Here is a 138,759-nt window from a genome sequence, read left to right as displayed (position 1 = left end):
TAAGAAAGGACACGATAAAAGGGAGAGACATTTGCCATCCTGTCTCTCTCTCTACATCTACAGACACTACCACCACCAAGCGACTGAAATGCTGATCAAAGGGGAGAGCCTGACTGAAAAGTAACCAGCTAGCCTGTGATGAGAAGCATCTAAGTTTGTAAGGACATTGAAAGTATTAAGATCATCTTAGAATGTGTTTTGCTTTTATTTCATTTGACCAAATCTGACTTGTTATGCTTTGACTTATAATCACTTAAGATCTATCTTTATAGTTAATAAATTTGTTTCTTTATTCTACCTGAATGGTTTGAAGCGTGTCAGAGGCTCCCCTTGGGATAACAAGCCTGGTACATATCAATTTCTTTGTTAAATTGATGAACTTATATAAGCTTGCAGCATCCAGTGGGCATAACTGGACACTGCAAGACAGAGGTTCCCAGGGTTGTGTCTGGGACCAAAGATATTGGGTAGTGTCATTCGCTTGCAAGTAGCTGGGAGCAGCTTACATGCCAGAGGCTGTGCGTGAACAGCCCAGGAGTGGGGGTTCTCACAGCAGAGCAGGGTAAGGCTGGTTCCCAGAGGCAAGGTTAGAGTGGGCTAGCAGATCACCAGTCCAGACAACACCAGAGGAGAATGTCACACCACCCTTTTCCTTGTACCTGTTGGTTTTATCAAAACATCTCTATCCATCACCCTGTCAGAATCACCTTAAGAGGGGTCAGTGTGTCCCTGTATCATTTTTGGGACGTGTGTTTACACCTTAACTTTGTATCGGGGTGTTCCGGTACCACCCATCTGGAATGTGTTTACATGAATACCTAGGAGTGTGTGTGTTTTTGCAATGCCAGCTCTGTTCTTCCCATGTTCCTGTTCCTGCAAGAAAGCCTCTGCTTCATAACAGGGCCTGACTTGGCCTTGTACCAGGCCCCATGCTTCAGGCTCTCTCTTTGTATTACACTTGTGTTATGGGAAGGGGTAAATACCACTTCCTTATTCACTTATTCCCAATTTTATAGACTTCTATCATATCTCCACCCCTAGTTATCCTAAACTGAACAATTGCAGTCTTTTAAAATCACTCATGAAATCTGTTCCATACCCCTAATCATTTTTGTTTACCTTATCTGCACCTTTTTCATTTCCCATCCATTTTTTGAAAAGGGGTGACTAGAACTGCACGCAGTATTCAAGGTGTGGGTGTATAATGGATTTATATAGTGAGATTATACTTACTACTTAGTTCTGCCTTGAGTGCAGGGATTGGAATAAAAGACCTCCCAAGGTCCCTTCCCGTCATATACTTCTATGATTATCATACTTTCTGTCTATCTATCCATTTCTTAATGATTCCCAACATTCTGTTTGCTTTCTTGACTGCTCCTGCACATTGAGTGGATGATTTCAGAGAACTATCCACAATAACTCCAAGATCTCTTTCTTGAGTGGTAACAGCTAATTTACACCCCATCATTTTATACGTATAGTTGGGATTATGTTTTCCAATGTGCATTACTTTGCATTTATCCACATTGAATTTCATCTGCCATTTTCCTGCCCAGTCATCCAATTTTGTGAGATCCCTTTGCAATTCTTCGCATTCTACTTTGGACTTAATTACCCTTGTAATTTTGTATCATCTTAACACTTTGCCACCTCCCTGTTTACCCCCTTTCCCAGATCATTTATGAGGAAACATTTGAACCAGGGTTTCCTGCTGGAAAATGGGGATTTGTGGAATATAAATTTTCCACAAAACAATGATGCCAGCAGAAATGTCCATCAGGAGAAGTGAAATGAAACACACAAGGGATTGTGAGAGACCCCACGGGACAGTTCAAAGATGTGTCAGCCAACGTTTTCTAAAGCAACAGATCAACAGTTGTATTTTACAGGGGCAGCATTCAGGGACTCCTTCTTCACTGTTTTCTGAGGTGTAAAATAAAGGCCAGAACTACAGCCGGATTCAGTAGCAGTATAACTATTTGGGTCAGAGACATGATTTCACCTACACAATTATACCGGTACAACCGCTTGCATGGAGGAAGTTATGCCAACACAGGAATAACCTATAGAGCCCCACCCTGGGGGACCCAGACCCACACTCCAGGCCAGGGAGCTACTCTATGGTCCCCAGAGCCCAGCCAGCCCTAGGTTGCACTTGATTCAGCCCTCTCAGCTTGTACATGAGCCCCCTGGTTGTTCCCGGGCACCTTCCCCATCCCTCCTCTAGGAACTGGGGGACCCCCTAGTGGTGAAGGCCCTGCACTGCCCTCTTGGACGCCTGGGTCCCGTTCCCATCTTTGTGCTGGGATCTGCAGAGCTCCCTCAACATAAGCGCCCTGCACGACCATCCCAGACACCTGGCTCCCCTTCCCCCACCCCATCCTACAACCTGTCAGACCCCCCTGCACTATCCTCACGGACACCTGGCTCCCATTTCCTGCCTGGTCTCTCCCACTGTATTGGGAGCAACAGGCACTGAGGGCAGCACTGACTGTATGAGGATAGTGCAGCCTCTGAATCCCCCCTCCGACACACACACACAATTTCCCCTCAGCCCTAGCACCACCATTGACCAAGCGACCCCCCGCCCCCCGCCCTCCAATTGATTGACCCACCAGCAGTTTATTGCTAACTGGACAAGGCTGTATGGGGGTGGGGGTGGGGGAGAGCAGGCCGCAGTGCAGCCAAAAACTACAATTCCCAGCAGCCTTTGCTGCAGAACCCCAGCTCCATAAAGGGCCAGGAGCTTGGAAACCGCCTGAACACACTGTCAGCGCAGCATGGATGGGGGTGGGGCAGGAGGAGTCATGGTGGGGCAGCCCCCCCGAGAAGGGCGGGGGAGGGAGGATTTCTGGAGGGGCTCAGAAGGGAGCATCCCCACTCAGAGAAGGGGGCTGGGGAGGCTAAGAACAGGGTGACCCACAGCAAGAGGCTGGGGAGTTTTGGGGGGACACTGGGGCGGGCTCATGAGGGACCCCACAAAGTTCAGGCTAAGACAGCCAGGAGGCTCAGAGCTGGGCCGGGGGAGCCGGAGATTAGGGGTCTCTGGGGGAAGCTCCGAGTGGGGTGATCCCCCAGAACAGGGAGTCCCCAGGGCACTGGGATCAGCCGCTCAGGACACGATGTCCCGCAGGGCAGAGGCAGGTCGGGGTACACGAAGTAGTAGCCACTCTCCAGTGCGCGTTTTGCCGCCACCCGCTGGCCCTCCAGCAGCATGATGGCCCGCCCCAGCCCAACCGGGCAGGGGCAGTAGGGCCGGGCGCCCCAGGGCCGAGCCCAGCTCCTGGGTGAAGTCGGCATTGGAGGTGCCGGGCGAGGCTGGGGACACGCATGCGCAGCTTTCTAGGCCGGGAAAGGAGGAGGGAGAGGAGTGCGGCTTGGATTTAAAGGGCCCGCGCCCCATTCCCGGGACATTGATACAGCCCCTGGTTAACCCCTTCGTGTCCAGTGACCAGGCTCAGAGCCCCAGGGCCAGTGCAGAGGGGTCAGGTGATGGGATGGGGGCGGTACCAGTAGCAGTGTGAGGTCACTGGGGGCGGGGTGATAGGATGGGGGCAGTGCCCGAAGCAGTGTGAGGTCACTGGGGGCGGGGTGATGGGATGGGGGCGGTACCTGAAGAAGTGTGAGGTCACTGGGGGTGGGGTGATGGGATGGGGCTGTGCCTGCAGCAGTGTGAGGTCACTCGGGGCAGGGTGATGGGATGGGGGCAGTACCTGCAGCAGCATGATGTCATTCTTTTGTGTCATTTTATTATGTGTCATTTTATTATATTTGGGGTGGCAGATCCAGAGCCTCACTCCAATTTTTTGCCTGCTTGATTCTCTCTTCCAAATGTTGTGGGCCCCCAGCACTATGGTGTCTGCTACACGAACATATGGAGACCAGCCAGGTGTCAGTGCTGAGAACACCCCGAGAGCCGGATCGCCCCTTGGAGCCCCTCCCATCTCCCCATCTCAGTGCTGCAGTCACAGGGAGGGGGGGCAGGACTTCCGGACTCCGACCACTTTGGGAATGACCGGCCCTGAACTCCCTTTCTGAATAATGCCATAGTGCATGACACATAGCATCTGGGGGACCTTGAGGGTACTGGGTGGCTGGGGGGGCAGGGAATGGGACACAGAGCCTTTCCCCTCTAGGGGGTGCCAGGCTGCCTGGTATCCCCATGGCTGTGGTATTCCCCAGTGCATGGGATCCATCTTATCCATGGCTTTGTGATGGCACTGGAGCGGCTGGCTGGAGCAGCATCGTCACCAAGAATTGAGGCCCCAAGAGTGACTCTGTAGAGGTTGAGCCGATCCCTTGGTGAACGGGGGAGGGATGTGTGTGTCCTTACCTCCACTTCAGTGAGCTGCCATCACCACCACGTCCTCCCAGATCAGGAACCCGCCGCAGGTATTCACAGGTTTAAACCTTTTTTTTATCTTCAGAAAGGCCATGTAGGGTCTGGAGTGGGGCACAGCTTCCTGTTCCCCAATGATCCCCCCTGGCAGAGAGACAGGGGATGGGTTAAAATTAGGGCTGTCAATCAATTAAAAAAAATCTCGATTAATCACGCAATTTAAAATATTAGTCACGATTAATCGCACTGTTAAAGAATTATGGAATACCATTTATTCAAATATTTTTGTATGTTTTCTACATTTTCAAATATATCGATTTCATTTATCGCACAGAATACAAAGTGTACAATGCTCACTTTATATTTATTTTTTATTACAAATATGTGCACAGTAAAAACGGAAGAAATAGTATTTTTCAATTCATCTAATACAAGTCCTGTAGTGCAATTTCTTTATCATGAAAGTTGAACTTACAAATGTGGAATTATGTACAAAAAATAATTGCACTTAACAATAAAACAATGTAAAACTTTAGAGCCTACAAGTCCACTCAGTCCTACTTCTTGTTTGGCCAGTCGCTCAGACAAACAAGTTTGTTTACATTTGCAGGAGATAATGCTGCCCGCTTCTTGTTTACAATATCACCTGAAAGTGAGAACAGGCATTCTCATGGCACTGTTGTAGCCGGCATCATAAGATATTTATGTGCCAGATGCACTAAAGATTCATATGTCTTTTCAAGCTTCTACCACCATTCCAGGGGACATGTGTCCATGCTGATGATGGGTTCTGCTCGATAACGATCCAAAGCAGAGCGGGCCGACGTATGTTCCTTTTCATAACCTGAGTAAGATGCCACCAGCAGAAGGTTGATTTTCTTTTTTGGTGGTTTGGGTTCTGTAGTTTCTGCATCAGAGTGTTGCTCTTTTAAGACTTCTGAAAGCATGCTCCACACCTCATCCCTCTCACATTTTGGAAGGCACTTCAGATTCTTAAACCTTGGGTCGAGTGCTGTAGTTATCTTTAGAAATCTCATATTAGTACCTTGCAGTAAAAGTGTTCTTAAAATGAACAGCATGTGATGGGTCATCGTCTGAGACTGCTATAACATGAAATATATGGCAGAATGCGGGTGAAACAGAGCAGAGGACATACAATTCTCCCCCAAGGAGTTCAGTCACAAATTTAATTAACATATTTTTTTTAACAAGCGTCATCAGCATAGAAGTATGTCCTCTGGAATGGTGTCCAAAGCATGAAGGGGCATATGAATGTTTAGCATAACTGGCACGTAAATACCTTGCAATGCCGGCTACAGAAGTGCCATGCAAACGCCTATTCTCACTTTCTGGTGACATTGTATATAAGAAGGGGCAGCATTATCTCCCATAAATGTAAACAAACTTGTTTCTCTTAGCGATTGGCTGACCAAGAAGTAGGACTGAGTGGACTTGTAGGCTCTAAAGTTTTACATTGTTTTGTTTTTGAGTGCAGTTATGTAACAAAAAAAATCTACATTTGTAAATTGCACTTTCATGATAAAGAGATTGCACTACAGTACTTGTCTGAGGTGAACTGAAAGATACTGTTTCTTTTGTTTATCATTTTTACACTGAAAATATTTGTAATCAAAATAATATAAAGTGAGCACTGTACACTTTGTATCGTGTGTTTTAATTGAAATCAATATATTTGAAAATGTAGGAAAACATCAAAAATATTTAATAAATTTTAATTCGGATTCTATTGTTTAAGTTTGATTAAAAGTGTGATCCTGGGACGCAGTGACCAGGGCCGGCTCCAGGGTTTTTGCCGCCCCAAGCAGTCAAAAAAAAACAAAAAAAGCCGCGATCGCAATCTGCGGCGGCAATTTGGCGGGAGATCCTTCGCTCCGAGCCGGAGTGAGGGACTGTCCGCCGAATTGCCGCCGAATAGCTGGACGTGCCGCCCCTCTCCAGAGCGGCTGCCCCAAGCACCTGCTTGAGAAGCTGGTGCTTGGAACCGGCCCTGGCAGTGACTCAGAAAAACACTTGGGATCACAGTGGAGAGTCAGCTGACCCTGAGCTCCCAGTGCGGTGCTACGGCCAAAATAGCTAACATGATCCTGGGGTGCAGAAACAGGAATCTCCAATAGGAGTCGAGGGGTTATTTTCACTTGGAAGTTGGTATTGGTGCAACTGCTGCTGGAATTCTGTGCCCAGTTCTGGTGCCCACAATTCAAGAAGGATGTTAGTAAATTGGAGAGGGGTCAGAGAAAAGCCACAAGAATGATTAGATGATTAGAAAACCTGCCTTGTCATGCTAGTCTCAAGGAGCTCGATCTATTTAGCTTAACACAGTCTCTAAGTACCTACCTGGGGAACAAATAGTTAATAATGGGTAGAGAATCCAGCCGAGGAACCGTCTAGCCTGACCCAATGGCTGGAAGTTGAAGTTAAACAAATTCAGACTGGGAATAAGCTGCAAATTTTTAACCATTAGAGTAATTAACCGTTGGAACAAATTACCAAGGGTCATGGTGGATTCTCCATTGCTGGCGATTTGTAAATCAAGCAGGCCTGATTTTCTAACAGAGCTGTGCTAGCTCAGCCAGGAATTTACGAGAGCTGGTCTCTGGCCTGGTTCCTACCGGAGGCCAGACAAAATGATCACATGGACCTTCTGGCCAGACAAGCAATGACTCTACAAATCATATCCCTCACACAATGGAGGTGGCATTTGCCTGTGTCATCTCTTTCCAGAGATAACTTTCCAAGCCACTCCTGCTGCCCGTAGCAGTGACACTGTTACCAACCCAGTGCCAGAGCCCTCTGCTCTCATTGATCAAGGTCTGGGAAATCATCTCAAAGGGTGACTCCTTATGGGCAGGGCTGGGGAAGAGCAGACCCCAAATTCACATCTTTCTGCCAGCTGTTGTTTTCAGTCCCATGCACCCCCTCCCCGTTTTATAGCTAAGTCAGCAGAGAGGGTCTCCGAGGGCCGGAACGGAGGCAGGTCTGTGATGTGGCAACCCACCTCCATCTCTCCATCGCCGGGCAGCTGCTTTCATCTGCTGGGGGTTGACCTGGGGACCTCCCCAGCTAAACCATCAGCTGCTACAGCTTGAGCAAAAGATCTCGTGTCGCTGTGGACTGACATAGAGGGGCACCTGTCACACACACCCAGCCGATGGTTGTGAAGGCATAAGCCACCCCTGTCTCCCAGAGCCCAGCCTTCTTGGCCACTCCATTGCTGCGCCGGACTAGCAAAGCACCCCGTTACCCGCTGGGACTTCACCAGCTGGTCCACCACAGGGCCAGCAGTTATTCCTTGGTCGAGCAGCAGGGGCAAAGGATGGGACTTGGCCATGCTGCATCTGGGGCCAGCGCAGGAGGAGACGACCCTGGCTGGGGCCATGGGGTTGGAGGACAGAAGCATCCCACCCAGGTCTCCTCCAGCTCCCATGCCGCTCCGTTGAGGCTGGGCCAGTGCCTGAACACTCTGTTCCCTACGAGGCTGATCTGCTCCACCCCTCAACCCCGATCCCCCGGGACTCACCAGCCTGAGCCCCGGGGGGGCAGGACTTGCAGGAGAAAGGCCACAGGGAGCAGGAACAGCAGCATCCTCAGTGCAAGCTCAGGGACGGTGCATCTCCCTCAGCCCTGAAAGGTTGTACAGACCTGCCGGGGGCAGAGGGGTGGGGGGCAGGAAACCTCAGGGTGTGGTTTGCACCGGCCTGGCGGGGGCTCAGCTGTCTCAGTTCCTTGGTCCTTCTCAGCTGTCCCATGCTCTGTGGGGTGAGTGTGAGCTGGGGGAGCAATGTGGGTCAGAGAGACCGGATCCCCCCATCTGTGACAGCCCCACTGCCCACAGACCCCCTCCCATGGGTTAAAGAGTGTCTTTGATTATCAGCTCTGCCAAGCCAGCCAGTCCCTGCCCTGTGGGCAGAATGGGGCTGGTGCCCCTATAGGGAAAAAGCCCCGTGTCCCATTCCCCACTCCCCTGAGCCAGCCAGCCCCTCTACCCCCCAACCCCACTGGGGCCAGATGGGAGCTGGCACCCCCTAGAGATAACATAACACAGGGAGGGGGGAACAACAGAGATATCATTGGATAGAGGTGTGTATGAGGCTAGAGAGAGAGCTAGATAGATGGGGATGAGGATGGATAGACAGATGTGGATGGGGATAGATGGATGCAGGGGTTGGGCTCTGGGAGGGAGTTTGGGTGGGGGGAGGAGGTCTAGGGTATAGGCTCTGGGCTGGGGTGCAGGAGAGGGTGAGGGGTGCAGGCTCTGGGATGGAGCTTGGGTGCAGGCTCTGGGCTGGGGATGCTGGTGCAGGCTCTGGGAGGGGGTTTGGGAGTGGGAGAGAGTCTGTGGGAAAGGGGTGGGGGTGCAGGCTCTGGGAGGGAGTGGGACGGTGCAGCACTTACCTGGGGCTCCTAGGCAGGGTGGGCTGGGGGGCCTCTGTGTGCTGCTACCCCCAGGCATAGGCGCTGACTTCGTGAGTGCTCCGGGGCTGGAGCATCCGATGAAAAAAAAATTGGTGGGTGCTCAGCACGCACCAGCAGCTCCCCGTGGCCCCGCCCCGCCCCCTGCTCCAGCTCACCTCCGCCTCCGCCTCCTCCGTGAGCGTGATGCCGTGTCCTGCTTCTACCCCTCTCTCCCAGCGCAGGGAGGGAGGGGGGAGAAGGGGTAACGTGGCGCACTGGGGGAAGAGGCGGGGCCGGGGCAGGGATTTGGGGAAGGGATCCAATAGAGGCAGGGAGGGGGCGGAGTTAGGGCGGGGACTTTAGGGATGGGGTTGGAATGGGGGCGGGGCCAGGGGCGGGATGAGGTGGAGTTGGGGCGGGACCAGGGGCCGGAAAAGGGGCGGGGGGCATGGGCACTCACCGGCGCTGGAGAAGGTTGGTGCCTATGCCCCGAGGCACTGCCCTCGCAGCTTCCTACTGGCCGCAGGGCATTTGGGGTGGGAGCAGCGCGCGTGGAGACAGACCCACCCTGCCCAGGGGCCGCAGGGAGGGGCCAGCAGCCACATGGAACAAGCAGGCAGGAAGCTGCTCAGCTCCACTGCGCTGCCGGTGGTGGGTGGGGGACGTGCGGAGGGGAGCGCCCGGGGCGGAAGGCGGGGCTGAGGGAGAGACCAGCCTCAAACATTGCTGGAGCCAGGCCCCGGGCCAGGAATGTTCCTGATGCCCAGGCACCACGGACCCATATAACTCGCTGCCTATGGATGGATGAGGCTAGGATAGGGGATGGATAGACAGATGAGGATGAAGATGGGAATAGCTGGATAGATGGAGATGCGGTAGATGGATGGAGATGGATAGATAGATGAGGATGGGGATAGCTGGATGGGGTAGGTACATAGATAGATGAGGATGAAGATGGGGATTGATGGATGGAGATGGGGATAGATGGGTTTTTTGTGGCTAGAAGAGACTCTGTCAATCCTGTCCCATGTTTGTCCCAGAAGCCAACCCCCCCAGTGAGCTGTGGTGATCCCAGCCCGGCCCCCCAAGGAGGTTGCAGCATCCTGGGGAATGCCCTACAACACGCCCCTCCCACCAGGACCCCCTGTGGGGCTGTGAAGCACAATCAGCTGGGGCGCAGGTGCAGTCTGGACATAGCCTCTTCTTCCCGACCGCCCCGCATGCCCCCGTGCCCAGGGCAGCACTGAGCAGGCCATGCCAGTCCATGGCGTGGGGATCCCAGCCCCAGGTCCGGCGCAGGTAATTCCCTTTGCATCTCGGTCCCAGCCAGCAAGGCTCCTCCTGCCCTGAGGGGAGGCGTTTCCCCCTTGCACCCACCAGCTCCCTGTTGCACTGCAAGCACTGAACCCAGGTGTCCTGGGTCCCAGCCTTCCCCTGTCAGGGCGAACTCCCTCCCGGGCCCGGGCCAACCCAGTGTCGGCTCTGGAGGTTGAGGCTCAGGTTGAATTTTCAGTCCCAGGGCCAGCATTTTTTTTGTAAATTTATGTTTATTCACGACAGGGCGACGAAGCCTTGAGTGCAATGAATGCGGATGTGCAGGGGGGTGGGGATGCTGGAAACAGGCTATAGGTGCTGGCACCGAGTTCCCGTCCCATTGACGATCTCCCAGGGGCCTTGACGGCACTGGGAGCAGGTGGGTTTGGAACGGGAGGCGGCCAGCCCGGGGTAACGAACACAGGACAGCGCTAGCACTGGACAGGACAGGTTGCAGTTCCAACAAGACTCAGCTGGCAGGGTGAGGATGAGGATATCCCCCGAACAGTCACTCGACCGGCCGACATGGGAGTGAGCTACAAACCGCCAGGTCAGCCCCAGGGTTCAGCTCAGAGACAAACCACCTGCTTCCCTAGCCTGAGTTTGGTTGGGCGTGCCAAGGGAGCCGACAGGATCTGGATTTGAACCTGCTCCTAACTCCTGTAGGCCCCCTGCCTTGTTGCTCATGATGGTTGGGTGCTGCCCACGGCTCCCCTGAGCGGAGCAATAGCTGGTGGCAGGGAGATGGGGGGGAGGGGGAAGCACAGCCCCTTTGCAAAGCAGGCCCTATGTCAGGGCATTACCTTAAAGGAACTTTTGCCCTGTTTCGGATCCCCTGCACAAAGCATAGTGGAGGCGTTATAGTAACGATAGATCTGGTCAGGATTCCTCAGACACACATAATCCTCCAGCACCTCCACGTCCACCTCCTGGAGCACATCTGAGCCCTTTGCACTGCGGGCGCTCGTCCAGTCCCAGCCAGTGACACTGCACATGGCCCCGGGGTGCACGCCCTGCCAGGCGCTGGGCAAGGGGATGAGCCCCACCCATTCGTTGAGCCTGGCTCGGTGCGCCAGCTACAAAGACAGGACACGAGGCTCGCGGTCAGCGAGAAAGTCAGTCGTGGATGTGCCAATCCAAGAAGAAAGCAAAGCAGGAGGTGACCACTGGGAGTGGGGTGATGGGATGGGGGCGGTGCCTGCAGCAGGGTGAGGTCCCTGGGGGCGGGGTGATGGGATAGGGGCGGTACCTGCAGCAGGGTGAGGTCCCTGGGGGAGGGGTGATGGGATAGGGGCGGTACCTGCAGCAGGGTGAGGTCACTGGGGGTGGGGTGATGGGATGGGGGCAGTGCCTGCAGCAGGGTGAGGTCCCTGGGGGCGGGGTGAGGGGATGGGGGCAGTACCTGCAGCAGTGTGGGGTCACTGGGGGTGAGATGATGGGATGGGGGTGATACCTGCAGCAGTGTATGGTCACAGGGGGCTGAGTGATGGGGGGGCTGGTACCCAGGGCCGGCGCAACCCATTAGGCGACCTAGGCGGTCGCCTAGGGCACTACAATTTGAGGGGCGGCGACAGCAGCGGTATTTCGGCGGCAGGACCTTCCGCCGCTTCTGTGGGGGCGGCATTTCGGGGCGGGACCTTCCGCCGCCTAGGGCAGCAGAAAAGCTGGCGGCGCTCCTGCTGGTACCTGCAGCAGCATGACATCATTGTTAAAGGAGTACATGTCAATTCCAATATATCTTTTTTGAGATGGGGCAACCACATCTGCACGCAGTATTCAAGATGTGGATGTACCATGGATTTATATAGAGGGAATATGATATTTTCTTTCTTGTTATCTATTGCTTTCTTAATGATTCCCTGTTCACGTTTTTGACTGCTGCTGCACATTGAGTGGATGTTTTCAGAGAACAATCCACAATGACTCCAAGATCTCTTTCTTGAGTGGTAACAGCTAATTTTATATGTCTAATTGGGATTATGATTTCCAATGTGCATTACTTTGTATTTGTGAGGTCCCTTTGAAGCGCTTCGCAGTCTGCCTGGGATTTAACTATCTTGAGTAGTTTTGTATCATCTGCAAATTTTACCACCTCACTGTTTACCCCTTTTTCCAGATCTAGGCCCCCGGTCCCACCTAGCTGAGTCAGAGCCCACCCAATAAAGATTCATTCCTCCCTTGGGTCTTTGGGCATCCTGCACATTGCCGGCTCCAATCCAGCCCAAGGGCCAAGGGTGGGGTTTGGAGGACTCGGGATGGGTGGGTTTCTTACCACTGCTTGTCGTTGCAATGAGCTGCCGTCAGCACCACATCGTCCCGAATCAGGACCCCCCCACATGTTTTCACCCCTCTCCACGTTGCTATCTGCACATAGGCCATGTAGGGTCTGGAGTGGGGCCAGGCTTCCCATCCCCCGATGATCTCCCCTGGCAGGGAGATGGGGAGCGGTGAAAATCATCTGCTTTGAGACAATGTGAGGTCGGAGAGTGTAACCAAGGACCCCAGCCCTAACCCTACCCCTAATCAGGAGCCCTGATCGGCCTGTGGACCCAGACAACCCGGCCTCCCCCTCCGTTCTCTCCAGATCAGCCCTCAGCATCCCAGCTCTCCCCTCCCCCTGGATCGGCCCCTCACTCTATCCCCATCCCACTATATATCTATGGATTCCCACCTGGACCTGTGCACTCATCCATCCCTGATCTCTGGGGGCTCCCCCTCCCTGGGGCTCCTCCACCCCCCTGAGCCCACTTTGGACCAACTCACCAAGCTGAGCCCCGGAGGGCAGGAGAAAGGCCACAGGGAGCAGGACCAGGATCAAGAGCTGCATCCTCAGAGCCATCTAGGGACAGACACAGAGCCTCTGCCTCAGCCCTGGAGGTTATATGGACCTGGGAGGGGAGGGCAGGGTCTGGCAACCACAAAGGCAGTACCCGGTTTCCTGGAAACCCCCACCTGGATGGACCAGGGGTGGAAATGCCCCTGGGAGAAGTCACAGCCATGCCCACATCAGCGGGGAGGGGTTTCCTCCCTCCTCTGGTGCCCAGTCAGCTTGGCTGCGGATGTGGCTAACGCTGCTCCGCACCCTTCCTATAAGTGTGAGAAACGCCCTTGGGCTTTTCTGCACCTAGATTCACAGGCCACTCGATTTGATTTGATTTGCACCTTAGCTCCAACTGGATTGTTGCTGATTCAAGCTCCCGGCCACCTGGTCTCGTCTTGCTTTAGCCAGCGAGGTCGAAGAGCCCCCTGAACTCAGAAACCCCCTCCCCACTGAGGTTCCTACAGATGGGGGCCGAGTCCCCTCTTTGCCTCCGATCACCTCAGGAGATCGATCCCCTTGGAGCTCTTCCCGCCAGGTTGGGGCTCCAGACCTTGACTTCCTCTGGTTGCTCCTTCCAACTTGCCAACTTCCTGAGTGAGGGGTGGACACCAGAGCTGGATACAGTCTCCCGGTACAGTCTCACCAAGGCCATGTCCAGAGGTGACATCCCCTCCCGCCCCCCCGCTCCTACTCGATATCCCCTGGTGTATACTCCCACAGACGGCGTCTGCCCGCTTAGCCCCTGCATCGCACTGGGAGCACATGCTGGGTCAGTTTCCACCATGACCCCTAAGTCCCTTTCAGAGTCCTTGCTCTTCAGGATACAGCCCCCGTCCAGTTGGCGTGAGCGACATCCCTTGATGTCTGACCTTGCATTTGATTGGTTTCAGATGTCTGTTTGATTGAGCCCAGCTCACCAGGCCACCCAGATCAGTCCATAGCCGTGAGACATCCTCCCTGTTCTTTATCACCAATCTCTCGGTCCGCCGCAGACTTTACCAGACTCTTACCGGCCCCCAAGGATGACAGCAGGGTCACTGAACACGGCCTGTTCTCCACGAACCCGTGTCATTAAGAATATTCCCCTCTTTTATCAAACACTTATTGATAAAGTCCAACCTCACCCATTGCACTGTTTCACTTTGGATCCCTGTCGTGCAGCTGGGATATCTAATGGATGAGGGGGCGGGATGAGTCCACCAGATACATGTAGACCTGCGCGTCACCACCTGCACGCATTGCAGAGCCATTCTAGATGTATGAACGTCCAACTAAATACATGTAAATTCAGGCTAGATTCATTTTGATTGAGACAGTTCCATTCTAGATCTATCCATATCCACACGAAGAGTCATTCTAGATCAATGCACAGCCACTCTAAAGCCAAGTAGATCCTTGTATGTCCATTCTAGACCCGTCTCCCCAGCCCACCCACTGGCTGAACCCTGCTGGTAGCTACAGCAGGTGTTGCTGATCTGAGTGTCCAATTTTATAGACTTCTATAATATCTCCATCCCTAGTCATCCTAAACTGAACTATTGCAGTCTTTTAAAATCTCTCCTCATGAAAGCTGTTCCATACCACAATCATTTTTGTTGCCCTTCTCTGCATATTTTTCATTTCCAATCCATTTTTTGAGACGGGGTGACTAAAACTGCATGCAGTATTCAAGGTGTGGACAGATCAAGGATTTATACAGTGGGATTATATTTGCTACTTAGTTCTGCATTGAGTGCAGGGACTGGACTAAAAGACCTCACAAGGTCCCTTCCAGTCCTATATTTCTATGATTATGATACTTTCTGTTTTATCTATCCCTTTCTTAATGATCCCCAACATTCTGTTCACTTTCTTGAATCCCTCTGCACATTGAGTGGATGTTTTCTGAGAACTATCCACAATGACTCCAAGATCTCTTTCTTGAGTGGTAACACCTAATTTAGAAAGAACAGGAGTACTTGATGCATCCGAAGAAGTGGGTTGTAGCCCACGAAAGCTTATGCTCTAATAAATTTGTTAGTCTCTAAGGTGCCACAAATACTCCTGTTCTTTTTGAGGATACAGACTAACACGGCTGCTACCCTGAAACCTAATTTAGACCCCATCATTTTATATGTATAATTGGGATGTTTTCCAATGTGCATTACTTTGCATTTATCAACAATAAGAACAGGAGTACTTGTGGCACCTTAGAGACTAACAAATTTATTAGAGCATAAGCATTCTATGACAGACCTGCGGGTGGCTATATTACAACAGAAAAACTTCGAAAACAGACTCCAATGAGAGACTGCTGAGCTGGAATTGATATGCAAACTAGACACAATCAACTCAGGATTAAATAAGGACTGGGAATGGCTGAGCCATTACAAACATTGAATCTATCTCCCCTTGTAAGTATTCTCACACTTGCTTCTTATCAAACTGTCTGTACTGAGTTACCTTGATTATCACTTCAAAAGTTGACCCCCTCCAAAGAATTCTAGTAGATTGGTGAGGCATGATTTCCCTTTACAAAAAACCATTGTTGATTCTTCCCCAACAAATCATGTTAATCTGTTTGTGATAATTCTGTGTTTTACTATAGTTGCAACCAATTTGTCTGGTACTGAAGTCAGCCTTACCGGCCTGTAACTGCCAGGATCGCCTCTGGAGACTTTTAAAAAAAAAAATCAGTGTTACATTAGCTATCCTCCAGTCATCAGGTCCGGCTGATTTAAGCGATTCGTTACATACCAGTTAGTAGTTCTAAGATTTCATATCTGAATCCCTTCTGGTCCGGTGACTTATTACTGTTTAGTTTATCAATTTGTTTCAAAACCTCCTCTAATGACATCTCAATCTGGGACAGTTCCCCAGATTTGTCACTTAAAAAGAATGGCTCAGGTGTGGGAATCTCCCTCACATCCTCTACAGTAAAGACTGATGCAAAAAATTCATTTAGTTTCTCTGCAACAGCCTTGTCTTCCTTGAGTGCTCCTCTAGCACCTCAATCGTCCTGTTATTAAACCTTGTAGTAATGCGTGGGGCGGTACCGGTCCCCTTCATGCAGGATCAATGTAAAGAAGCCATTGCAGCTGGGTGGCTGAAACAACAGCAGTAGCATTCAAAACACAGTCACATGGAAAAGCTAGAGCAGAAGCAGCTCAATGGATTTCCCAGGCCATGATCGCTAAGGGCTTTGCTTGGTGACATAGGTTTTATCTGTGCACGAGGGAGAAGGGGAGGAGAGAAGGCCAAGCAGTAACAGAAGTGCCAGCTGGAAAGGCTGGCTTTGACCAGCAAACGGAAGCACTGTCTGCAGCTGTGTTCAGGGAAACAGGACTTCTGTATCATCTTTGGAAATAAATTAGAGTGCATCCCAGAAAATACCCCTAGTGGAAACAAATGGCAAGGGCTTGAGCTTTGGTGCTCTTCTAAAGTCAAAAAGAGACAGACTATGTCTAATTACAGCCCAGGGGCTGGGGGATAAACTCAGGACTAAATATACACAGTCCCCTTGATGCACAGTGGAGCACTCATTTGTCAGGGGGAATGTCTGCACAGAAATCCAGAGGAGAACACAGCCTGTCTGCAGTAACTAAGTCTTTAATTATTTACCCCCATGGCTTATTATTGCATTAGGACAGTGAGGCAAAAATTTGAACCAGGGTTTCCTGATGGAAAATGGGGATTTGTGAAATATAAAATTTCCACAAAAGAATGATGCCAGCAGAAATTTCCATCAGGAAAAGCAAAGTGAAACACACAAGGAACGGTGAGACCCCAGGGGACACTTCAAAGAGGTGTCAGCCAAGGTCTTCCAAAGCAACAGATCAACACTTGTATTTTACACAGGCAGTGTTCTAGGACTCCTTCTCCATTGTTTTCTGAGGTATGAAATGAAGGCCAGGACTACAGCCAGAGTCGGTAGCAGTATAACTATTAGGATCAGCGATGCAATTTTTCCTCTACAGTTATACCAGTACAACCGTGTGCATGGAGGCAGTTATGCCCACACAGGAATAACCTATACTACCCCATGCTAGGGGACCCAGACCCACATCCCAGGCCAGGCAGCTCCTGTCTGGTCTCCAGAGCCCAGCCAGCCCTAGTCTCCACTTGACTCAGCCCTCTCAGCTTGTACATGAGCACGATGGTTGTTCCCAGGCACCTTTCCCATTCCTCCCCTAAGAACTGTGGGACCCCCTAGCAGTGAAGGCCCTGCACTGCCCTCCCGGACGCCTGGATCCCATTCCCATCTTTGTGCTGGGGCCTGCACAGCCATCCCAGACTCCTCGCTCTCCTTCCCCCTCCCTGCCCTATGACCTGTCAGACCCTCCCTAAGGATGAGCACCCTGCACTATCCTCCTGGACACCTGGCTCCCATTCCCTGCCTGGTCTCTTCCACCGTATTGGGAGCTGCAAGCACTGGGGACAGCACTGACTGTATGAGGACAGTCCAGCCTCTGAATCCCCCCTCAGCCCTGGCACCACCATTGACCAAGCGACCCCCCACCCCCCTTCCCCAAACAGCAGCGATTGACCCACCAGCCGTTTATTGCAAACTGGACAAGGCTGTATACAGGGTTGGGTACCAAAAACTACAATTCCCAGCAGCCTTTGCTGCAGAACCCCAGCTCCATAAAGTGCCAGGAGCTTGGAAACAGCCTGAATGCACTGTCAGCGCAGCACGGATGGCGGTGGGGCAGGAGGGGTCACAGTAGGGCACCCTCCCCCCCGAGAAGGACTGGGAGGGAGGATTTCTGGAGGGGCTCAAAAGGGAGCATTCCCACTCAGAGAAGGGGGCTGAGGAGGCTAAGAACAGGGTGAGTCCCAGCAAGAGGCTGGGGAGTATTGGGGGGGGACACTGGGAAGGGCTCATGAGGGACCCCACAAAGTTCAGGCTAAGACAGCCAGGAGGCTCAGAGCTGGGCTGTGGGAGCCAGAGATAAGGGGTCTCTAGGGGCTGATCCCCCCAGAACAGGGGCATCCCTGGGGCACTGGGATCAGCCCCCCCTCAGCCGCTCAGGACACGATGTCCTGCAGGGCAGAGGGCAGGTCAGGGTACACAAAGCAGTAGCCACTCTCCAGGGTGCGTTTCGGCGCCACTCGCTGGCCCTCCAGCAGCATGACGGCCCGCTCAGCCCCGAAGACACCCCGCACTGCCCAGCTGGGCAGGGGCAGCAGGGCCGGGCGCCCCAGGGCCGAGCCCAGCTCCCGGGCGAAGTCGGCGTTGGAGGTGCCAGACGAGGCCGGGGAGACCCCATTGAGAACCCCACGCACACCCTCCGTCTCCAGGGCGTGGCACACGACACCGGCCAAGTCCCGGATGTGGATCCATGGGAAGGGCTGGAGGCCAGAGCCCACGGGGCCCCCCAAGCCCAGCCGGAACGGCCAGAGCATCTGCGAGATGGCACCTCCACCCTTCCCCAGCACCACACCTGCAGGAAGAGGAAAGTCAGAGAGAGACCCCGGAGCCAGGCAACCACACCCCCCTCTCCGAGCTAGCCAGTCTCCCAGTCCAAGCCTGCCTTGGGGCCAGTGCCGCCTCGAGGGGAAAGGGTCCATGCCCCATTCCCTGCCCCCCCGAGCCAGCCAGCAGCCCCCCTCCCCCTGAGCCAGCCACAGTCTCCCAGCCCAAGCCAGCCTTGGGGCCAGCATCACCTGGAGGGGAAAGACCCCGTGCTCCATTCCCCCCCACCTTGAGCCAGCCAGTCCCCACCCTGGGGCCAGATGGGAGCCAGCATCCCCTAGAGGGGAAAGGCCCTGTATCCCATTCCCCACCTCCATGAGCCAGCTAGTCCCTGCCCTGAGGTGAGATGGGAGCTGGTGATCCCTAGAGGGGACAGGCCCCATGCCCTGCCCCCCTGAGCCAGCCAGTCTCTGCCATAAGGCCGGATAGCATCTGGCGCCCCCTAGAGGGGAAAGGCCCCATGCCCCGACGCACCGGATCTCACCACAGCCTGGCGCGCGCTGTCCCCGGGAATTTTAGCTGCTGCCTCCCAGGCGCTCACCAGGCGTGAGAAGAAGTCGAAGTCACCGCCGGGACTCTCCTCGGTGTACTCAGCCATGGGGCTTGGGCGGTAATACCCTGCCAGGCAATGGGCAGGGAACTGTAGTGCCAGCCAGTGCGCATAGCCCTACCCATCATTGATATCCCTCCCTCTCCTGTAGCAATTGCATCTGGTGACGGGGAGAAACACTACTATTTTCCCTCCCACTCCAATGGCAGAAGTGCATTGATGTCATAGGAGGCTGGGCTCCATTCTCTTACAATGCAAATTTTCTTCTCTCTTGGTGGCAGAAGGACAGTTTCACAGGATGTTGTGTTTGGCCAGGGGACTATTTTTCCATCTCTTCCCAATGGTGGAAGAACATCAGCATCACCAGAGGTTGTGCTTTGTCCTTGACCTACAAGAGGAGGGACTATTTTTCCCCCCCTCTCTGCAGCGGAAGGATCACAATGTGTCATGGAAGACTGTGCTGCACCCCAGGCCAATTTTCCCTTCTCCCTAGTGCCACATAGGGCTGCACTTTGTCTTGCACTAGAGGGGGGGACTGTATATCCCCTCAGTGGCGGAAGGATACATGTTGTGCAAAGTGTGCTCTACCCAGGGCCTATTTTTCCCTCTCTATGCAAAGGTGGAAGCACACTCTTTCCACAAGGTGCTGTGATCTGTCCTCTCATGATTGGGGACTATTTTCTCTAAGTGGCGGAAGCACACCAGTGCCAGCGAAGGCTGTGCAAGGATGATGCACCACAGGGACTATTTTCTCTCCATGGCAGAAGGACACAATGCTGTTATGGGAGGTTGTGCTGCACCTGGGGACTATTTCTCCTGTCCCCTCAGCAGTAACTTCCAGAGGCCACACTCTGCCTTGTCACTGCCCAGGGACTATTTCCACCTGGTGGAGGGATACCATAGGACAGGATGGCATGAGTTGCACTCTGGCCATGCACAATAAATACCCACGCCGGTGACGAGGACACAGGAGCGGGGCAGCCTTTCGGCCTCAGCGATGGCCCCGGCCAAGGTCTTGGTGGTCTCCACCCGGCTGGCAACCACAACCCTGCGGAAGGCATCATCCCACCTTCAGGGGGAGAGAGCACAAAGGGGTCACACTCAACCACCCCACCCCCATTCTCCTCTGCCAATCGCAGCCCAACAAGCAGCTATTTATACCATACCATGAATCCCACTAAATCTTCCCCCAGAAGTAATGGCCCAGGAGGAGAAAGGTTCCTAGCAGAAGTTTCACATCCTGACCAAGTCCCCTCTGATGGTACCTAAAGGAGAGCAACCCATTCCCCTGCACTCCCCCAGGGAGTACAGGGGAGTGACACAAATCACCACGCCCCAGAGCAATGGGAGGCAGGACTCTCTCCCCCGCACACTCCTCAGATGTAGGTGGGAAAAGGCTCCCTGTCCCAGGGAGAGTGGGGGGAACTGTGAGTATTTGGGAATGGCAGTGGGGTGTCTGGAAGATGCTGGTTCCACTCTGTGGGAGACAATTGGGTGGGTGTCTAGTGTAGGTGTGACAGGGCTGCTAGCATCAGTGTCACAAAAGAGGCCAGATATTGGGCAAGACTATTTATACCCCCACTGGTGCACTCTTCTAATGCTTCCCCTTGGAAACAAGAATTCTGAGAAGAAAGGTTCCTAGTGACAATTATGTTTCAACCCCCAATTCATCCCCAATTTGCAGAACACAACCCTTCCGTCCTGCCCCACCTCCACTGCATTATGGGTAGTACAGGAGAACAGGGAGAGATTGAGTCATCCCCATTTCTGTCCTTCACTGAAGGGACGCCACATAGGTTGTTTACAAGGATTATTCTCCCCCAGCATGCCCAAAGCCCCGGACACACCTGCGAAGGGGGTTGAGAACATTCTCACCAGCCAAGTTCACCGCAGCATCACAAGGGGGCAGGCCGGAGCGGGACAGATCATCCTGGGGAGACAGGAAAGAAATGGTATTCCACACAGCTCAGTCTCCCCACTAACCCCTAAACCCTGCCAGTCCAGTCTCCCCTTATCCCCTGGATCAGCCCCTCACTCACACATGCCCCTAGTTAATCTCACTCTGGTCCGCTGCACTAAGTCAACTCCTTCCTGACCCCTGCAGGCTTTGCCCTGGAGCATGAGGGTGGATGGCTCTGATGTCACCTGGCACAACAGGAGGGATGGCTGGAGTGATGCCACTAGGACCAGCCTGGAGTCTTAGGGCTGAGCGCTAATTCCCAGGACAGGGAGCGAACCTCCCCATGGGCCAGTGGGCTCCTAACCCCCTGCACCTCTGTGGCTGCCCCATGAGCCCAATATTATTGGAGTCACTCCCCTTCCGCAATCACCTACCCAGTTGATCCGGTCAGGCCCTGGATGGGAGAGACATGGGTCACCTAGTGCCCTCGACTCCTCAACAGCTGGGTCAAGGCTCCGCCCACAAAGCCGGTCCCACCTCCTGATTTAAATAGATACTTTCAAGCATTGGTGCCCGTCACTCCCGACCCATTGCCAGCCCAGCTCTAGGCTCTCCCTTGCTCTTCTGGTGCCCCATACTCCTGACCCGCAGCCTCCTACTAGCTCAGCCCTGGGCTCCCCCCGTTCTGCCGGTGCCCCTCACTCCCAACCCACAACCCCTGCTAGCCCAGCCGTACCAGTGCCCCTCACTCCTGACCCACAGCGCCTTGCTCCCCCCGAGCCAGGGCCAGCTCCAGGGTTTTGGCCGCCAAAGGATCCAAAAAAAAAAAAAAAAAGAAAAGCCGTGATCAAGATCTGCGGCGGCAATTCGGCGGGAGGCCCTTCACTCCGAGCGGGAGTGAGGGACCATCCGCTGAATTGCTGCCGAATAGCTGGACGTGCCGCCCCCTCCGGAGTGGCCACCCCAAGGACCTGCTTGCCAAGCTGGTGCCTGGAGCCGGCCCTGATGGGACGGGAACTCAGCGCTGGCACACGTTACCTCTTTCCAGCAGCTCCACCCTGCTGCACATCTGCGTTCATTGCGCTCGCTGCTTCATCGCCCTGCCATGAATAAAAATGAAGTTACAAAAAAAAAAAAAAATGTTGGCGCTTGGACTGAAAATTCAATGTGAGCGTTGACCTCTGGAGCCAACGCTGCGTTGGCCCAGGCTTGGGAGGGAGTTCGCCCTGACAGGGGAAGGCTGGGACCCAGGACACCTAGGTTCATTGATTCCAGCAAAACAGGGAGCGGGAGGGTGTCGGGGGGAATGCTCCCTCCCCTTCAGGGCAGGAGGAGCCCTGTTGGCTGGGACCGAGATGTGAAGGGAATCACCAGGAGAAAAGCAGCCTGAGCTGTCCGGATTCCGGAGCTGGCAGGGAGATCTGTGCGTGGGCCAGGGCTGGGGTCTCCACGCTGTGGGCTGGTGCGGCCTGCTCAGCGCTGCCCTGGGCACAGGGGGCATGCGGGGAGGAGGCGGGGGTGAGAGGCTATGGCCAGGCTGCTCCCACGCCCCAGCTGATTGTGCTGCACAGCCCCACAGGGGATCCAGGTGGGAGGGGTGGGTTGTAGGGCATCCCCCAGAATGCTGCAGCCTCCTTGTGGTGCTTGGCTGGGATTGCCGCGGTTCACTCGGGGGTTGACTTCTGGGACAAACGTGGGACAGGATTGACACAATCTCTTCTAGCCATGAAAAATCCATCTACCCCCATCCCAATCCATTCCCTATCTATGCATCTCCATCTATCTATCTATCTGCATCCATCTATCTATACATCCCCCATCCCCCTCCATATCTGTCTATCCATCCTCATCCCCATCTACCTAGCTATCTCCCTAGCCCCATAAACACCCCTCTGTCCATTGGTATCTGTCATTCCCCCTCCCTGTGCTATGTCATCTCTAGGAGGCACCGGCCCCATTCTGCCCCCAGGGCAGGGACTGGCTGGCTCGGCAGAGCTGATAATCAGAGACACTCTTTCCCCCCATTGGGGGGGGTCTGTGGGCAGCAGGGCTGTCACAGACTGGGGGCTCTGGTCTCTCTGACCCACATCGCTCCCCTAGCTCACAGCACCTCACCGGGCAGGGGATAGCTGAGAAGGACCAAGGGACCTGTCAGGGTTTTCTCCCCCTCTGAACTCTGGGATACAGATGTGGGGACCAGCATGAAAGACCCCCTAAGCTTATATTCCACCAGTTTAGGTTAAAAACTTCCCCAAGGCACAAATTCCTTGTCCTTGGACGGTATCACTGCCACCACCAAGTGAGTTAGATAAAGATTCAGGAAAAGGACCACTTGGAGTTCTCATTTCCCCAAAATATTCCCCCAAGCCCCTTCACCCCCTTTCCTGGGGAGGCTTGAGAATAATATACCAACCAAATAGGTAAACAAGTTGAGCACAGATCAGACCCCAGATTCTTAAAAACAGAACTTTATAATAAAGAAAAAAATAAAAGAAGCACGTCTGTAAAATTAGGATGGAAGGTAATTTTACAGTGTAATAAGACTTAAAACACAGGATTCCCCTCTAGGCAAAACTTCAAAGTTACAAAAAACAGGACTAAACCTCCCTCTTAGCATAGGAAAAATTCACAGGCTAAAACAAAAGATAATCTAATGCATTTCCTTGCTATTACTTACTATTTCTGTATTTTAGATGTATCATTCAGTAGGAGCTGCATTACTTGCTTGGTCTCTCTCTTTGTCTCAGAGAGAACAACAAAGAGGACAAACAAAACCTCCCCCCTGCCCAGATTTGAAAGTATCTTCTTTCCCCATTGGTCCTTCTGATCAGGTGCCAACTAGGTTAATGGAACTGATTAACCCCTTACAGGTAAGAGATTCTGTACCTCTGGCCAGGAGGGATGTGATGTTATTGTATATATAAAGGTTGTTACCCTTCCCTTTATATTTATGACAGGGCTGGGTTCCCACCGGAAGCCCCCACCACAGTCGTGCCAGGCTAGGGCGAGAGCTAAGGCTGTGGTTAGCAACTGAGCCGCCTCTGGTGCCAGATGTGCATTGTACTCAGCTGTGCACGGCTGCCCGGGGTATGGGGGGGGTCCCCACTTGGCACAGCCCCAGCTGGGCCTGGCACCAGGACGGGCAGGGCTCCAGGGGCCAAGCGTTCCCAGCTGTGGGGGCGTCTGGACCCAGCTGGGCCTGTACTGCACCCCCCAGCCCATGTGGTGGGTTTCCAGGAACTGAGATAGCTGAGCCCCTGCCTGGCTGGTGCAAACGTCACCCTGAGGTTTCCTGTCCCCCACACCTCTGCCCCGAGCCTGTCTGTGCAACACTTCGGGGCTGAGGCAGATGCACCATCCCTGAGCTTGCAGTAAGGATGCTGTTGTTCCTGCTCCCTGCAGCCTTTCTTGTGCGAATCCTGCCCCCCGGGGCTCAGGCTGGTGAGTCTCGCAGGCTGGGGGGGGGGGTGAGCAGATAAGACCCACAGGGAGCAGAGTGTTCGGGCACCGGCCCAGCCATCTCCCCAGCCTCATCAAAGCGGCGTGGGAGCTGGAGGAGAACTGGGTGGGGTGCTTCTGTCCTCAGGCCCCATGATTCCAGCTGGGGTCGTCTCCTCCTGCACTGGCCCCAGATGCAGCATGGCCAAGTCCCAGCCTTTGCCCCTGCTGCTCGACCAAGGAGTAACTGCTAGGCCCATGGTGGACCAGCTGGTGGATAAGTCCCAGCGGGTCACGGGGCGCTTTGCTAGTCCGGAGCAGTAGTGGAGTGGCCAAGAAGGCTGGGCTCTCCCCTGGGCTCTGGGAGGCGGGGGTGGCTTATGCCTTCACGATCATCAGCTGTATATATATGACAGGTGCCCTTCTATGCCAGTCCACAGGGGGGACGAGAGCTTTTTCTCAAGCTGTAGCAGCTCATGGATTAGCTGGGGAGGTCCCCGGGTCAGCCCCCAGCAGATTGGCCACAAAAGCAGCCACCTGGCAATGGAGAGGAGGGGGGTTTGCCATGTCACAGACCTGCCTCCATTCCTCTGGGATGATTTTTAAGACCTCGATCAATAATAGCAGAAGGCTTTGGCCCCGGGTCAGTAACACGGGCACTGCTATGGGCAGCAGGAGTGGCTTGGACAAGGTATTTGCAGTTATCTCATGTGAGGGATATTGTTTGTAGAGTCGTCAACTCTCTGGCCAGAAGGTCCATGTGATCATCTCATCTGGCCTCCTGCAGGACGCAGGTCAGAGACCTGCCCTCATTAATTCCTGTTAGAAAAACAGCCCAGCTTGATTTACAAATCGCCAGCGATGGAGAGTCCATCCAGCCATTGTTCCAGTGGTTACTAACTCTAATGGTTAAAAATTTGCATCTCATTTCCAGTCTGAATTTGTTTCAACTTCCAACCATTGGGTCGGGTTAGACCTTTCCCGGCTGGATTCTCTGCCCATTATTTATTATTTTTTCCCCAGGTAGGTACTTAGAGACTGTGATCGAGTCACCCCTGAACCTTCTCTTTGTTAAGAAAAATAGATCAAGCTCCTTGGGTCTATCACTCTAAGGCAGGTTTTCTAACCTTCTAACCATTCTTGTGGCTCTTCTCTGACCCCTCTCCAATTTACCAACATCCCTCTTGAATTGTGGATACCAGAACTGGACTCAGGATTCCAGCAGCAGTCACACCAAATCCAGAGGTAAAATAACCTCTCTGCTCCTACTGGAGATTCCCTGTTTCTGCATCCCAGGATCACATTAGCACTTTTGGCCGCAGCGTCGCACTGGGAGCTCATGGTCAGCTGACTATCTGCCCCAATCCCAAGGGTTTTTCTGAGTCACTGCGTCCCAGGATTGGGTCCCCCATCCCATACATGTGGCCAAAATCCTGTGCTCCTAGATGTTGCCTTTATCTCTGGCCATAGGAAAATGCATGTTGTTTGCCTGAGCCCAGTTTACCAAACACTCCAGATTGCATCACTGACCCATCCTCTTCATTATTTACCACTCCCCTCTCTTTTGTGTCATCTGTAAACTTTACCTGCGATGATTTTATTTGTTTCTTCAAAGTCATAGATAAAAACATGTTCATTATCAGAAGGCTAAGAATGGTTGGACTCAGCCCAGGAGGTGACAAGCCCCAGAGTGTTTCAGATTTCTCTAGAAAGAGGCCCCAAAAGCACTGAGACGCTCCAGTGCGAATGGCCCAAAGGCGTGTCTCAGAAATGCATGTTGATCTTTCTGGACCAATCCAGTTCTCATCAAGGCATCATGAAAGATTCACACATCCTGGCGTTGGCCCATTTGTAAAGGTTTAATGGCCCAAAATAAAGGTATAATGGCCCCATTAAACCAAAATCTCTAGGGCGACTTGAAACTTGCTGTCGCAGATGGTCAGGGATAGATGTGGGTGCCAAAATTCCCTACAGATGTGGAGAGGGGGATGGGAAGGGGCTGATTTCCCAGCCTCATATTTTCCCAAGTGGTGGATTTGAACCCATCCTTGTCTTTCTCCCGGGGGGATCGTTGGGGGACAGGAAGCTGTGCCCCACTCCAGACCCTACATGGCCTTTCTGAAGATAAAAAGATGCTTTGAACCCATGAATACCTGCGGGGGGTTCTTGATCCGGGACGACGTGGTGGTGACGGCGGCTCACTGTAGAGTGAAGTGGAGGTAAGGATCCCTCCCCCACCCTGCCCACCAGGGGATCAGCTCAACCTCTGCAGAGCCACGCTTGAGGTCTCAATTCCCGGTGACGATGCTGCTCCAGCCAACCGCTCCAGTGCGATCACAAGGCCATGGATCAGCTGGATCCAATGCATAGGGGAATACCCCAGCCATGGGGATACCAGGCAGCCTGGCACCCCCTAGAGGGGAAAGGCTCTGTGTCCCATTCCCTGCCCCCCTCAACCACCCAGTGCCCTCGAGTTCTCCCAGATGTGATGTGTCGTGCACTATGGCATTATTCAGAAAAGGGGTTCAGGGCTGGTCATTCCCAAAGTGGTCAGAGTGTCCAGAAGCCCTAGACCCCCCTGTGACTGCAGGACCGATATGTGGAGATGGGAGGGGCTCTCGAAGGGAGAGCCGTCTCTTGGGGTGTGCTCAGCACTGACGCCTGGCTGGTCTCTGTGTGTCCGGGCAGCAAAGGCATCGTGGTGCTGGGGGCCCACAACATTCGGAAGAAAGAACCAAGAGAACCATGGAGTCAGAAAATTAGAGTGAGGCGCTGGATCCGCCACCCGAAATATAACAAAATGACCCAAAACAATGACATCATGCTGCTGCAGGTACAACCCCCATCCCATCACCCTGCCCTGAGTGACCTCACACTGCTGCAGACACTACCCCCATCCCATCACCCCGCCCCCAGTGACCTCACACTGCTGCAAGCACTGCCCCCATCCCATCACCCCGCCCCCAGTGACCTCACACTGCTGCAGGCACTGCCCCCATCCCATCACCCCGTTACTCTCCATTGCACTCTGGTCTGCTTACGTCTCCCTTGCATCCAATTCTCTTGTCCCTCACACGGCAGCTGAGAAAGAGGGCTGAACTCAATGACTGGGTGCAGCCCATCCCTCTGCCCCACCCCTGGCCGGAGGTACCTGTGGGCACCAGGTGCAACGTGTCTGGGTGGGGCTGGATGCAAGTTAATCCCCCTAAGAGCTCGGACGTGCTGCAGGATGTGGTTCTGGAGGTGATGGCTGACGAGGTGTGTGAACACAATTTGACCAAACCATATGATGCTAAATCCATGCTCTGCGCAGGGGATTCCAGAGGCAAGAAAGCCACCCTGAAGGTAAAGATCCCGCCGTCCGGGGGGGTGGAGGGGGAGGCTGCTCTGGTATATTTTTTGGGAGTGGGGAGGGTCGAATTCAGATCTCAAATGCCAAGGGCGTGGAGGGAAGGTGACATTGGGCTGGGGATGGGGGTGGGAGGACTGTGAGTATGACAGCGACAAGTGAATCACACAAGGCGTTACTCCTCTGAGGCATGTTTCATTTCACAGGGTGATTCAGGGGGCCCCCTGGTGTGCGATGGGGTGCCCCAGGGCATCGTCTCATGGGGGCCGAGCAATGGGGCCTCTCCTGAAGTGTATGCAAGAGTCTCCCGGTTCATCCGCTGGATACAGACAGTGATGAAACAGCTGACGCCCCCGGATGCTCCTGGAATCTCGTCTCGAACCTGAGCTGCCCAACTCCCGTTGGTCCTGAGGCTGAGCTCGGGGTCTTCTCACCGGGGACGGGGGTGGAAAATGTAACTCTCTGGACCTGGGAGCCTTTCACAGCCACTTCACCCTGCTGCAAATATCACCATGTCCCTTAGTCGGTCCTCTGCTGGGACTAAACTGGATCGCTCAGCATCAAACGCACGTTCCTCTTCCTAATGGACCAGACTGATTAGTTCAAAGGCTGGAGGCTGGAGGGGGCTGGGGTCAGGTAGGAATGTTCCACCCCAATCATTTTTCGACAGAAAATGCCGTTGCCACAAAAATGAAACTTTTCTCAGGGAAATATCAATTTTTTTGCCATCTCCCCCCCTGGTTTTCCACCAGGAAAGACTCAGTGAAATAGCTTGTTTTGGCTTCAGTCAACTCGAAACAAAACATTTTGGGGGAGCCAAATTGGACTGTTTCATTTAGTGCCAGTTCAGCAGTGATCTGTGTCCCTGGTGTGTCCGCGGTGCCCTCCCTGTTAAAAATGTGCACGTTATTCCCAGTCCTAATTTGTCTAGTTTCAGTTTCCAACCATTGGTTATGTTAGACCTTTCTCTGCTAGATAGAAGAGCCCATTGTTAAATATTTGTTCCACATGTCGGTACTTACAGACTGTGACCAGATCACTCCTGAAGCTAAATCAATTGAGCTCCTGGAGTCTAACACTATAATGCGTCTTTTAAGAGCTGGGCTCCTGGCTGGATTACATCTCCCATGATGCACAAGGAATGATGGAGGGCAAATGACCAGGGTGCATCATGGGAAATGTAGTCCAGCTGGGAAGCCCAACCTGTAGGGCTGCATAGGGGCACAAGGGACTTGAACTACAACTTCCATGAGGCACTGCAGGAGCTCAAGAGGATGCAGCCGGACATGGAGCTGACCTGAAATAAAATGTGCTGACTGTCCCGGTCAGGAATAGTTCAGAGTCCAATATTCCCCCGTGACAATTGCAGTCTATATAATTTTATAAAAATATGCTAATGAGTGAATATACTGTAACTGGAATATGCTTCAGGCAAAAGGTCTCTTGTAAGGTATCATTACAAAGCTTATAATCTACTGAGTGTGATCATCCTATTTGTATAAATGTACCACTCTTGTATCTGAAACTAGAAATAGGAAATATAACTCTGAGGGCCTATTGTAATTATGCAAAGTGTGGGCCATTAATGGTGGTTTGGAATCTTGATGATTCCCATTAACCAGGACAATTGTCTACAGATGGCTGTGTTTTACCAGTAAGTCTTCCTGTATATGTGTGTGCTGGCAAGTGGGCAATGAAGTCTTGCAGTGACATGTGATCATGTCACCTGAACTGGAATCCATCTTTAACCTGGTGTCTTTCCATTGAGAAGGAGGGGGTGGAAACCCAGAGAGGGACAAAGGGTTCCCGCCTTATGCAAAAGATATATAAAGGGGTGGAACAGAACAAAGGGAGAGAGGAGCCATCATGAAGAATCCCCTAGCTATCACCTGAGCTGGAACAAGAGCTGTACCAGGGGAAAGAATTGTGCCCAGGCCTGGAAGGTGTCCAGTCTGAGAAAAAAACTTACTGAAGCATCTCTGAGGGTGAGATTATCTTTATTCAGTTTGATTAGACATAGATTTGCACATTTTATTTTATTTTGCTTGGTGACTTATTTTGTTCTGTCTGTTACTACTTGGAACCACTTAAATCCTACTTTCTGTATTCAATAAAATCACTTTTTACTTATTGATTAACTCAGAGTATGTATTAATACCTGGGGGAGCAAACAACTGTGCATCTCTCTCTATCAGTGTTATAGAGGGTGAACAATTTATGAGTTTACCCTGTATAAGCTTTCTACAGGGTAAAAGGGATTTATTTGGGTTTAGACCCCATTGGGAGTTGGGCATCTGAGTGTTAAAGGCAGGAACACTTCTGTTAGCTGCTTTCAGGTAAACCTGCAGCTTTGGGACAAGTAAGTCAGACCCTGGGTCTGTGTTGGAGCAGATGGGAGTGTCTGGCTCAGCAAGACAGGGTGCTGGGGCCCCGAGCTGGCAGGGAAGGCAGGGGTAGAAGTAGTCTTGGCACAGCGGGTGGCAGCTCCCAAGGCGGTTTCTGTGATCCAACCCGTCACACCCCCAACTCGTGAGGAAGAGGAGAAATATTGACACGTCTCATGGCAGGGAGGATGCAAAGCAATGGCCAGGTGGAAAGATCCAAGTGGTTTGGAGGAACTGTCGGGGACGTCTCAGAGGGCTGGGTTTTGACTCAACATAAGATGGAAAATTTTGGTCAAAGTCGACACTGGCTCATTGAAAATAGCCACTGCTACTAAACTACTGTTTCCAGCTGTTTGATGTGCCCATTTCTGATCAGGCCTGGATACCGTGGGGGCCCGCCGGGCAGTGGAGAATCGGGCCTGCTCAGGGCTGAACTGAGCCGGGAGCTTGCTTGTTTGCAGAGGGCTTGGCTACACTTGCGAGTTATAGCGCAATAAAGCAGCCCCGGGCACCCTAGCTCCCTCCCCGTCTACACTGGCAAGGCCCGTAGAGCGCTCTGACTCTGCGGGTACAGCGCTGCTGGTACTCCACCTCGGTGAGAGGAATAACGTTTGCTGCGCCTTGGTACAACGCCCGGGTATCAGTGTGAATGAGGTGTTGCGTTACTGTGCTCGGATCGGCCTCCAGAAATGTCCCATAATCCCCTTAAGTCAAGTGGCCACTCTTGTCATTGTTTTGAACTCCTGTAGGAATGCAGAAATGCCCTTTCAAAGCTCCGTTTCTGACAGCCGCAATGCAAGCCGTTACTATGGAATGCTGTGTGTGAGCGAGAGAGGCGGGGGGAGAGAGGGGGTCTGCTGCTGTCTGAACTTACAAGACAGCATGCTGACATCCTCTCAGCCCCCGCAAAACCCCACTCTCTCTCCCCCCACATACACATAACACACTCCCTGTCACACTCCACCCCAGCCCCCCCATTTGAAAAACACGTTGCAGTCACTTGCATGCTGGGATAGCTGCCCATAATGCACCGCTCCCAATGCCACTGCAAGTGCCGCAAATGTGGCCACGCCAGTGCGCTGTCAGCTGTCAGTGTGGACAGACTGCAGCGCTTTCCCTACTGTGCTCTCCGAAGGCGGGTTTAACTCACAGCGCTCGACATCTGCAAGTGTAGCCAAGCCCTAAGAAATTACCCAGTGATGGGCTGCAACCAAATGCCGCGTGCTCAGATCCTTGTTCCTTTCTACCCATCTCCCCCCTCCCCCCCGCATCTGCCCCAGCTGGTTAATTTCACTCGCTGCTTTCTAGCCCTGCAGTGAGTAAAACCAAAGGTACAAAAATCTAGTGTCGCCTCACTGGAAATCGAAGGGTCTCCCTGAGCTTGGAAATCCAGAGCCGTCTCTGAAGCCACCTGGCATAACAAGGCTCTGGTTAGGGCTAGGACAGGGGGAGTGGGGAAATTACCCCCCCCCCCCCGCCAAAGGTCTGGAATACCCCCCCGCCCCAGGTGTCAGGGAAACACAGGGAGAATTACAAGGAAAAGAGCTTTAAAAAAAGAGAAAACCCTTTGACAAGCTACAGAGGGGCATGGAGAATGCGATTTCCAACTGGGGGTCAGCCTGCAACCTGGCCCTAGGACGCGGACTGGCTGGCTCAGGGGATGGGGAATGGGACATGGGGCCTTTCCCCTCTAGGGGGTGCTGGCTCCCACCTGCCCCCAGGGTGGAGACTGGCTGGCTGGGGGGGGGGGGAGGGGGTCTGAGAATCAGACATACTTTCCCCCCATTGTGTGCGGGGGGTGTCTGTGGGCAGCAGGGCTGTCACTGATAGGGGGATCTGGTCTCTCTGACCCATGTTGCTCCCCCAGCTCACCCCCCCCCGCCTCCACACACAGGGTGGGGGACAGCTGAGGAGGCCCAAGGGGCTGGGTTCCCACCAAACCCCAGACCCCACAACAATGGTGCCAAGCTGGGGTAAGGGAGCTGTTTTGGAACACCATTCCCCCCACCCCCCCCGCCCAGCTTCTGGAGTCCTGTGATTTTCAGTTAACAAGGCCGGTTCTAGCCCTTGGCGTGGCCCAGAAATGCCTGCAACCGTGACCCTGAAAGATTTGGAAAAAAAGAAACCAAAGAAACTGAAGGCAAATAAAAAAGATCCGAAAACTGATGTATCTGTAAAAACTCTTGAGCTTTTTAAGCAAATCTCCAGTGGTTTTTTTCACCTGACTTGTGATTTTTGAAGAGCTGGGGTTGGCCCTGCTAAAGTACTCTGTGTTATTATTTATTAGGTGTATTACGGTAGTGCTGGTAGCACTACCGTAATACACCTCATCATGCTAGGGGCTGTACATTATTTATTAGGAGTATTACAGTAGCACAGAGGCCGGCCGGGGGACTCTGTAGGAGGCACTGTGCTGCAGGGGCCAGATGGGGACCTTGGTAGGGGGTGCTGTGCTGCAGGGGGCAGAGGGGGGGCTCAGTAGAGGGTGCTGGAATGAAGGGGACAGAGGGAGGGCTCAGTAGGGGACGCTGGGCTGCAGAGGGTAGGGGGGCTCAGTAGGGCGCACTGTATTGCAGGGGGCAGATGGGGGCCTCGGTAGGGGGACACCATGCTGCAGGGGACAGAGGGGTTTCAGTAGGGGGCAGCATGCACAGGTGCAGAGGGGGGCTCAGTAGGTGGCACTGTGCTGCAAGGGGCAGAGGGGAGCTCAGTAGGGGGCGCTCTCCCCCAAGCGGGAGGAAAGGCTGGATCTGCAAGATGTTCTGCCCACCCACCCCAGGGCATCCAGCCGCAAAGGCAGGAAGAGAACCCAGGCGTCCTGAGCCCCAGTGCCCCCACTCCGAGTCCACCTGCTACTGCTGACGCCTGCGGTGCAGAGCCGGCCGTGCGCAGTACCCAGGCAAACCAAGGCAACAAAATGGCTCCAGTAAAAAACTCTGTGAAGGTTACACGTATACTGACGGTTGTTGGCTCGAAAACATCACCATTTCACCCATGCGCATGACTGCGGTGCCACCCAGGTGGGGCTGGGGACTGGCAATTGGGGGGCCAGGCGCTATGGGGCACAGAGGTGATTGGAGGTGGTGGGGAGAGCACAGGACGGAGGCACGGCAGGGATACACCCACTCCCCCCCCCCGTAACCTCAGGGAGTTTTGGCTAAATCCACGAACCCCCCCCCCTCCCCTCCCCGAGGGCCTCCTCTTCGCCCAGGCTGGCCCATGTGGTGCTAGCCCAGGACAGCGACGGTCACGCGGTGACACCTGGGCAGGACAGAGACGTGGCCAAGGTGTCTCCTGGCTTAGCCAGGGCAGAGTCGAGGGTTCCTGGCTGTGCCCGCGCCGGGCAGAACGGCCCCTCCGAGCGGCCTGCAGGGGAAGCCAAGCAGAGATTGACTCAGGCGGAGACCCTGCTCCCATCCCCTGCAGCGGGAATGGTGAGGGGCAATGGGGATTATCACACCTTGGCGGGGAGGTGGCTTCCCACAGCCCCTGTCCCGCCACCCAGCCAGGCCACAGCACAGAGCCCAGGTAGCTCACGCGAGGCAGGGCCAAGAGGGGCAGTCCGTGGCTGGGAGAGCAGCAAGGGGAAACCCCGGGTGCTGCGCAGGGGGAATTGTACTGGGGGGACATGTTCCCCTGGCAGTCAGTGCTGACCCCAATGCCCCAGGGCGGCGCTAGGGGCACTGTGCTGCAGGGGGGTGCTGGGGGCACTAGGGAGCGGTGTGCTAGAGGGGGCTCTGGGGGCACTAGGGGGTGCTATGCTGCAGGGGGGTGCTGGGGGCACTGGGGGCGCTGTGCTGCAGGGGGTGCTGGGGGCACTAGGGAGCGGTGTGCTGGAGGGGGTTCTGGGGGCACTAGGGGGTGTTATGCTGCAGGGGGGTGCTGGGGGCACTGGGGGCACTAGAGGGTGCTGTGCTGCAGGGGCACTGGGGTGCTGTGCTGCAGGGGGGTGCTGTGGGCACTAGGGGGTGCTGTGCTGCAGGGGGTGCTGGGGGGCACTAGGGGGCACTATGCTGCAGGGACACTAGGGGCGCTGAGCTGCAGGGGGGCTGGGGGACACTAGGGGGCATCACTCACCTGGCCTCCCCCTCAGATACCAGCCCAGGGCGGCGACTCCCAGAGCAGCCAGCAGGCAGCTGGCGAGGACGCCCAGGGACCCGGCCTGGCCTGTGGCCTGGGGATCTGCAAATGAGCAGAGACAGACTGAGCCATGGGTCCCGCCTGCCCCTGCACCTATTCCCCCCCCCACACCCCTTGGCCCTGGGCCAGCAGATCCACACCCGGTCTGCTCCTCCCAGCCCCAGCCCCAGCCCCCCATGAGTCTGCCCTGCAGCTAAATTCCCTCTTCCCCTACCCCTCTGAGCCCTCCAGAACCTCCCACTTTCCCCTCCCTCTTTGGATCCCCCACAACCTCTCACCTTCCCTTCCCCCCTCTTAGCCCCCAGAACCCCCACCTTCCTCTTCCCCTCAGAGCCCCCCAGAACCTCCTCGCTGCCTATCCATGCCTCCCAAAACTGCCCCTCTGCCTTTCTGCCCCCAGCTCCCCTGCCCCTCCCTTCCATAGAGGGTGCTCCATTCCCAGCCCCCCCCCCGCACTCACCCCAGGTGATCCTCAGGGGGGCGCCCCCCAGGCTGACGTGTCTCACCACGCACACATGCTCCCCCAGCCCCAGCTCAATGGACACTTGGATCTGGAAGGTGGGGTCCCCGTTGGGCCGGATCCTGCTGGTCATCTGTTCCCCTAGGGCCCCCCTGCCCTCCCGCTCCCAGGTCACCTCAATGTCACGGGGGTAGAACCCCGTCACGTGGCACATGAGGCGGCGAGGCTGGCCCCGGGTTCCTCGCACGAGGGACACGTGCACTGTGGGCTGGGCTGAGGGGACAGAAAGGGTTAAAGATCACGGGGGCCGCGTGTTGGGAGTGAGGGGCACATGCAGAGCTGCGGGGAGCCCAGGGCTGGGCTAGCACAGGGCTGCGTTTTGGGAGTGAGGGGTACCGGCAGAGCTGGGGGGAGCCCAGGGCTGGGCTAGCACGGGGCTGTGGGTCGGGAGTGAGGGGCACTGGCAGAGCTGGGGATGGGGGGCAGGACTGGGCTGGCAGGAGGCTGTGGTTTGGGAGTGAGGAGCACCAGCAGAGCTGGGGGGAGCCCAGGGTTGGGCTAGCAGGGGGCTGTGGATTGGGTGTGAGGGGCACCAGCAGAGCTGGGGGGAGCCCAGGGCTGGGCTAGCAAGGGACTGCGGGTCAGGAGTGAGGGGCACCGGCAGAGCTGGGGGGAGCCCAGGGCTGGGCTAGCAAGGGGCTGCAGGTCGGGAGTGAGGGGCACCGACAGAGCTGGGGATGGGGGGCAGGACTGGGCTAGCAGGGGGCTGTGGGTTGGCAGTGAGGGGCACAGGCAGAGCTGCCACCTGTCGTCTGCGCGGTGAATGGCGAGGTGATCCGGATGAAGGTCCTGCACTGCTGTGGGGTATGGGCGTTGATCCCGGCCAGCATCTCCCTCTCACGGTTCCAGCGCTCGGCCATGCGCCAGGCCGCCGGGTGCACCGAGAACCAGCGGTTCTGGTCCCCGTGGTACTGCAGCACGTCCTCCCCATTCAGGGCGTACCTGGTAACGGCTTGGACGGCGCCGCTGGCTTCGTCCAGCTCACAGCTCTGCACGACCTGCATGTAGTAGGGCTCTGGGGGCGGAGCGGCCACATGAGTGACTCAGCAGGGAGCTGCCGCCAGGGGGCAGAGTGGGGACGAAGTTCTCCCAGGGATGGAACCCATGAGTCCTGGCTCCCAGCCCGCCCCCACTCTAACCACTAGCTCTCACTCCATTCCCAGAGCTGGGGAGAGAACCCAGGAGTCCTGGCTCCCAGCCCCCGCCCCCCACTCTAACCATGAGACCCCACTTCCCTTCCAGAGCTGGGGATAGAGCTCCCAGCTCCCCCGCACCCCACTTTAACCACTAGGTACCATGGAAATCACTCCCCTCTGGTGTCCTGCCCCTAGCTCCCTCCCACTGCCTGTGCCCCCCTTTCCTGGGCTGAGCTAACGGAGTGCCAGGGCCCGAGGACTCACCGGCCTTTGGGGAGCTGGCGTTCACCGCCCGAACCAGGGCCTGGTACTCGGTCTCTACCCAGGGGTCCCAGAACATGCACCGGGCGCTGCTGACGCTCCAGAACTGGTGGGTCTCCCGGTTGCCCTGCATGTAGCCGTTGCGTGGCATCATCCTCCGGCTGCTGCTGTCGTAGGCCGAGAGCGCCAGGCCGTTCACCTGCAGCAAGCTCTGGCGCTTGGGCAGCCCAGGGGCTGCCTGCGGCGAAATAATCTGGGAGTGGGTGAAACGGTGAACCCCTACAGGAAGGAGAGAGAGACCAGGATGGGGATGGGACCCAGGCATCCGGGCAGCCACCCGAGGGGCCCCTGCAGCACCCAGTCCTGGGGGAGAGTGATTGGGATGGGGATGGGACCCAGGCATCTGGGGGGGCGAACAGGGGTCACTTACCAGCTGAGACGACCGAGCAGAGAAACAAGAGCCAGGCGGAGACCAGAGCAGGATGGGCCCCCCCAGGAGCCATCAGGGAACAGGGGATGGGACGGCACTCTGTGGGGTGAGGGGTGGGGCTGGGACCCCCAGGGCTGGAGAGACCAGGGCCGCCTTCTGCCTGCACCGAGCTCTCTGACGCTCTGACAGGAAACACCTGCGAGGAAACCCAGGCCCACAAACCGATGCGGATCCACCCATCCAGCCCCTCCCTGCCAGTGAGGGGGCGGGGGTTGGGGTGGGGCTGGCATCAGACGTTGCTGGGCAGACGGGTTGGGGATGTGTCGTAACAGCATCCGCCTGGTGCCTGGGCTTAGCTCTGCGTGTAGAGGAATGAACCGCAGTGGCAGATTGTGCCTGTCAGCTTCCCGGCAGAGGGGAAGCCAGCGGTGGGGAGCTGGTTGGGGGGGGATTTCCTTAGTGCAGCCGGCTCAGGGACACGGCACGCACCAGGCCTGGGCCAGAGGTGGTCAGAAAGTGCAAGAGGGCAAACACCTCCATCAGGAATCTGAGCCCTTTATGGATTCCCAGTTCCTCAGTAGTAAAGGCCAGATGGTAGCGTGTTAAACCCCAGGTGATAGTGCATTTAAAGCTCCAGATGTTAGTGAATTAAAGCCCCAGAGATTATTGCATGAAACCCCAGATGTCAGTGCATTAACTGGCAGATGTCAGTGCATTAACTGTCAGATGTCAGTGCATTAACTGGCAGATGTTAGCACTCCGGGCCACAATCCTGAGGATGGTAGAAGAGCTTTAACAGAATAGAATCAAATTCTGCACAAAGGACCCATCAACCCACTAGTTTGAGAGCTGCAGAGTGGAAGCCTTTTGTAGCACCCAATAAAAGGTTTAATGAGTCCTACAACCCCCCCAGACAATGCTCCGTTTGCGTGGGCGCCAGGTCTGCTAACCGGCTATTCCCACAGACGGTCTGGGCATTGGCTCCACTGGAAAGTTGGAACTTTGGGAAGAAGCAGAGATTGCTCCTTCGGCTCATGCAGGGGAGGAGATTCAGAGCCCCAGCTCCGACGCGTAGATCTTTGCTTATTGCTCGGTCCTCCTGCTTGGCTTTTGTGTTGGATGTGGGGCCAGTTGGGAATCCACCTTCCATCCCGTGAAAACTTCTGTGATTTTGGAATTCCCCTAAAAATCCTTCCAAAATTGTTGTGAGAAAGAGCCAGACATGCACCATCCCAGCCAGGGCACTCCCGTGGGAGGCAAGAAACGGCAATTCAAATCGCTGCTCTGCCTGATCTAGGACAGCAGGTCTGCACTGTCCCGGCTGGGCCACCTACGCGCCGGGCTAGCGTGTGGTGGGGCTCTAGCAATCTCTCCTGTAGGAGCTGTTCCACATTGTATAGCTCTGTGACATTCCCATCTGGTGTTATCCGGACCAGTGATCTGCTAGGTCACTCCAGTCCTTGACTCTGGGAGCCAGCCTTACCCTGCTCTTCTGTGAGAACCTCCACTCCTGGGCTGTTCATGCACAGCCTCTGGCATGTAAGTTGCTCCTTGGATTGTGCAACTGAATGACACTAGCCAATATCTGTACTTCCAGACACAACCTTAGGAACCTCCATCTTGCAGTGTCCAGTTATGCCCCCTGGACACTGCAAGCTTATATGAGTTTGTCAATTTAACAAAGAAATTGATATGTACCAGGCTTGTTATCCCAAGGGGAGTCTCTGACATGCTTTAAACCAAACGCACTGCTTCAGGTAGAATAAGCAAACAGATTTATTAACTATAAAGATTGATTTTAAGTGATTATAAGTCAAAGCATAACAAGTTGGACTTGGTCAAATGAAATAAAAGCAAAACACATTCTAAACTGATCTTAACACTTTCAATGCCCTTACATTGGGAAGGATAGCTCAGTGGTTTGAGCACTGGCCTCCTAAACCCAGGGTTGAGAGTTCACTCCTTGAGGGGACCATTTAGGGATCTGGGGCAAAAATCTGTCTGGGGATTGGTCCTGCTTTGACTACTGCCCTCCAGGAGGTCAGTTACACAGTTCCTTCTCAAAACCTGGGTCACAGGCTTAGTGCCTGGGTGCACAGATGCTGACCCAGCCATCCTCCTAGTGTCCTGGGCATCCTGCCCCAAATGATTAGTGAGGAGACATTCCTGTACCCCCACTATTCCTTCCCCAGTTTCCTCCTCTGAGCCCCCTCCTAAGACACATCTCTTTGTGCTCCCTAGGAAGGGTTCGGTCTCTCATTCATCTGCAGAACTCTGCCAGCTAACAACTGGGACAGCTTCCTTAATCACTGACAACACCTCTCCTGCCCCTGCCCCTGACGGCATGTTGCTAGTCTCAGCCCCTCCCATACTTGGAAGCACCGTGCTTCCCTGTGTTACAGTCACAGGAATCCACCCACCTCAGTGGTTTCTGAGATCCCCTGCCCCTTCTCTGGGCTTTCCTCTGGGACACTTTGCTCTATGCTTCCTAAAGCCAGTTTTAGTGCTGGTTCAGCTGCGACCTGCTGGCAGCTAACAACCTGGACAAGTCTCTCTCTGGCAGGCATTACACCCCGATCCCTTCCTGATGTGGTGTTGCCTCCAGCTGCAGTGCAGGAGTTGGTCTCAACCACCCTGTCTCCTGGAAGCATGTGGCTTCCCCCCGCTGCAGAAGAATCAAGGAGACTCTCCCATTCTCTCAGCAGTTCCCAGTATGCTGGGACCCCCTTTCCTTTGGGGGTCCCAGCATAACACTCCCTCCTGCTGCAGGCAAATACTTTAACCTGAGCTACACAGAAAAAATCATTACCAGGAAGCAGGTCGACTAGGAGGTGTTCCATTACCCCCACAGTCAAAACACTTTCCAAACCTCCCCAAATCACATGGATTTTAGCTAGTGGTATGAGGAATCTGTTTCCACCCACCCCACAATCTCTGCCATTTGGCCAGGCAGCATACTGGCCTTTGGGACCACACTCTGCTTAACCAGAAAGATCTGGGCCCCTGTATCCCTCTGCCCCAAGTATTCCCTGCCATCAATTTGGACAGCCTGAACATGCTCCATATCTGGTTCTGCAGAGGCTAACCTCACAGAGCCAATATGATAGGTTTCAATTGCTTGGGGGGTTTCTGTGTTGAGGACAGCAGAACTAATGTGAGCTATTGTTTGCCTGCTTCCTCCCAGCACAGGGCATTTATTGCTCAGGTGATCAGTGCAATTACACCAATAGCACCTTTTGGGCTCTTCTGCTTTTACAGAAGAGTTACCAGTAGAGGAATGTTTTTGGGTAAGAGAATGTTTAGGCTCCCAGCCCCCTTCTCTCTTCCTAGGGGCAAAATGGGATACTCCCTTCCCACCAGTTTTAAACACCTCTTTCTGTGGCCTGCCCTCAATAGACGCCTGATTGTGTTCGAAGGCATCAGCTAAAAAAGCCATCTCATCCACAGACTTTACATCTTTGTCCCATAGACACTGCTTCACATCAGCCTTACATACGCTTAGGAGATGCTCTTGAGCAACAAGATCCAACATTCCCTCAAAACTTGACACCTCTTTACCCCTCACCCATTTTCCCAACAAATCTTTCAGTGTGTTTACATATTCCCCATTACTCATACCAATATCCCTCTTAAGATTCCTAAATTTAACTCTGTATGTTTCAGGGGTAATCTGAAAACTTCACAAAGAAGTATCTTTAACTTTACAATAGTCTAGCATCTTCAATAGGCATTCCATTGAATACATTTCAAGCTTTACCAGTTAATTTTGCAAGCAGGGTGGGAACTCTCTTATCATCAGGGATTTGATGTATTACACACAGACTTTCAAAGGTAGTCAGATACTCAACAACATCATCCTCTTCACTGTATGCAGGACATAAGTGTTCCCACTTGTGGATTTTTGGAGTGGTGGGAGTCGTTGGGGTTGGGGGGTTCTGGTTTCTGCTTCTCTAGCAGGTCCAGCTGGTGTTTTCGCTCTCTTTCTCTTTCTTCCCACTCTCTCTCTTTTTCTTCCATAGCCCTTCGGTGTGCAGCCTCTTCTTCTTTGAGCCTCATTTCTGCCTGCCCCATTTGAAACTCACTGTCCTTTGTCTTCTCTTCTGCTTCCAGTCTGGCCAGCTCTAGTTTTGTAGCTGCCTCACTGGTAGTCATTTTTCTGTTTTCTTGTGCTTATTTCCCACACACAGAATAAAAAAAAAAAATAACAAAACTGTGACCATTTCATAGACTTCAAGGTCAGAAGGGACCATTATGATCATCTGGTCATGACCCCTGCATGCTGCAGGCCACAAAGCCGTCCCTACCCCTTCCCTTGACTCTGCTGTTGAAGTCCCCAAATTCTGAGGCTTGGTGACTTCAATTGGCAGAGAACTCTCCTGCTAGCGATCCCTGCCCCATGCTGCGGAGGAAGGCGAAAAACCTCCAGAGCCTCTGCCAATCTACCCTGGAGGAAAATTCCTTCCCGACCCCAAATATGGCGATCAGTAAAACCCCGAGCATGTAGGCAAGAGTCTCCAGCCTGACCCTTGTTAGCCATTATACTATTTACCTGCCATGGCTCAGTATTCCTTGGCTAAAATCATGTTTTTCCATTAAACCATTCCCTCCATAAACTTATCTAACTTAATCTTAAAACCAGACATCTCCTGACTGTTCTTAGCCACTGCACTTAAGACTCACTTTAAATCACAAATATCAGTGCTTAAAATGTGAACTTCACTTGGGGTAACAAGCCATACATACACCCTGCTCGCTGCGCCACTGTGACGTTGCCCTCTGGTGTTATCTGGACCGGTGATCTGCTAGGTCACTCCAGTCCTTGACTCTGGGAGCCAGCCTTACCCTGCTCTGCTGTGAGAACCCACACTCCTGGGCTGTTCACGCACAGCCTCTGGCATGTAAGCTGCTCCTTGGATTGTGCAACCGAATGACACTAGCCAATATCTCCAGTCCCAGACATAACCCTAGGAACCTCCATCTTGCAGTGACCAGTTATGCCCGCTGGTCACTGCAAGCTTATATGAGTTTGTCAATTTAACAAAGAAATTGATCTGTACCAGGCTTGTTATCCCAAGGGGAATCTCTGACATGCTTCAAACCAAACGCACTGCTTCAGGTAGAATAAACAGATTTATTAACTATGAAGATAGATTTTAAGTGATTATAAATCAAAGCAGTCAGATTTGGTCAAATGAAATAAAAGCAAAACACATTCTAAGATGATCTTAACACTTTCAATGCCCTTACAAACTTAGATGCTTCTCACCACAGGCTGGCTGGTTGCTCTTCAGCCAGGCTCTCCCCTTTGATCAGCTCTTCAGTCGCTTGTTGTGGTGTCTGTAGATGTAGGTGGAAGAGAAAGGAAGAGCATGGCAAATGTCTCTCCCTTTTATCATGTTCTTTCTTCCCTCTTGGCTTTGTCCCCCTCCCTTTCAGAGTCAGGTGAGCATTACCTCATCGCAGTTCCACACTGACCAAAGGAAGGGGGTATGACTCTCTCAAGAGTCTAACAGATTCTTTTGTTGCTGCTAGGCCTGCGTCCTTTGTTCCTGTAAGGCTGGGCTAGGTTTGTCACATCCACGCCCTGATGAGGTGTGAACTGCCTCTCTGCTCTTGGAGAGTTTTTTTCTGGGCTTGCTTTCAGCCATGAGGATACATTTTCAGCCTCATAACTAGATACATGAAGTTATCACCTATAATATTACTATAATATCGCTATAACAATAATGCTCAGTACATCATGAGCCTTCTGAAGACACCCGACATGACACACTTTGCATTGGATACCACATCATTATTTTACAAGGATGAACATGCGGGTGCTGGGTGTTCCCCCGAGGTACAGAGTGTCACAAGCTCAGTGTTTCTCTTTTTGATACCAGGGATGGGCCTGCTGCCTTCCTCAACCGAGTCAGGGCAATCTCAGGTTGCAGCGCCATTCCGCGGACCCATCCTTGGTCTGGATAAATATTCACAGAGCCCTGCAGTGGTTTGTCCCCAACCTGGGAAATGGGGGAGCTTGCAGGAGAAGTGAGAGGTCAGACCATAGTGGGGGTGATGGAGCTATATTGTGGGATCCACGGATTTAGAGTTCAGAGGATGTCGGTTTTGGAGACCATCTCCCGAAGGGACCTACCACAAGGGGAGAGCCCAAGCTGCTACTGTGTCTACGGCATTCCTGGGTCCGGAAGCAGAGGTAAATCTGGAGCCTGCTGACGACAAGCAAGAGGCTGTTAGCCAAGAAACAGGGGATTCCCCTGAAACGCAATCTGGTGAGCCTGTTTTCCAGTCTGTCTGCAGCTGTTTCTGCCAAGTCCAGCCCCAGCCTGGCGCAGATGTGTGACCTCTGGGGAGTGGGGGCCAGGTTTGAAAAGGAGCAGGCCGGCTAGGCAGGGAAGCTGTGGCAAGCCTGCCTTTGGAAGTTTGCAATTGGCAGGTTTGAGTCACTGCAGCAGCAGCAAGAGAAGGTTTTTTTCCATCAGAGAGGCCTGAACAAAGTCAGCAAATTGGTGCTTTGAATTCCTGCCCTTGTCAAGGCTTGTTTTCCCCTATTCCAGCTAGAAGCTGGCACCATCACCTGGAGAACAGCAGGAGAGGACCCTTAGGTTGGCATGGGAAAGACAAAGTCCCTGATTGAGATCCCATCCAATTCAGGACAGTAGGGGCTGCGGGTCAGGAGTGAGGGGCCCCGGCAGAGCTGTGGGGAGCCCAGGGCTGGGCTAGTAGGGCGCTACAGGTCGGGAGTGAGGGGCACTGACAGAGCTGGAAGGGAGCCCTGGGCTGGGCTAGCAGGGGCTGCAGATTGGAAGTGAGGGGCACTGACAGAGCTGTGAGGGGCAGGGCTGGGGTGGCAGGGGGCTGTGGGTTGGGAGTGAGGGGCACTGACAGAGCTTGGGGGGCAGGGCTGGGCTAGCAGGGGGTTGAGTGTTGGGAGTAAGGGGCACTGACAGGGCTGGGGTTGGGGGAGCCCAGGGCTTTTCTAGCAGGGGGCTGGGAGTTAGGAGTCAGGGACACCAGCAGAGGTGGGGGTGGGGGACCCCAGGGCTGGGAGAGAACGGAGGCTGTCCATCGTTAGGGGTCCCAGCGCTAGAGCTAGTCAGGAATTTCCCCTGGCAATTATTTTCCAGTGGAAAATGCAGTGTCCACAAAATCGCATTTTTTCCTGGAGAGTTTCCCAGTTTGCCAGTAAAGGTCCCCTGCCACCGGGCCGCTGCGTTAAAGCTGCGACCGAAGGATTCTAACCCCGGGAAATCTCCCCCCCCCCCCGCCACTTTGTCATTCCTATTTGGAACAAACTCTGCTGGGGGAAAGGCCGGACGCTCTGCCGGGTGTTAATTGTGGTGCCGGCCCAGCTGTGCCCAGAGCCTTCACTGGCTCCTGCAGCACTCCAGGGGCCCCCACAAACTGCTCCCCTGCCCCAGCGCTGTCCAGAGACATGTGGGCTGCAGTATCTCCATGGGCCACACAGCGTGGGTCGGGCCCAGGTGCGAAACACTCACAGCTAACACTAGGGGGAAGCACTAGTAATGCCGTGGCTGGGTGGGGGCGTGGGCATGAGACCTGGCTAAGTCTGACCCCCTATATCTAAACCCATGATGAGCCAAGCATGGGGATGGCTCGGCTGGCACTGAGATGCAGCCAGCTCTGGGGTGGGGCAGCTGGGTAACAGCCACACATAACACTGCATGGGGATGACTCGCCCAGAGCTGAACTGCAGCCCACTCCAGGGTCTTGCTGCCATCAATGATCATTATGCGGGGAGGCCACCTCTCTAGGGATGGGAGGGGGAGGAGCCATCTCCTGCCAGTGTTCCCGCCCCAGTGCTTAGTGGGGTCCCCCAGTCACCAAAGGGAGGCTGATCCTTCCTGCCCCCCTGGAGAGGAGGCAGCCTGGCCCCTCGGGATGCTGACCTTGGTTGCTCTCTGCCCCCAGATCCAGCTGGTCCGCCGAAGGCCTCCCCCCTCCAGGGGTCGGGGACACACTGGGGGGTTAGGAGATGGTGTCAGCACAGGGATGGTAACAACAACCACAACCACACACATCCTGTGTCTTACCCACAGCCCCCTGCCCGGACAGAACCTAGGAGTCCTGGCTCCCAGCCCCCCACTCTAACCACTAGACCCCCTCCCCTCTCAGAATCGGGAATAGAACCCAGGAGTCCTGGCTCCCAGCCCCACCTTGCTCTAGCCACTAGGCCCTACTCCCCTCCTAGAGCCAGGAGCACTTTGAACACCTGAGTAGCCTGTTAGACCCTGATTACATTTCCCCCGAGACAGGCTGGCATGACAGGCCCGCGTTTCATTTTCAGCTCCCTGTCCAGGCTGGAGTTTGAATTTAAGCTGTCCGGCTCCGTGGCTACAACCTGCCCTCTGGAGCCACCTGGGCCCAGTCAATTACAGCTGAGAGACTGGGGCCACTTGGGGCACGTCAGAACCCCAGTTTGATCCCTAGGTCTGTGTAGAGGAAGCTCCTTTCACATGTAAGGAGAAAGCACCAAGGGGCTGGCTGGAGAACTGAACATCTGGGTGCTGACGGGTGGCACAATACCTGGTCTTGCTCCTCACAACCATGGGTGTCGCTGAGCCATTGTGCATGTTCCCTCGCTTAGCGAAAAGGTCTCGAGAAGGTTTTAAAGCAGGGGTGTACAGCCCAGCAGTAAGGGGTGTAAATTTTTAATGGGCCAGTGTAATTAACCATCAGAACAATTTACCGAAGGTCGTGGTGGATTCTCCCTCAGGGACAATTTTTAAATCAAGACTGGCTGTTTTTCTAAAGATCTGCTCTAGGAATGATTTGGGGGAAGGTCTCTGGCCTGGGCTAGACATAAGCTTGGCAAAAGTTGATTTTGATTTTTGTTTGTAATTTCAACAGATTATAGCAATTTTTTACATATTTTTTTTCTATTTTTATCAAATTCAATGTTTGTCGTTGGTGAAAATTCTGGGTGTTCAACATTTCTTTTCCAACTTTTATCGATTTCAAATGTCATAGTTGTGGGAAATGATTGGGTGCCACAGTTGTTTAATGCCCGAAGACGGTGAGATGCAAAAATGTTAATGCTCAATAAACCATCACAACCCCACTTCTCAACGTCATGTGTCAAAATATACAAAGTCGACGTCCTTTGATTGAACTGCCGGGATGGGCTAGGCAGCTGTTGACCCCTGGAGGGCTTGTTCTAGCCCAGTCCCAGCTCACGGGCATCTGCTGCTGCAAAGGGAGATGGGTCCTTCCCACGCCAGGGGGTGATTCCCAACCGGCTCCAGGGCAGAAAAGCTGGTTGGCTGCAGCAGGGAGACTTTCCTCTCTGGGGCCTGTCCAGTGCACGTTCAGGGAGCTGGAAATGAGAGACACAGTTTTCTGCCTTTGTAACCCACTGGCCCTTATGCCCCTCCCAGAGCGCGGGGCTCCTCCCCTTACCCACAAGGCTCTACTCCCCTGTGAGAATCGGCATAGGACCCAGGAGTCCTGGACCCCAACCCCCACTGCTCAGACCCACTAGACTCCCCCTCCTCTCCCAGAACTGGGGAGAGAACACAGGAGTCCTGACTCCTAGCCCCTGTTGCTGTGATACACTAGATCCCTCCTTCCCCTCCCAGAACTGGGGAGAGAACCCAAGAGTCCTGACTCCCAGTCCTCCTTCTCTAATCAGTCAAGACCCACTCCCCTCCCCAGAGCTGCGGTAGAACCCAGGAGTCCGGGCAGCTGCTCCAGCAGCCTGCTCCATGCGCCTGCATCCCAGCAGCCTGTACTGTTTACTGTGTGGGGGTTGGCAAATCCCACGCCCTATCTGTGTGGACATTCCCGCTCCCAGGGCCGGTCGGGGTTTCCCCGCGGCTTTCCCTTCCCAGCGCCCTTGTGAAATGGGGTCATGGGGACCAATAATAGCTGATGATGAACCACAAGCAAACACTGGGTTTGTCCTAGCACCTGCTTATCACGGCTCCAGGAACCAGCCCTGGGGATCTTTGCTCTGCACCATGTGACACCCGGAGGGGCCCCCCTGGGGTCAGAGCAGCCTGTGGCCGAGGCCCCTCATGCCCATTCCCCTTGGCAGCTTCCTGGCACTTGACAGCCCAGGATTGCTCTCCCTGTGCTGCAGGTGGGGAAACTGAGGCACAAAACTCCAGAACGGGTGTGGCCACAGCCAGGTGAATGTCAGCGAGCCGGCCTCCCAGACCTCCGCACTACAGCCACTGCACCCCAGTCTCTTTTGAGGGTCAGGGGTAGAACACAGCAGTCCTGACCTCTAGTACCCACTGCTTAATCTTTTAGAGCCTCCCCACTCCCAGGAGTCCTGGCTCCTAGCCCCCTTTCCACTAACCCACTAGATCAGTGTTTTTCAAACAGTGGGTCATGACCCACTACTGGGTCGCGGCATGTCAGGCACTGGGTCGCCTTGCTCTGGTCAGCACCCCTACCGGGCCGTTAAAAGTCCTGTCGGCGGTTCTGCCTGGCTAAGGCAGGCTAGTGCCTAGCTTTCCGACACCGCGCTGTGCCCCGGAAGTGGCCAGCTGTGGGTCTGGCTTCTAGGCTTCTGCCCCCGCCCCAAGCACCAGCTCACCACTCCCATTGGCCGGACACTGGCCAGTGGGAACTTGGTGGGGGGGGAGGCAATGCCTGCAGGTGACAGTCGCGCCAAGACGCTTGCATGCCTCCATCTAGGAGCCGAACCTGCTGCTGGCCACTTCCGGGGTGCAGCACAGTCTGTGGTGCCAGGACAGGCGGGAAGCCTGCCTCTGCACCCCGGCTGTACCGGTGACCAGGAGCCTCCGGAGGTAACCCAGGAGTCCTGGTTCCAAGCCCTCCCTTCTCTAACCATTAGATCCCACTGCCCACCCAGAGCCAGGAGAGAACCCAGGAATCCTGGATCCCAGACTCCTCCCTTCCCTCTAACCACCAGGCCACACTCCCCTCCCAGAGGCCCGGGAGAGAACCCAGGTGTCCTGGTGTCCAGCTCGGCCCCCCTCCACCAAAGTCTTCTTCATTTGATTTGAATGGGACCTGAGCATGCAGCCGTCTTAGGCCCCATGTCTGCATGTGAGGGCAGCGCAAGGCCGATGTGCTTACGGGGCGAGAGGGGTGGGTGAAGGGGAGCAGTGGGGGACAGGGGTGCTATGTGCGGTCTGTGCTATCTGCTCCCAGGCATTCCTAGATAACAGCCAGCAGGGAGCTGGAGGCTTTTCATCAGGAGATCCCTTGGCAAACAACCCTGGGGCGGGGCGGGGGGGGAGGAGGTGATGTTTGTGGCTATAACTAAAACACAGGACAGGGAGCCAGGATGCCTGGGTACTGTTCCCAGCTCTGGGAGGGGAGTGAGGTCTAGGGGTTAGAGTGTGGGGGTTGGGGGCCAGGACGCCTGGGTTCTGTCCCCAGCTCTGGGAGGGGAGTGGGGCCTAGTGAGGTAGCACAGGGTAGGGGGACTGGGAATCTATTCCCCAGCTGGGGACAGGAGAGGAGTGTTAGTGGGTCAGAACAGGGGCGGGGGTCAGGACTCCTGGGTTCCAACCCTGGCTGTGGGGTAGTGCTGGGTTGAGGGGCACTGTAGGGTGTACAGTGTCTCAAACTACTGGCCAGAGCCCCATTGCTCCAGAACTCCCTACCCCACCCAGAATCCCTGGGCCCCTCAGTGGGAGGAGCTTCCCCCATCCCCTCCTCCCCACCGCCAGCTACCCAGCCGGGCTGTATATAACAGGGCTGGAGGGGAAGGAGGCTCAGGGACGCTCAGTTCTGCTGGTAGCTGGATCCATCTCTGACGGGAGTCGCAGGACTCAGGTGAGCTGAGAACAGATTTTAGCCAAGGGGGAATGCAGATTGACTCGGGGCAGGGAGCAGAATGCGGCCGTGACTCCATTGCAGACAGGGGTAGGCTGTACAGATTCCTGGGTCTATCGCCGGCCCTCAGAGGGCAGAGAGAGGCTGTTTACACATGAAATGCTGCACCTGCACCGCTGGACTGCCTGGGTTTAAACACTAACTATGCCCACAGAGGGGCTTGCCTGCCAGTGTCTGCAATCCACCGCCCCGAGGGGCCCGACCTAGCACTGCCTGCAGCGGGGGTCAGGTCGGCACAACTACGGCACTGGGGGAGGGGTGGATTTCCCCTGACAGACAGAGCTATGCCGATGTATGTCCCCAGCATACACCAGCCTGGTGTGTAGAGGGATGGGGGAGGTGGGAGCCAGGACTCCTGGGTTCCCAGCGCTGCCACTAACTTCCAAAGTCTGTTCGCAGTCACCTAAATCTGGAGTGAATCCACAGGAACTTCTCCAGCTGCACTGGGGAAAGTGAGAACAGGGCCGGGACAGGCAAGAGGATGAGCGGGGGTGGTAACTGGACTGGAAAGAATCGATGGGGGGTGAGGGTTGGTAAGCAGGCTGTGTGAGAGCAATTACCCCTCCCCTGCCCCACACCCTATACTGCCGCCCTAGTGCCCATTATACAGTATAGCAGCTCATTCCCCTCCCCCCGCCCTCTGCTGCCCATTATACAGTATAGCTGCCCCTTCCCACCCCCACTCTCTGCTGCCCCTAGTGCCCGTTATACAGTATAGCCGCCCGTTCCCCCCTTCCACCCTCTGCTGCCCCTAGTGTCCGTTATAAAGTATAGCCGCTCCTTCCCCACCCCCGCCCTCTGCTGCCCGTAGTGCCCGTTAGAGGACACAGCTCTGCCATGCATTACGGTGTCTTGTTCTTGCAGGCCTGCCCTGCTTCCGCAATGGGTCTCTCTCGGGATGGGCTCAGCCTGCTCTTGTTCCTGGTGCTGGCCTGGTGCCTGGCCCCGCCTGTCCGCTGCCAGGGCCCGCGCTACGAGAAGTTCCTGCGGCAGCACCATGACCACCCGCGGACCAACGCCGGGCGGGATTACTGTGGGGCCATGATGCAGCGCCGGGGCATGGCCCGGCCCTGCAAAGACATCAACACCTTCATCCACGCCCCCAAGGCCCAGATCCAGGCTGTCTGCGGCTCTGGGGGCATCGAGTACTGGGGCAGGCGGCGCAGCCGGGCACAGTTCCCCGTCACCACCTGCTCGCTGAAGGGCCCCCCGTGGGGCCGGTGCAGCTACCTGGGCCACACCAACCACAGATTCCTCGTCGTCACCTGCGACCCGGCAGGCTGGCCCATGCAGTTCGATGAGAGCCACATCATGTGACGGGGCCGGGCACCACCGCCCTGCCCCGCCTTGGCATGGAACTGAGTCCTCGGCCACACGTTGTGTCGAATGGGCCAGACCCCCGGCTGGTGTGAATGGACTCTAGCTCCATGGGGGTCAGTGGCACCAGCCCCCCAGCTGGTGTGAAAGGACTGTAGCTCTGTGGGGGTCAATGGGGCCAGCCCCCCAGCTGGTGTCAATCTGCATCTCTCTATTAACATTGGCACCACGGGAGCAGCGCTTCAAAGCCATGCAGCTCCTGTCCGGTGAGATGTGCTCTGGACACAAGCCCAGGACTGCCCGGGCCACGCAGGCTGCCTGGTCGTTCGCCCCGCTGCGTGCGTCTCTGGGCGGCCTGGACACCAGCTGCGCTGCAAAAGGCGGGGGTGGGGGGCTGTCCGTGTATGGGGGAGCTGGGTTGGGGGGCGGGGCGAGTGCAGTGCAGGCAGTGGGGCAGGTGCATCTGGCTATGCTCAGATGTCCTGTTCTTGCTCCGCTCCTGACTCAATAAAGGCTCCATTCTGCAAAGCAGCTGGGCTTGTGTCCCCCCAGTGCCGTCTCTATTCCTTCTCCTTGGCCTAGAAACCCCCCGGGTTCCTCAGGGCTAAATCCGCCCCTGCTGTACACTTGGGTCACCCCGCCAGTGCCGTGTGGCCAGATCCCCCCAGTGTAATTCAACATAGCTTCAGTGGAGTCAAGCCTTCTACGATGCTGATTGGGCCCCAGGGCAGGGGACTGGCTGGCTCAGAAGGGTGGGGAATGGGGCACGGGGCTTTTCCCCTCTAGGGGGTACAGGCTCTCATCTGGCCCCAGGGCAGGGACTGGCTGGCTCAGGGGGCAGGGAATGGGGCATGGGGCTTTCCCCCTTTAGAGGGTGCTGGCTCCCATCTGGCCCCAGGGGGCGGGGAATGGACTATGTCTCCTTTCGTATTCTCCACCTTCCCAGCCGACACCATTCCTGTCGGTCCCTGGCCGGTACCTTTTTGATGGATGTGCTGGCCACAATGCCCCCTCCTCCCCAGGCCATCTGATCTGCGTGGCCTTGGCCGGGCCATTCCCCCCGGCCCCCGAGCCGTTCCTGAGCCTGCCCACTCCTCCCTCTTGGCTGGGGTCCCCGGTGCAGCTGCCAGGAACCAGAGAGTGGGACTTGGGGCTGCCCCAATGGGCAATGTGGCAGCCGGTTCCGGCGCCTGGAGAAGGACAATGGGCCAGTGACCTGTGCATTCAGTGCGGAGCCAAAACAATGGGGCCAGCCTCAGGCAACTCCACTAAATCGTCCCCTGGGGGTCACCTGCCCCATGGCGGCCTTGCCAAGCCGGATCAGCCCTTGGGCTGGGCGGTGTGGCATCCTGTCTCCAGAGTGCTGGTCCTTGGACAGGAAACCCGCTTACTGCTGCGCCTACCTCGGCCAGGCCCTCCTGGCAAGTCAGGTTCTGCCCCGAAACACCAGGCTTCCCTTGTAGGGAAGCGACTGGGGCTTCTGACAGTCCCCGGCTCTGACCTAACAGGACGGTCCCGAGAAGTTGGCCCTTCAGCAGTAAGCAGCTCTCCAGCCATATGGGCCCAAGGGTAAGGCCCTGGACTGGAAGTGGAGACACCTGAGTTCAGTTGTGCTCCCTGTGTGACTTAGGGGGCAGATTTTCCCCATCCCCTTTGGCTTTACAGTAGAAATTTATGGGGAAAAGGGGCCCAAATCCCTCCATGGCTTGGAAAGTCTCAGTGTTTTTTTTTAAATAAAAGCTCGGTGCCTCAGTTTCTCCATCTGGAAAATGATGCCAACCTACCACAGCTCCCGCCTGCAGGGCCCCAATTGTGCCGGGTGCTGTGCAGACCCCGACCAAGATCAGAGCTCCATAGTGCTGGGTTCTGTACACTCCCGCAGTAACAGACAGGCCTCGTCTCAATTTGCTCACAGTGCAAGGCTAGGGTTTTCAGAGCAGTTTGAGGCTACAAAGCAGCCTATGCAGAGAAACAGTGGGAGAAAGGAAGATGATTATCTGCCTTTGTGGGGAAACTGAGGCACGGGGAGGCCAAGGGACTTGACCAAAGGCTGGGACCATGACCCAGGTCTCCCACCTCCAGGTCAATGCCTCAGCAGCCTCCTTTGGCATCACGAAGTTTCTAGCCTGGTACATGGAGCCCACCACCAGGGCTGGATTAACTGCCCGGCACCCCACACAGAACCTCTACTCCCTAGTGCCCCAATACACAGAGATCTTCCCTGCCCCCTCACAGCCCAGCACCCTCCCCCCAGGCCCTCCAGAGACCCACTCCCCCAAGGTCTGCACTCACCGGCCCTCTGGGAGGCAACTGTCTACTGGCCTGAGCTGGCAGCGCAGCCAAGGGTGGTCCCAGGGCGAGGAATCGCCCTGGCCCCTTGGGAGCGGTGCGATCAGCCAGGCCAGTGCCTGCCCTGGCCGGGCTCCCTCAGGACCCACTTGCCTGGCTCTGGAGGGGTCCAGCCAAGTCCCCCACACTGTCCCTGCCCGCAAACTGACCGAGCCTGGCCAGGCTTCTGCACCAGTCCCAGGCGGCTCAGCTCCAGGGAGACAGGTGGGGCCCCACAGGTGGTGGGAAGCAGAGACTGCCTGAAGCTAGAGGTGCACTGGGGTCCGGGTAGGGGGCAGAAAGAAGCCGGAGGTTGAGGCCAGGGGGTGGAGAGGAGCCCTTGGCCAACCAGCGGGCAGGCTGAAAGGAGCAAGTAGTGGGCAGCGGAGGGGAGCCAGCGGACTGGCGGGATCTCAGGGCACAGTGCAAGCAGAGCAGGACAGGGCCCCTTCTGAGCATGAGCCTGGCTCCATGGCGCCATTGTAAACCCAGCACTGCCCACCACGCCTTCCCCTAGGGGTCACCGAGCAAGACCCTATGGTCCCACCCCAGCCAACCCTGCTCCTGGCTTCGGAGGTCGCCAGGCTCCCTAGTGCTGGAAGGAGCTGGCTAAACAACTAGCCCGTGCCCAGTGCTCACTGGCTTCATGCCCCACCCGACATCTCTGGGCCTGGGCAGGTGAAACTGGCTCGAGGGAGCCCTCTCTGGCCAGCCAGGCTGTATATAAGGGGCACATGCCAGGCTGGAGACTCAGACGCTCAGCTTTAGACCCTGTGCTCCAGCAGGAGCGAAGCCACCAGGTAAGGCAGAGACTGGATTAAACCCAGGGTGGGGAGCAGGGCCGGGGCGGGGTGGTGAGGTGCCCAGCTCAGCCAGAGGAGAGGCTGAGAAGGTGACTGGATCAGTGAAGGATCTAGCTAAGGGGAACAGAGCTCTGGACCTTCCCCAGCCCCCTGAGACCAGCTGGAAAGAAATGGACAAAGAGACTGGCCCAGAGGGACAGACACCCACAGCTTTTGGAAAGATGCTCACCTAGGCAGGTACGCACACCCCAGGCAGGGCATAGAGTGGGGCGACCAGATGTCCCAGTATTAGGGGCTTTGTCTTATTTGGACAAATATACCCTCTGCCCCTGAAAAAAAGTGTCCCAACTTTTCACACTTGCTAACACAGACAGGCAGAAACACCGAGTGGTGAAAGCCAAAGACCTCGGCACGCGACACAAATGAAAAGCCAGGCAGACAAAACCCAGAGAGAAACACATAGATACAAATCGATCCAGTGAGACCAGGCATTGATTGGCTTGAAGCCAGGACTCCTGGGTTCTATCCCCAGCTCTGGGAGGGGAGTGAGGGCTAGTGGTTAGAGCAGGGGGACTGGGAGCCAGGACTCCTGGGTTCTACCACTGGCTCTGGGATGGGAGTGGGTCTAAGGTTATAGCTGGGAGGGCTAGAAGCCAGGAGTGGGGTCTAGTTGTTGGAGGGAGGGGCGGGGTGCTGGGCATCAGGACTCCTGAGTTCTATTGCTAGCTCCTGCAGGGTGTGTGTGACTCCAGACAGTCACTTAGTCTGAGATTTTCTAAAACTGCTTAATCAATTTGCGGAGCCAGTGCCCACGGAGGGAAGCCTTAGAAACCTCAGGCTCAGTGTCTCCATGCCTCAGTTTCCCACCCGTACCACGGACACATGGCTATGCCCCACATTTGCGGGGTCAGCCCAGGAGGGCTTCTCCCTCGCTGCCGTGGCTGAGGGCACGTACCGAGCCAGACGGCCCTGCGTGATGTTGCAGGTGGCGATGGGCGTTCTGAAGGGCACCGGCCCCCTCTTTCTGGCACTGCTGGTGGCCTGCCTGCTCCTGTGCGCCTCAACCCACGGCCCGCGCTATCAGAAGTTCCTGCGGCAGCACCACGACAACCCGCGGACCAATGCTGGGCGGGATTACTGCTGGGCCATGATGCAGCGCAGGGGCATGGCCCGGCCCTGCAAAGACATCAACACCTTCATCCACGCCTCCCGGGCCCAGCTCCGGAGCGTGTGTGGGGACGGGGGCACGCCCTACCAGGGCATGCGCCGCAGCAAGAGGCCGCTGGCCGTCACCACCTGCGAGCTCAGGCGGATGCAGGGCGCCCGGTGCATCTACCGCAGCCATGCGGCCTCCAGGTACATTGTCATTGGCTGCGTCCACGGCATGTGGCCGGTGCAGTACAACGAGAAAGCGTGAGCCGCACCAGAGCCCAGGGAAGCGCCCTAGGCTGCGTTGAGCTGAGTTTGCCCTTCAGTGCTGGGAATAAAACACATTTACTGGAACAGATGTGGCCGCGAGTGTGTGCAAGGGTCTGGAGGGGGTGCTGTGGGGTAGGGAGTGGGGTACAGGGCTCAACAGGGGGCATTCTTCCTTAGCAGTCAGTGCTGGCCCCACTGCAGCACTAGGGGGTGCTGTGGGACAGGGAGTGGAGTGAGAGGGTTCAGTAGGGGGTGCTCTCCCTGGCAGTCAGTGCTGACCCCAATGCCTGTGTGGCACTTGAGGACACTGTGCTGCACGGAGCGGGGCTCAGTCAGGGGTGTGCTCTCACCTGGCAGTCAGTGCTGACCCCAATGCCCCAGTGTGGCACTAAGGAGCGCTGTGCTGCAGGGAGCGGGGCATGGGTGAGCAGGGGGCGCTCTCCCCTGGCAGGCAGGGCTGGCTCCACAGCAGTGCTATGGGGCGCTGGGCTGTGGTGAGTGGGGCAGGGAGCCCAGTAGCCCAGCGCAAGGATGGCCAGAGACTGCCCTATAGCTCAGCGAGTGGGGCGGGAGAGGTTGGGAGAGAATTAAAGTTTCTGAATCTACGAGCACCTGCCCTCCCTCGCTCAGTGGCTAGGACACGGGCTCTGTAAACCCGAAGACACAGCTGGTGCCTGGGCCGCATATTTGTTTCACGGAGGTCAGAGAACATTATCTTCTAGCCATTATAAGCAAGGCAAGCGATCGCTCGGGGCCACAGGGATTTTTCAAAGGTAAATTAGCTCTGCCCTTTGAGACACACAGCCCCGGGTGGTACTGGCCCCTGAGCTAGCCCCTTGGAAAGTTCCTCTGCCTCTTTACAGTAAATGATGAGAGAGTCCTATTCCCAGAAATGCACACTTCTACAGGGAGTGCATTGGGCACCATGACCCCTCCAGTGTGCAGGCTCCCCTCACGCTCTGCCTTGTTTGATGCAACCCCTGGGCCCAGCTAAACCGATATCCCCACTGTGACAGGTTCGGTCACAGAGACCCCCTTGGGACTGTCACCTGACGTGCCGGAATTACCTCTGAGCCAGTTTTCCCTGCCAGCTTGGGACTCCAGAACCTTGACTTGTTGAGCCAGACACGCTAGCCTATTGCATCACAGACCCAGGTCTGGTCCACGCCCCCAAAGCTGCAGACTTTAACCAAATACTGCTCAGCAGGTCACCTGTCTCCAGCACCCAGACACCCAGTTTCCAATGGGATCCAAACCCCAAATAAATCTGTTTTACTCTATATAAAGCTGATACAGAGTAAACTCATAAATTGTTCGACCTCTGTAACACTGATAGAGATGCACAGCTGTTTGCTCTCCCAGGTATTAATCACTTACTCTGGGTTCAATAATAAACAAAAGTGATTTTATTAAGAATAAAAAGTAGGGTTTAAGTGGTTTCAAGTAATAACAGACAGAACAAAGTAAGTTACCAAGCAAAATAAAGCAAAAACACTCAATTCTAAGCCTAGGTTTCTAAGCCTAATACATTACGAAACTGTTTACAGGTAAATCTCACCCTCAGAGATGTTCCAATAAGCTTCTTTCACAGACTAGACTCCTTCCTAGTCTTGGGCCCAATCCTTTCCTCTGGTACAGTCCTTGTTAGTTTCAGCAGGCATCTTAGATGAAAAGCAGGGGCTTTCTCATGACTGGTACCCCCTTTGTTCTGTTCCACCCCCTTTTATAGCTTTGGTCCAAGTCGGGAATCCTTTGTCTCTCTCTGGGTTCCCACCCCTCCCCCTAAATGGAAAAGCACCAGGTTTAAGATGGATTCCAGTTTAGGTGATATGATCACATGTCACTTTAAGACCTCCTTCTTCATTACCTAGGAGCTGGCGGACACTTACACAGGAAGGCTTGCAGGTAAACAAAGCCATTCACAGTTCATTGATTCTGAAGCACCCTTAATGGCTTCCACTTAATGTTTTTACATCAGTAATACAAGTTTATATCTTATTCTCCTAACTCCAGACAGAGAAATAATAAATGCAAACAAATAGGATGAACACACTCAGTAGATTATAAGCTTTGTGATGATACCTTAAAAGAGACCTTTTGCATAAAGCATATTCTAGTTACATTATGTTCACACTCATAAGCATATTTCCATAAAACATTATGGAGTGCAGCGTCACACTCACCCCCCATGTGCCATGCCCAATCAGACCCCTGGGTCTTGCTACTCCACCCCCACCTCAGAACCAATGACTTTGAGTCAGAAATATAAATCAAGAGCCCCAATTTGTCCATCTCCAATCCCATCACTGGAGATGTTTAAGAACAGGATGGACAAACACCTGTCAGGGCTGGTCTAGCTTTACTTGGTCCTGCCTCGGCACAGGGGACTGGACTCAATAACTTCTCATGGTCCCTTCCAGCCTGACATTTCTATTGTTCTTAATCCCTAAAATTCCCCTCTACAAATTTGTTTGGATGCAGGCTTCCCCTTCACTTCCTCTCTGGAAACGTTTAGCATTGCTGCGCACTGTTAGCAGGTGGGTTCCAGCCCAGCAGCAGCTGCATTTCCCTCTGCAGCTACTCAGTAAAGCTCTTCAGGTGGGGGGAAAAGAAAGGAAATTTTTAAATCAGCAGGTCTAGAGAACTTGCATCCAAGAGTTTTAAAAGAGCTGGCTGAGGAGACCATTAATGAAGATTTTTGATCACTCGTGGACCACTGGGGAAGTTCCAGAAGACTAGAAGAAAACTAATTGTTTGCCAATTTTTAAAAAGGGTAAACGGAATGACGTTGGTAATTAGAGGCCTGTCAGCCAGACATTGATCCTGGGCAAGACCAGGGAGCAGCTGATATGGGACTTGATTAATAAATAACTAATGAAGAGTACTATAATTAATGCAAATCAACATGGATTTATGGAAACTAGATCCTACCAAACTAATCTGATATTTTTGTAATGAGATTACACATTTGGTTGATAAAGGTAAAAGTGCTGACGTAACACACTGCGAATTCTGAAAGGTGTTTGACCTGGCACGACATTCTGATTAAAAATATCCAGTGGCCGGAAGTTGAAGCTAGACAAATTCAGACTGGCAGTCAACCTTGCATCCCAATCAGAGAAAAGCCCAATGCACTAAAAAGTCTCTTGTACTGTACTTGGTAGCAACTCACCTCCTTGCCCTCAGAGGTAACGCCCCCTTTCACGCTAGCTAGGATCTAAGGAAACAAAAGCCAGATGGCCTTTCCCCAGCCCAGCTCCGTCAACACAAAACGATGTGGTCTAGTTGCAAGTAATCCCACTGGAAGATCCAGGTTGAAAGCCTCAATGCCATCTAGGGGATTTAGGTGCATGTCTGCCACTAAAATTAATGGAAGCTCTAGCTGAGAGTCCCAATGTCTCCTAGGGGATTTGGATGCTGAAGTCCCACTAATTTTAAATGGGGTTTGGGGCAGCTGACTGCCTTAGCCTGGGGAAATCTCAACCCTCTAAGTTTCTGCAATTTCCTTGTCAGGTTCTTTACAGTGCAAGAGTTTCCACGCCGGTCTGAATTTGCACCAGCTGAGACTTTGGCCCCTCACCTCTCTGTATTTGGCTATGAAGCTTGGGTAAGAGTCACCACAAGACCCTGTGACATTCCCACCTCTCTATGCAATGAAGCCCAGAGATCCTCTCCTCCCCCATTTCAGGGGGGTCCCACTATAAAGCAATTTATCTGGGGATTTTTCTAAGGGGCCTAAGGGAATTAGGTGCCCAGTTTGAGTCTGGCTTTCTTTGGAAATTCCAACACCAGCAGCCGGATGCTCAGCAGGTGTAAAGCTAATGTCAGGCTCTGCCGTGGAGCTATGGAGACCTACGCCCGCTGAGGGTGTTGGCCCTGTGTCTGTTTCACTCTGAAGGGTCACCCTCTTGGATCCTCACATCCATGGACTGGGGAGCCAGGGTCCCCCTTCCTCCAACCTTCATGGTCACAGGTGGCACAGCAGGGGGCCCCAGAAACACTGCAGGGTGCATAGGCTTCATCCCCCCCACTCCGCCCCTGGCCAGGCATCTCTTGGATTTTACAGCTCAAAGCAGCTATGGAAAGACAATAAAAGGGGGGGGGGGAGGCTCAGAGCCAATCCCCCGCAAACACAGGGCAGGGGGAGCTGCAGAGACAAACCTCCCAATTAATTCCCTCCAATCCAGGCTGCAAATCAGTTCAAACTGCTTAGATCAAGACCAGAATCTGTCCCCATTTAAACCCCGACCCCCATTAAATCACTCAAACCCAGTCTGGAAAGAGAATCTCCAGTTAAACTGCAGTGCCTCATCTGCTAGGGGTCAAGGGGGGCAGTTCCCCCCCAGGTCTACATCCCCCCTCCAGCTGCTGCAGAATACAATACAATCCCAGACCCAGTGGCCTCTATGCTGATGGAATTTTTCCCCCACCCCCAAGTTTTTCTAAACCCCTGGTTTCAGGCCCCTCCCCATTTGCAAAGAATTTTGCCAGGTAAAGTGGTTCGGCCCCCTCACACCCAGTTTGAAGGCAGATTTCCAGCGCGTTAAATTGCCTCAGGCTCTCCCTTTTGCAGAGACAATTTCCCCGTAAATTATTTTAGGCAGCAACTCCCCCTCCCCTCCTTCAGTTTACAAAAAAAAAATAAAATAAATAAAATAAAATAAAAAAAATTCCCACATTGTAAACCGGTTCAGCTAGCCCCTGCCCCTTTGACAAGAAGATCCCAAGGAAATTGCCTCTGCCCTTCTCTCTTTGCAAAAAGACTTTTCACTTACATTGGCTCCCGTCCCACCCTACTCCCCACTTTGCAAAGAACGTTTCCGGTTAAATTGTCTCCCTCCCAATTTGCAGGGAGAGCCCTGGTTAAATGGCTGCAAAGGCAAGAGCTGATAGCTCCAGTCAAGGCCCCGAAAAAATCAAACGAAGCTCCCCCACCTTAATCCAGATTAACCCTCCCAGACAGGTACCCTAATCCAGATTAACCCGCCCAGGCAGGTCCCTCTAGCACAGGGCTGGATTCCGGAGCAGCCCTCCCGACAGGAGAAATGAACGTGGCGGCCAATGGTGAGAGAATATGCAAAGAGGACGTGGAACGCTAGGGGAGGGAAGGAGGAGGGCGGGACGAACGGAGATTGGACCAATCAGCCACAAGCGAGGCGCGGACTGGGCGATGGCGTCCGCATTTCTCGCGCCCAAAACACGGGCTGCCCATACCCACCGCGTAGGCCCCGCCCACTCGTAGCGGGCTGGCCCAATCGCCGCTCCCGCCGCGGCGTTCCACCTTCTCATTTGCATAGCCGCCCGCAATTGGTCCCCGGTCGCGGCCCGCCCTCTCGCCTTCCGATTGGCTAGTCACTCTGGCGGCCGTACGTTGGAGGTGGGGCCGTGGGTGTTCCAAGATGGCGGCCCCCGCGGCAGCGAGGCGGGTATGGAGGTTTTGGGGCCCTCAGGGCGGCCCATCCACGCTCCGGGTGAGTGACCCCCCGCGCCCGGTACCTCGTGAATAGGCAAGGAGGGATTTGCGTAAAGGGCGCGTGCAGCCTCTCTCTGGGGCTGCTTCGGCACCCGGCACCAAGGGCGGGTGTGGGGAAGCAGAGCACGTGACCAGCTCAGTGCTCCTCTGCCCCGAAGGAGCCCCGCCTCCTGGCCATATAGCTGCGCCCATGGCCTTTGACGAGATCTGACCCTTCCCCCTCCAACTAACTGCCCCGCCCTACAACTTCCTGGGCCATATATCCCCATATGGACCACCCCTCCCCTCAGGCCATATAACCCTGTGTAGATCAGACTCCTATAACCCTGTCAGGACTGCAACCCAGAGCCAACCCCCTGCCGCAGGCCATATAGCCTTGTATGGACCAGTGCCTCAGCCTTATACTCTCCCCCAACCATATAACCCTGTACAGGCCAGAGACCTCCAGGCCATATAACCCCATATGGACCAGACTCCCCTTAGCCATATAATGCTGTCTGGACCAAACCCCTTTGGGTGATATAACTCCCCATGACTGCCAGAAGGTGGGGGTTGAATGACATGATGGATTGCCCTGCTCTGTTCATTCTCTCTGATGCACCTGGCATTGGCCACTGTCGGAAGACAGGCTAGAGGGACCATTGGTCTAACCCAGTATGGCCGTTCTTATGTTCTCATAGCAATATAACCATGTATGGACCAACCCCCCTCCCAACTAGGGTTGCCAACAGTCCCTTATTATAAGGGACGCCCCTTTTTTTGTAAAACAAGATTGGAAGTTCCTGAGTGCTGCAAAAAGCAACAAGAGATACCCCTGGTGAATGTAGGTGAGTCCTTAGTATAATTATTATTATTAATAATAATAATGATAAAATAATATCAGGAGAAGGGGTGGGGTTGCTAAGAAAACAGTTCCTTATTTTTGAAATACAATGTCGCTATTTGTACCCCCCCACACACACCTTAAAGCACACATCAGCTCCCCGGCCAAATAACCCCATATGGACCAGACTCTCTCCAGTTATATTGCAACATATAAGAACACAAGAATGGCCATACTGGGTCAGACCAAAGGTCCATCTAGTCCACTATCCTGTCTTCTAACAGTGGCCAGTGCCAGGTGCCCCAGAGGGAATGAACAAAACAGGTGATCAAGCGATCCATCCCCTGTCGCCCATTCCCAGCTTCTGGCAAAGAGAGGCTAAGGATACCATCCCTGCCCATCTTGGCTAATAGCCATTGATGGACCTATCCTCCATGAATTTATAGACCTCAATCATATCCCCCCTTAGTCGTCTCTTTTCCAAGCTGAAAAGTCCCAGTTTTATTAATCTCTCCTCATACGGAAGCCGTTCCATACCCCTAATCATTTTTGTTGTCCTTTTCTGAATCTTTTCCAATTCCAGTATATCTTTTTTGAGATGGGGTGACCACATCTGCCTGCAGTATTCAAGATGTGGATGTACCATGAATTTATATAGAGGCAATATGATATTTTCTGTCTTATTTCTATCCCTTTCTTAATGATTCCCAACATTCTGTTAGCTATTTTGACTGCCGCTGCACGTTGAGTGGATGTTTTCAGAGAACTATCCACAATGGACAAGACTCTTCTTCTTTGGGCTGTATTAACCCTTTATGGACCAGCTTCCGCTTCCCAAACCATGTAATATCTGGCATACCTTGTATAACCAAACATTTCAACAAAAAATTGAAGCAAAAGTACCGTATTGATGTATTAAGCAAAACCAAGGGCTCATTAATGATGTTGTAATTGCATTCAGATAGGCAAGACTTTAAGTCAGTGTGTTCTAATAATAATACCCTGAGAAGTATATAAGGAATGCATGGCATGCAAAGTAAAAGCGGCCTTAAGTGATATGGAGCAAGGAACCTTGCTGTCTTGAATTGACGCATGCTGGCCCTGGTCTTGCCTGGAGTAGCAAGTGGAATTGCTTGGGTGCAGGTTCACTGTGGGGGAGCAGGCTCCACATTGGGACATTAGTGAAGCAGGAACTGCCCATGCCGGTGATAACAAGTATTGTGGGGTGGCTGTTGAGGGCCGCTCCTGGAATGGAGCCAGGGAACATTATTTTCCTTGATCTGTGCTTTGGTTCACGTTGAACTGTCCAGTGGTGACAGATCAAAAGATTATGCTGTTTTGGAGCAGTTTGTCATGGGGTGATTAAAAGAAAACCCCAGGTGAAATTACAGCAGGATGCTTCACAGGCAGAGCAAGCGTACAGTGTGGGTTTGGGGCTGGACCCTAGGAGGTGGGCGGGCAGCCCCTGCCTCGTACTTTGAGCCTGGGGTTAATGGCGGTGGAAATGATTAGAGCGACTGTGGACTTGGGAACACGTTGCTGAGCAGAGACCTTAAAAAGGAAGGCACAGGAGGACGGGGACACGGTGCCAGTGAAACGTAAGCTAATGGGGGAAAGGCAAACAAAGGGGTGCAGCGTCGGCCTGGCCTGATGTGAGTAATGGGACATGGTGATGTTGGACGTTGGCCCCATTTGGAGGCAGGATTAGGGAGGTCAGGCGGTCTGGGAGCAGAATCTCGGTGCTGGCTGAGATAAGGGGAACGCCCAGGGAGCCGTTTACAGCGGATAAGATAAGCCTGGGTTGTAAGCTGAGATGGAGAGTAAGTCGTACATGGACAGCGTGTGTTGGACAGGGATTGGTTCCTCCAGAGTGCCCAAGCCAGTCCCCAAATGCGATGCAGTGCGGTCAGTGCAGCGTGACGGGCCAGTGGGGATAACGCACGAGGGAGCTCTGCCCCCCTTTTCCACCCCCACCACGTAACTCCGTATGTCCTATCCTGCCCCATGCCATATGACCAGGTAATGACCAGCCTTCCTCCTTCAGCTCCCCACTCTAAATCTGACAGTGTCGCTATGTAAAACCATATACACCCATTTCTGACATTGCCACCAACCCAGACCTATTGGAGCCTGGGGCCATGGTCCTGCTTGGGCTATATAACCCCATATTGACTAGCCTACCAGGCTATAATCATATAGAGCCTGCTGCTATGCAGTATCCCCCATATGGCCCTGCTACCCTCACTGCCCACTGGCTGAGCCATACAGCCCATATGGACCTTCCCATGCAGGCCATATAGGGATACATGGTCTTATCCTTGCTGTCCTGCTCTCCTGATGGCTCTCTCCCTACTCAGGCCTTCTCCACCATCATCCCAAGGGTTTCCCAGGTGGACAACTCCTCTGACTTTCTGGGCAACGTCCCCCACCGCCGGCACCCAGGGGTGCTGCATCTCAGGAGTGTTCGGCTCCCGGCCGAACTGGTGAAGGCTGCCCAGCTGCTGGTGGAGCGTAAGTAACCACTGGGCGCAAGGGGGCTTGGTGCTGCAAGAAGCAGGGTGAGAGGCTCAGTAGGGGTACTCTCTCCTTGCACTACTGTTACTCAGCTGCCCTGCCCCAGAGCCGTCCCCATGTGGTGTTATGTGCGGCTGTTACCCAACTGCCAGACCCCGGAGCTGGGTACATCTCAGCACCAGGTGATCCCTGCTCTGTTCAGCGTGATGGGCTTCTCACTGGGCCCATCGTATCTCATTCATCCCCCACCAGAGTCCACCATGCATGGGCTGAAGGACCAGGTGGTGGCCCTGACCAACTACCTCTGGAGCCGGAAACGGCCCTTGGAGGCCAGCGAGCTGCAGAGGAGAGGGCAGCAGCTAGAGCAGCAGCTGAGGGAGAAAGTCCAGCCCCACACAGCAGGTGAGCGCCGACTGAGGGGCAGGATGGGGAGAAACCAGCTGGGTGAAGGGCTCTGCCCATGCAGTCAGTGCTGGCCCCAGTACCCCACAGTGCTGTGGGGTGGAGGCCCGGCGGGGGGCGTTCTCCTCACTCAGTGTTCTCTCTCTGCTTGATCTCCCCCAGCCAGCTCTGTTCTTAACCCTGTCTCTCTCCGTCAGATGCATCCAGCCCCCTGACCGACGCTGAGAAGGAGAAGCTGCAGAGGAGGGTGCTGAACAGGCTTCGAAAAACCACCTATCACTGGGAGGCACTGAGGTGACACCCTCTCAGGGTTGCAATGGGTCACCTGCAGTGCTGAGATGCAGCGAACTCTTATGTGGGGCAGCTGGGGAACAGCTGCACAGCGATGCCACATAGGGATGGCTCACCCGATACTGAGATGCAGCCAGCTCTGGGGTGGGGTGGAGCATCTGTTTACCAGCCTCAAATTTTGGCAGGCAGTGAAGGAGGTCACATGGGAATGCCTCAGCCAGCGCTGCAATGCAGCAAACTCTGGGGTGGGGCAGCTGGGAATAGACACACAGCAATGCCACACAGAGACATCTCGCCCACTCCTGAGATGCAGCCAGCTCTGGGGTGGGGTGGAGCGGAGCATCTGTTTACCAGCCTCAGATTTTGGCAGGCAGTGAAGGAGGTCACACAGGAACGCCTCTCCCAGCACTAAGATGCAGCCAGCTCTGGGGTGGAGCAGCTGGGAAATAGCCGCACAGCAACACCACATGGGGATGACTCACAAGAGCTAAGGTGCAGCCAGTTCTGGGGTGGGGCATGACATCTGTTTACCAGCCCCAGTTTCTGGCAGGCAGTAAAGGAGGTCAGCACTGGCTCTGGGGTGTGTGTGTGTGTGGGGGGGGGGGGGGGGGTCAGAGCCCCCAACTGACGTGCTCTGTGTGTTCTTTCCGTCTCAGGTATACAGACGAGCTGAGTCTTGTGTACATGGCAGCTCGGCTGGATGGGGGGTTTGCGGCTGTGTCCAGAGCCTTCCATGAGGTAAGACACTGTGCTAAGCACTAGACCCCACTCCCGTCCCAGAGCTGGGGAGAGAACCCAGGAGCTAAGTTCCCTCTAAGCTGCGTGGCTGCGCAGCTGCCTATTAAGCCCCGTGCACGGGCTCAGGGCTATTGCGGGGAGGGGTGCCTCTCCCCCAGCATGGACCTGACAGGGGAGTGGTGCCTCTCCCCGCTGGCCCCAGCGTGGATCTGCCCCAGACTTGCCCCTTGGACCGGCCCAATGCAGCCCCACCGGAGCTGCCGCAGCCAGGGAGAGGCACCTCTCCCCTGCCTCGAGCTGCTGTGGTGAGAGAAGGCTGGGGGGAGTCCTCTCTCCCTGCCGTAGCCCAAGGGGCAGCCTGCATCCCAAACCCCTCATTCCCGGCCGCACCCCAACCCTCTGCCCCAGCCCTGAACCCCCTCCAGCACCCCGCACCCCTCATCCCAAGCTCCATCCCAGAGCCAGCACCCCCAACCAGAGCCCTCACACCCCAACCTTCTTCCCCCTCCCACACTTCGCCCCCCCTCCCCCATCAGCGCCATACTGGTGTACATAATAAAATTCATTCTGCACATGGATGTAAAAAATTAGAGGGAACTCTGCGCAGGAGTCCTGGCTCCCAGCCCCCCGCCCCCTCCCAACCACTAGCCCCCACTCTCTGAAGGGAAGTAGTCCCACCCTCCACCTGTTGTCTATGTGGAGCTGTGCTGGGCCCAATGCGGTTTTTCTTTGCTGTGCCCCCTAGATCCAGAAGCGGGTTCCGGCCTTCGCCCCTCGCACCCTGCTGGATTTCGGCTCTGGGACGGGCTCCGTCAGCTGGTGAGCCTCTGCCCTGCGGGGGGGATATTTCCTGTGGTCCTGGGAGCGCTGCTGGTGTCTCATGCTCCCCCCCTCTCTGTGCAGGGCGGCGCATGGTGCCTGGGGCCAGACCCTGCGTGAGTACCTGTGTGTCGACAGCTCTGCCCCCATGCTGACTCTTGCCGAGCGGCTGCTGCAAGGTGAGGTCTCCAGGGGTGCTGCTGAGTGCCCAGCCAGTGCTGGTAGGGCCCCAGTTCTAACTGCTAGACCCCTCTGCCACCCCAGAGCTGGGAAAGAACCCAGGAGTCTTGGCTCCCAGCATCCCTCCACTCCACTCCACTCCACTAGACCCCTCTGCCACCCCAGAGCTGGGGAGAGAACCCAGGAGTCCGGGCTTCCAGGGCCTTCTTGCATCGTTCTCTCATTCCATTGCCTCCTGTCCTGTCTGTCTCCCTCTCTGTGACCGCCGCCCTGATGTCTGTCTGTCTGTCCATCCCTCCCTGCTCCAGGTGGCTCCGAGTCCCCCCAGACCCCGCTCTTCCCAGGCGTCTATTTCCGGCAGTTCCTCCCTGTCTCGCCCAAGGTAAAGGGCCCTGCCTGTAGGGGTGGCGGGGAATACAGGGGCAGCTGGATCTATGGGGGAGCGCTGGGGGGGTCCAGTGCTTTGCAAGGAAGCCTGGGGATGGGGACGCCAGTGTTGTTAGATTCTGGTGCCATCCCACATTGCTTTGCGGTTCTGTTGGGGAGGCAGCACCAGAATGCGTTTGGCTCTGGGGTGGGGGACAGCAGCAGCATGAGGAAGAGGGGGCGGGTCAGAGCGGTTGGATGCTGGGGCATTCTCCAGTGGGGGAGGGAGGTCTCTGGGGATCTGCCCCACCCCAGCCAGGGGGCTATTGTCTGATCTCCCCCACCCTGCCCACATCCCATGTCTCCCTCCTGGGGCACTTGCAGGTGAAGTTTGACGTGGTGGTCTCAGCCTTCTCCCTGAACGAGCTGCCCAGCCTGTCTGAGCGCAGGGAGACCATACAGACGCTGTGGAGGAAGACGGACGGCTTCCTGGTGAATAACCCCTTGCCTCTCTGCCCCCCTGCCCAGAGTCCCTCAGCCGACCAGCCTGGAGTCCCCCTCCCCTCCCCCAGATCAGTCCCCCCAGCATCTCCCTCCCCTCCCCCAGATTGACCCCTCTGCCCCCTCCCCAGGCTCCCCCTTTCTGCCCCCCAGTTCATCCCCCCCATGCCTAGTCTCTTCCCCTCCCCCCAAGATCAGCCCCTCTAACGCCCAATCCCCTCCAGGTGCTGGTGGAGAACGGAACCAAAGAGGGGCACCAGATGCTCATGGAGGCGCGAGAGATCGTCCTGGGGGTGAGGGGACCCTGCTCCTTCCCTGGGGCCATGGCGGGAGCCCCCCCCTGCAATCCGCCCTCCCCATCTCCAGCAGCTTTGGCAGACTCCCAGCCACTGGGGGAGGGGAGAACCGATAGACAATGGGACGCAGGTGTCCGGGACAATAACACAAAGCACTGAGGGGCCCCCCTGGGAAAGGACTTGGATGGAACGGGACCCAGGCGTCCGGGCCGGCTATGCAGAGCTCCCCTGCCCTGGTACCCCAAGGGGAGGGACTGGGATGGAACGAGACCCAGGCGTCTGGGCTGGCAGTGCAGAGCTCTGCCCCCCAGGTACTCCAGGGGGAGGAACTGGGATGGAACAGGACCCAGGGGTCCGGGCCGGCAGTGCAGAGGGAACAGGGGGTGCAGCTGGTTCCCTTTGGGCTCTAACTCCTCTCCCCTATGCCAACAGGGGGGAGACAAGGTGCTGCATGACCCACGGGAGGCTCACGTCTTCGCCCCAGTGAGTATTGGCGGGGTGGGGGGAGCGGGCTGAGGCCTGCAGGGCGGCTGGAGGGGGTTGGGCGGACAGGCCGAGGCCAGGTGGAGGGGGTTGGGGGGACATGGGATGCTCTAACACCAGTTTCTGTCCCCTAGTGCCCGCACCACCTGCCCTGCCCACGGCTGAACCCCAAGCGGCCCCTTCCCTGCAATTACCTCCAGGCCTACCACCCCCTGCCCTTCCACTGGGTGAGTGCCCCCCCTGCCTGGCAGTGGGACATATGGGGAGCTGTGCCCCTCCCGCCGTGCAGCAAGGGCGTATGGGGAGCCGTGTCTGTCTGTCCGTCCCCCCCCCCTGGGCAGCGGGGCATATGGGGAGCTGCGGGGGGATTGGTCCCAGGGCGGGGAATGCCTGGCTGCAAGAGTGGGGAACAAGCCGGGGCCAGCCCTAGGTCGGAGGGGCTGGGGGAGGTGGATTGGGGGGGCTCTGCAGGGAACCCCCTGGCTCACCCCCTGCCCTCGTGTCGTTGCAGAACCCGGCGCTGAAGGAGGAGTTGTTCTCCTTCCTGATCCTGCGCCGGGGGCCAGGGGAGGGCGAGGAGCCCTGGCCCCGCATCACCCAGGCCGTCCTGGGCTGCACCCGGCACGTCCATTGCCACCTGTGCTGTGCCGACGGGAGCCTGCAGCACGCCGTGATCACCGCGCGCCGGCACGGCAGGTACCACTCCGCCAACGGCCCGGAGACGGGGCCTGGCTGGCTCGGTGGGGGGGAGTGGGGGTGGGAATGGGATATGGGGCATTTCCCCTCCTTGGGGCGCCAGCTCCCATCTGGCTCCAAGACAGGGACTGGCTGTCTCAGGGTGGGGAATGGGGTACGGAGCCTTTTCCCTCTAGGAGGTGCCAGCACCCATCTGGCCCAAGGGCAGGGACCAACTGGTGCAGGGAATGGGGCATGGGCCTTTCCCTTCTAGGGAGCGCTGGCTCCCGACTGGCTGGCCCAAGGGGGTGGGGAATGGGATATGGGGCTTTCCCCTCTAGGAGGTGCCTGCTCTCATCCAGACCTGGAACTTGCTGGTTCGGGGGGCCGGACCCCTCACCATTCCCTCTCCCCACAGGGATCTGTATCGCTGTGCCCGGCTGAGCCACTGGGGAGATCGGCTGCCCGTGACAGTGCCCCCTGGGGAGGCCGTTCCGGGAGAGTAACTCTCCATCCCATCCCAGGGGGCAGATGCTGAGCCCCCGAGGTCCCGCTGTGATCCGTTACCTGACCCTCGTGAGCATTGATGTGGGGACGGCAGCAGGAAGCACCCAATGGATTGGCACTGGTGGTGGGGGGATCTTCTGATGGCCCCTGTCGCCTGCGGCGGTGCAGGTGCTGGCCCCAATGAGCACGGGGGAGCCAGCAGTACTCCTGGGTTCCCTTCTGCAGCTGGTGGCTTCCCGGCACCCAGGTTGGGTCCAATAAAGAGAGCCTAAAACAGTCCACCGGCTTTGGCGTCAGTTACTGCGCAGGGTTAGACTGGCAGCAGTCTGTGAGTCAGGACTCCTGGGTTCTCTGCCCAGCTCTGGGATGCAAGTGGGGTAGGGTGACCAGATGTCCCGATTTTATAGGGACAGTCCTGATTTTTTGGGTCTTTTTCTTTTTTGGGGAGGGATAGCTCAGTGTTTTGAGCATTGGCCTGCTAAACCCAGGGTTGTGAGTTCAGTCCTTGAGGGGGCCACTTAGGGATCTGGGGCAAAATTAGTACTTGGTCCTGCTAGTGAAGACAGAGATCTGGACTCAATGACCTTTCAAGGTCCCTTCCAGTTCTAGGAGATAGGATATCTCCATTAATTCAGGCGCCTATTACCCCCCACCCCCTGTCCTGATTTTCCACATTTGCTGTCTGGTCACCCTAGAGTGGGGGCTGGTGGTTAGAGCAGCAGGGGCTGGGAGTCAGGACTTCTGGGTTATCATAGGATATCAGGGTTGGAAGGGACCTCAGGAGGTCATCTAGTCCAACCCCCTGCTGAACGCAGGGCCAATCCCCAGACAGATTTTTGCCCCAATCCCTAAATGGCCCCCTCAAGGATTAAGCTCACAACCCTGGGTTTAGCAGGCCAATGCTCAAACCACTGAGCTATCCCTCCCCCCTAAAATCTCTCCCCAGCCCTGGGAGGAGAGTGGGGGCTAGTGGTTAGAGCAGTGGGGGCTGGGAACCAGAACTCCTGGTTCTGTTCTGTCACTGTGTCCCTTCCCCTTGTGGGTCTCAGTTTCCTATTGTGGGTGGCCAGCCCCCCACCCCATGGGCGGTGAGCCTGCCCTGCACGCTGGGCACAGCGTGTGCTGCGCTAGGGTGAGTTACCACTTGCTGGCATTGCAGTAGCTTGGGCGGGGCAACGGGCTCAGCTGGTTCCATGGAGCCCCTGGGCGTGACCCAGCTGTGTGCGTAGGCTTGGCATGCGACCGTGGGGCTGGGGGGGGAGGGGGGAGAGGGAGAGGGGGCTGAGCTCCGGGTGGCCTCAGCTCCCTGCAGGACAGCGCTGCCTGCGACCCCCCACCCTGCTCCCTGCGGGATAACGTCCACTGTGGGCCCCCCATCCTGCTCCTTATGGGACAATCTCTCCTGTGGGGCCCGCATCCTGCTCCATGCAGACATCCCCCGCTCCCTGCGGGGCCCCCTTTCTGCTCCTTGCAGGACAGCGCCCCCTGCGGGCCCCCACCCTGTTCCCTGACAGCACTGCATGCTAGGGGAGAGCACCCCCTACCGAGTCCCCACCCCACTACATAGCGCCACACTGGGACCATGGGGCCAGTGCTGGCTGCCAGGGACACTGAGGGTTATGCTGCATCAGGGCCGTGGCCCATCGGCTGCTGGTGGTGGTGTTGGGAAATGCTCTGTGCAGAGTAAACAGCGGGTGAAGGGCTGGGGTGTGTTTCAGGAGCCAAGCTGCAGTGAGGCATTGATGCCATCAGAGGAGCTCAGATAATCCCCTCTAGGAGGCGCTGGCTGGGACCCAGGCGCAGGGCGTGGGGATCAGCTGGCTTAGTGGGGTGGGGAATGGAAGGTGGGGCCGGGATGCTGGCTCCTGTCTGCCCCCAATGCAGGGAACAGGACGTGGGGCCTCTTTCTTCTAGGAGATTCTCATCTGGCCCTGTTTGTGACCAAACATCCCAGTATTGCCTGGCCAGTAACGAAGCTCAAGGTGTCCTGCGGCAGTGGGAGCAGCATGGCAATATTAGTCTGGGATGCGTGTGACTCGGTTTCCCCACTCACCATGCAGACTGCATGTGAAGGATTGAATTTCTCCTGGGGGGAGAGGGAAGAAGGGTCACACAAACAGCAATGCACTACCTAGAACTGTCCCGATGTCACCAGAGGACAAAGGACCTCAGCAGCGGAGACCCCGTGGAGCCTCCTGGGCAGCTATCGGGCATGGGGCCGGGAGGTGGGAGCCAGCTGGGATCTGAGGCGCTGGCTGCCCATGGCTGGGGCAGAGATGGGGAGGCCGGGTTTGGGAGCGGCAGGGCAGCCAGCGCCTCTCTCAGGTGACACTGACTTTAGGCCCCTTCAGCCCAAGTTGCGAGTGAGTAAAAGGCAGTGGCTTGGTTTGCCAGGCTGGCCTTTGCCACTGCAGATCCCTGCTGGTGGCGTCTCTCCCGAGGGCCTGCTGGGCAGCCAGGGAGAGAAACGGGTGCTGGATCCGACGGGCTGTCCTCGGGGGCACGGTTGGAGACACGGCTGTCACTCCTGTGAATCCAGGCCGGGCAGCTGGCAGAGGTGGAGGGCTGACCAAGCCCCGGGGGCGCTGTATGTTTGAGGTCTCTCCATCCTCACCCTGCTTGGGGCCCAGGAGATGCTGATCCGGCACTGTCCAGCCTGGCACCAAACCCCTCGACAGCTGGAAAATCCCCCCGGGCCAGGGCCTGCTGGGTATTTAGGGAGGGATGGGTGCTCCATACAAGCGTATCTAAGCTGCTAGGAATGCAGCCGGTGACCGGAGAAGTGGTGGGGAAAAGTGCTCTTGGGAAATGTTTACCCAATAAATTATTTAATGGTGGTGCAATTAAGACTGAAGGAGGGGCGGGGAGGGGGTGGTTCCCTTCTCTTGGGAGGTTATTATTCACTCTGGGGCTGGGAGGTGCTGGAGAAGGTGGCAGGAGCGGAGCAGGAGAGGGAGCGAGAAGCAGCAGAGATGCAGTGAATGCAGAGAGAGGGGGAAGGAAGGAGAAGTGGAAGGCAGAAGGGCAGATGGAGTGAGGTAGAGACGGGAGGGAAGGAGGAGAGGAGGATGGCCAGGGAACTGGGAATGGCCTGAACCAATCTGTGTGGCACAGCATCTCCCACCGATTCCCGGGGCTTGGAAGGGTCCCCAGACACGCCTGGGTTCAGCTGAGGGCTTGGCGCCGTCTTGGGCTACCTAGGGTTAGGATTATCCGTGGTGGGGGTCTCCCTAGCCTGGGACGGGTTAGACGAGGAGGGACAGGAGAGGACGGGCTAGCAGGGCATTGTGGAGGAGGGGCTGTAGGGTGTGAGCCCAGGGTAAGGCCCAGCTGTATCGCCTGGCCCGGCTCTCCTGCCGCCCGCACAGATGGAGCCGCTCCTGGCGGTGAAGATCGGCTGCCTGGTGGCTCTGCTGTTCATTACCCTCGTCTGCGGCCTCATCCCGGCCCAGGTCAAGTGGTTCCAGATCAAAGCGGCCAAAGGTGAAGAGGGGTTGGGGGTGGGGAGTGGGACAGCGGTTTCCCATCCACATCGCAGGGGTGGGCGGGCTGGGTATCCCCATATGCACCCATCTGCTCCTGGATCATCTATCCCCATAGACACCCATCTGCTCCTCTATCATCTTTCCCCATACACACCCTCCGTTCATCCATCCATCTATCTACCTATCCCCATATACACCCCTCTGTTCATCCATCTACCTACATATCCCCATACACACACCCCTGGTCCTCTATCATCTGTTCCCATAGACACCCCTCCGTTCATCCATCTACCTACCTATTCCCATGCGCACACCTCTACTCGATCTATTTATCTATCTATCTATGGCCTTGGTTGCACCCGGGACTGCACAGTGCTGTGAAGCGCAAGTGTAGTCGCGCCGCCAGCGCTGCGAGAGAGCTCTGTATGTACTCCACCTCTCCGAGGGGAATAGCTGTATGTACTTCACCTCTTCGAGGGGAATAGCTTGCAGCGCTGCAGGCTCTGATTACACTGGCACTTTACAGCGCTGTACTTGCTGCGCTCGGGGGGGGGGAAGCGTTTTCACACCCCTGAGCGCAGCAAGTTGCAGCGCTGTACAGCGCCAGTGTAGCCAAGGCCTGCCTATCTATCTCTTGCTGCTCCTCGCTCTTGTTCTCTGTGTATCTGTCTGTCTGGTGCTTCCCCTCCCCTATCCCCTGCAGGCTTCTGGCTCCTGGGGCAGGGGAAACCCCCTTAGTAAATCAGGCAATGGGGCAGCTGCAGGCATGAATGATACCTCCATCCTGCCCCAGCCCCATCACTGCCTCCCCGTGGGGCAAAAGAAACAGTCACACTCAGGGGCCTCTGGACCCCCTGAGGGAAACTGAGGCTTTGTCTGTCCACCTCTGTACCACTTTCTTTCTTACCCATTACTTTGCCCTTGATCTTCCTATCTGTGGCCAGCTCTTTCTCCCCGGGGAGCTGTGCGGCTTTCACTCCATCCTCTTGCCAGTTCATTAATCACCCTTGTTCTGTCAGCAGATCTTAAAGCACTTTGCTAAGGAGGTCAGTCTCATTAGCCCCATTGTACAGATGGGGAAACTGAGGCACGGGAGGCCAAGTGACTTACCAAGCTCACCTAACAGCCTGAGCCAGAACTGGAACCCAGGTGTTCCCGGTGCCAGGCCAGGGCTCTGTGCCTGCTGCCCCACCTCTGGCTTTCTCCCTGCCCCAGACTGTGTGGTTCCCCAGTTCAAGACCCACCTCCCAAGCTAGGATTGCTTTGCTCAGCCCTGCCCCATGGCCGTGGCCTTGGCCTCACCCCGGCCCTCTCCTCCCACAGGGCGGCACCGGCGCATCCTGAGCTTCATCGGCTGCTTTGCAGCGGGGGTCTTCCTGGGCGCCTGCCTCATGCACACGGCGGCCGACGCGCTGACAGACATCCAGGGGGAGCTGGGCAAGCGGCTGCAGCAGGTGAGATGGAGCAGAGACGCACGGGACCCCCTTGCTCCAGCAGTGTGGCGCACACAGAACAGGGCCCGTCCCCTCCAGCAGGGGGCGCAGGGACACACACGGAGCAGGGCCCATCCCCTCCAGCAGGAGGTGCAGGGACACCCCTTCAAGTGTATATGGGGTCAGTGCACCGCCTGCCCCCCAGCGCGATATCTGACTCCTCTTGTCTCCCCACAGGCTGCCGCTGGGCAGAACCTGACGGGGACACAGAACGACTCGTCTAGGGCCAGTGCCTGTGGGGCTGAGGTGAGCACCTCCAACACCTCTCAGCTGGAAGTGCCCCCACTGGGGAAAGGCGGGAAGAGGGCTGCTGTGGGGAAAGAGCTGTGAGAGCAGAGCCAAGGCAGGGGGAGCGACTGGGCCTCGTCAAATCTCCCCTCCCAGATACGGGGATAGAAGCCAGGAGTCCTGACTCCCAGTCCCCCCCCCCCTAAACCCCCAAACCCCCCCCCCCCCCCCCAGCCAGGGAGAGAACCCTGGAGTCCTGACTCCCAGCCCCTTCCCCCTCTAACCCACTAGACCCCACTCCCCTCCCAGAGTTGGGGACAGAATCCAGGAGTCCTGGCTCCCAGCCCCCCTGCTTTAACCACTAGACTCCATCCTCCTAAATAGCCCTCCCTTTGGGACCCACTCCTTACGCTGTGGGTGGAGGTGGGGAAGGTCAGGCTGGGTGGCTGCGTGCGAGTCCCTCTGAAACAAACCATCTCCCCATCCCTCTCCCCATAGCTGGATTACCCCTTCGCGGAGCTCGTCATCTCCCTCGGCTTCTTCCTTGTCTTTCTCACCGAGAGCCTGGTGCTGCACTGCTGCCACGCGGCTCCACCATCCCACGGGGCCCCGGGCAAGGACCCTGCTTGCTCAGCCCCCAGCGTCCCCTCCGTCCCCCACTCCCACGGGGCCACGGTGCCCAGCGTCTCCTCTGTCCCACATTCCCACGGGGTTCCGGGGCCTCACGGCCCCTCACCTGGCTCCTTCCGGGCCCTGGTGCTCTTCATTACGCTGTCGCTGCACTCGCTCTTCGAGGGGCTGGCGGTGGGGGTGCAGCAGGGCGAGGCAGGGGCCCTCCAGCTCTGCCTGGCTGTGCTGGCCCACAAGGGCGTGATCGCCTTCAGCCTGGGGCTGCAGCTGGTGCAAAGCGGCACCCAGCCCCGCTGGAGGCTGCTCTACCTGGGCATTTTTGCCCTCATGTCCCCCTCTGGCATGGCCGTTGGCATCGGGCTCTCGTTCTCGGGCGGGGCGGCCGGCGGGCTGGCCATGGCCCTGGTGGAGGGGGTGGCGGCCGGCACCTTCCTGTACATCACCTTCCTGGAGATCCTGCCCCATGAGCTGAGCTCCCGCGAGCCGCCCCTGGCCAAGTTCTCCTTCATCGCCCTGGGTTTCACCGTCATGGCCACCATTGCTGTCTGGGCCTGAGGGGGAGGCAGGGCTGGGTGGGGGCTCCAGGGGCAGGGACGGCTCCAGGGTTTTGGCCGCCCCAAGCAGCCAAAAAAAAAAAAAAACAGCCGCGATCAAGATCTGCGGCGGCTATTCGGCGGGAGGTCCTTCGCTCCAAGCGGGAGTGAGGGACTGTCCGCCGAATTGCCGCCGAATAGCTGGATGTGCCGCCCTCTCCGGAGTGGCTGCCCCAAGCACCTGCTTGCCAGGCTGGTGCCTGGAGCCGGCCCTGTCCAGGGGCCAAGCCCTGCAGAGACTGACCCCAAACGGCTTGTCCCCTCTAGGGGGTGTCAGCTCCCATCCGGCTCCAGGGCAGGGACTGGCTAGATCAGGGGGGTGGGGAATAGGACATGAAGCCTTTCCCATCTACGGCGGGGACTGGCTGTCTCAGAGGGCTGGGGGACATGGGGCTTTCCCTTCTAGGGGGCGCTGGCTCCCATCCGGCCCCAGAACAGGGACTGGCTGGCTCAGGGGGCTAGAGACATGGGGCCTTTCCCTCTCGGGAGTGCTGGGTCCCATCTGGCCCCAGGGCGGGGACTGGCTGGCTAAGGGGGGTGGGGAATAGGACACGGGGCCTTTCCCCTTTAGGGGGCACCAGCCCTGGGGCAGGGACTGGCTGGCTCAGGGGGCAGGGACTGGGACACCTAGTGGCTGTTCACTGGCTTGAGTGTTGCAAGCTGGGAGGTTCTCAGTGTGTTTCCAGAGGGCCCAGGAGTCTCCCACCCCAGCTGTTGAGCCAGCCAGCTCCCTGGAGTCCTAGGAGCAAAGTAATCTCCACCCCCCACTCCCAGCCCTGTGCTCGGGTCTGTCCCTCTTTCATGGCATCTTGGCCCCTGTGCAGGCTGATGAGCCTGCCCTAGCCTGGGCTAACAGAGCAGAGGCCTTTAGCTCAGCCAGTACAGGCTCATGGACTTAGCATCAGGGGTAGTGGGTTTAATTCCCCGCTGCTGGTTACCCGTGGCGTGGTGTTACAGAGCCGAACTCCCTCCCGCTCTCCAGGGCTACAGCCCATGGGCAGAGCTGCACCAACCCCTCAGCTGACCCCTTCCTCCAGGGCTGAGGCTGCCAAGGCTGCCTTGGGGTGTTGGGTGTCTGCTTCCCCTGCCTCTCACTTGCTGTCCAAATCCCTTAGACCACTTGGGGAGGTCCAGCCAGGGGGCTCCTAACAGCGTGGGCCCCTTGGATGCAGCTGATGCCACGTAGGGTTGCCCGCCCTCCCTTAATTAAAGATCATGTCACGGGATGAAACCTCCAGGAATCTCGGCAACCCTAGTGCCAAGGCCAGGGTGGCTGTGAGATGAAGCCACAATCTCTGCGCAGCTGGTGGACAGTGGGTTCCTTGGCCTTGCAGAGACTCCTGGGAAATAGCTGGAAGCCCAATTAAAATTGAAAACAAGGCTCCGTTTTTTGTAATGGGGGGGGCGATTAACCCATGGAACAAACTCCCTGGGGCCTTTCGGGAAGATGCTTTAGCCAAACGCCTGTTCCTGGGTTCAGTGCTGGGAGAGCTGGATGGAATTTAGCAGCCTGTGCTAGACAGGAGGTCAGACTACAGCTTGGCCCTCCAAGCGCCCAGCTCATGGATGCCTGTTCTTTGAGCCTGTTCGTTCAATGGACGTTGCCGCTGAAATAAATCGTGTGTTTTGTGCGCGTCTTTGCTTGTGGTTTCTTCGGGCCCTTTCGGCGGGACAGCATCCATGCACCAACGGGGCCATCCCCCACTGAGTGGGTTTTGGGGATGCGGCCGAGACCCAGTGCTGCTAAGTGCTGGGAAAGCCTGGGGCAGGTTTTGAAGCCAATCCAACGGAGTGTAGATTCCAGAAAGGCCTGCCTTTTTCAAAAGGGGTGGGGGATTTTGGGAGCCCGGCATGCGCCCCTTTAAGAGCTTTGGCTTACATAAAGGGCCGAGCCCCCGCGCTTGCAAAACCAGACCTCTTTAACATGGCTCAATGTGGACACCCAGCAACTGCAGTGCCCCAAACCACTAGCCACAAAAATCATCCCGTGCCCTGGTTCAGCAAGGAATGATCTGCAAGGCAAGCCAGTGCCACACCAGTTGTGAATGGTGTCGTACCACGTATGGCCCACCACTGGTTAAGGCATTCTGTCTGCATACTAGAAATAGGTTCCAATAGTTCACGTCCAGCAAAGGTGAGCAATTGGTCTCCTGCTGGAGCGGAGATGTTCGCCCATTGTTCCGGAGAACTCTCTCACCCACATAGCGCTGTCCACACTGATGCTTTAGTCCGTGAAACTTATGTTGGTCGTGTGTGTGTGTGTGTGTGTGTGTTTCACACCCCGACCAACAAAAGTGTTGCCAACAAAAGTGCTAATGTAGACGTAGCCTGTTAGGGGCTGATACGAGCTCACTGCTTAACAGCTGCGTTTTCTAGGCGCTCCAAAACCCACATGCTGTATCACGTTTTGAAATGTGCCATGTCTCCTTGATGTCTGAGCTAGGGTAAGTGGGGCAAATTTGGAGTCACTTGGTCCAGGGGTTCCTGAGACACAACGCTGGTAAACCGAGGACCTGAGAGTGGAACACTGAGGCTCTGGCTCTGTGACTTGGCTCTGGTTTGGTTTCAGATGGGCGTTGATCCTTTGTCTCTCCTCCTCGGCCAAGGATGCCGTTATACGAGGCAAATTGGTCCCCCCGGGCTGGCCCACAGCGACAAAGGACAATTCCCCGAGAGATGGCTCTGCAATATCTGCCAATCCCAGCGCACCCCAGCTGGGCTGTCTCTCTCACTGGGCACAGAGCGGGGGCCGGGCTATTGGTGGGAGAGGGGCAGGGAGGTGCTTGCTGCCCAAAGCTCTCATCAGGACAGGAAGGCAGACGAGTTCTGGAGGGAGACAGTGAGGCAAGCACCAGGTGACAAGAAGGCCATTCCTGCACGGATGGGCTGAGGATTGCAAGCTCATATCTCAGATCAATTTCCTGCTGTGGGAAGGTAAGTACCAGGCTGGCTTATCAACCCCTCTATCCTGGTATTCCCTGCCCCTCCCATCACACCCCGAGGTCAGTCAGGCTTCCTCTCCCACCCTTTCCCCTCACATCTAACCCCTGAGTCATCCAGCCCACTCATCCTGCTAGTCCGGTATCCCCCAGCTCTCTGCTGCACCAGAACAGAACCGGGGTCCAGACACTGCAGTCACCCAGCGACCTCCTGTCCCAGCTGGTTACACAATGTGTCCATGGAGCCAGTTTCACACCAGCTGCCATGCCGGATCAGCTGGGGCTGCCAGTCAGGACTGAGGGGCACCGGCAGAGCTGTGGGTGGGGGCAGCCCAGGGCTCACGGCTGGTGTTATTCCAGCCTCAGGCTCCGTCCCGGCACAGCTCTTCCAGTGCCACTGAATCCTTGAGGAGGAGCAAGGGAGCGACTGGTCCTTGTCACACCTCCCCTCCCAGAGCTTAGAGAGAAACCAGGAGTCCTGGCTCCCAGACCCCCTGCTCTAATCACTAGATGCTAGTGCGTTAGAGCAGGGGAGGGGAGCAGGAATAAGAACAAGGACTCTTGGGTTCTCCCCATAGCTGTGGGAGGGGAATGGGATTTCGTAGGTTAGAGTAGGGGGGCTGGGAATCAAGCATCCCAGGTGTAGCAGAAAGAAAGCCTGAAACATGAGGCCTTGTATCAGGCCTGAGGCCTGAATTAAAGTAGTGGGTCAAGCCCTGCTAATATAAAGCAAAGTCAGCAAGAGACAGGCTGAGAGCAGAAGTCAGTGATTGAACCTGGGAGCTTAGTGCATGAGCTAAAAGCCACCTGGTTGTTAGCTAAGGCTGGAGAGCAGCAGGGCCAGCTCTAGGTTTTTTGCGGCCCCAAGCAAAACATTGCCGCCCCAAGCTCCGAGAGTTGTGCTGCCCCAAGCACTTGCTTTGCTGATGCCTAGAGCCGGTCCTGGAGAGCAGACTCGTTTTCTCTCTCTCTCTCTAAGTGGACTCAGTGCCAGATGGGGCAGAACACCACACCCAGGAGGTGTGTGGGTTACACAGGCTCACAGAACCTGGCAAGAGCAGGGCTGGTATTGCAGAAACACACACATTCCTGAGAAGTGCTAGGCACAGGACACTCATGCAAGCGCAGTCCAGAAGGGTGGTAGCAGAACACCCTGGTACCAAGTATGGGTACAAACACTGATCCAGGAGTACACTGATCCTCTCTTAGCGATAAGGGCAGGATGGGAGCATAATGAATAAAAATGTTTTGATCGACCCACCATGTACAAGGTAAAGGGTGGAAACTAACCACGTCAAAGGGGCAGTAACTAGCTATGTCAGAGAGGCAATACGTAACTTGTTTGTGTCGGTGAATAACGAGGGGTCTCACAGGCAGTGTCTTTAGCCAGCCTAGGGGACAGTGAAAAGTCCCGCCGCTCACTGAGCTGCGTCTATTGTCACAGGCTACATGTCTTAGTATCCTCATAGAGTCTGCCGGGTGCTATTACCGTGCTTTGTCGGCAATAAAGCAGGCCGGGTGCCTTCGCTACTAACCCAAGTTTTGTGGGTTTTGTGAGCAGTGCCGCACGCAGAAAAAACATACACATGGAGCCAACAACTGACAACACTGGTGACCCCGCCCACTGTAAAAACTATAACTTTTAACTTTTAAAACAAAGAGAGCGAGAGAGAGCAGAGAGGCGGGAGAAAGGGGGGTGAGGGTGAAGAGCAACCTAGGAAGGTAGGGAGACCTGAGCCAACAGAGATTAACTCTATCAAGGGATCTTAAAGTACTGGCAGCAGCAGCCAGTTTAGCAAACTGAGAAAGGATATAAAAGAAAACTTAACTGGTAGGTAAAAATATTTGAGAAAGAAGGTTCTATTTTAATCTCTGAGCGAGGAGTGTGTGGCTTCATGGGTTAAAGCAGTTGGGAACCCGCACCCCTGGTTTTTATCCTGGCTTTGAGAGGAGAGTTGGGGTCATTACCTGAATTTTTTCCTCCAGTGTTTGTTGCTTTTGTCTGCAAGCCAAGTGGATGCATCAGTTCTAGGTGTTAATCCGCTCCATTTTGGGTTTTCACTTTGAAATCCTTTTTTATTCACTTCCCTGAGATCGAGTCACAGCTTCTGTCTCCTAATGTGATCTGTGATCTGTTTCATTTTTTCCAGTGACTGTATAGTTTGCTACTTCTCCCTACTGGGCACTTACTTGTCCCGTTCTGACAGGCACCAGTCTAGATCTCTGTTTAAGTTTAACCAGAACCTGTTTTTTATCGTACAGTTGTGTTTGCACTGCAGCAGCCCTGTCTCATTTTTTTAATTTTGCTAGGGCCGCCTTTTTCCACTCTGTCCCCATTCTTCAGGCACAGGGGAGCTACCAGAAGCCTGCTATTGACCACCAATATTTATAACGGGATGGCACATGTCTTTTTTGCAGATTTTTTCAGCTGTTTCCAATGTTTTATTCTGTTCCTGTGCTTGCTGTAAGGTAAACACTCTTTACCATCTATACATTTATGCTTCATCTGTCCCTTAGTTTTTACATTTCCTTTTATGACTGATGGACAGATTTTATTTTTCAATTGTTTTTAGTTTCTTATGGTGGGCCTGGGAATATTAGGTCCCCGGATCATGACTGAGGAGTGGGGTTTTATGAGTGAGCCTTGGGGGCACCCAAATAATGAATATATATGGATAATATGGATATGGCATATATATGTATATAAATACAGCTTCCATATGAGGAGAGTTTAATAAGACTGGGACTTTTCAGCGTGGAAAAGAGATGACTAAGGGGGGGATGTGATAGAGGTCTATAAAATCATGACTAGTGTGGGGAAAGTAAATAAGGAAGTGTTATTTACTCCTTTTCATAACACAAGAACTAGGGGTCACCAAATGAAATTAATAGGCAGCAGGTTTAAAACAAACAAAAGGAAGTATTTCTTCACACAACGCACAGTCAACCTGTGGAACTCTTTGCCAGAGGATGCTGTGAAGGCCAAGCTATAACAGGGTTCAAAAAAGAACTAGATAAGTTCATGGAGGATAGGTCCATCAATTGCTATTAGCCAGGATGGGCAGGGATGGCATTCCTGGCCTTAGTTTGCTAGAAGCTAGAGGCAGGGGATGGATCACTTGATGATTACCTGTTCAGTTCATTCCCTCTGGTGCACCTGGAATTGGCTACTGTTGGAAGACAGATACTGGGCTAGATGGACCATTGTTCTGACCCAGTATGGCTGTTCTTATGTGTGGTACATATGGGTATGTATGCATAGTATGCATGTGTAATATGACACCACCTTATATCCAAGCATAAATTATTTTTCCAATCTGGTGTTTTAGTCTGGCCCTTTTACTTTGGTGATGCAGATAGCAATACACTCCTACTAGGCAATTACAGTTATCACCTGTATCATCATTAGGAGTAGGCTGAGTGTTTTGAAATACTGGGATAGGCATTAATACAGTGTGTCCCACAGTGCTATGTATATGAGAAGTAAAACAGAAATTTGGAGTAGTGACATTATAAATGAGGCCTTTATATATAAATTTCTTGTGATTAGTTACTACATAGTACTGTCCACCCATGTTATAGGTAATCCTGGCTCCTGGTTGTCACCCTCTGGGGTAAACTTTGCTGGGCAGGAAGCAGGAATGTCTAGCTTCTCTGTTCCATTGGTTGCATTGCTCTGGGATACACCAGTAGCTGACATAGATCCAGTTGTTTCTTACAGATGCTGTTTTCCAGGTAACCTACTGAATGCATGGTAACCAATTTATGAAATATTGCTGTGTCAGGATTTAGTATTGGTATTGAGACACTGAACCAGATGGTTTTGAATAACATGTGCCTTACTTAGGATGCAGTGTTACTGACTCAGATTATGACTAGTATTAACAAGGGAGCAGAGAAACGTTCCCAGTGACAGTTTTTGTTGGAACCTTTCCAGGGCCAGGAATCTGTTTGCTTTGGACAAAATGACATTTATGTTCACGGAAAAAAGCTTTGCCTTTTTTTTTTTTTTAACCAGTCCTAACTGGGAACGGGAGGCCAGGTTTGTTATAGTGTTTCGGTGCCTGGTGAGATTTTCAAACGCATCTAGGTGCCTAACTCCCTTTGCTTTCAATGGTGCAGGCATCTAGGTGGTTTGAAAATCCCATTAGATGCCCAAATGCCTTTGCAATCTGGCCTTTAAACATCTCTGCAGGTCTGGCCCTGAATCACTCTGTGGCAGTGCTGGGAACGCAGGCTGGGTCTCCTAAGGCCTAGCCAGCTCCCTGGCTGGTGGCTCCTGTTGTGTGAATGTAGATGGAGTAAATGGGCCAAGGTGCTAACAGAGCCCAGACACCGTCCAGAACTAGCCACAGGGAATGGGACCCAGAGACCTCCCCCTGCTCAGTGCCATCGCAAACACACCACGAAACAGCCCTTAACCTTCTATTAACACCACAGGAAAGGAGGGGTATAGTTATAACTCTGTTATTAAAATAATCCAACATTTTGGTGGCAGCAATAGTAAGGAGAATTGGGGACTGTATTTCAGCTACATGGCATGGGGGTGTGCACACGACGAGAAGCCAACTTCTCCTCATAGTTACATCAATGCATCCCCACTGAATTTAGGAGGATTTTTAGATATTACTGAGAGGAGCCTTTGAACCGTGAAGCATTTAATTCGGCTGCTGTTTGCACAACACCTGTAATTCCCTTTCCCTGTCACCGGGACAGTTTGGGGAGGAAACGCCCCCGTCTGCCAGTCTCTTAGACGGTATCTGAGATGGTGATAACGAACCTCGCATGTTGTGGGGAGGGGAAGAGAAGTGAGCTGGGGCAGGCTGGAGCTGCTGTTGTCGGGTCTGCTGTTGTTAAAGTCGATCCCATTTAATCCTGGGTGGTGTTTGGGGTTCTCGGAGCATGCAGGGGGTGATGATGTCATCTGGGTCCCTCTCTCTGGCCCGGGCTGGCCAGAACATGTCTCAGGATCAGGATGATGAAGACCCGGGGTCCCAGGGATGGTGGGGGGCAGCCCCGATAGTGAATTTGACTCCAGTAGCCCCCATCTGCACTTTCTCATTTCCCCCCAGCGTCTCTGTCGTGAAGGGCCCCAAAGGGAGCGGTGGGCAGAACGGCCCCTCCCCCACAGATTTGTCCCCCAGTTAGGCCTAGCTTCCAACACTGAGTTTTGGTTCACTGATTTCCGGCCCCATGCCCCTCTCGTTTCCCAGACATGAGCTTGTCACAGGCCTTGAGGGACACCAGGAGTTCCTTTTGTTGAAGCTAATTCCATCTCTGTCTCCCTTTCCCACACACTGCTGTTAGTGTAGGTTGCTGTGATGGCACAGGGATTTTCCCTCACTCTTTACAGTTCCGCTCACAAGGAGGGTAAATGCCTGGACCCAACTCTCACACCACTGCCCTTCCTTTGCCTGCAGGGGAGCCGATGGGGAGGGAGAACAACACCTCAGTGACCGAATTCATCCTCCTCGGTTTCTCCAGCAACCCAGCGGAGGAGCTCGTCCTCTTTGGGGTCTTCACAGCCATCTACCTGGTGGCCCTGCTGGGCAATGTGCTCATCTTACTGCTGGTCAGCCTGGACTCCCGGCTCCACACGCCCATGTACTTCTTCCTGGGAAACCTCTCCGTGGTGGACATCGGCTACACCAGCTCCACTGTGCCCAAGATGCTGACCAATTACCTGTCGCGGGACAAGTCCATCTCATGGGCCGGTTGCCTCTCCCAGATGTTCTTCTTCATCTCCTTTGGGGGGATCGAATGCCTGATACTGGGGGTCATGGCCTATGACCGCTACGTGGCCATCTGTCACCCGCTACACTACGGCATGTTCATGAGCCGGCGGGTGTGTGCCCTGCTGGCTGCAGCCGCCTGGGCCATGGGCTTGACCAACTCGGCTGTGCACTCATCCCTGATGTCCATCCTGTCCTTCTGCCGGGGCAACATCCTCCGCCACTTCTTCTGCGACATCCCCCCACTCTTCCAGCTCTCCTGTTCTGACACCCGGACCAACCAGGCTGTCACCATTGTTGTGGGAGGTGCTATCGTCTTCAGCTCCTTGCTGGGGACCCTGGTGTCCTATGTGTACATCGCACTGGCCGTCCTCAGGATCCGCACGAGGGAAGGGCGCCTCAAGGCCTTCTCCACCTGCGCCTCCCACCTGACCGTGGTCAGCCTCTACTTTGGCACCATCCTCTTCACCTACCTCCGTCCCAACTCCACCTACTCGCAGGAGCAGGACCGGGCACTGCCTGTGCTCTATGGCATCATCATCCCCATGCTCAACCCCATCATCTACAGCCTGAGGAACAAAGATGTGAAAGGGGCGCTCCAAAAAGCCCTGGCTAGGAGCTAGGCAGGTATTGTCTTCTAATGGACAGTGCACAGATTTGGGAGTCTGGACTCCTGGGTTCCATCCCCAGCTGTGGGAGAGGAGTGGCATCGAGTGGGTAGCATTTGCAATGGGTACTGGGAATCAGGAATTCTGGGTTCCATGCCCAGTTGAGGGATGGACTCTGGGTGTGCGTACACTAGGGATTGTGATTGTATCTGGCAAAGTTGAAAGTTTTTTCTTTTGTCTGAACATTTTTCAGTTTTCGGCAGTATTAGGTGTAACACTTTTGGATTTGGGAGAAAATAGTTTGGTTTATCTTTTCTGAAAACCTCCAAAAATAAAAATAAGTCGATTTTCAATGTTTTGACAAAAAGTCAACAGTTTCTGAGGAGTTTTTTTCCCATTGGGAGGAGGAACGGATAACTCACATTAATGACATACACTCCTTCTTGTTCCTGTGTCAGCTGCTGTAATTTATACGTGGGGAAACCTCAATCCAAGATATTCGCAAAGGAGTTTATGGATGTCATCTCATGTTGTACAACTACTTTGCTAACCTCAGACCTGGTTGAAAATGCCATTTGTTTCCAAAGAAAATAAAGAAAATAGAATGAAAAAGAGGTTTGTTCCGTAAAAAACAATACGCCACACAAATCTTTTATTTGTTAGGTTGGTTGCTTAATTGTTTTTTTCAACAACAACAAAAACCCTTGTCCCACATAAATTGTTTTTCAAAAACAGTTTTTTGTAGAGATCTTGTTTTTGGTAAAACATCCAGTTTTGGTAAAAATGTTCAGCCTCAAAAACCGTTTTGGGTAAAATGTTTCTGGTTTTGGTAAAAATGTCCAGTAAAATGATAAAATGATTGGTTTTAAAAACCTTTCATTGTAAAAAAAAAAAAAAAGTCAGCTTTAGAAAACAGAATTGTTTAAATAGGCATTTTTTCCAAAAATTGAAAAATGTTCAGTTTCTGTGTTTTCAATGGAAAACTGGAAATTATCAGCAAAAATAACATTTTCCTGTAAACATTCCTAAGTTGGTTAAAAACTCTTGCTCCTTGGAAAAATGGTTGGGTGAAATATTTTTTAACATCTCTATGGCTGAGAGTCCAGAGAGGACTAAGGACTTAAGGACTAATAAATATGGACAGCTGATCATTGAGAATCGATTATTATTTCATCATTAATTATTTATTATTGGTCTGGCTGTAGCCCCAGTGACCAGAGTAATGGATCCGGAACCCCATTGTGCCGGGTGCTGCACAGACAGAATTAAAAGAAGGCTCCTGCCCCAAACAGCTGATTGTCTGTCCTGTCCAATGCCCGTAACAACTCTCTGGGTTGACTATTGCAAGGTTCCTGTGACTGTAACTTTGGGGAAGGGGGAGGGTTGGCACTGGGCCCTTGTACATCAGTGACCCATTAGGTGTGTGACGCGATCCCTGTGGCGATAGCAATATTCAGGGGGGAGAATCCTGGCTGTGACTGCAACATTAACTCACTTAGCTGGGGTGTTTCACACCTTATGGTTGGATCCAGTACTTCTTCTCCTAGTTCCATCTCTTTGTCTCTGGTCCTTCCTTAACGTCAGATCCCGGAAATGAATGTTATTGTTTTAACACGTGGAACTGGGCTCAGTGCAGGAGCCAAGGGGAAGGTTCTCTGGCCTAGGATGTACTGGAGGTCAGGGAGCATGTGCTGAATGCTCTCTCCAGGCTTTATAGTCTATCGGCCAGACCCCAGCTGGTGGAAATCAGCCATAGCACCACTGGGGTCAATGGGCCAGACCCCCATTTGGCGGGAATTGGATGTAGCTCCATTGGGGTCAATGGACCCAATATGCAACTGGTGGGAGTCAGCCGTAGCTCCACTGGAGTCAATGGGTGAGACCCCCAGCTAGTGTGAATTGGCCATAGCTCTGTTGGAGTCAATGGACCCAATCAGTAGTTTGTGTGAATCAGCCGTTGCTATGCTGGTGTCAATGGGACAGAGCCCCAGCTATTGTAAATCTGTATCACTTCACCCAAGTCAATGGGCCAGAATTAGGTCCCCCAGTTCCATGGTGTTCCTTGCTCCCTCGTGCTGAATTGGCACGCCAAGAAGCCATAACAAACCACAACCAGTCCCCATTGTATTCCAGCTTTGTGTCACCAGCTGCGCCTGGCCAAATGGGGGTGTCCTGTCCCACATTCCAATTGCCCTCTTGGTGGCCAACCCGGTGGTCAGAGACGACACTTAGTCTTGTCTCACCGATGCTAGATTCATTTTTCTTCCTGTGGTTGCTGTTTTATCTTCATATTCTTGTTGGATTAATAAAACTCCAGTGAATCTTCTGGTCTGTTCTTTAGGCAGCCAAGCCAGGGCAATCAGCACATGCGGACTGACTCCTGTCCAACCTGCCCTTTCTTCTCATCCCATTTACACTTTGTAGTTTCAAGCTCATGTCAGATAATCCGTGCCACACAGATCCCAAGACCTGATGTCCTGACTGCTCTTTCAGATGGGATGGAAAAGACAAAACCAAACAGGAGTCAAACATTATATCCAGATTAGGAGTCACACAGCTACGTTCCAGGACCCCATGTAAACAGACTTGGAGCTTCATAGGTTTTATGGCCAGAGAGGACCTATAGAGCCTCCTGTCTGACCTGTGTAGCACTGGCCATTAAATGGCCCCCATTCCCCCTTTATTGAGCTACATAACTTGTGTTTGATTAAAATTCTTCCAAAAGGGTCTGCAGCCTGGACAGGCAGACACCAAGCAACAGAGAATTCCCTTGGGAATTGATTCCCTTGGTTAATCACGCACAGTGTTATACAGTGATGCCTAATTTCTCACTTGACTGTCTGGCTTCAACTTCCAGCTATTGGTTCTTTTTCTTCCATTCTCTGCTCCATTCCAGAGCCCTTTACTTCCTGATGTTTTCTCCCCAGGAAGGTGCTTTTACCCTGAAATCAAGTCACCTCTCAATCTTCTGGATTGACATCTGAAGACATTTTCTCCAGCCCTCAGATCTGGAGTTGGTGCAGAGAAAAGCCATGAGAATGATCACAGGGTTAGAAAATGTTCCTCATAGTGATAGACTCAAGGAGCTCAATGTATTTAGCTTGACAATGAGAAAGCGAAGGGTAAGGGGTGTCTTGATCCCAGTCTACAAATATCTACCTGGGGAACAAATATTAATAATGGGCTCCAATCTAGCAGAGCAAGGTCTAACATGATCCAATGGCTAGAAGGTGAAGCTAGACAATTTCAGACTGGAAATAAGGCGTACATAGTTAATGGTGTGAGTAATTAACCATTGGATCAATTTACCAAGGGTCACGGTTGATTCTCCATCACTGATAATTTTTATATCAAGATGAGATTTTTTTTCTAAAAGCTCTGCTCTAGGAATTATTTGGGGGCAGTTCTCTGGCCGGTGCTCTACAGGGGGTCAGACTAGATGGTTACAGTTGTTTTTTCTGGCGTTGGAATCTATGAATCTATGAATTTCTTTTATAGCTCCCCTTTGCAAATTTGGATTTATTTCAGATCACATGGAATTTTCTTGGACACTTTGGGTTCCTAGCTCGCTTGTGCTTTATTGACATGCCAAGAAGCCATAACAAACCACAACCAGTCCCTATTGTATTCCAGCTTTCCACTTTGGGTTCCTGGCATGTGTTGACAGAAGCAGAGATAGGAATTTCTTTCGCTGCTGTATTTTACTTTTATTTCACAACATAAGCACCCAAAACCAGATATGTTTATGAGATATCACGGTCTCTGAGCATCATGGGCATGAACAGAACTGCAAGTGTCAACTAACATTCACAGGAGGTGAATGCAAGTTTGTAATAAGTTAGAATTATAATAATATATGGTAGTAATTAGAGCTGGGAGGAAGTTTTCACTTGAATAGTTCATTCACTGAACAATGCACTTTGGGGCAACTGAAACTATTTTGTATTTTGGGGATGAATTTGATGAATAATTTTTGCCAAATAGAAAAAAAAATGGAAATGGTTCGTTTGGGCATTTTTTTAAATGAAATATTTCGATTTCTTTTCTCTAACTGACAATTCATTTGGAAATTTAGCTAGATTTGTTTTTAAAAATATAAATAGGAACAACCCCCACCCCACCCAAGTGTAACTAAATGGAAGAAAAGTTTCATTTCAAGTTGAACAAATCCCTTCGTTCAGCCCCAAATGAATTGTTTTCAGGGCCGGCTCCAGGCACCAGCTTAACAAGCAGGTGCTTGGGGCGGCCAAGGGAAAGGGGCGGCACGTGCAGCAATTCGGGGGCAGCAGGTCCCTCTTGCCCTCTCGGAGCAAAGGACCTGCCACTGAACTGCCGCCGCCGCTCGCGGCTCTTTTTTTTTTCCCCAATTGCCGCCGCTGGTCGCGATTGTGATCGCGGGTTTTTTTTTTTTGCTTGGGGCGGCAGAAATGCTGGAGACGGCCCTGATTGTTTTTCAGTTCTTTATTTCAGCAAAAACAATCCTATTTTATCTTCAGCCCCGGTTCTAGCTGCTCCCCCTGCCGCCAGTCAGGGAATTCTATGAATACAGTCCACTAGGCAATAGAGACAATAGATGTTATCAGTATCCTGATACCCTGAGCTTAAAACACTGGACTTGTTACCTTCAAATGCAGCAGGAGAAGTGGAAAGTGTCAGATTGTTCCAAACCTTCCCATGAAGCAGGGAAAGAATTCATGGAAAATCAACTCAAAGACAAGAGCTGGGATTTTCAAATGGGCCTAAGGGAGTTAGGTAACCAACTTCTACTCACTTTCAATGGAAATTGGGAACCAACTCTCTTTGGCTTCTTTGAAACCTCACCAAATGTCTGAGAGGTTCAAAGGGATTTGGATTAAAGTGAATAGGTATTCAAATCCCCTAGTACCATTGGATGAAAGTGAATGGGCATTCAGATCCCCTAGTACCACTGAATGAAAGTGAATGGGTATTCAAATGACCTAGTACAACTGGATGAAAGTGATTGGGTATTTAAATCCCATAATAAACTGGGTTGGGAATTTTACAAAATGTTCTTTTATTGGCACATACCAGTGTGACAAAGGCCTGGAATGTGGGTCTCCCACATTCCATGTATCGTCACCACCAGCCTGTGGGGTAAATCTCTCCAGCTGGAGCGGTCCCATGTTGTGTAATTAATTCACTACCCATGAGGCTGGAGAGACTGAATGCAGGGCACCCAAATCAGGCATAGCAGGAAATGGGACTCGGGTTTCTCATGTCCTAGGTCAGAGTCCTGGCCACTGGACTGTGTGGACAATCCTGACATGGGTCCTTGTTTTTCATGGATGACTTCAAAAGGTCTCCGTGGTCTCCCAATAGGGCCCAACATCTCTCTCTTGTGGTGTGAAGTGGAATCTCGTTTTTTGTCCAGCCCTCTCTGAGCAGCAGCTGTGGGACATCGCTGGGTTGGTTTGGTGGGGAAGGTTTTTTCTAATGAGAGTTGATGTTGCAGCATGAGCACCATTCCTCTAGGGGCTAGCTCCCCGAAGCTGCTAGCTCTGTTCAAAAAGTGTGCAGCATTAATTCTTGGGGCTGATAAAGGAAGGGTTTGAGTCTTGGAGGCTGAGGCTGGAGTCATTCGAGTGCCACTCAGCTGTTAGCCACGTAGATGTGCTACAATTAATCTCTGTTTAGTCTGTATGTTTTAGAACAGAAATCTTAGACCCCAATCCTGCCTGATTTAGGCAAGGATCCTTTCAGTAGTTCTATCTATCTATCTATCTATCTATCTATCTATCTATCTATCTATCTATCTATCTATCTATCTNTCTATCTATCTATCTATCTATCTATCTATCTATCTATCTATCTATCTATCTATCTATCTCCTGCTCACCACCTGTGGGGTTGAGTGTAGCTAGTGCAGGCTCTCAGGGCAAAGCTGTGCAGCCCGGATCCATCTGTTCAGATTCTCACCACACACGCCGCTCCAGCCAGCCAGTCATTCGTGCTGCAGATCCCAGGCACTTGGAACTAAACAGAGACCCATCGACTCAGAAAATAACATGGCTCAGAGACATGGAGGCTGACAATGGATGCTGAAGTCATGGGCGCATCAACGATAGATCCAACATGTGCACAGGCAGCAGCTGTCCCATTTGTGCCCAGCACTTGCTGTTTCTCTGGAAGATTGTGGGAGCTGTTTTCTACCTCTGGGTTTCCTCTCTATCCTGCTGAGCTGCCGTGGTGTAAGTAACCCCTGCATTGCAATGTTTGGTCCCACTCCTCAGTCCTGGCTGTGCTGCACATGTGCTTAACACACAGTGATTGTGTTGAACCCCAGCTGGCTTCCGCAGGATTTCTGTGCTCCTAGTGACTGCAGACTCAAGCCCGGGTGTTTTATTTTCAATGAGATGAAACTGAAAGTGCTAGAAAAGAAATTCCCAGTCCAATAACTGATCAGACTGTGAGGATGTGCGACGCTGCAGCCAAAAAGGCTAATGAAATCCTTGGCTTATAAACAGGGCAAGCTCAAGGAGGAGCAGAGAGGTAATTTTATCTCTGTATCTGGCACTGATGTGACCACTGCTGGAATCCTGTGTCCAGTTCTGGGGTCCACAATTCAAGAAGGAGGTTGATAAATTGCAAAGCGTTCAGAGAAGACCCAAGAGAATGATTAAAGGATTAGAAAACCTGCCTTATCGTGATAGACTCAAGTAGCTCAATGTATTTAAGGGGTGACTGGATCACATTCTGTAAGTTCCTTCATAGGGAACAAATAGTTAATAACACACTCTTCAATCCAGTAGAGAAAGGTCTCACATGATCCAATGACTGGAAGTTGAAGCTAGACACATTCAGACTGGAAATAAGGCGTAAATTTTAATGGTGAGAGTAATTTACCCCTGGAACAACTTAGTGAGGATCATGGTGGATTCTCCATCACTGACAATTTTTAAGTCAACATGGTTTGTTTTTCTAAAAGCTCTACTCTAGGAATTATTTGGGGGACCTTCTCTGGCCTGGGTTTGACAGGAGGTCAGACTGAGTGGTCACAATAGTCCGTTTGGACCCTACAATCTAAGAATCTATGAATAGGAGAGAGCGGAGTTTATTTTGTAGGTAATTCAAATGATCTCAAAGTCTATTTGCCAGGATTGCTATGATGTAAGCAATTTAAAATTTGTTTCATGCTGTCATTTTCAGAGCTGCTAGAGAAATAATTTTCTCCATGAAAAGTTTTGACAAATATATTCCATTTTTGTCAAAATATTTCTTTGAAGGATTTCAAGTTTTATCATTTTTTTGATGACCGTCCATCCAAAAAATTGACCATTAGTTTTTTTTTTTTTCATTTTTTCTAAATCTGTCATGGAAAATGTTCAGATTTCATGGACAAAAATAGAACAAAATTAATTTAGCTGTTTCTTGAGAATAAACAATACATTTTGACAATTTTTTCCTGTTTTGTAAATTTGTTTTTCTTTTAAAACACCCCTCAAAATTTGCTGAAAACAGATTTTTCCACCCAAAATTTCCATGTAGTTGAAAGTCAATTTTCCATCAACAAATATCTTAATAGAATACTTTCAATCATCTCTGAATATTACCTTCAAGTTTTGAACCAGAAGGTAATCTGGCAGATAAGAAAAGCTCAGACACTAATGGCTTTTCTTGCAGAATTTTGGGTGGGACTTTCAAGGGAGACTAAGAGAATTAAATGCTCAACTGCCATTGAATTTCCATGGGATTTAGGTGCATGACTCCCTTAAATTCATGTGGAAAACCAAGCCAAAATTCTTAGAAGACTTGTATTGAAAGAAAGAAAGAAAGAAAGAAAGAAAGAAGTCCCCAAATCTCTCAGCCCCCTCACAAAACAACTAAAAATTGCAAAGCCAAGAAACTTAGCGTTAAGGTTAAACTTACAAGAAATCCCAGACTTTTAAAAGTGTACTCAGGTGTGTGTCATAGGTCCTGTACTGCCAAGCTAATGAATAGTCTCATGTAGTTCAAATGTCACTGGCACCCATGCCTGATACTACAGTGATGAGAGCAGTAGAAGAAACTAAATAGACTAGACTAGACTAGAATATCATTGGAGCACCGGCTCAAAGAACAGACTAGTTGGGTAGGACAAAGGTGCTGGTTCCTTACTTCTAAAGAAAACGTCTATAGGACATGTCTATGGGCGGACATGTTTATGTCCATGAGAATTTTGCTTTATTAATGACACAGCATTGCTGCCCACAGCACTAGGACTGGTCACACAACATTATTCATCACCATGGTGACCATCCAAGAGGAGACCTGGATGGATGTATTATGCCAACTGAGGTTAGCATTTCACAAAGCATGAAAAATGCTGGTTAGAATAAGGTATAATAGATGGATCCATCTCTAGCTCACCCCTGTCTGCTATTCAGTAGTGTTCATGGGACTACGTTAGGGTCCGATGTGTTAGGGAAGGAAGAAATCTGTGCCTAGAGCTGCTACGAATTCCCGAGTGGTCATTGTATGACATTCGGTGACATAACCATTCATTACATTGCTTAGTGGTTTTGTTACAGCTGGTCAAAACAAAACACCAAATGAGGAGCGAGGATTTATGAAAATATCGTCCAATGATTTTTCAAAAATTTTGGGTTGAAATTCAAATTTTTGTTGTTGATAAAATGGAATTGTGGAAATCTTTGATCAACTGTAATCGTGATGCTGGGCCTGAAGTGGCTAACCTAGTGAGGAGGGCTTTAAACTAGGTTCACCGGGGGAAGGAGACCAAAGCCCTGAGGTAAGTGGGGAAATGGGATCCTGGGAGGAAGCACAAGCAGGAGAGCGCAAGAGGGGAGGACTCCTGTCTCGTGCTGAGAAAGAGGGACGATCAATGAGTTATCTTAAGTGCCTATACACAAATGCAAGAAGCCTGGGAAACAAGCAGGGAGAACTGGAAGTCCTGGCACAGTCAGGGAACTATGATGTGATTGGAATAACAGAGACTTGGTGGGATAACTCACATGACTGGAGTACTGTCATGGATGAATATAAATTGTTCAGGAAGGACAGGCAGGGCAGAAAAGGTGGGGGAGTTGCGTTGTATATAAGAGAGGAGTATGACTGCTCAGAGCTCCGGTATGAAACTGCAGAAAAACCTGAGAGTCTCTGGATAAAGTTGAGAAGTGTGAGCAACAAGAGTGATATCGTGGTTGGAGTCTGCTATAGACCACCAGACCAGGGGGATGAGGTGGACGAGGCTTTCTTCTGGCAACTAGCAGAAGTTGCTAGAGCGCAGGCCCTGGTTCTCATGGGAGACTTTAATCACCCTGATATCTGCTGGGAGAGCAATACAGCGGTGCACAGGCAATCCAGGAAATTTTTGGAAAGTGTAGGGGACAATTTCCTGGTGCAAGTGCTGGAGGAACCAACTAGGGGCAGAGCTTTTCTTGACCTGCTACTCACAAACAGGGAAGAACTAGTAGGGGAAGCAAAAGTGGATGGGAACCTGGGAGGCAGTGACCATGAGATGGTCGAGTTCAGGATCCTGACACAAGGAAGAAAGGAGAGCAGCAGAATATGGACCCTGGACTTCAGAAAAGCAGACTTTGACTCCCTCAGGGAACAGATGGGCAGGATCCCCTGGGAGAATAACATGAAGGGCAAAGAGGTCCAGGAGAGCTGGCTGTATTTTAAAGAATCCTTATTGAGGTTGCAGGAACAAACCATCCCGATGTGTAGAAAGAATAGTAAATATGGCAGGCGACCAGCTTGGCTAAATAGTGAAATCCTTGCTGATCTTAAACGCAAAAAAGAAGCTTACAAGAAGTGGAAAATTGGACAAATGACCAGGGAGGAGTATAAAAATATTGCTCAGGCGTGCAGGAGTGAAATCAGGAAGGCCAAATCACACTTGGAGTTGCAGTTAGCAAGAGATGTTAAGAGTAACAAGAAGGGTTTCTTCAGGTATGTTAGCAACAAGAAGAAAATCAAGGAAAGTGTGGGCCCCTTACTGAATGAGGGAGGCAACCTAGTGACCGAGGATGTGGAAAAAGCTAATGTACTCAATGATTTTTTTGTCTCTGTCTTCACGCACAAGGTCAGCTCCCAGATTGCTGCACTGGGCAGTACAGCATGGGGAGAAGGTGACCAACCCTCTGTGGAGAAAGAAGTGGTTCGGGACTATTTAGAAAAACTGGACGTGCACAAGTCCATGGGGCTGGATGCGCTGCATCCGAGGGTGCTAAAGGAGTTGGCGGGTGAGATTGCAGAGCCATTAGCCATTATTTTTGAAAACTCATGGCGATCGGGGGAGGTCCCAGATGACTGGAAAAAGGCTAATGTAGTGCCCATCTTTAAAAAAGGGAAGAAGGAGGATCCGGGGAACTACAGGCCAGTCAGCCTCACCTCAGTCCCTGGAAAAATCATGGAGCAGGTCCTCAAGGAATCAATTATGAAACATTTAGAGGAGAGGAAAGTGATCAGGAACAGTCAGCATGGATTCACGAAGGGGAAGTCGTGCCTGACTAACCTAATTGCCTTCTATGATGAGATAACTGGCTCTGTGGATGAGGGGAAAGCAGTGGATGTGTTATTCCTTGACTTTAGCAAAGCTTTTGATACGGTTTCCCACAGTATTCTTGCCGCCAAGTTAAAGAAGTATGGGCTGGATGAATGGACTGTAAGGTGGATAGAAAACTGGCTAGATCATCGGGCTCAACGGGTAGTGATCAATGGCTCCATGTCTAGTTGGCAGCCCGTTTCAAGCGGAGTGCCCCAAGGGTCGGTCCTGGGGCCGGTTTTGTTTAATATCTTTATTAATGATCTGGAGGATGGTGTGGACTGCACTCTCAGCAAGTTTGCAGATGACACTAAACTAGGAGGGGTGGTAGATACACTAGAGGGTAGGGATCAGATACAGAGGGACCTAGACAAATTAGAGGATTGGGCCGAAAAAAACCTGATGAGGTTCAACAAGGACAAGTGCAGAGTCCTGCACTTAGGACGGAAGAATCCCATGCACTGCTACAGACTAGGGACCGAATGGCTAGGTAGCAGTTCTGCAGAAAAAGACCTAGGGGTCACAGTGGACGAGAAGCTGGATATGAGTCAACAGTGTGCTCTTGTTGCCAAGAAGGCTAACGGCATTTTGGGCTGTATAAGTAGGGGCATTGCCAGCAGATCGAGGAACGTGATCGTTCCCCTTTATTCGACATTGGTGAGGCCTCATCTGGAATACTGTGTCCAGTTTTGGGCCCCACACTACAAGAAGGATGTGGAAAAATTGGAAAGAGTCCAGCGGAGGGCAACAAAAATGATTAGGGGTCTGGAGCACATGACTTATGAGGAGAGGCTGAGGGAACTGGGATTGTTTAGTCTCCAGAAGAGAAGAATGAGGGGGGATTTGATAGCAGCCTTCAACTACCTGAAGGGGGGTTCCAAAGAGGATGGAGCTCGGTTGTTCTCAGTGGTGGCAGATGACAGAACAAGGAGCAATGGTTTCAAGTTGCAGTGGGGGAGGTCCAGGTTGGATATCAGGAAAAACTATTTCACTAGGAGGGTGGTGAAACACTGGAATGCATTACCTAGGGAGGTGGTGGAGTCTCCTTCCTTGGAGATTTTTAAGGCCCGGCTTGACAAAGCCCTGGCTGGGATGATTTAGCTGGGAATTGGTCCTGCTTTGAGCAGGGGGTTGGACTAGATGACCTCTTGAGGTCCCTTCCAACTCTGATATTCTATGATTCTAAGTGGGGCAGAGTTAAGGGTACATGTAGCCTGCCCTTCTGTATACCACAGTCCTTTACATTTCACCCAGTAACCCCTGTATTTAGCCAAATAACTTGTATTTGGCTAAATCACCTTCCAGAAATGCACCCAGTCTGACTGGATATCAAGAGATGGAGAAAACATCATTTCTCTTTGGAGTTTGTTCCAATGGTGAATCATGCACACCGTGAAAAATTTGTGCCTTGTTTCCAATATGAATTCGTCTGGCTTTAACTTCCAGCCTTTGGTTCTTCTTGATCAGTGAAAATGACAAAGACCAAACGAAAATTCATATTAAAGCTAAACCATTTTTTTTTTGTCACCAAAATATATTGGAGAAAAAGGAAAAGAAAGAAGGCAAACCACCAATCACCCGCCCTTCCAAGGAAACAGAAAACAAAACCGAAATGTTATTGCAAAAATTTCCTTTAAAAAAACAAAAGAAGAAAGGCCAATTCTGGATACAAATTTTTCACCAGCTCATTCAGGGCCAAAACTCGGTCCACTGATGTCAACACTGCAGGACTGGGACCCCCAGCCCCAGAGAAGAAGATTAAAGGAACAAAGTGCCAACTTGCCTTGAATTTTTTGTTCGTGTAGGTTTCAGCCTAGGTAGGACCATAAGACATAGGATTAGAAGGGACCCCCTGGGTCCTGGCAGCCAGCCCCCTGATATCAGTGGCAACCCCAGCATATTATCCTGTTCATAAATTTATCAAGCTCCATCTTCAAGTTGTTAGGTTGTTTCTCCCCCCACTGCTCTTATTGGAGGCTGTTCCCAAACCTCCCTCCGCTGGTGGTTAGAAACCTTCTCATACCAGCCTCAATTGATCCATGGGCAGTTTATCCCCACCTGTTCTGGTGCCAACACTGTCCTTTAGCTTCAACAGTCTTTGAAAATCCCACTAAATCCTTTTAATTGTCTGGCCTTTAGACACACGCTTAAGCTGAGTCAGGGCCTTAATTAGAGGCAGTCTGCCACAGCTCCAACGTGGTAATAAAGAAGTGACGCACCCAAGGTCACAGGGTAAATTAGCACTGGGGCAGAAGGACCCCATGAAAGGAAGAATAGTCTGGAGGTTAGAGCGGTTGCCTGGGCTGTGGGATTGCTCCTGTTCCACTGACCTTCTGCAAAAGTTACAGGCAAAGAGAAAAACACCCACTGAGGAAAGAAAACTTAGAAAGTCAAATCAGAAATGTACATCTCGTTTATTCTACCACGTCGGACAGGGGGAAAAAAAGGAAAGGAAAAAAAGCGGGGGGGAGAGAACTGAAATTCTGGAATTTCTGCTTTTAACTAAAAAACAGAAACTGTGGGGAAAAAGTTTTTAGTTTTGGAAAGTTATTAGTCCCCCCCCATCCTGGATCCGTGTTGTGGATTCGACCCCTCCACTCAGGATCTGTGTTGTGTGTGAACTCCCATTCACCCTGTCAATTTACCTCATGGGGGGCGACTTCCAATCCTTTCCTTCTCACTTGCAGGCCCAATGGATCCTGCTCGGAGGACCCCAGTGAATCAGTCTTCAGCGGCAATCACTGAGGTTGTCCTTCTTGGTTTCTCCAGCTTCGGCCAGCTGCAGCTGCCCCTCTTCCTCCTCTTCCTCATGATGTACATGCTGACGATGCTGGGGAACGCTCTGGTTATCTTCATGATCAGGCTGGACCGCCGCCTCCACACGCCCATGTATTACTTCCTCAGCCACCTCTCGCTGCTGGAGCTGCTCGTCACCACCACTGTCACACCCACGATGCTCCTTCTCCTCCTCTCCCAGCGCAAGACCATCTCCTTCTTGGCCTGCGCCCTCCAGGGCTACGTCTACTTCCTGGCAGGCTCAGCTGAGGTTCTTCTGCTGGCCTCCATGTCTGTGGACCGCTATGTGGCCATCTGCAACCCACTGCGCTACACGGCCATCATGAGCGGCCAGGTCTGCCTCAGCCTGGTGTTGTCCTGCTGGATGAGCAGCTTCATCTTCATCTCGACTTCCATGGTGCTCAAGGCCAGGCTGCCCTTTTGTGGGCCCAACGCCATCGACCACTTCTTCTGCGACAGCGCCCCCTTGCTAGAGCTGATCTGCGCTGACACCAGCCTCCTCTGGGCCCTGGACTTGGCCATCTCGTCCTTCCTCCTCCTCAGCTCCGTTTCTGTGACAACGGTGTCCTATCTCTGCATTGTCGCCACGGTGATGAGGATGCCCTCAGCCCAGGGCAGGCAAAAGGCCTTCACCACCTGCACCTCCCACATCATGGTGGCCTCGCTCTACTACGGCAGCTCCATCTTCATCTACGTCAAGCCGGCTGACAACTCCTCCGCGGGCTTCAACAAGGCAGCCACGGTGCTGAACACAGTGGTGACACCCCTGCTCAACCCCATCATCTACAGCTTCAGGAACAAGGCGGTGAAGGAAGTGCTGAGGGATGGGATGGGCCGGATGGGCGCTGCCCTCCCTAAGAGTGCTTGAAAGCCAGGCTCCCCACCACTCAGTGCACTGGGATGGACTCGTTCCCAGCATCCCTCATGCAGGGATACATGGGACTGAGGGTAGAGAGGAAACCAGAAGACATTATGGGAGTTGGCTGAGAATGCAAGAGCATCAAGAAGGAGTATGTGGGCCTTCCTTGAGACATACAGCTTTGCCATGGGAAGGCAGAGAGAAAGAAACTATAGGAAGAGAAGAGAAGAGAAGAGAAGAGAAGAGAAGAGAAGAGAAGAGAAGAGAAGAGAAGAGAATTGTCTAGTGTCCTCTAGTGGACTAGATCTAGGGGGACTGAGAGTTTTCAAGGGACTCTAAGGCAGTTGGGTGCTCAAATCCCATTGAAAGACAATGGGAATTGGGAGCCTTAGACGCTTGGGGCAGTTAGACACCTAACTTCCTTTGAAAGTCAATGGAAATTGGTCACTGAACTTCCCTTGGAACTCCCCTTGGAAATATCCCAGCTTTGGAGACTAGCCGGTGGCTTGTAGAAGGCCACAATTTAGCTTTATATGGCTCCACATCTCAGTCCCAGGTCCATTTCCCCAGGACCATACCTCAGCTCCTCCTCACACCTAGCAACTGAAGATCAAATAAAGTCTCTCCTTGTTCCATTCCCAGGCTCTGAGCCATGGGGAATGTAAGAGGGAGAAGACACTGTCATTTGGTATGTCACTATTCCTGGCCCTTTCCCTTGACATCAGCCATGATGATTAAGGTGATTCTGCATCTCTGCTATTATTTTACTAACCTTTTTGTATGGGAAATAGGCTTGCAACCAAAATCCATTCTGAAAACCCACTTCTGTCGTGATGTCCCCAGTCCCTCCCGTCTGACCTGGCTGACATTTCTTTCTCTTCTAAGTTCTCTTGGTTATGATGTGGCCCCTCAACTTGCCACCCGATCCCGTCTCATCTGCCCACTCTGTCCTGTCCAATACGAGAGTGGGATTTTTAAAGAGGCCTAAGGGGGTTAGACACCTAAATCCCAGCCCTTTGATAATCCCAGCCCTAGAGCGGGAGGCCTTGGAGACAGAGACTATCCTTCTCTGTTACCTGGTAGCCAGTTTGTTCATTTTATCATTCATTGATTAGTGTGTGGTGTGATGTTCTGAGCAATTTATATGAGATGTCATATGTAATCCTTGTGTGCTAAATAGATTTAAATTTTAGGATTATAGAAGAATACAACTGATAAATATTTAGGAGTAATGAATATGCATTAGGTATATAAGTAAAGCAGGGCTGAAATGCAAGGCCTATGGGCTGAGGCCTGTAAGATTTCAGCTTATCCATACTAGGCCAGAGGCTTATGAGTGCTTGACATATGTAGGTGACCAAAGAATAACCATAGGCCAGTAAAGATCACAAGGCTACTGCGAAAATATGCCAATGGGTGATGCTGCAGAAAATTGACCCCAGTGTATTGTTCAAGTCCATTAGAGACCTTAGTGTGACATCTTTAAATGCCTGTCCCGACTGCAGGGTACGTGCTGTGTGTAAATGCTAATTAGGAGCTATGAAAAATGGGGCACCCCGATATTCATGGGGTGGGGACATATGGATAAGGAGAATAGGGTTGGCACCTTCATGCACATGCATGGGAGTTAGATGGAGTGGGAATTACGATATAAAAGAGTGTCCCTCGTTGGGAAAAGGTGGGGAAACCTGGGGAAGAACCCAAGCAGGAACTACACCCCTGCTGATGATCAAATGGTGAGAAATCCACTAGAATATCTCTGAGGCTGGGGGTTATGATTTCATTTATAACTTGTGTGTGGGCATTCATAGGCATTATATCTACCTGGCTAATCATAATCTTACTCACATGCATCTGAAGAAGTGGGTATTCACCCACGAAAGCTCATGCTCCTATATGTCTGTTAGTCTATAAGGTGCCACAGGACTCTTTGCTGCTTTTACATAACCTTATTTGTTATTCTAATACAATGTACCATACAGACTAGGCTTTGTGCTTGTGAATGTATGTGTGGCCACTGTCCTTGGTCTTCTCATGTTCCTAGCGTCACTAGATCAGGGACAAAAAGCAGAGGTGATTTTCACTCTGTGGAGCTCCAAACGGTAGCCCTCAGAGCCGGCCCCATGGTGGTGCAAGATAACCTCACTCAATCTAGTCTAAATAAAATAAAAGGCTACCGCCTGTTTGTCCAGCACCTAGCACGACACGCCCGGGATCATCAGCTGGAGTTGGCCCTTGTGACCGTCACAGAAATAAATCGATGAAGGGAGCTCCTTTTTCCTGTCCGAGCCGCTCCCAGAGGTCCCATCCCCACAGCTGCTGCTGAGGCAAGGGACCCAGTGACATGGCAGAGGCTGAAGGGACAAGCTGGCCTCCCTTCTCATTCACCCAGCAGGGCACAGCTGAGCCGTGCCTATGAGCTGACACTGTGATAGCCGGAGCAGGGGATGAGCATAGTGGAACAGGACAGCAGGGGCGGGGTCTGAGCCACTGAACACGTTTCCCTGGATCCAGGCTGTACCAGCGCTGGCTGGAATATTCAAAGGAGTGTGAGACAGCTAGGGGCTCCACTGAATTTCAATTATGTTTGGGTGCCTAATTCCCTTAGGCCCTGGCCTATGCACATTCTCACACACCTGGGAAGCCAGGGCTTGAACTCCGGGCCTTCCACACGTCTGCTTTCACCGCAAGCTGAATGATATTAACACCTAGCTCTTCACTAGCACTTTGCATCAGTAGATCTTACAGTGCTTTACAAAGAGGTTGGTATCATTGCGCCCATATTACAGATGGGGAAACAGAGGCACCCAGTGGGCCAATGGCAGAGTTGGGGATAGAACCAGGGGTCCCGAGTCCCGGTGCTCTATCCACTGGACAATGCTGCCTCAGAAAGCAGCTCAAGCCTTTTGCACTGATGCTAAAGGAAAACGCTGGTGTCTCTGTGCAGTGATGAGTTCTCTATCCACTTCTGACCATATAAATCCAGGCTAGCGCACGATAGGCACTCCTTAGCCAGCATCCCCCCCCCCCCCCCCACACACACACACAGAGCCTCTGAGATGAGCACACGGAGATACGCCGGGGCTCCCTTGGCTCAGCTCTCACTGCAGACTCTTGGAGAGGGAGGTTCAGTGATTCCAAGGCCAGATGGGATCTGTGACGCTGCACTACATAATGCTTTATAAAAATATGTTTATAAGTGTGAATATAATGTAACTGGAATATGCTTTATGCAAAAAGTCTCTTGTAAGGTATCATTACAAAGCTTATAATCTACTGAGTGTGGTCATCCTATTTGTATAAACGAACCACTCTTATATCTGAAACTAGAAATATGAAATATAACTCTGAGGGCCTATTGTAATTATGCAACGTGTGGGCCATTAATGGTGGTTTGGAATCTTGATGGCTCCCATTAACCAGGACAATTGGTTGTAAATGGCTCTGTTTACTTGTAAGTCCTCCTGTATACTTGTGTGCCAGGAAGTGGGTAATGAAGTGGTCATGTCACCTAAACTGCAATGCATCTTTAACCTGATGCTTTTCTATTGAGAAGGAGGGGTGGGAACCCAGAGAGAGACAAAGGCTACCTGCCTTGTGCCAAAGATATATAAGGGGGTGGAACAGAACAAAGAGGTGGCCAGTCAGGAAGAAATCCCCAACTTACCACCTGAGCTGGAACTAACAAGGATTGTACCAGGGGAAAGGATTGGGCCCAGACTAGGAAGGAGTCCAGTCTGTGAAAGAAGCTTAGTGGAACATCTCTGAGATTTCATCTGTAATCAGTTTCTTAATGTATTAGGCTTAGACTTGCATATTTTTTTTTGTTTTGTTTTGCTTGGTAACTTTGTTCTGTCTATTATTACTTGAAAGCACTTAAATCCTACTTTTTATACTTAATAAACTCACTTTTATTTATTAATTAACCCGGAGTAAGTGATTAATACATGGGGGAGCAAACGGTAGTGCATATCTCTCTATCAGTGTTATAGAGGGTGGACAATTTATGAATTTACCCTGTATAAGCTTTATACAGAGTAAAACGGATTTATTTGGGATTTGAATACCATTGGGAACTGGGTGTGTCTGGGTGCTGGAGACAGGAGTACTTGCTAAGCTGTTTTCAGTTAAGTCTGCAGCCTTGGGGACATGGTTCAGACCGTGAGTCTCTGTTGGAGCAGACTGGTGTATCTGGCTTAACAAGGCAGGGTTCTGAAGTCCCAAGCTGGCAGGGAAAACGGGCTCAGAGGTAGTCTCAGCACATCTGATGACAGTCCCAAGGAGGGTCTCTGTGACCGAACCCCGTCACAGGATCATCTTGTCTGCCCTCGTCTACCCCACAGGCCGGAGAATCCAGCACAGAAGGGCCTTTGGCTCACTGCCCCTGCAGGCTGAATTGCATCACAGTGGAGAATATGGCGGGAAGGCTCTCCGGCCTGCCCCCAGGGCCCTCAGCAGAACGGTCCCAAGCCAGCTCTGCCCAGTGATGGATTTCCTGTCTCTGCATGTTGGCCCCGGGGAGCCAAGCAATGAATCTGCAGGGTCCTCGCTTGCTGGCTCCCAGCACACTGAAGATAGATTCTCAGCTGGTGTAAACAAGTGTAGCTCCATTGCCTACGTTGCTTTACATCATCTGGGGATCTGGCCCCTTTGACTCTGAAGGAGCTACGGCTGATTGACACCAGCTGGGGGTCTGGTCCATTGCCTTCAATAGAATGACACCAATTTACATGATTTGGAACTTTGGCCCTTTGTAGCTCTTCATTCTCTCTGTCATGCCTGCAACCAAAGTGAAAACATCATGCTGCAATGGAGCTGCAGCCAAAGGAGCCTTTGTGTTACTTTTGTCTCAGTCAGAAAAAAAAATTGCCGAGAATGAAAGGAAGAAAGATAGAAAAGTTGGGCTATTCATAGGTGCTGAAGCTCTTCACGATGGTGAATTCCTCCCAAGTTCTGCCCCCAGTGGGAATGAATCGCTTTGTCGCCATTAGAAGTTACACTTGTAATTAATCCCACAGGACAAAGAACTAGGAAAGAGCAGACGGGTTGGGAACTTTTGGTTCGTCTTTAGTTCAGTTTCATAAGCAAAGAATATGGATTGGAACCTGTGTAACGGACAAGATCCCCAGCTGGTGTAAATCAATGTAGTTCCATAGATATCAGTGGGTCAGTTGAAGTCAACAAAACTGTATCAATTTACACCAGTTCAGGACTTGGCCCTTAGTTTTCAGTCTTTGCCTCTGGGTATCTCTTGGTGACCAACTTCAAGCACCCAGGGCAGCTTGAGTGGTGGGTTCCTCTGGTGGCTGCATCCCAAAAGCTGCTGATGCAATGCAGGAGAAAAACATCTCTGCCCCCCGAGGGATAACTGTGTGGCATTAATGAAGGAACAGGCCATTCCAGACCAGCTGAGGTTCTGGTGAGTGGCTCTAACTATTGTAGGTCACAAATACATCTTTATTTCTGCAAACCCCTGGGACACCCTTTGTGCCTCGGCCCTGCCTTATTTTTAGCCAAACTCCTTAGACGCCTTTGAAAATCCCCAGCCTTAGTGGCATATTGAATTTACAGAGCAGCAATGGACAAGTGTCTGTAATCGAGCTGCTTGAAATGTGTCATCTCCTAAATTTTCCCATTGAAAAATGTGGTTTCGTTGACATTTTCCAGGATAGTATGTCAATTCTGGTTTTGTTTTTTTTAAATTCCTGTCAGGAGAATCTAAACAAAAATTAAAGTTTGACTTATCATTTCAAGGCAGAAATAGTCTTTCACCTTTGGTCGACATTTTAAAATGGGTTTTGTTTGTTTCAAAATAGTATTTCCAAATGAAAAATTGCTTTTGTCATGTCAAGTTTTGACCAAGGGTGTAGACATTTTTCTGTTTGACATTTTCATATCCCATTTTTCTGAACTTTTCATTGCATCAACATATTTGTTACTTTGACTTTTTGTCCTGATTCAGCATGAAAAGAAATGTTGAACTATCAGAATTTCCCACAGATGGGAAATTCTATTTTCCAGCCAACGCTAAGTGCTAACATTCACGGGGGTAAAAGAAGAACATTTATTATTTCTGCGATCATTTTTCTCTTCATTCTTCACTCATTTCAAACACTCTGGACTTGTTCCATTTTGACGGCTCCTGCTAACCACAGGGCAAATTCTGCTTGGTGAAAAAACATGTTTTGAACAAACATTTTGTAGCCCTAGAAACACCCAGCAGAGCTGAGACACTGGGGGATACGGATGGCTAGTAATTGTAATGATTGTAATGGGAAGTGGGTACACACATTTTTTACGGGGTTTTGCAAATCTTAACCGAAATGAGTTGATGGATGAAAGGAAAAAACAGCATTTTTTTGCTGTCCTGAAACAAACCAACAAACCGGAGACCCTGGGACATCATAAGACAACAAACTGGGATGATAATGGGACATTGTATGAGAAACTGGGACTGTCCTGGTAAAATCAGGCCACGTTGTAACTTTAGGAGGGCTAAGGTTTCCCAGGCCACCTAGTGGATTTGAACACACAAGCCACTTTAAAATTCATGGGAGCTGTGGACTTAAAATTCTAGCAAGGGTGAAAGGCTCAGCCAAGGAGTCTAGCCCTGGTTGTGGGGCCGCAGGTGCAGCCCATAAAGCTCAGCGTCGCTCCTGAGTTGGTGTCTATATATAAGGGTCTTCCCAGGACTTTGGGCCTGAAGTTTCCAAAGCAGTTGCTAGTTTTGGGTGTCAAGCTTGAGGCAGCCTGGATCTGTTCAGGGATACACCTTCAGCAAAACCTCTGAGATGCCCACAGGTAATCAGGGGAACCCTGAGTTCAGAGGCCAAACCCCCATCTTCCCCTGGGGACAGGGCTGGAGGTTGGGGAAGCCTGATTTCCATGGCGAAGAGCTCTGGAGAAAACTCTTTTCCCTGTGTCATTTCCCAAGGTTTTTTTTGTTTTTCTGTAAGAGAGAAGGGGAGCTGAGCCCACATTATGAAGTGCTAACAATGTCATGCTGGCCTCAAATTGGGTGCTGAAAAATTGAGATACCTAAAATCTCGGGTTGCTTGTGAAAATGTTGGCCCTCATGCGATGAGTCATGGATGTGTGCGATGAGCCTTGGACACAGAGACTATGAATGCTAGCGAGGTTTCATGCAGGCCCACCACTTGACCATAGGAGCCATAGGGAATGGGACATGGGGCCTTTCCCATTTAGGGGGGCCAGCTCTGATCTGGCCCCAGGGTCTTAGATTGGTTGGATCAGAGGGATGGAGAACAAGGCTAGGCAACTGTTCCCCTCTAGGGAGTGCTGTCTCTGATTTGGCCCCAATGTCTGGGTACTGACTGGCACAGGCGGGCAAGGAATAGAATCTGGAGTCTTTCCCCTCAAGGGATGTTAGTCCAGTATCTTGTCTCTGACCTTGGCCCATGCCAGCTGGTTCAGAGAATGTGTGAGAAACCCAGCAGTTTTGGGATAAACTGCCCATCAGGAAAGTTTATTCCAGCCCCTCAACAGGTTTATGTCTTGAAGCCCAAGTATTTATATTTCTTCAGCTGACATAAATCTGCAAGCTTCACTGGTGTCAATGGTATGTTGCTGATTTTCAGGGATTGAGGCTCTGGTTCTGTATTTCCTTTGGTGTTTTAAGAGAACTACAATAAACTGTCAAAGTCTTTCCTGTCTTTAATTATTTGCTGGCTCTGTAGAAATTAGTAAAATACTTGGAGACAATTTCGGTTCTCAGTAATCCCAGTGCAGACTCTGGGGTTAGCAAAGAGATGCTATAGAGTTACTCCATAGATATTATGAAATGATTGGAGTTATTCAATAGATGCTATTGAATTATTCAACAGATACTACAAAATTACTCCAGAGTTACTCAGTAGTACCACAGAGCTATTCCATAGATACTAGACAATTACTTCACAGAAGATTGATAATACCAGCAATTAATGTTATTCTGTGGATAGTGAGGAGTTACTCAACAGAAACAACAGATTTACTCAATCCATATTACAGAAGTTTGGCACTGTTGTTCCATAATACTACACAGAGCTACTTCTTACATACTAGAGAGTTGCTGCATAGCTTCCCACAGATAATGCACTGTTACTCAACAGGTACTGGAGAATTACTACAAAGTTACTCCACAGATGCTAAATATTTCTTCAATGGATCCTTCAGAATTATTACAGAGCTACTCCAAAGTGCTATAGAGATGCTTCATATATACAAGAGAGTTACTCCATAGATTCCTTTGAGTTCATCCGTATAACTACAGCATTGTTCCATAGATACTAGAAAGTTATTCAACAGATACTATAGGTTTAATCAATAGGTACTGCAGAGTTATTCTGGAATAACTGAGGCCAAAACTTGGCCTTACACATTACAATTAAAACACAAATAAAGTACAAATACTCAAATTTCTTCACTTTGCAATAGTGCTTTAACTTTTCACCCGCCAGGATATGTACCTGTTGATTAACTTCCTCATGGAGCTTTTGATCTCCTTGTTCCTCAGGGTGTAGATCATGGGGTTGGTGAGGGGGAAGACCACAGTGTGGAACACAGCCACCACCTTCTTCAGGGGGGCGGCCCGGAAGGGCAGGGCATAGATGTAGATGGCCGGGCCGCACATCACGAAGACCACGATGATGTGTGATACACAGGTGGAGGCCACTTTGCTCTCCCACCTGGGGGAGTGAGTCCGCAGCCGGAGCAGCAGGGCAGCATAGGATATGATGAGGAGGATGAAGCACATCATGATGACCACACCATTGTTGAGGAACATGATCATCTCCACCGCGTAGGTGTCAGCGCAGGCCAGCTTCACCAGCTGATGGACGTCACAGAAGAAGTTGTCCAGGATGTTGGGGCCGCAGAAGGGCAGCTGGATGGACAGACCAAAGAGGATGATGCCATGAACAAAGCCCCCTGCCCACGCTGCCCCCACCAGGGTGCAGCGGATCTCTCTGTTCATGAGTGTGGCGTAGCGCAGAGGTTTACAGATGGCCACGTAGCGGTCATAGGCCATGGCCATGAGCAGGAAGGCCTCGGCGCCCCCCAGGAAGTGGAGGAAGAAAAGCTGGGCCATGCAGCCCCCATAGGAGATGGTCTTGCAGAGGGAGAAGAAGTCGGCCAGCATCTTCGGAGGGGTGACGGAGCAGTAGCAGATGTCCAGGAAGGCCAGATTAGCCAGGAAAAAATACATGGGGGAGCTCAGGCAGGGGTCACTCTGGATGGTGAAGATAATGAGGAAATTCCCTGGGACGATGATGATGTAGAAGAGCAGGAAGAAGAAAAAGAAGAGAAGCTGGACCTTCTGCATCTGGGATAGTCCCATCAGTATGAACTCTGTCCCCCCCGTGCAGTTCCCCTTCTCCATCCCATCTATGTGGATCCCTGTCTTGCACACACATGGAGAATGAGAATGGATATGGTGACTCGATATTACAGCTGGTCAAAAAATGGAAATTTTTTTTTTATTAAAAACGTTCAAGATCATTTTTTTGTTTCCAAGGGCAGTAGAGAGAAAGAAGGCTCTGTAGAAATTAGTAAAATGCTTGGAGACAATTTCAATTCTTAGTTACACCAGTTCAGACTTTAGAGTTACCCACAGAGTTAGCAAACAGATGCTACAGAGTTACTCCATAGATATTATGAAATGGTTGGAATTATTCAATAGATGCTATGGAATTGTTCAACAGATACAACAAATGGAAGAGAGTGGAAGTTGATAGTAATGAATATAATTCAGATATTAGGAATTGTAGAAAATCGATAAGGGAAGCCAAAGGACACAAGGAAACATAGATAATAGATCCTGTCAAACTAACTTAACATCTTGTTTGATGAAATTACAAGTTTGGTTGATAAATGTAATCATGTTGATGTAATACACTTAGACTTCTGTAAGGCGTTTGACTTGGTACTGCACGATATTCTGATTAAAAAACTAGAAAGAAATAAAATTAGCACAGCACATATTAAATGGATTTAAAACTGGCTAACTGATAGATCTCAAATTGTAACTGTAAACAGGGAGACATCACTGAGCAGACTTGTTTGCACGAGGGGGTCCCACAGGGATTGCTTCTTGGCTTTGGTCTATTTAATAAGCTGGAAGAAAACATAAAATCATCACTGATAAAGTTTGCAGATGTCACAAAAAGCAGTAACGCTGAAAATGATTTTGGGGGTCATGGTGGATAATGAGCTGAAAATGAGCTCCCAACACGGTGGCCCAATTGGGCTAATGTGATTCTGGGATGCATAAACAGGAATCTCAAGTAGGGGTAGAGAGGTTTTCACTGGTGTGACCGTTGCTGGAATCCTGTGTCCAGTTTTGTTGCCCACAGTTCAAGAAGGAGGTTGATAAATTGGAGACGGGTCAGAGAAGAGCCACAAGAATGATTAAAGGGTTAGAAAACCCATCGTGGAGTGATAGACTCAAGGAGCTCGATCTATTTTGATTAACAAAGAGAAGGTTAAGGGGCGACTGGAGCACAGTCTATAGGTACCTACATGGGGAACAAATATTTGATCATAGGGTTTTCAATCTAGCGGAGAGAGGTGTGACACGATCCAATGGCTGGAAGTGGAAGCTGGACAAAGGTGTAAAATTTGAAGGATGAGGGTAATTAACCATTGGAGCAGTTTACCAAGGGTCATTGTGCATTCTCCATCACTGACAAGTTTTAAATCAAGACTGGGTGTTTTTTCTAACAGATCTATTCTAAACAATGAGGAGTCCTTGTGGCACTTTAGAGACTAACAAATTTATTTGGGCATAAGCTTTCATGGGCTAGAACCCACTTCATCAGATGAATGGAGTGGAAAATACAGGAGCAGGTATAAATAGAGGAAAAGATGTGATTTGCCTTACCAAGTCTGAGGTCAGTCTAATGAGACAATTCAATTGACAGCAGGATACCAAAGGAGGAAAAATAACTTTTGAAGTGGTAATGAGAGTGGTCCATTTCAGACAGTTGACAAGAAGATGTGAGTAACAGTAGGGGGAAATTAGTATTGGGGAAATTAGGTTTAGGTTTTGTAATGACCCAACCACTCCCAGTCTTTATTCAGGCCTAATCTGATGGTGTCCAGTTGGCAAATTAATTCCAGTTCTGCAGTTTCACGTTGGAGTCTGTTTTTTATTTTGTTGATGTTGAAGAATTGCCACTTTCAGATCTGCTACTGAGTGACCAGGGAGATTGAAGTGTTCTCCTACTGGTTTTTGAATGTTATGATTCCTGATGTCCGATTTGTGTCCATTTATTCTTTTGCATAGAGACTGTCTGGTTTGGCCAATGTACATGGCAGAGGGGCATTGCTGGCACGTGATGCCATATATCACATTGGTAGATGTGCAGGTGAAAGAGCCCCTGATGGTGTTGCTGATGTGGTTAGGTCCTATGATGGTGTCCCTTGAATAGATACGTGGACAGAGTTGGAATCGAGGTTTGTTGCAGGGTTTGGTTCCTGGGTTGGTGCTTTTGTTGTGTGGTTGCTGGTGAGTATTTGCTTCTGGTTGGGGACCTGTCTGTAAGTGAGGACAAACTGGGCAAAAGCTGGAGGCTTTCCACACAAAATGCCTAAGTCGTATATTGGGCAAAAAGTGGAATGACTTGATTTGTGACGTAGATGTTTACCGTCACTCCGGTCTACAGACTACTGGGGCCATTGTCCACAGCTGGCATCTGACACTTTTCGGACATGTCACCAGAATCACAGAATCGTAGGATTTGAAGGGACCTCGAGAGGTCATCTAGCCCAGTCCTCTGCACTCATGGCAGGACTAACTAGAATGCCACAAGACATTTCAGCGAATGCAGTTCTGGGTGGCTTGTAAGATCCGGGATAAAATTCTACCAACCAAGGGGTGGAGGCGGACCCCCATTACATGGGTTCATCACATCTGTTCTGACCTTGGACTCCCGGCCCATCAAGCCCTTGCTGTCATGTGGGAATGGACCAAATGGCGAACGATCGCTACGCCACCAATATCCGAGGTCCCTGCAATGACGGGAAATTGACCAGCTGAGATAGGCCCAGTTGATCCCAGCAGATGCCCTGCAGAGGAAGGTCCCTGCCAATCTGACCTGGAGTAAATGCCTTTGCCACGCCAAATCTGGGGTCGGTTTGACCCTGAGCATGGGAGCGGGAGAGAGAAGGGCCGATGCCACCTCAGATGCTGGCCCACCCCCTCCAGGGTCCCATCTGAGCCAGGACTATCTCTGATGGGTAGAAACCTTCCTCTCATTTCCAACCTGACTTTGTCCATGGCCAGTTGATCCCCACTTGTTCCTGTGCCAGCGTTGTCCTTTAGTGTCAGTAGCTCTTCACTCTCCCTGGGATTTGCCACATCCCCTCTCAGCCTTCATTGCACTCAGCTGAGCAAGCCAACCTCTTCCTGTCCCATCTCAGACGATTGGTCTTGCTTGTTCTGGGAGCCCCTTTGGCTCCTGCTCAGTTTGCCTTCATCTTTCTTAAACCTGGATGACCAGAGTTGCTCACAGGATTCCAGAGGAGGGCTCCCCGGTGCCTTGTCCAATGGCACTAATACTTCTCTACCTCCACTGGAAATGCCTCTCCTAATACACCTCTACCCTGATATAACACAAATTTGGATATAACGCGGTAAAGCAGCGCTCTGGGGGGGGGCGGGGCTGCGCACTCCAGTGGATCAAAGCAAGTTCGATATAACGTGGTTTCACCTATAACACGGTAAGATTTTTTGGCTCCCGAGGACAGCGTTATATCGGGGTAGAGATGTACATCCTACATTAGCCTTTCTCACAGCCATGCAACATTGGTGGCTCCTATGACACCGCCTCCCGACTCTGTATCATTGCCAATTTCATCAGCGCACTCCCGCTTTTTGTGCCAAGGTCATTACTGAAAATATTAACTCAGACTGGTCCCAAGACCGATCCTTGAGGAACTCCACCAGTAGCCTCCCTCCACCCCAATCATTCCGCTCTCAGCACAGCCCATTAGCTCTTCTCCAGTCATATGGTGCCACCCCTGAATGGATAGGTTTGTTAAAATCCTTGCCACCCGACTTGCAATCTCATGTGTCAGTTCTTTCAGTATTCAGGGCGGTGGTGGTGGGGCGGGGAGATCATCTGGTCCCTCAGTTTGAGTGCATTGAGCTCGTTAAGTTTTGCTTCCACCTCACAGACGTAATATTTTCCATTTCTATGCCTGCATTCCCATCAGCCATCCCGCCTGCATGCCCATGTTACCCATTATCCTCTTACTGCAAAATGAATCCTTCTGCCCACTTCCCTTCCATCTCAGACCGGAACAGACCCATCCAGCTGCTATCCCCCTCCAGGGAGCACCAGGGCTCTCAGATTCTTTGGAGAATTGGTCTGATACCAACAAGCGGAAATTCAACAAAGACAAGTGTAAAGTACTTCACTTAGGAAGGACAAATCCTACTCAGTGACAAAATGGGGAATGACAGGCTAGGAGTTGGCACTGCGGAAAAGGATCTGGGGGTTAGAGTGGATCACAGATTGAATATGAGTTATCAATGTGTTGCAGTTGCAATAAAGGCTAATACCATTCTGGGGTGTATTCATGGGAGTGTGGGATGTAAGACACGGGAGGGAATTGTCCTGCTCTGCTTGGCACTGGTGAGGCCCCACCTTGGTCCAGTTCTGGGTGCCGCTCTTTAGGAAAGAGGTGGATAAAATGGAGAGAGTCCAGAGGAGAGCAATAAAAAGGATAAAAAGTTTAGCAAACCTGACCTGTGAGGAAGGGTTAAAAACACTGGGCAGGTTTAGTCTGGAGAAAAGAAGACTGAGGGTGGACCTGTGAACAGAATTCAAATATGTAAAAGGCCGTTATACAGAGGATGGGGACCAATGGTTCTCCATGTCCACTGAGGACAGGACAAGAAGTAACAGGCTTAATCTGCAGCCAGGGAGATGTTGGTTAGAGATTAGGAAAAAATTACTAACCCTGAGCTCTGGAATGGGTTTCCAGGGAGGTTGTGGAATCCCCGTCACTGGGGGGTTTTAAGAAAGTGTCCGATAAATGCCTGTCAGGGCTGGTCTAGGTTTGCTTGGCCCTGCCTCAATGCAGGGGGCAGGACTTGACAATTTCTCGAGGTCCCTTCCAGCCCCACACGTCTCTTTTTCCATCTGCCCATCCGACCTTGTCCCCTGCCTTCCCCACCACCCCGGATCAGTCAGATACTCCAGCGAACCTACTACCCCAGCCTCTGTGAGCCATTGGTATCTGCAGCCCTGTACCCGACCTCACTGCTGAGCCAGCTCAGACCAATGGTCCCTCCCATCCTTGGTCCCACTGCCTGCGGCACCAAAACGGCCCATGGATCCCAGCCGGGTCCCTAATGGAGCAGGCAACTTGTCCATCTAGCCCAGTTTCTCCCCTGCTGCCCTGGAGGAAGAAATGGGACTGTGTGTCAGGATAGAGGGGTAGCTGCAGAGATCTGTGTTGGGGGGGGGAACCCCAGGACTAACAACCCTGCTAGCCCAGCGTTGGTCTCCCTCCCCAGCTCTGCTGATGCCCTTCACTCCTGACCCGCAGCCCCCTGTTAGCCCCGCCCTGGGCTTCCCTCCCCAGATCTGCCAGTGCCCCTCACTCCCGACCCGCAGCCCCCTGCTCTCCCAGCCCTGGGCTGCCCCCAGCTCTGCTGGTGCCCCTCACTCCCACTGTCCAAAGCACTAAATTCCACGTAATGCAACCTGCTGGGCTAAGCACTTGGACTGGTCACTCACCGTGTGTTGACAGCAATGTAGCAGGGAGGAGTGGGGCTCAGAAAGGTCACAGCTTGTCTCCCTCTTGCTGCTCGGCTCCCCCTACCTTTGTACCATCTGAGACCTTCTTGTGGCACTATCCACTGCAGCGCCGGCGGTGGGGGTGGGGTCACAGCCACTGAGATTCCCAGAGCTCTGGGCTCCCAGCTCTGAGCTCCCGGGGGCTCGTTGAAAAGGTTGCGTAGAGCCTGACTTTGCTGTTTCTATTTAGACTTGGGGGAGGGACTGCCACCGGCTCTGTGTCTGGGCAGTGCCCGGCACAACGGCCACCCTGATCTCAGTCGGGATCTGTGCAACGCCCGGCACAACAGGGGCCCTGATCTTGGTTGGGGTCTGTGCAGCTCCTTGCACAACAGGGGCCTTAATCTCAGTCACAGCCCCTAAATGCTAGCATGAAATGTACAAGAATGCGTATCACATCTATATCTGCCTCTGCAGTACATATCATGTGGCAATGCGATTAAAGGTTACATCAAAATATCCTGCAGGCACAAAGGGAAGAGTTAAGGCTGTTTGCCTAACCTTGTCTTGAATTTGCTCAATCATACAACTTTAATGTACACATCAGTGTGCAATTTTCCAGGCTTTTTGTTATTTATTTTTTAAAGAAAGAAGGTGAAAAAAATAAAGACATAAAACTAGGGCTGTCAATTAATTGCTGTTAACGCCTGCGATTAATGCACAGCACAATTAACACGTTATTTTTTTTAACACACTTTAATCGCAGACCCTCTGGACGGGAGCTCCGAAACACCCGTTTGGTCAGACACAGTAACACAAGCTGCCACCAGAGGGCGGGAGGAGACGATGCTACAGAAGTAAGAGATTTAGGCATAAACTTTCGTGGGTAAAAAAGTCACTTCTTCAGATGCATGGACTTCTTTTCCATGCATCTGAAGAAGTGGGTTTTTTACCTACAAAAGCTTATGCCCAAATAAATCTGTTAGTCTTTAAGGTGCCACAGGACTCCTCATTGTTTTTGTGGATACAGACTAACACAGCTACCCCTTGGATACAGAAGTAAGGTAGTTCTCATCCCCGTGTTTTTAAAGTAAAAACAGGGTGGCCAGAGGCTCGCCAGAGTGACCCCCCCCCTTGTAGGGCTTGCCCGATCCGCCCTCCCCATGTCTCCCGGGGCTGGGGCTGACCCCCCCACCTGTGCCACCTGCATCTGGGGCTGAGCCCCCCCAACTCTGCACTGCCCACGGCGGGGTCTCCCCCTCCCAGCCCTCTGCTGCCTGCAGCTGTGTCTGACCCCCATCCTGAGCTCAGGGGCTGATCCCTCACCCTCAAGCCCCATGCCACCTGCAGCTGGGGCTGACCCCCCTGCCTGAGCCCTGTGCCATCTGCAGCTGGGGCTGGGCTGCCCCTTCCCCCCCGAGCCCCGTGCTGCCCAAGGCTGGGGCTGATCCCATCCATCCCCAAACCCCATGTCGCCCAAGGCTGGGACTGACCTCCATCCCAAGTCCAGGGGCTGACCCCCCAAGCTCTGTGCCTCCCCCAGCTGAGGCCGATTCCCCCTGCCCCAGGCCCGCATCGCCCAGGGGTCAGTTCTGAAGCCAGCACTGCCTTCCAGCAGCAAATTTCTCCAATTCCCTGCTGGCGGGCAGGGGAAGTGCTGCCTTCAGGTGAGCCCAGGCAGCAGCCGCCTCTCTGTGGTCTGCCTTGCAGCCGGGACAAATGCCCAGGTTTGGTGAAGAAGTAGGGACGGTTGGGACAGAGCTGAAAAAGGGGCCTGTCTTGGCCAAAATGGGATATATTGGCACCCTAGCCAGCCCGGGCCCTATTGTTCCCAGACGACCCCTCACTCCCGGGACCAACCCCCCTGTGTCGTGCCCCATTGCCCCTAGCCGGCCGCTCATTCCAGGGGTACCCCATAGAGAACATGGCCTGGCAAGCTCAGCCTCCCTGCACCAGCATCTCCTCCCCTGCAGTATGATGAGTCCCTGAGATAAAATCTACCCTCCCTTGCAAACGAGGCCTCACTCAGCTGAGGGGGGCCCACCTGACTCAGTAAAAGGAGACGAGCCTGGCGAGCCCAGTACCAGAAACCACTCTTCCAGAAGCAGCAGCAAGACACCTCCTCACCCTCCTCCTGCACAAGTTATTGCTTGTTCCTCCCCATTGTCACCCCTGTCCTCCCAGACCATCCTCCTGCACAAGTCATTGCTTACTTCCTCCCTCCCCTGTCCTCCCCCAACACTGGATGCTTGTTTGTCTGAGCGACTGGCTGAACAAGAAGTAGGACTGAGTGGACTTGTAGGCTCTCCAGTTGTACATTGTTTTATTGTTAAGTGCAGTTATTCTTTTTTACATAATTCTACATTTGTAAGTTCAACGTTCATGATAAAGAAATTGCACTACAGGACTTCAGTGTGGTGCATTGAAGTTTCATTTTTACAGTGCAAATGTTTGTAATAAAAAATAAATAGAAAGTGAGCACTGTGCACTTTATTCTGTGTTGTAATTGAAATCAGTGTATTTGAAAATGTAGAAAACATCCAAAACTATTTACATAAATGATATTCTGTAATTAACAGCACGATTAATCGCGATTAATTTTTTAAATCGCTTGACAGCCATAAAACCAATGACTGTCAGGGTCCAGACTGTGGCTTCCCAGCTCCGCAGACATGCTGGAGAGAGAGAGAAGAGTGCGGGTTGCCTGTATCACCTTGACTCTCCTACTGACTCTGGAAGAAGCGTGGTCCTGTGGCCAAGCACTTGGGCTGGGTCTCAGGCCTGCTGGGTTCAAGTCTCCACCTGGTTCCTGCCCTGGGGCTTTCCAGTGGTGTTAGCGAACTCCTCGCAGCCCCACTGAACATTCCAGCCTCAGTCTCTCAGGCCTCAGTTTCCCAAGGGCAAGGGTTCCTCCTTTCAGCCACTGTTTGTCCGTCTTGCCTGTGTGGATTGTAAGGTCCTTGGGGCACGGGTGCGTGCCAGGGTCCTCTTATATGAATTTGCACAGTGCCTGGAACAATGGGACCTGACCTCAGGGCCCTCTGCTCACAGACGCGGTGTAGCGCAGACGATCCACGTACCAGCCGTAAGCCATGGCTGCGGCCACCCCCAGGCAGTGGAGAAGGAAGAGCTGGGCCATGGAGGCCCGGTAGGCAGGGCAGGCTCCAGGCACCAGCGCAGGAAGCAGATGCTTTGGGCGGCCAAGGGGAAGGGGCGGCACGTCTGGCGGCAATTCGGCGGTGGGTCCCTCGGTCCCTCTTGGAGGGACGGACCTTCTGCCGAAGTGCCACCGAAGAAGAAAGCAGGCGCGGTGGAACGGCCGCCGATCGCGATTGCAGCTTTCCCCCCCGCTGCTTTGGGCAGCAAAACCCCTGGAGCCGGCCCTGCCGGTAGGGTGACCAGACAGCAAATGTCAAAAATCAGGACAGGATGTGGGGGGTAACAGGTAACAGGGGGTATATAAGACAAAGCTCCAAATATCGGGACTGTCCCTATAAAATCAGGACATCTGGTCATCCTAAGGCCCGGTAGGAGATGGTCTTGCAGCGGGAGAAGAAGTTGCCCAGGCTCTTTGGGCAGGTGATGGAGCAGTAGCAGAAGACCAAGTTGTCCAGGAAATAATACATGAGGGAGCCCGGTGACGGGGGGGGGCACCCCATATGGTGAGGAGGATGAAGAAGTTGGATGGGAGGATGATGATGTAGAAGAGCAGGAAGAGAAAGAAGAGGGTTAGCTGGACTTTGAGGATCTGGGATAGCCCCACCAGCACAAACGCTGTCACCCTCAAGAGGCTCCTATGCTCCTTCCCAGCAGTGCGAGTCCCTGTCACATGCACAGGCCGGGGAGAGGAGAAGATATTACAGCACCTACCATTAAGGAGCACCTCAGTGTATAACAACACTTTGAGACAAGGGCTGGACTCCGCTTGCAGGGGCTTGGCTGCAGCTTCAGCTGGCTTCTCCATCTCTGGATCTGCCCCACACACTGACCTCAACAGAGCTCTACCTGTTCCCACCAGCTGGGATCTGGTCCCATTGACTCCAAAAGGGGTGAGTCTGATAAGCTCCATTTTCTAGATGGGGACACTGAGGCATGGCAAGCAGCAGAAGTGACTTGCACAAGGTGACTCAAAGGCAGTAATGATTAGAACCCCAGAGTCCTAATCACTAACCCCACTACCCTTCCAGAGTTAGAAATAGAACCCAGGAATCCTGGCTTCCAGCCCCTGCTGTGCTAACCACTAGACCCCACTCCCCTCCCAGAGCTGGGGCTAGAACCCAGAAGTCCTGGCTCCCAGCCTCCGGTGCTCCAACCCTTAGATCCCATTCCCCATCCTGATCCCAATCCTGGAGCTGTGGGATAGAACCCAGGAGTACTGGCTTCCAGTCCCCTTTGCGCTAATTATTAGGCCCCTCTGCCCTCCGAAAGCTGGGAAAGAAGCCAGGAGTCCTCACTCACATCCCCTTTGTTTTCTAAGCACTAGTCCCTGCTCTGAGTTCTGACCTGGTACCCTTCCTTGACAGCGCCCACCTCACTTTCTCACCAGGCTCAGACCCTTCTGTTTCAGGGCAGGTTTTAACCAACCTATGAGGAGATTTGGCCTTTGAACCCAGGGGCCCCCTGATTATCTCTGGACACCTCAGGGGCTCAGCTGGAGGCACATCCCTGCTGCCTTTAGTCCCAGATTCCTGGCCATCCCCTTTTTCACAGACACCAAGTGAGGGAGATATACCTTGAGTGCCAGTCACTGCATTGGCTAGACTCCGAGGCTGCAGTTGTCACAGTGACTGAAGGGATCTGGCACACAAAAACTCAGAGACCCCAAGAAAGGCTCCAACTTAAAAGTTCTGTGCTGCCTAAACTGGCCACGTGTCCTGATTTTACCAGGCACCTGATTTGCCCTGGCTAGCATAGTGTCGCCCCTGGTTTTTGCATGAGGTTCCAGTATCGCGTGGCTTCCTTTGGAGCCGGGGTGAACTGATCAGGGCTTGGGCTGTGGGGTCAAAACTAGCCGTGCAGATGGTTCCCGCTCAGGCTGGAGTCCGGCTTCTGGAAGCTGGTGAGGGAGGAGGTCTCAGGGTATGTCTGCACTATGAAATTAGGTCAAATTTATAGAAGCCGGTTTTATAGAAATCGGTTTTATACAGTTGATTGTGTGTCCCCCCACATAAAATGCTCTAAGTGCATTAAGTTGGCGGAGCGTTGCACTGTGGGTAGCTCTCCCACAGTTCCCACAGTCTCCACCGCCCATTAGAATTCTGGGTTGAGATCCCAATGCCTGATGATGCAAAAACAGTGTCGCGGGGGGTTCTGGGTACATGTCGTCAGGCCCCTCCCTCTCCGTCAGAGCAACGGCAGACAATCGATTCGCACCTTTTTACCTGGGTTAGCTGTGCAGACAACATACTATGGCAAGCATGGAGCCCGCTCAGCTCAGCTCACCGTCACCATATGTCATCTGGGTACCGGCAGACGTGTACTGCATTGCTACACAGCAGCAGCTAATTGCCTTTTGGTAGTAGATGGTGCAGTATGACTAGCAGTATCACCGTCACCATATATCATCTAGGTTCTGGCAGATGTGGGCCTGCATTGCTATACAGCAGCAGTTTCTTGCCTTTTGGCAGTGGGTGGTGTATTACGATTGGTATACATCATCGTTGTATTCCTCAGTGAGTTGGGTCAGAGGCACCTGGGCAGACATGTTTTGTCTCCTGGAGACTCAGTCCTGCTGGCAGTCCTATTAAACAGTCTTGACAATGATGGCTAGCAATCGTAATACAGCATCTTCTGCCAAGCACCCAGAAGATGCCGATGGCTATCAGTCATGCTGCACCGTCTGCTGCCAGCCTAAGATGTAAAAGATAGATGGACCAGATTTGTTCTGTATTCATTTGCTTCCCCCTCCCTCTGTGAAATCAATGGCCTGCTAAACCCAGGGTTTTGACTTCAATCTTTGGGGGGGCCATTCTGTGTGACAGTTGTTTGTGTTTCTCCCTGATGCACAGCCACCTTTGTTGATTTTAATTCCCTGTAAGCCATGTCGTCACTCGCTCCTCCCTCCCTCCATCAGACAATAGTTTTGAGCCTTTTTTCAGCCCAGATGCCATAGCACTGGGATCATGGAGCTCGCTCAGATCACCGCGGCAATTATGAGCACTATGAACACCACGCGCATTCTCCTGGAGTATATGCAGAGCCAGAACATGCCAAAGCAAAACCAGGCGAGGAGGCGATTGCAGCGATTGCAGCGATTGCAGCGCGGCGATGAGAGTGATGAGGAAATTGACATGGACATAGACCTCTCACAAAGTACAGGCCCCGGCAATGTGCAAATCATGGTGTTACTGGGAGAGGTTCATGGCATGGAATGCCAATTCTGGGCCCGGGAAACAAGCACAGACTGGTCGGACCGCATCGTGTTGCAGGTGTGGGACGATTCCCAGTGGCTGCGAAACTTTCGCATGCGTAAGGGCACTTTCATGGAACTTTGTGACTTGCTTTCCCCTGCCCTGAAGCGCCAGAATACCAGGATGAGAGCAGCCCTCACAGTTGAGAAGCGAGTAGCGATAGCCCTGTGGAAGCTTGCAACACCAGACAGCTATTGGTCAGTCGGGAATCAATTTGGAGTGGGCAAATCTACTGTGGGGGCTGCTGTGATCCAAGTAGCCAACGCAATCAAAGACCTGCTGATATCAAGGGTAGTGACTCTGGGAAACGTGCAGGTCATAGTGGATGGCTTTGCTGCAATGGGATTCCCAAACTGTGGTGGGGTGATAGACGGAACCCCTATCCCTATCTTGTCACCGGAGCACCAAGCCACCGAGTACATAAACCGCAAGGGGTACTTTTCAATGCTGCTGCAAGCCCTGGTGGATCACAAGGGACGTTTCACCAACATCAACATGGGATGGCCGGGAAAGGTACATGATGCTCGCATCTTCAGGAACTCTGGTCTGTTTCAAAAGCTGGAGGAAGGGACTTTCTTCCCGGACCAGAAAATAACCGTTGGGGATGTTGAAATGCCTATCGTTATCCTTGGGGACCCAGCCTACAGCTTAATGCCATGGCTCATGAAGCCGTACACAGGCAGCCTGGACAGTAGTCAGGACCTGTTCAACTATAGGCTGAACAAGTGCCAAATGGTGGTAGAATGTACATTTGGACATTTAAAAGCGCGCTGGCACAGTTTACTGGCTCAGATAGACCTCAGCGAAGCCAATATTCCAATTGTTATTGCTGCTTGCTGTGTGCGCCACAATATCTGTGAGAGTAAGGGGGAGACATTTACGGTGGGGTGGGAGGTTGAGGCAAATCGCCTGGCCGCTGATTACGCGCAGCCAGACACCGGGGCGGTTAGAAGAGCACAGCAGGGTGCGGTGAAGCTTTGAAAACCAGTTTTGTGACTGGCCAGGCTACGGTGTGAAACCTCTGTTTGTTTCCCCTTGATGAACCCTCCTCCCCCCCGGTTCACTCTACTTCCCTGTAAACTAACCACCCTCCCCTCCCCCCTTCGAGCACCGCTTGCAGAGGCAATGAAGTCATTGTTACCTCACATTTATGCATTCTTTATTAATTCATCACACAACTAGGGGGATAATTGCCAAGGTAGCCTGGGAGGGGTGGGGGAAGAGGGAAGGAAAAGGACAAACTGCAGTTTAAAACTTTAAAACTTTAACACTTATTGAAGGGCAGCCTTCTGATGCTTGGGCAATCATCTGGGGTAGAGTGGCTGGGTGGCCGGAGGCCCCCCAGCCGCGTTCTTGGGCATCTGGGTGAGGAGGCTATGGAACTTGGGGAGGAGAACTGTTGGTTACACAGGGGCTGTAGCGGCAGTCACTGCTCCTGCTGCCTTTTCTGCAACTCAACCATACGCTGGAGCATATCAGTTTGATGCTCCAGCAGCTGGAGCATCGACTCTTGCCTTCTGTCAGCAAGCTGACGCCACCTATCCTCTTCAGCCCACCACTTGCTCTCTTCAGCCCATGATTCAGCCCGCCACCTCTCCTCTCGTTCATATTGTGCTTTTTTGCACTCTGACATTGACTGCCTCCATGCATTCTGCTGTGCTCTGTCAGCGTGGGAGGACATCTGGAGCTTAGAGAACATATCATCCCGAGTTCGCCGTTTTCTCCTTCTAATCTTCACTGGCCTCTGTGAAGGAGAAACATTTGCAGCTGGTGGAGGAGAAGGGAGAGGTGGTTAAAAAAGACACATTTTAGAGAACAATGGGTACACTCTTTCACATTAAATTTTGCTGTTCACATTACACAGCACATGTGCTTTCGTTACAAGGTCCCATTTTTCCTCTTATATTGAGGGCCTGCCGGTTTGGTGTGAGAGATCACTCACGCAGTGCCAGGCAACAGAATTCGGCTTGCAGGCAGCCATGGTAAGCCACAGTCTTTTGGCTTTTTTAACCTTCATAACATGTGGGAATGGTTTCAAACAGCAGCACCCTCATTTCCCATACCAAGCACCCATTGGGTTGGCCATTTAAAATGGGTTTGCAATGTAAAAGGAGGGGCTGCGGTTTCCGGGTTAACATGCAGCACAAACCCAGCTACCCCCCCGCACACACAATTATCGGGGATGATCACTTCACCCCTTTCCCCCACCGCGTGGCTAACAGCAGGGAACATTTCTGTTCAGCTGAGCAGGAACGGGCACCTCTGAATGTCCCCTTAACAAAATCACCCCATTTCAACCAGGTGACCGTGAATGATATCACTCTCCTGAGGATAACAAAGAGAGATGAGGAATGGATGTTGTCTGCATGCCAGCAAACACCATATGCTGCCATGCTTTGTTATGCAATGATTCCAGACTACATGCTACTGTCCTGGCATGGTAAAGTGTCCTACCATGGCGGACGGGATAAGGCAGCCCTCCCCAGAAACCTTTTGCAAAGGCTTTGGGAGTACATCAAGGAGAGCTTTCTGGAGATGTCCCTGGAGGATTTCCGCTCGATCCCCATACACGTTAACAGACTTTTCCAGTAGCTGTACTGGGCGCGATTGCCAGGGCAAATTAATCATTAATCATTAAACATGCTTGCTTTTAAACCATGTGTAATATTTACAAAGGTACACTCACCAGAGGTCCCTTGTGCGCCCTCAGGGTCTGGGAGCACGCCTTGGAGTGTTGTAAGCAAGACACAAAAAGTAATTCCTCCGCTCTACTCCGCACTGATTAGGCCTTAACTGGTTTATTGTGTCCAGTTCTGGGTGCCACATTTCAGGAAAGATGTGGACAAATTGGGGAAAGTCTAGAGGAGAACAACAAGAATGATTAAAGGTTTAGAAAACATGACCTATGAGGGAAGATTGAAAAACTGGGTTTGTTTAGTCTGGAGAAGAGAAGACTGAGAGGGGACATGATGACAGTTTTCAAGTACATAAAAGGTTGTTACAAGAAGGAGGGAGAAATGTTGTTCTCCTTAACCTCTGAGGAGAGGACAAGAAGCAACAGGCTTAAATTGCAGCAAGGGTTAGGTTGGAAATTAAGAAAAACTTCCTGTCAGAGTGGTTAAGCACTGGAACAAATTCCCTAGGGAGGTTGTGGAATCTACGTCACTGGAGATGTTTAAGAGCAGGTTAGACAAACACCTGTCAGGGATGGTCTAGATAATACTTAGCCCTGCCATGAGTTCAGGGGACTGGACTAGACAACCTCTCAACGTCCCTTCCAGTCCTATGATTCTATGATTGAGACTGGGCTCATTCACCTCCATGTGAGGTGCTGCTCCCGTTTAGAGCAGTATAACTGGGCAGTAATTTCCATGGCTTCCATGGCTTCCATGAAATTACCCCAAATTTGCAGCAGTGCCCTGACAGCAGAATTTGGCCAATTAGTTTCCAGATTCTCAGCAAACTGAGGATTGTACCATTTATATACTGTTATCCAGAGCTCACCAGCCTCTGGGTGACAGAGGTATACAAATACCTCAAAAGCAATTGGGCCCAATTCTCCTGTCCCTCACCCTGATGTAAACCAGAAGTAACTCCACTGGGGTCCATTGCACTGATTCTATTTTCTCTCACCCCAATGTAAACCAGGAGTAACTCCACTGGAGTCAGTTGGGTGTTCCCCCCCCCAGTCCCATGTTACGCCAATCTTCACAAGCTCAGGGAAATTAAGGTGGTTTTCACAAGAGGAGAGTTATTTTACTGATCTAATCCTCTTGCTCTTGTCCCCCGCTCCGCAGCCATCACAAGATATCTTGAGAAAAAAAATGTCCAACTGAACCACCGTGACCGAGTTCCTTCTCCTGGAATTCTCTGATGTTTGGGAGCTGCAAATTTTGCTCTTTGTGGTGTTTCTAGGGATTTGCCTGGCAGCCCTGATGGGAAACCTTCTTATCTTATCTTCATGGCCATAGCCTGTGACCACCATACCTTCGCTCCCCCATGTACTAATGAATCTGGCCGTCCTAGACCTCAGCTCCATCTCTGTCCCTGTCCCCATATCCATGGCCAATTCCCTCAGGAATATCACGTCGATTTCTTATGCTGGATGCGTTGCCCAAGTCTTTTTCCTCCTCTTCTTGGAGCCAGCGGATTTTTGCCTTCTCGCCATCATGGCATACGACCGATACGTCGCCATCTGCCAACCGCTGCTCTACGAGACAGTGATGAAGAGGGGAACTTGTGTCCGAATGTCAGCAGGCCCCTGGATCAGTGGGGTTCTCTACTCCATGCTACACACTGGGAACACATTTGCATTAACCTTCTGCGGCGGCAACATGGTGGATCAGTTCTTCTGTGAAATTCCCCAGCTGCTCAAGCTGGCCTGCGCTGATTCCTATCTGAGTGTATTTGGGGTTCTTGCCTTTAGTGTGTGTTTAATCTTAGGCTGTTTTGTTTTTATCATTGTGATGTGTGTTCAGATCTTCACCATGGTGCTGAGAATTCCTCTATGCAGGGCCGATATAAAGCCTTCTCCACCTGCATGCCTCACCTCACTGTGGTCTCCTTGGTTGTTTGCAGTGGTGTCTTTGCCTACCTGAAACCCACCTCCAGCTCTCCATCAGGTCTGGATTTCGTGGTGGCTGTTCTCTATTCCATATTGCCACCCATCATGAATCCAGTTATCTACTGCCTGAGGAACAAGGAGATTAAAGCTGCCCTGAGGCGACTGACTGGGTGGAGGTAACTCATCAAGAGTTAATTTTCTGCATTCCTCTAATAAAAGTTTGTTCACTTAGCATCTGTTTATTGATGTCAGTTATTTCCAGGACCAAACAGTTTTCACAAAAATGGGTCTGATTCTGATCTCAGTTCCACTAGTGCAATTCACATAATCATAGAAGATTAGGGTTGGAAGAGACCTCAGGAGGTCATCTAGTCCAACCCCTTGCTCAAAGCAGGACCAACACCAACTAAATCATCCAAGACAGGGCTTTGTCAAGTCAGGCCTTAAAAACCTCTAAGGATGGAGATTCCACCACCTCCCTAGGTAACTCATTCCAGTTCTTCACCACCCTCCTAGTGAAATAATTTTTCCTAATATCCAATCTAGACCTCTCCCACTGCAACTTGGGACCATTGCTCCTTGTTCTGTCATCTGCCACCACTGAGAACAGCCGAGCTCCATCCTCTTTGGAACCCCCCTTCAGGTAGTTGAAGGCTCTATCAAATCCCCCCTTACTCTTCTCTTCTGTAGACTAAATAAGCTCAGTTCCCTCAGCCTCTCCTCATACATCATGTGCCCCAGGCCCCTAATCATTTTTGTTGCCCTCCACTGGATTCTCTCCAATTTGTCCACATCCTTTCTGTAGTGGGGGGGCCCAAAACTGGACGCAATACTCCAGATGTGGCCTCACTTCCCTTGATCTGCTCCTACTAATGCAGCCCAATATGCCATTATCCTTCTTGGCAACAAGGGTACACTGTTGACTCATATCCAGCTTCTTGTCCACTGTAATCCCCAGGTCCTTTTCTGCAGAACTGCTGTTTAGCCTGTCAGTCCCCAGCCTTTAGCAGTATATGGGATTTTTCTGTCCTAAGTGCAGAACTCTTCACTTGTCCTTGTTGAACCTCATCAGATTTCTTTTGGCCCAATCCTCCAATTTGTCTAAGTCACTCTGGACCCTATCCTTACCCTCCAGCGTAACTACCTCTCCCCTTAGCTTAGTGTCATCCGTGAACTTGCTGAAGGTGCAATCAATCCCATCATCAAGATCATTAATGAAGATGTTGAACAAAACCGGTCCCAGGACTGACCCCTGGGGCACTCTGCTTGATACTGGCTGCCAACTAGACATCGAGCCATTGATCACTACCCGTTGAGCCCGACAATCTAGCCAGCTTTCTATCCCCCTTATAGTCCATTCATCCAATCCATACTTCTTTAACTTGCTGGCAAGAATACTGTGGGAGACTGTATCAAAAGTTTGCTAAAGTCAAGTCCACCGCTTTCTCCATATCCACAGAGCCAGTTATCTCATCATAGAAGGCAATCAGGTTGGTCAGGCATGACTTGCCCTTAGAATCATAGAATCATAGAATATCAGAGTTGGAAGGGCCTTGGTGAATCCATGTTGACTGTTCCTGATCACCTTCCTCTCCTCCAAGTGCTTCAAAATGGATTCCTTGAGGACCTTCTCCATGATTTTTCCAGGGACTGAGGTGAGGCTGACGGGTCTGTAGTTCCCCAGATTCTCCTTCTTCTCTTTTTTAAATATGGGCACTATATTTGCCTTTTTCCAATCATCCGGGACCTCCCCCGATCACCATGAGTTTTCAAAGATAATGGCCAATGGCTCTGCAATCACATCAGCCAACTCCCTCAGCACCCTTGCATCCGGCCCTATGGACTTGTATATGTCCAGCTGTCATAAACATACAGCTAAGGGTAACATAAAATCCCTCCTTACCTGTAAAGGGTTAAGAAGCTCAGATAACCTGGTTGGCACCTGACCAGAAGGACCAATGGGGAAAGAAGATACTTTCACATCTGGGGGTGAGGGGAAAGGCTTTGTTTTGTGCTGTGTGGGTGTTCTCTCTGGAGACAGAGGGAGAGACCAAGCAAGTAATCCAGCTCCCACTGAAATGATACATTTAATATTACAGAAATAGTAAGTAATAGCAAGGAAATGCATTAGAATATCTTTTGTTTTAGCTTGTGAATTTTCCCTGTGCTAAGAGGAAGGTTTATTCCTGTTTTTTTTGTAACTTTAAAGTTTTGCCTAGAGAGGAAATCCTCTATGTTTTGAATCTTCTGTTACCCTGTAAAGTTATCTTCCATTCTGATTTTACAGAGGTGATTCTTTTATCTTTAAATAATTTCTTCTTTTAAGAATCTGATTGATTTTTCATTGTTCTTAAGATCCAAGGGTTTGGGTCTATGTTCACCTGAACCTATTGGTGAGGATATTATTCTCAAGCCTTCCCCAGGAGAGGGGGTGTAGGGCTTGGGGGAATATTTATGGAGAATAGGACTCCAAGTGGTCCTTTCCCTGATTCTTTGTCTAAATCACTTGATGGTGGCAGCATACTGTTCAAGGACAAGATGGGAATTTGTGACTTGGAAAAGTTTTAACCTAAGCTGGTAAAAATAAGCGTAGGGGGTCTTTCATGCGGGTCCCCACATCTGTACCCCAAAGTTCAGAGTGGGGAAGGAACCCTGACACCAGCTTTTCTAAATAGTCTTTATCCTGTTCTTTTCCCACTGAGGGCTGCTCACCTCTTCCCTATACTGTGCTGCCCAGTGCAGCAGTCTGGGAGCTGACCTTGTCTGTGAAGACCGAGGCAAAAAAAACATTGAGTACTTCAGCTTTTTCCACATCACCTGTCACTAGATTGCCTCCCCCATTCAGTAAGGGGCCCACACTTTCCCTGACCTTCTTGTTGTTAACGTACCTGTAGAAATCCTTAATGTTACCCTTCACATCCCTTGCTAGCTGCAACTCCAATTGTGCTATGGCCTTCCTGATTACACCCCTGCATGTTCAAGCAATATTTTTATACTCCCACTGAGTCATCTGTCCAAGTTTCCACTTCTTGTAAGCTTCCTTTTTGTGTTTAAGCTCACCGAAGATTTCACTGTTAAGCCAAGCTCGTCGCCTGCCATATTTGCTATTCTTTCTGCACATGTTTTGTTCCTGCTCCCTCAATAATAATTCTTTATAATACAGCCAGCTCTCCTGGACTCCTTTCCCCCTCCTATTAGCCTCCCAGGGGATCCTGCCCATCAATTTCCTGAGGGACTCAAAGTCTGCTTTTCTGAAGTCCAGGGTCCATATTCTGCTGCTCTCCTTCCTTCCTTTTGTCAGATTAACTCCACTGATGTCAATGCGGCTGGGCTGATTTATATCAACAGCAGATCTGGCACATTTGTGGAGTTAAATTGGTGTTAATTGTGTGTGAGAGAGTAATCAGACCTTGATTTTGTGCCAAGAAAATACCCGTTAGACTGCTTGGTCACTTGTGCCTGTTCCATGGCCACTGAAAACAAGGATGGGGAGTTGTCTTGCTTGTGTGTATAAATCAGGAGTGGTTCACTGGAACTAAAGGAGTGAGACTGGTGTAAGACTGGGGTATGTGGGAGAAGATGTTTGGGGTAGATCCTCAACATATCCATGTAGATCCATTGACTTTGGTGGAGCCAAAGCAATTTGAAGCATCTCTGAACCTGGCCTATTACCTTCAATGAAGCAATGTCCATTAACACCAGCTAGAGACTGGGCCCATTGGCTTATAAACCACCAGACATGGTCTAGCCATTAGAGGGGGGCAAGGAGCCACACTGTGTTAGCCTAGGTCATGTGGACATTTAGGAGTGTGGGAGGTGACGAGACTCCCTAGAATTTACAGGGAAGTTTCTCACCATCAGAGGGATGTGGTTCTGGGGCAGCCTCCCAAGGGGAGTTATTGGGGGGCAAACGACTGAAGTAGTTTTCAGAGAGAGATGGACAAATGTCTGAGTGGGATTGTATGATGGGGTGGCTTGTGATGGTGGTGGGCAGGGCTCAGCACCCCAGGGTCCCACTTGCAGCTTATGGTGGTGGCTATATTGTCCAACAGTGAACATTGTGACTCGCTTGTGGAGCAGACCCTAGTGGAGTTAAAGGAGTCCTTGGGAACTTGTGCATAACTCTCCCAGACTCTTTGAAAATCTCAGCCCTGGTCCCAGACCAACCTCCTGTCTTCTCTGTAGATGTGATGCCTCCAGGGTTAGCTTCGACAAGTGCACTTGCTTGATAGGTGAAAAGCAGGATTTCATTCTCCAGGGCTCTCAATTAAGGACCAAACTAACAAGAGAGTGAAAAGAGGCCTTAGGCTGGAATTTTAAACTGTATTTTAAAATTTTTTTTTTTGTTATTGTGCTACATACTGAGGTTGCTGGTCCTCTTTTCCATATCAAACCCCATTCCTCTGCCCATCCAGTTTTTTTTTAACCGTCTGTCATAGATCAGGTTTTCTAAAGCTTTCATCATTTTTGTTGCTCTTCACTGAACTCTCTCCAATTTGTCCACATCTTTCCTAAAGTGTGGCACCCAGAATTGGACACATTCCTCCAGCTGAGGTCTCATCAGTGCTAAGTAGAATGGGACAGTTACCTCTGGTGTCTTACATATCACGCACCTGTTAATACACCCCATATGATATTAGCCTTTTTCACAACTGCATCAAATTGTTGACTCATATTCAATTTGTGATCCACTCTAACTTCGAGATCCTTTTCAGCAATGACATCACCTAGCCAGTTATTCCCCATTTTGTAGTTGTGCCTTTGATTTTTCCTTGGTAAGTGAAGTACTCTAAGAATGGCCATACTGGGTCAGACTAAGGTCCATCTAGCTTAGTATCTTGTCTTCTGACAGTGGCCAATGACAGGTGCTTCAGAGGGAATGAAAAGAACAGGCAATCTTCTCTTTATTATCTTGTCTTTACTTTACATTTGTCTTTACTGAATTTCCTTTTGTTGGTATCAGACCAATTCTCCAATTTGTCAAGGTCATTTTAAATTCTGATCCTATCTTCCAATCCCTCTGAGCCTGGTGTAATCTGCAAATTTTATAAGCATATTCTCCCCTCCCGTTATCCAAGAAATTGATGAAAATATTGAATAATGGCCTTAAAATGCCACCAGAAAAGAGTCCAGGTTTTGATCTTAAAGCTATGGTTGGAGATTTTCATCTAGGGGACTGGGATGCCTCATCCCCATTAAAACTAACTGGAATTTGGTGGCCAAATGTCCACAGGCAACCTTGAAAATCCCATCACTGGTCATGCTGGCCCCACCATGAGCACAAACTGGGATGCACTGTCCAGGGACTAGTTTCTTCTTTGATTGTTGCAGAGTACTGGACAGGAATTTGTCCCTGGAGATATTATGACATGTAAGAAGCAATAGCCTACTTCTCCACAAGAGAGGTGAAGCCGTGTTACTCTGCGGTGTGGCCTACTTGAGCTAAAATCTCCCTGAATTAATTGTACTAGATCTGGTCAAAACATTAGGGAGGGGATTAGAATCCTCTCTCTCCCTTAAAACAATTCCAACTTTCTTTAAATAACTCATAGAAATTTAGCATTTAAAAAAAATCTACCATTTTTGTGAGGTTTTGTAGAAACTTTGTTCCCATTTTTGGGAGAGTTCAAATTAGATTAAAAGATTTCAAGGCCAGAAGGGACCATTGTGACCATCTAGTCTGACCTCCTGTATAGCACAGGCCAGAGACCTGCCCCACAATAATCCCTAGCACAGATTATTTACGGAACCATCCACTCTTTTGATTTGAAACTTGTCAGTGATGGAGAATCTATGAAACTACGAAATACGTAATTAATAATAAACTAGGAGTGATTTTCAAAGGGGATTAATGGAGTTGGGCACTCCTCTGCTGTCAAAGGCCAAAGGGATTTAGGCACACAAATCCAGTAGGTTCCTTTGAATATTCCAGCCTATCTGGATAATGAGAGCATGAAGTTGTTTCAGATTAGATAAAACTCTATGAGGGATAGAAACTCATCTTCCTCACGGCAGACCATTCACTAGCTGATCATGATGAGACTCCGCCATGGGCAGGTTATTCAAGAATTGTCCTCCATGGAGCATATTAGACTTTCCTCTGAATCAGGTACTACTGGGCACTGTCAGGGACAGGATACTGGATTGGATGGTCTAAAGGTCTGAGCCAGTTAGACAGTTCCTATGATCATAGAATCATAGAATATCAGGGTTGGAAGGGACCTCAAGAGGTCATCTAGTCCAACCCCCTGCTCAAAGCAGGACCAGTCCCCATATCTATAACAAGCAGATATTGTCAACTAAAATTACAATGAATGTTGTTCCCAGCTCAACTTAAATGCATTTAATTTAGTTTTAATTACTCATTATTAAAGTTGGTCAAAAATGAAAATGATATTTTTGTGTAAAGTGCCATTTTTTATAGAAACATCCCATAATATTGTTTTTGAAGTGTGTGTGGGGGGGGGGGGGGGGAGGGGGGGGTGGGAGAATGAAACTGGAGCCTGAAAAGTGTTTGGTTTTTAATAAACTTCCCTAGAAAAATGCCACTTTATGGGAAATATTTTCTAGTTTGGGAAAAAGATTTCTGATACTGAAAACTTTCCCCCAAAAATGTCATTTCCAGGCTTTTATAAAACTAAAACCAAAACCAACTCCCCTACCTCTCCAAAAAAAAAAAAAACCCATAGAAAATGGAGTCCAAAAGGAATATTTTTCTACACCAAAATTATTTTCAACGACAAGCAATTTTCCATCAAAAATTTGTTTGGATAGAAAGATATTTTTGAGCATCTCCACTCTTTGTGTATTATCCTCTAAGTTGTAATTATTATCCCCATTTGACAGATGATAAACTGAGGAATGGAGTGATGAAGTGACTGAACAAAACCAGAGGAATGGCTGGGAGCAGATCGCAGGACACCTGTACCTTAGCTTTTAAATAAATAAATTCTATGATAGTTGCGCCTGAGATCAGAGGCCCATTGGATTAGGTAAAACACAATCTCTGCCCCAAGGAGTTAACAGTAGAAATAGACAAGAAAGCAAAGGGTGGGATGGAAAATACAGCCTCAGGGCAGGACTTTCCCAAGGTAACATATCAGGGGAGCAGCAGCGCTAGGAATTGATGCTAGATGTCTAGAGCTCAGTTCTGTTTGCCCCTAGTGTTCGTCTCACAATCTTTCCTCTAATCCCTGCTGCCTGGTTGTAATTGTGATTATTTTAGGCTCTGGAGAGTTAGATAGATAGATAGATAGATAGATAGATAGATAGATGGGGCTATATGGAGATAGATAGCTAGATGTGGGGGGTGTATGGGGATAGATAGATAGATAGATAGATAGATAGATAGATAGATAGATAGATAGATAGATAAGGGGACAGGGAGGTAGATTTTGATCTTATTTTTACAGGTGTAAATTTATAGTAACTCCATTGACCTAAGTTGAGTTTTTCTAGACATTTACCAGTGTAAATACCTCAATGTGCATAAAGAGATTGTATGTTATGTTCTCATGGAAACAATGATGTCATGAGCTGATTATATTTATAAAGAACACAGAATGAGACAATGGTCACAGGAGAAAAATGGCCAATTTATTTTTTGGAGTATAGCCTTGACCCAATCATTTTCCACAGGGCAGATTTAATCTCTTTGTTCCTCATGCTATAAATGATGGGATTCATCATGGGAGGCACCACAGAATAGAGAACAGCCACCAGGAGATCCAGACCCGAGATTGAGCTGGAGGTGGGTTTAATGTAGGCAAAACTAGCAGTGGAAACAAACAAGGAGACCACAGTGAGGTGAGGGAGGCAGGTGGAGAAGGCTTTATGCCGGCCCTGCTCCGAGGGGATTCTCAGCACGGTTTTGAATATCAAAACATATGACACAACTATTAAAACAAAACAGCTTAAGGCAAAGCACACGCTAACCACAATAGCTCCAGTTTCACCGAGATAGGAGTCATAGCAGGCGAGCTTGAGTAGCTGGGGGATTTCACAGAAGAACTGATCCATCTCATTGTCTCCACAGAAGATTATTGCAAACGTGTTCCCAGTGTGCAGGGCAGAATTGAGAACCCCACTGATCCAGATGCCAGCTGCCATTCGGACACATGCTCTCCTGTTCATCACTCTCTCATAGTGCAGCGGTTGGCAGATGGCGATGTACCGGTCATAGGCCATGATGGTCAGTAAAGGGAGCTCAGTTGTAGCGAAGAAAAGGAAGAGAAAGACTTGGGCGATGCATCCATAATACGAAATGGACCGGGTGCTCATGAGGGAGTTGGCCATGGACTTGGGGACGATGGTGGAGATGGAGCCGAGGTCCAGGAGGGACATATTCATCAGGAAGAAGTACATGGGGGTGTGAAGGTGGTGGTTGAGGGCTACAGCTGTGATGATGAGGAGATTCCCTGTCAGGGCTACCAGGTACATCACTAGAAATCCCACAAAGTGCAAAACCTGCAGCTTCCGAATGTCAGAGAATCCCAGGAGAAGGAACTCGGTCACTGTAGTGCGGTTGGACATTTTCTTCCTTAGTTCATTGTGTGCTGCCTGTGGATGGAAGGACAAAGGCAGTGGTCAGGGTCCATTGCAGTCAGTGTAGGCCTTGCTGGAGCCCTAGGCATCACTAACAGTATAAACGAAAGGCTGCTAACCAAAGTAGGCCTCGCTTTGGCAGAATAGTAACACACCAGGTATTGGCTAACCAAGCAATCACACTCTTGACCAGAGAGGCTGGAACAGGAACACCCAGAGTTCTCAGTAATTACATGAATGCCCAAGAGATTGTACAATGAACACACTGACCCCTTGTAAAGATAAGGAAGGGATGACAGGATAACTGATGAGGAAATTTTGTTTGAACCAGGTGTAGGGTTGGTAACTAACAACATCTGGAGGGTGATACTCATTTTGTTTGTATCAATGTATAAAAGGAGAAGTCATAGGAGGAGCACCTTTGTAGCAGCTAAAGGGATAGCATCCTGCTATGTTGACTAAGTCTTGTCATGGGCCTCTATATGTTAGTGTCTCTGTGACCTGTCTGACAGGGCACTAGGACAGTGCTTTGCTGACAATAAACCTGGCCTAGTGCCTTCACTGCCCATGGTCTCTCTTTATGAACAACATGGAGGTCTGCTGAATCTGGCATCAGTGTAATGCACATTGGATATGGTACTAGACCAAGAGGTCTGGGTTCTGGCCCTCTTCACCTCCACTAAGTCCATCTCTCCTCCATGCCAGGGTCTATAGGTTTTGGCTGCTTGGTTCCACTCACACCCTGAATTTAAAGTCACTAGTCTGTACAAAACAAATTCTGTTATTGGACAGTATTAGCTTTCCCGAGTCTTTCTTAAGGCCAAGTTTCCAGTTGAAGGTGCTCAGAATTTGTTTGCTTAAATTGTTTTCAAAGGAAATTCAATTAAACACATTTTCATAGAAAGTCTCAGCTATCTTCAAATATATTTCACTGATCTATCTATCTATCTATCTATCTATCTATCTATCTATCTATCTATCTATCTATCTATCTATCTATCTATCTATCAAAACTGAAAACCCATTGTTTTGGGGTGAATTTAGGCTGGAAAATTTCAGTTTCTAGCAATTTTTAGCTGAAAATGTTTGTTTCCCAGTTTCCAAAATATGGACAATTGGGGATTTTGGGGACTTCTATGAAAAGCCAATTTTTTTAGAGCATAAGAACGGCCATACTGGGTCAGACCAAAGGTCTATCTAGCCCAGTATCCTGTCTTCTGACAGTGGCCAATGCCAGGTGCCCCAGAGGGAATGAACAGAACAGGTAATCATCAAGTGATCCATCCCCTACTGCCCATTCCCAGCTTCTGGCAAACAGAGGCTAGTGACATCATCCATGCTCATCCTGGCTAATAGCCATTGATGGACCTATCCTCTATGAACTTATCTAGTTTCTTTTTGAACCCTGCTATAGTCTTGGCCTTCGCAACATCCTCTGGCAAGGAGTTCCACAGGTTGACTGTGTGCAATGTGAAGAAATACTTCCTTTTGTTTGTTTGAAACCTGCTTCCTATTTATTTCATTTGGTGACCCCTAGTTCTTGTGTTATGAGAAGGAGTAAATAACACTTCCTTATTTACTTTCTCCATAGCAGTCATGATTTTATAGACCTCTGTCATATCCCCCCCTTAGTTGTCTCTTTTCCAAGCTGAAAAGTCCCAGTCTTATTATTCTCTCCTCATATGGAAGCCATCCCATAACCCTAATAATTTTTGTTGCCCTTTTCTGAACCTTTTCCAATTCCAATATATCTTTTTTGAGATGGGGCGACCACATCTGCACACAGTATTGAAGATGTGGGCATACCATGGATTTATATAGAGGAAATATGATATTTTCTGTCTTATTATCTATCCCTTTGCTAATGATTCCCAATATTTTGTTAGATTTTTTGATTGCCACTACACATTGAGTGGATGTTTTCAGAGACCTATCCACAATGACTCCAAGGTCTTTTTCTTGAGTGGTAACAGCTAATTTGGATCCCATCATTTTATATGTATAGTTGTATGTTTTCCAATGTGCATTACTTTGCATTTATCAACATTGAATTTCATCTACTATTTTGTTGCCTAGTCACCCAGTTTTGTGAGATCCCTTTGTAACTCTTCACAGTCTACTTTGGACTGAATATTTTGGGTAGTTTTGTATCATCTGCAAATTTTGCCACCTCACTGTTTACCTCTTTTTCCAGATAATTTATGAATATGTTGAACAGCACTGGTCCCAGTCGTAGCCTGATTTAGAGTGTACTGATAATATTAATTTGGATAATATGGGAATTTAATTTATTATTTAAATTGTATTTCATTTTAATTTATTAATAATATTAATAATTATTATCATCAATATTAATTAGTATGGGTTTTAGGCTCGCCAATCTGTTTGATCAGAAGATAAAAGTTCTTGTCCTGAATCAGGCTCCACAGAATTTATAAAGGACCCTCGGGGGTCTGACAGGAAGCTCACACTGAGACAGATATAATCTTAAAGACTTTTTATTAAAATCAATAATAGTAAGTAAATGGTAAAATACCCAGAGTTACAAAGTTACAATTGCATTACTGCTATTCAAAAGATACATATGCTAATATAGGATTATATGCAACAAAGCTTTGGTTAACATACTCACACCCTTCCTTGATAACCTGGTTGTAAGAGACACAGGACCAGCCTTGCAGTTCAGGTTTCTCAATTCCTGAGTGAGGGATACAGTGCTTAGAAAATGCTAAGAGCTATCAAAGCTGACTAGGGTTTACTTGATTAACTTAAACTTAAAATCAAAACCTAATAAACAAACTAAGAATAAAATTTAGGAAAACCAAGCTTAGCCTACTTCCCTTGAAACTTAAAGTTTAAAAAGAACAAGTACAGCCTACTAATAGTAGCAGTCATCGTAGATACAGAGAATAGACAGAGAGAGATAGAGTAGAAATAGAATAAGTAAGAATAGAAATGGAGTAAGTGAGAAATGGAGATGGAGTACTCTATCGAGGTGTGTCACCTCTTTTATAGGGCAAGTGCTGGAAATCCTTCCTCTTATGCCCAAATTTCATTCCTCACCCACAGAAATGTTAGGGTACACTTACCCCATAGGCTAGTATGTATGTGCGTATGGATGACATGTATGTACGCACTTGTTGTGTATTTGTTAAGTCTGTGGGTACAACTCTGAAAAATCCCCTATGCCATTCTTCATTGTCTAGTGGTCTAGGTAAAGGTCTTAGACATAGGCGTGGGTACTTTATCTATTTGTATAACAAGATAAAGGTCAACTTTGCTTTCTGAGTAAAAGGTCTTAATATAGATATGCTAACTTTGCCTTAGCTTAACATATAGGATATGGCCTGTAGGTCTCTTGCATTACAGCCAAACTTACTTTAATATAAATCTATAAACCTATTTCAATAAACCAAATACTTAAACTATAAGAAAAGGTATATATATACAAGCAAGCAGGTTAATCCTATAGGCTACACAGTGCAGATCCCTGGTGGACATCACTATTTACCTCTCTCCATTCTGAAAACTGACCATTTATTCCTACCCTTTGTTTCCTATCTTTTAACCAGTCCATGTGAGGATCTTCCCTCTTATCCCATGACTGCTTACTTTGCTTAAGAGCCTTTGGTGAGGTACCTTGTCAAAGGCTTTCTGAAAATCTAAGTACACTATATCCACTGGATCCCCCTTGTCCACATGCTTGTTGACCCCCTCAAAAGCATGTTGACTCTTCCCCAACAAATTGTCTATGTGTCTCACAATTCTTTTCTTTACTATAATTTCAACCAGTTTGCCCAGTACTGAAGTCAGGCTTAGCAGCCTGTAATTGCCGGGATCACCTCTGAAGCTTTTAAAAAAATTGGTCTCACATTAACTCTCCTCCGGTCATTTCGTACAGAAGCGGATTGAAATGATAGGTTACAGACTACAGTTAGTACTTCTGCAATTTCACATTCGAGTTCCTTCAGAACTCTTAGGTGAATACCATCTGGTCCTGGTGACTTATTCCTGTTTAATTTATCAATTTGTTCCCAAACCTCCTCTAACTTCACCTCAATCTGGGACAGTTCCTCAGATTTGTCACCTAAAAAGAATGGCTCAGGTTTGGGAATCTCCCTCCCATCCTCAGCTGTGAAGACCGATGCAAAGAACTCAATTAGTTTCTCCGCAATGGCCTTATTATCCTTGAGTGCTCCTTTAGCATCTTGATCATCCACTGGCCCCACTGGTTGTTTAGCAGGCTTCCTGCTTCTGATGTACTTAAAAAAATTTCTCTATTACTTTTTGAGTCTTTGGCTAACTGTACTTCAAATTCTTTTTTGGCTTTCCTACTTATATTTTTATATTTCATTTGCCAGAGTTTATGCTCCTTTCTATTTTCCTCACTAGGATTTAACTTCCACTTTTTAAAGGATGCCTTTTTACCTCTCACAGCTTCTTTTACTTTGTTGTTTAGCCACGGTGGCACTTTTTTGGTTCTCTTATCATGTTTTTGAATTTGGGGAATACATTTAAGTTGAGCCTCTATTATGGTGTCTTTAAAAAGTTTCCATGCAGCTTTGCAGGGATGTTACTTTTGGCGCTGTACCTTTTAATTTCTGTTTAACTAACCTCCTCATTTTTGTGTAGTCCCCCTTTCTGAAATTAAATGCTACAGTGTTAGGCCGCTGTGGTGTTTTCCCTGCCACAGGGATGTTAAATTTAATTATATTATGGTCACTATTACCAAGTGGTCCAGCTATATTTACCTATTGGACCAGATCCTGTGCTCCACTTAGGACTAAATCAAGAATTGTCTCTCCTTTTTTGGGTTTCAGGCCTAGCTGCTCCAAGAAGCAGTCATTTAAGGTGTCAAGAAACTTTATCTCTGCATCCTGTCCTGAGGTGACATGTACCCAGTCAATATGGGGGTAGTTGAAATCCCCCATTATTATTATTGAGTTTTTTATTTTTATAGCCTCTCTAATCTCCCTGAGCATTTCACAGTCAGTATCACCATCCTGGTCAGGTGGTCGGTAATATATCCCTACTGCTATATTCTTATTATTAGAGCATGGAATTACTATCCATAGAGATTTTATGGTACAGTTTGGTTCATTTAAGATTTTTACTTCATTTGATTCTATGCTTTCTTTCACTTATAGTGCCACTTCTCCAGCAGCACGACCAGTTCTGTCCTTCAGATATATTTTGTACCCTGGTATTACTGTGTTCCATTGATTATCCTCATTCCACAAGTTTCTGTGATGCCTTTTATATCAATACCCTCATTTAATACGAGGCACTCTAGTTAACCCATCTTATTATTTAGACTTCTAGCATTTGTATATAAGCACTTTAAAAACTTGTCACTTTTTAGCTGTCTGCCATTACATGATGTAATTGAATGGGACTCTTTTTCATTTGACTATTTCTCATCAGATCCTACCTGTATTTTATCATCTTCCATCCTCTCCTCCTTACTAGGACATAGAGAATCTCCATTAATAGATCCTCCCCTAAGGAATGTCTCTGTCCGAACCAAGTGCTCCTCCACACCTGTTGGCTTTCCCCCAGCCCTTAGTTTAAAAACTGCTCTACGACCTTTTTTTTCTGATTAAAAAAATTCTGATAGGCTCTAAATGTTTGATTGAATTAATAGTAAAAGTCTTAAAGAATTCCAAACATACTTCACATTTATGTTCTTAAATTAGTCCTGTATATTAATACTCCAACATATTTAATTGAAATAGCAAACTTACTGTGTTGGTCTTTGTGGAATTTTTCCCAGTTTGTGATGCATTTGAGTCTCCAGTGTTAGGAATCATTGGTTATCTATCTATCTATCTATCTATCTATCTATCTATCTATCTATCTATCTATCTATCTATCTATCTATCCACCCACTTCCAGGATTGTTTGGTTATTTCTCTCTCTCATGCCTCCATCACTGTATTATCCAGCTGCCGTTGCCCTGTCCCATTGCTGGATGTCCTGTTGCTGGGTCTTTGTGCAGTTCCTAGCAGATCAGGATTCACTCCACAGACGGGGGCTCCCTGCTCTCTTGCTTGGGCAGGCTTGGCTGAGAGGCAAAGGATTAACTGGGATCCGGGACTGACGCCCCTCCCAGCTCTAGAGCTGATCCCGGCTTGTGCAGGCTTCAGATGCAGTCACAGCCCAGGATGTCCCTGCTCTGGGGCTACATAGCTGAATCTGGTCTCCAGGGCTGTGAGCCCAGCTGTGATCTCACCTCTGAGCAAAGCACCCTGACAACCTGCCCTAGTCACCCGTAATCCCCCAGATGGGAGCAGCACCCACCCTGGATCTCACACAATGGCTAAGGGCGCTTGGCTAAAAACAAAGGCAGGACTGATGCTCAAAGGGGGTGCCAGGGGGTAGCAGAAATAAATATATGT

The 138,759-nt window shown here is 51.6% G+C and overlaps 11 protein-coding genes across 15 annotated transcripts; 7 read left to right on the top strand and 4 right to left on the bottom strand.

Moving 5' to 3' along the window:
- Nucleotides 1–17,411: 17,411 nt before the first annotated feature.
- LOC117885368 (epimerase family protein SDR39U1-like) lies at nt 17,412–21,874 on the bottom strand. The gene is made up of 5 exons (XM_034786683.1): nt 21,834–21,874; nt 20,743–20,862; nt 19,843–19,964; nt 18,820–18,963; nt 17,412–18,313 (listed from the first exon to the last, which is right to left on the bottom strand). The coding sequence occupies exons 1-5, from the start codon at nt 21,872–21,874 to the stop codon at nt 17,898–17,900; spliced, it is 843 nt and encodes a 280-aa protein (XP_034642574.1). The 3' UTR covers nt 17,412–17,897.
- A 2,230-nt stretch (nt 21,875–24,104) lies between these two features.
- Nucleotides 24,105–29,017, top strand: LOC117885802 (mast cell protease 1A-like). Its single transcript, XM_034787268.1, has 5 exons — nt 24,105–24,235; nt 26,295–26,452; nt 26,922–27,066; nt 27,315–27,578; nt 27,789–29,017. The coding sequence occupies exons 1-5, from the start codon at nt 24,173–24,175 to the stop codon at nt 27,966–27,968; spliced, it is 810 nt and encodes a 269-aa protein (XP_034643159.1). The 5' UTR covers nt 24,105–24,172; the 3' UTR covers nt 27,969–29,017.
- A 4,144-nt stretch (nt 29,018–33,161) lies between these two features.
- Nucleotides 33,162–36,658, bottom strand: LOC117885917 (DLA class II histocompatibility antigen, DR-1 beta chain-like). The gene is made up of 6 exons (XM_034787478.1): nt 36,454–36,658; nt 36,027–36,302; nt 35,372–35,641; nt 34,567–34,839; nt 34,044–34,148; nt 33,162–33,332 (listed from the first exon to the last, which is right to left on the bottom strand). The coding sequence occupies exons 1-6, from the start codon at nt 36,524–36,526 to the stop codon at nt 33,214–33,216; spliced, it is 1,116 nt and encodes a 371-aa protein (XP_034643369.1). The 5' UTR covers nt 36,527–36,658; the 3' UTR covers nt 33,162–33,213.
- An 11,463-nt stretch (nt 36,659–48,121) lies between these two features.
- On the top strand, nt 48,122–50,025 carry LOC117885932 (ribonuclease-like). The gene is made up of 2 exons (XM_034787497.1): nt 48,122–48,228; nt 49,153–50,025. Exon 2 carries the CDS (start codon nt 49,171–49,173, stop codon nt 49,603–49,605), a length of 435 nt encoding a protein of 144 aa, XP_034643388.1. The 5' UTR covers nt 48,122–48,228; nt 49,153–49,170; the 3' UTR covers nt 49,606–50,025.
- A 3,702-nt stretch (nt 50,026–53,727) lies between these two features.
- Nucleotides 53,728–54,153, top strand: LOC117885367 (ribonuclease-like). Its single transcript, XM_034786682.1, has one exon. It carries the CDS (start codon nt 53,728–53,730, stop codon nt 54,151–54,153), a length of 426 nt encoding a protein of 141 aa, XP_034642573.1.
- A 5,348-nt stretch (nt 54,154–59,501) lies between these two features.
- On the top strand, nt 59,502–68,502 carry METTL17 (methyltransferase like 17). 5 transcript variants are annotated; one of them, XM_034787703.1, is made up of 14 exons: nt 59,502–59,626; nt 62,809–62,962; nt 63,218–63,367; nt 63,565–63,661; nt 64,315–64,396; nt 65,142–65,215; nt 65,300–65,331; nt 65,704–65,777; nt 66,146–66,253; nt 66,487–66,555; nt 66,991–67,041; nt 67,176–67,268; nt 67,553–67,737; nt 68,135–68,502. In XM_034787703.1, the coding sequence occupies exons 1-14, from the start codon at nt 59,555–59,557 to the stop codon at nt 68,220–68,222; spliced, it is 1,329 nt and encodes a 442-aa protein (XP_034643594.1). In that variant the 5' UTR covers nt 59,502–59,554; the 3' UTR covers nt 68,223–68,502. The 5 variants fall into 5 exon arrangements, with proteins under 5 accessions (XP_034643594.1, XP_034643593.1, XP_034643598.1 ...); XM_034787702.1 differs by having other exon boundaries at nt 65,300–65,394; XM_034787707.1 differs by lacking the exon at nt 63,218–63,367 and having other exon boundaries at nt 65,300–65,394.
- A 992-nt stretch (nt 68,503–69,494) lies between these two features.
- Nucleotides 69,495–75,181, top strand: SLC39A2 (solute carrier family 39 member 2). Its single transcript, XM_034787708.1, has 4 exons — nt 69,495–71,706; nt 73,032–73,162; nt 73,379–73,447; nt 73,928–75,181. The coding sequence occupies exons 1-4, from the start codon at nt 71,592–71,594 to the stop codon at nt 74,612–74,614; spliced, it is 1,002 nt and encodes a 333-aa protein (XP_034643599.1). The 5' UTR covers nt 69,495–71,591; the 3' UTR covers nt 74,615–75,181.
- Nucleotides 75,182–82,964: 7,783 nt separating this feature from the next.
- Nucleotides 82,965–84,540, top strand: LOC117885837 (olfactory receptor 1019-like). Its single transcript, XM_034787337.1, has one exon. It carries the CDS (start codon nt 82,966–82,968, stop codon nt 83,944–83,946), a length of 981 nt encoding a protein of 326 aa, XP_034643228.1. The 5' UTR covers nt 82,965; the 3' UTR covers nt 83,947–84,540.
- Nucleotides 84,541–97,133: 12,593 nt separating this feature from the next.
- LOC117885366 (olfactory receptor 6M1-like) lies at nt 97,134–98,105 on the top strand. Its single transcript, XM_034786681.1, has one exon. It carries the CDS (start codon nt 97,134–97,136, stop codon nt 98,103–98,105), a length of 972 nt encoding a protein of 323 aa, XP_034642572.1.
- An 8,431-nt stretch (nt 98,106–106,536) lies between these two features.
- Nucleotides 106,537–107,475, bottom strand: LOC117885365 (olfactory receptor 4N2-like). The gene has a single exon (XM_034786679.1). The coding sequence runs from the start codon at nt 107,473–107,475 to the stop codon at nt 106,537–106,539; it is 939 nt and encodes a 312-aa protein (XP_034642570.1).
- Nucleotides 107,476–131,413: 23,938 nt separating this feature from the next.
- LOC117885364 (olfactory receptor 14A16-like) lies at nt 131,414–132,349 on the bottom strand. Its single transcript, XM_034786678.1, has one exon. It carries the CDS (start codon nt 132,347–132,349, stop codon nt 131,414–131,416), a length of 936 nt encoding a protein of 311 aa, XP_034642569.1.
- Nucleotides 132,350–138,759: the final 6,410 nt, after the last annotated feature.

The sequence above is a fragment of the Trachemys scripta genome, chromosome 12, assembly GCF_013100865.1.
Source record: "Trachemys scripta elegans isolate TJP31775 chromosome 12, CAS_Tse_1.0, whole genome shotgun sequence".
In the NCBI taxonomy this organism is placed as follows: Eukaryota; Metazoa; Chordata; order Testudines; family Emydidae; genus Trachemys; species Trachemys scripta.
This window is presented reverse-complemented; position numbering and strand designations above follow the sequence as displayed.

What these genes read in the sequence shown, in the direction of transcription:
- LOC117885367 (XM_034786682.1), top strand. Translation starts at nt 53,728, where the DNA reads ATGGGCGTTCTGAAGGGCACCGGCCCCCTCTTTCTGGCACTGCTGGTG.
- LOC117885366 (XM_034786681.1), top strand. Translation starts at nt 97,134, where the DNA reads ATGGATCCTGCTCGGAGGACCCCAGTGAATCAGTCTTCAGCGGCAATC.
- LOC117885802 (XM_034787268.1), top strand. Translation starts at nt 24,173, where the DNA reads ATGCTGTTGTTCCTGCTCCCTGCAGCCTTTCTTGTGCGAATCCTGCCC. An exon ending in TGCCCCCCGGGGCTCAGGCT is followed by an intron (nt 24,236 to 26,294) that starts GGTGAGTCTCGC and finishes TGTCTTTCTCCC; the next exon opens with GGGGGGATCGTTGGGGGACA. An exon ending in ATGACATCATGCTGCTGCAG is followed by an intron (nt 27,067 to 27,314) that starts GTACAACCCCCA and finishes CTCACACGGCAG; the next exon opens with CTGAGAAAGAGGGCTGAACT.
- LOC117885364 (XM_034786678.1), bottom strand. Translation starts at nt 132,349, where the DNA reads ATGTCCAACCGCACTACAGTGACCGAGTTCCTTCTCCTGGGATTCTCT.
- METTL17 (XM_034787702.1), top strand. Translation starts at nt 59,555, where the DNA reads ATGGCGGCCCCCGCGGCAGCGAGGCGGGTATGGAGGTTTTGGGGCCCT. An exon ending in TATCACTGGGAGGCACTGAG is followed by an intron (nt 63,662 to 64,314) that starts GTGACACCCTCT and finishes TTTCCGTCTCAG; the next exon opens with GTATACAGACGAGCTGAGTC. An exon ending in CGCGAGAGATCGTCCTGGGG is followed by an intron (nt 66,556 to 66,990) that starts GTGAGGGGACCC and finishes CTATGCCAACAG; the next exon opens with GGGGGAGACAAGGTGCTGCA.
- SLC39A2 (XM_034787708.1), top strand. Translation starts at nt 71,592, where the DNA reads ATGGAGCCGCTCCTGGCGGTGAAGATCGGCTGCCTGGTGGCTCTGCTG. An exon ending in CCAGATCAAAGCGGCCAAAG is followed by an intron (nt 71,707 to 73,031) that starts GTGAAGAGGGGT and finishes CTCCTCCCACAG; the next exon opens with GGCGGCACCGGCGCATCCTG. An exon ending in TGGGCAAGCGGCTGCAGCAG is followed by an intron (nt 73,163 to 73,378) that starts GTGAGATGGAGC and finishes GTCTCCCCACAG; the next exon opens with GCTGCCGCTGGGCAGAACCT.
- LOC117885365 (XM_034786679.1), bottom strand. Translation starts at nt 107,475, where the DNA reads ATGGAGAAGGGGAACTGCACGGGGGGGACAGAGTTCATACTGATGGGA.
- LOC117885932 (XM_034787497.1), top strand. Translation starts at nt 49,171, where the DNA reads ATGGGTCTCTCTCGGGATGGGCTCAGCCTGCTCTTGTTCCTGGTGCTG.
- LOC117885368 (XM_034786683.1), bottom strand. Translation starts at nt 21,874, where the DNA reads ATGAACGCAGATGTGCAGCAGGGTGGAGCTGCTGGAAAGAG. An exon ending in GGTGGAGCTGCTGGAAAGAG is followed by an intron (nt 20,863 to 21,833) that starts GTAACGTGTGCC and finishes GTGGGGAGACTG; the next exon opens with AGCTGTGTGGAATACCATTT. An exon ending in TGTCCTCGTCACCGGCGTGG is followed by an intron (nt 18,964 to 19,842) that starts GTATTTATTGTG and finishes ATTGCCTGGCAG; the next exon opens with GGTATTACCGCCCAAGCCCC.
- LOC117885917 (XM_034787478.1), bottom strand. Translation starts at nt 36,526, where the DNA reads ATGGCTCCTGGGGGGGCCCATCCTGCTCTGGTCTCCGCCTGGCTCTTG. An exon ending in ATTCACCGCGCAGACGACAG is followed by an intron (nt 34,840 to 35,371) that starts GTGGCAGCTCTG and finishes CTGTCCCCTCAG; the next exon opens with CCCAGCCCACAGTGCACGTG. An exon ending in GTATCTGAGGGGGAGGCCAG is followed by an intron (nt 33,333 to 34,043) that starts GTGAGTGATGCC and finishes CTTCCCCTGCAG; the next exon opens with GCCGCTCGGAGGGGCCGTTC.
- LOC117885837 (XM_034787337.1), top strand. Translation starts at nt 82,966, where the DNA reads ATGCCTGGACCCAACTCTCACACCACTGCCCTTCCTTTGCCTGCAGGG.